Source organism: Zootoca vivipara, chromosome 7 (genome assembly GCF_963506605.1).
Source record: "Zootoca vivipara chromosome 7, rZooViv1.1, whole genome shotgun sequence".
Taxonomy (NCBI): Eukaryota; Metazoa; Chordata; class Lepidosauria; order Squamata; family Lacertidae; genus Zootoca; species Zootoca vivipara.
In genome coordinates this window covers 318976-447086 of record NC_083282.1, presented here as the reverse complement: position 1 = coordinate 447086, position 128111 = coordinate 318976, and the positions used below count along the sequence as shown (strand labels likewise).

Below are 128111 nucleotides of genomic sequence, written 5' to 3'. Positions count from 1 at the left end.
CAGCCCAGGTTTGGAACAGGAGTTCCTTCTTCTGAGATTCCGGCAGTGCGAAGCTTTTGGGTACGGGTAGGCGCATCTGCCAAAAGATGCTTTGTGTATTTTCTCGGTTTCTTCATGTTAAAAGTCACTTGTTTGGTTCTAGAAGGGCCAAGCCCTGTAGAGCTGTTCTCTCTTGTACAAACCACTTTCTGCTTTGCTAAATGTATATTTTTTCATAAGTATGTCCCCCTGAATTGAGAAGAAATTTCTTATTGAGAAATGAACTTAAAGTTGCAGCCTTGAAATCTGAGATCTTCAGAATTGACTAATGTTCCCCTTTCTTTCCTGCTTAGCTGTTTTCTCTCTTTCCCACAGGCCTCGCCCCCAGCTTCTTCGTCCCATCAGTCCTTCCACCTTTTAAAAAGAGGAGACTCTCTCTCTCTCTCTGCTGCCCACCCAGAGAGAAACGCCAAGGCACCAGGTAAGCAAGCACAGTGGAATGGCCCTTGGCCATATCCAGTGCACATTTTTATGCACATTTTCATGCACAGGGATTAACTCAGTACAGAGTGGAAATAATGTGTTAGTTTAGCAATGCATAGTTAGTTTTCAGAGACGGGCCTAGAATACACATATATTTTATTTTATTCGCTGCTTTGCTTTCTCTTAAGACAGCCCTGAATGGTTATAAAATAGTTAGGGCGATGGCAAATAATCAGTTGTTGCCATTATCATTTTTCTTGCTCTTCTAAGTTTATTGGTATTTTACTGACACCAATTTTCCATCCATAGGAAATCATGTCACGTAAAAGAAAAGTGGACTCCGAGTGCAGAGTTTTCAACGAACAGTGGACATACGACTACTTTTTCACCCAATACAAAGAAAGAGGCGTTTGTCTTATTTGCCACGACACGGTGTCTGTCTTCAAGCAATTCAATATCCAACGACACTACAATACTCACCACAAGGATAAATATTCTTCTTTGACAGGACAATTAAGAAAAGATGAAATAGCAAGACTGAAAACTGCCTTGACAGCTCAACAAAATGTGTTTGTGAAGCGGAAGCAGGAGAACATTTCGTCTTTGCGAGCAAGTTTTCAGATTTCCAGGCTTATAGCCCGCAATGGAAAACCCTTTGTAGAGGGAGAATTTGTTAAAGAATGTATTCTTACAGCCTCCAAAGAGATGTGTCCGGAGAAGACTGAATTGTTTTCCACATTGAGTCTTTCTGGAAGCACAGTGACTCGTAGGATTGAAGAAATGGGGGGAAATTTGCATGAACTTTTGCAAAATTCCTCAGAAAAGCTTCGTTACTTCTCGCTGGCACTGGACGAAAGCACAGATATCCGTGATTCTGCGCAACTCCTAATTTTCATCCGTGGAACAAATGAAAAGTTTGAATTCACAGAAGAGCTTGCTGCACTGCAAAGCATCAAGGGAACAACGACTGGAGAGGATATCTTTGCAAAAGTTCAGCAAACTATCCATGATTTGAAGTTGGACTGGGCTAAACTTGCCAGTATCACAACAGATGGTGCTCCTAGCATGGTGGGGCGTACAAGAGGAGTGGTTGCACGCATCAACCAAGAGATGGACAGACACAATCAGCCACATCCAATAGCAATACACTGCCTTATCCACCAACAAGTGCTGTGTTGCAAAAGATCGCTGAAGTTGGACGCAGTCATGAAAACTGTGGTGTCCTGTGTGAACTTCATTAGAGCTCATGCACTTAACCACAGGCAGTTTCAAGAATTTCTGTCAGAGTTAAATGTTGAGCATGAAGATCTACCATACCACACAGAGGTCCGTTGGCTGAGTCGAGGAAGAGTTTTAAAACGTTTCTACGAATTACTTCCTCAAGTTTATGATTTTATGCTGATGAAAGACAGAGAAGTGCCAGAGCTCCAAGATGACGAATGGAAATGGCTGCTTGCCTTTCTGACTGACATAACCGAGCTACTGAACAGTTTCAATATTCAATTGCAAGGAAAGGGGAAGCTCATTGGTGAAATGTTTGCACATGTGAAAGCGTTCCAAGGAAAATTAGACTTAATTGTTAGACATGTGAAGGAGAAAAACTTTTTTCATCTCCCCACAACTCAAAACCGGTCATTGGGAAATCCAACAGTTCCATTCCCAAAAGAAGCATGTGTGGATTTACTGGAGAGTCTGCAAAAGGAGTTCCAAACAAGATTTAAGGAGCTTCACATCCATGAAAAGGACATACATCTTTTCCGAAACCCTTTTTGTGTGGACATTGACACTGCAGATCCCATTCACCAAATGGAATTGATTGAACTGCAAACTTGTGATGCTTTGAAAGACGCATTCAAGACAAGCAGCCTTGCAGATTTCTACGCATCTCTCCCCTCAGAGACATATCCAAACATCAGAAACCATGCACTCAGATTTGCAACGGTCTTTGGCAGCACATATGTCTGCGAGCAAACTTTCTCTAGGATGAAACATCTGAAATCTCCCACGAGATCAAGACTGACAGATGAACACTTACATCACTTGCTAAGACTAGCAGTGACCAATATGGAACCAGATATAGACCATCTCATCAGCCAAAAGCAGGCCCATTCTTCCCATTCTTCCCATTCTTCCCATTGAAGTTTTTGTTGATTACAATCATTCTTTAATTTAAATATTGTATGGTGTTGTTTTATTTAAAATATTATTTTGTGTTGATTTAAATCATTATTTTAAATTTAAATATTGTATTGTTTTCCTGTTTTTTGTGCACCAAATGCAATATGTTCAATGTGCATAGGATTTCGGCTCCCCCCCACCCCCAAAAAATATAGTCCGGCCCAGCGAAGGGTCTGAGGGCGGTGGACCGGCCCCCGGCTGAAAAAGTTTGGGGACCCCTGCCCAACATGCTTGTTTTCTAAGGGCAGAAATTGTGCAGCGTATGAACTCCTCATATAGGCCAGAGCTGGACACTCAGTGAGAACTGGGTACCTGACTCATCTTGCTGCATGGTGTGCAGTTAGACTAGCTTTGAGACTAGCTATGGCCTTCAGCCCTCCTCTCCCTCCGGAATTTCCTCCAAGTTTCTCTTTGAGTTGCCTAGATTTTCAGGACTGCTGTGCTGCTGTCCTTTGTCAGTTAACAAAGCAATGGACAGAAACTGTTGTTCTTCGTGGATTTCTTGCTGAGACTGAAGATGAGTGAGAGAGAAGCGAGAGGTGTGGGTGTTCGAGAAACCCCCTTTCTCAGCTGTTACTGCTGCTCCCAAAGAAATGGGGTTTCATGCGCTGGTCAGTTTCATGACAGCATTGAGGTGTTCCAGGGGCAGCACCTCCTTGGAATCAGAATGGGCTGGAGACACGATTATTTCTTCCTTCCCTCCAAGATTAACTTTATTTGCAAAGATATTAACAGAACACCAGTGAAGGCAAACATGAGTTCCTGCAAAATAGTGGATCACATGCTAATCCAAGTCTGCAGGTGAGTTTCCCGTTTTGGGGACCATCCACAGCTGTAACTGAAGCATTTGCCTTATTTTGTAAAATTCCAAATGCTAATTAGAGACTACTTTAAGACAGGACTTGGTAGTGTGTAATTTGCACTATACAGTATGCACTTCCTGAACTGAAATACAGCTACCCTCCAAAATTTCCATTTATCCAACCAAAAATGTGTAGAAAATGCATATATTTTTCCAGGAAAAGTGTGGAAGTCATATGGTATATGTATATACATGCTGTATTGGGTACAAAGTTGTAAGTGGGACAGGGGGGAAGGGGGTTAAATATGCTCTCTGTTCCTGTTTTTGAAAATGCAAATAAAAAATTGAAAGAAAAAAAGAAAGAAAATGCCTATATTATGGGAAAGGGTTGTAAAGTCCACATTAGTGAAAACATACAAAAATGCAATACATTAGGCCAAGTAGCTTGCGAAAATGTGACAACTTTTCATGAGAACTTTGCAGAAACATGGTGTCAGGGTTGAGCCGGATGAGGAGGAATGGTGGCAAGCCCCCCCCCCGGAGGATGCACCCACGGGAGAATCTGGGGAAATGGAGGACTTCATACCTGGAGAAGACTTCCTCAGAAGAGGAAGAATCAGATAGGGAAGACCAGAGCAGGAGGAGGAAGGAGTCAGGGCAGTCTCGAGCAGGTCGGGCACCCTGGCACTGAGGGGCGGAGATCGCTCTGGCGCCCCCGCCCTCGCAGGGCGCAGCATGGTTTCCGCGTGGCTTTGCCGCGCGGTGCCCCGCCTACCGGCCGGGCACCCTGACACACCACACCACCGGGGCTCTACCTAGAGCCGGCCCGGGAAGGAGTTGAGGCAGAATCAGGCCCTTGTGAGGAGAGGAGCTGGTGGGCCCCCTCCCCTCCTCCCTTTTCAGCTATAGAGCATAGAACTGAGAAATGGAGGGAACAATTGGAGGGAACAATTGCAGCTTGTAAAGGCTGGTGATGAGCCAGATACTTAAGGAAGGCCGGCTGCTTCCCTCGCCAGCACCTGCTGTGCTGAAGTGTATGGTTGTCCTTGCTCATCCTGTTCCTGATTCCAGTGTTCCTGACTTCAGCTCCTGACTTTGCCTTCTCCTGACCCCCGGTACTGATACCCGACCTCAGCTGGTTCCTGGCCCGGACTGTTGGACCTCGGCTCCATCTGCATCCGACTGCCGCCTTCAGCACACCAACCTGTTGGCGCCCTAAAACATGGTAAACTGAAGGCTGGGGAAACAAGAAACCTGAGTTGACAGATTCACCCTCTGTTAGGTACCTTTGGTCCATGGGCATATTTGGAATGTGGATGAGAATGCCGTGGGAACCACAACCTTGCCTTGCCCTTGTGCAGCATCCCTCCCCCCTCCCGGGCCACTCTCTCACTTTATAATCCCCAGACCCCACTGTTTCTATAGGTCCCTCGAATATATTTTTTAAAAAATTTATTTTAAGTCTGTTTTCTAAAAATGACACATTTTAGAAATAAATTATTTGCTACCCATAGGTTTCCTGCTGATACCAAAAGATTAGTTGATGCTTTCCTGACCTCCATTTTTTCATTTCATTTGTTTTTAAATAGATGCCCCACTGTGATGACCAAAGCATTTTTGTAGCCTCCTAAATTTGTCTGTTATATCAAAGAAGCTTAATTTGATCTGTGCCTCAAAGGAGGTTGTGGTGAAAGAGCCCATGGAAAATTACATTGGTTCAGGAGGATCCCTTTTACTAAATCTGACACCAACCCTCACGCAAAAGAGGAAGAGGCTGGCTGCTGAACGAGCCTTGAAAAGCACAGAGCACGGAAAGAGGAAGGGGGGAAGAGCATCCTCCTCCATCTCTGCTACTTTTGAAGAGGTGAAAAAGTAATGAACCTTCACACAGGAACCTGCAGAAATATCTAAGGCCACCATTGCACCCATGGGCCCTGGGTTGGTGACAAAAATGGTAGTAAGATCCATTCACAGTAATCAAACAAAACATTCACAACACCTGGAGGCCATCAGTCAGGTTGTGTGTCCACAGCAGTGACCGGAGGGGGAATAACCATTGGAGGAGTGCAGAGAGAAGAAAGGCCCTGGTGCATCTGCAGCAGCACAACCGGACAACTTCCTCTGCCCCAGCTGCAACAAAACATGTCTCTTCCGCTTCGGTCTCTGCAGCCACAGGATGTGTTGCAACACTCCAATGGTTTGACTTCACCCTCAAAGGCACCCTCCTCCACTATCTTCCAAGACAGATGTATACCAACAAAAACTCATTTCTGATTAAATCCAAATTTGTTAACAAATGTGTATACATTGCAGGTGCAGCCTCTTTCCCAAAACACACACACAGAGGCTTTCACATACTTCAAGCAAGGCAAGAATGTTGGCTTTCATTTTTAACATTAACATGTTGCTCCTGCTGGGAGGAGAGGGATTCCTTCTTAGTTCTACTCAGGCCTTCAAGGAACGTGTGAGGGCTCAAACCATGCAGAGGCACAAGAGGGTGTCACCCCAAACACCCCGCATAGGCAAGTTGCACCCTCTCTGCACCCCCTTTTGTGCTTGGAGTACAGTTATTTCCACAAGGGCCAACATTGATGCCAAAATCCAGCATTGCCTGAGCTCTGTGAGTGCGGCTTTCTCCCGATTGAAGTGCAGAGTGTTTGAGGACCGGGACATTCACAGGAAAACCAAAATGCTTGTTTACAAAGCTATTGTACTACCAACCTTACTATATGCTTGTGAAACATGGACCACTTATAAACTCCATCTCCAACTCCTCAAAGGATTCCATCAACGGTGTCTCTGAAAATTTTTACACATCACTTGGTAAGACAGGCGAACTAATATCAGTGTACTGGAAGAAGCAAAGATCACCAGTGTTGAAGCAATGATTCTTCAACATCAACTTCGTTGGACTGGTCATGTTGTGCGGATGCCTGATGATTGTTTTCCAAAGCAACTACTCTATTCCGAACTTAAAAATGGAAAGCGTAATGCTGGTGGTCAACAAAAGAGGTTTAAAGACTGTCTCAAGGCAAATCTTTAAACATGTAGTATAAACACTGACAACTGGGAAACACTGGCCTGCGAGCGCTCCAGTTGGAGAACAGCCTTTACCAAAGGTGTCATGGGCTTTGAAGAAACTCGATCTCAGGACGCAAGGGAGAAATGTGCTAATAGGAAGGCACACTTGGCAAATCCACACCGTGATCAACTCCCACCTGGAAACCAATGTCCCCACTGCGGAAGGATGTGTGGATCCAGAATTGGCCTCCACAGTCACTTACGGACCCATTGTTAAAATCGTGTTTATGGAAGACAATCTTACTCAGCTACGAGTGATAGAAGAAGAAGAAGAAGAAGAAGAAGAAGAAGAAGAAGAAGAAGAAGAAGAAGAAGAAGAAGAAGAAGAAGACAGTTATTGTGCCTCAAAGGCAACCAAGCTAAATTGTGATTCCTGCCTTGCTGGGGGTTGTACTGGATGACCCTTTGGATCCCTTCCAACTCTAGAATTTGGTGAGTCTAGGTTCTGGGCAACCACCCCAGACAAAGGCAAAGGCAAAAACCAGTGTAAAGGCAAACTGAGGTCTGGACTTCCAGGTCTGCTGCGGGAAATGGTGGACGGTGGAGATTGCTTGTGCTGAGTGACCCACTTGCTGTGAGGAGACAGGAAGGCAGAGAGGGCAACACACCTTCTCTAAACAAGACCAAAGGTTTTAGTTTCGGTTCTGGAGGGTCCAGCAGTGTCAGACATTCTCTCGGAATCAAAGGAATAAGGATAGGCAGAGACAATGCAAATTAAAAGCATTTGCAGATGACATGGTGATGTTAACAACATGGTTACAATATCATCATTTGAATGAAATATTGAAAAAGGATATGAAGGGGAGGTTTGGGGAACAACTATCACAATTAGAGACCCGTTAAATTGTAATGTTAAAGCGATGTCTAAAATGTACACGAAGTTATTGGAATGGGAGACAAAGGATGAACAAGTGAACTCTTGAGTGATACCCTGGGCAATAGATGTTGGTCATAACATAATATAGAAATGGAAGCAATTATGGAATATGGATATAAAATTTACAGCATGTTATGGTTTAAGAGAAACTTATATGAAAATGGTAATAGATAGTACCTAACACCAGTAGATTGGCAAAAATGTATAAATAAAAGTCAAATAAGTAATGGAAATGTAAGGAGAAAGAAGGCACCTTTTTCACATGTGGTGATCTTGTAGTAAGGTTAAAGCTTACTGGGAAACGATATATAATGCATATGTTTAAGATAACTCTTTTGGGAATTATAGGATTGGAACTACCCAAACAGTATAGAAATTTATGTATGTATGTATGTATGTATGTAACTACAGCTGCAAGAATGTCATTTGCCCCAAAGTGGAAGGATGAAGCGGTCCCGACGAAAGAAGATTGGATACAGAAACTAATGGAGTATGCAGAAATGGTGAAACTTACCAGAAGAATAAGAAATCAAGATAACTTTTTAGAAAGGAATGGAAATGGTTTCTTGAGTATTTACAAATAAACTGTAAACAGATCAAGACATTGGCAGGATTATTGTAGAAACCTGCAGGTTTTTTTAAAAAAAGATACAGTATATATCTGAGAATCAATGAATAAAAGAATAAGATAAGATAATTTGGCGTATGCAGGAAAGGACAAAAATAAATGTAAGGAACCGCAGAAAGAGGGGGAAGTGAGTCAAAATTGAAAATGTTAAAGCTTGGCAAAATAATTGTTGTAATGTATATAAAGGAAAATAATGAAATTATATATATATATATATATATATATATATATATATATATATATATATAATATAATATAATATAATATAATATAATATAATATAATATAATATAATATAGGCAAACAGAGGTGTGGGCAAATAGATAGCAAAACCAGAGCCCAAGGGTTATTTGCAAGTGGACCTGTCAGAGGAAGGACAACCTCTCAGCTTGGATATTTGATGCTTTTAAGCAGGAGCTGTCAGATTCCCCACACAGGGCTCAGCCATAGCTCCCAGGACGCTTCTGGAAGAAGGCAAAATGTACACAAGTTCCTAAAACAGTTCTTGGAGGTTGGAGGCACCATTTAGGAGATGCTTATGAAATTTGTGCCATTTATGTTCTGCAGAACATTTGTAACTTGGATAGAACTGTTTCCCCAGGAGTTTGATGTCTCTGTCTGAATGCAGTTGGCAGCAGGGCAGGCAGGCAGGCAGGCAGGCAGAGAAGGGGGAATAGCATGCCAGCTGTGACCAGCAGGGCAGCAAGCAGCCTCAGAACTGCCTGCAAAGGCCACTGGAGACTGTTTCTGGTTGCTGAGGAGAGTAATCCTCAGAGAAGCTCTGTGCCCCCCCCCCATACTAGATCTGGCAGCAGAGCAGGTGCCCGTGCCCATGCCCATGCCAAGAGGACGGGGCTCTATCCTTGACCAAGAACAACCCCACCTGGAAGCCTTCTCCCTCTGAGTCGGATCCAGAAGCAGAGCAGCTGATCCCACCCAGGCCCTGAGGTCAAGGCTGCTTCTGCCATGCCAGTCTTCCCTCAGACTGCTGGCCTCATGTTTGTTTTGAGGCTGTACACCTGCTGTTGCCCTGCCTTTGGCACACCTTCAAGGTTAAGGCTTGCAGAAGGTGGTAAGCTATGCAAAACTTAAGAAGCCCCACAGCATTACCAGAGAAGAAGGAAAAGGGTACATTGATTATCCATACAGAAAGGAAACTGAAACAAAGCACTCTGGCCTGACTCTGCACCTGTGCACAAGGGACCACATGAAGCAATAGAAGTGCTGTGGCTCTTAGTATAGAGCTCGGCATAGTGCAACCCACTGGTGTTTCAATGATTTGTCACACCAAATACCAGTTTCCACAAGAAAGAGGAACCAAGCTGTTCTTCCTTCTAGTCACTTAGGGTGGAAAAAGGAAGCCACCCCCATATTTCAGATGAAATTTGATTTTCTTCATGTGCATCTGCAGCTTAGGTTATTATGAAGTGTAGCCAATACAAATAACAAGTGCCAGGGACATCTCTCAGGTTGAAAGCAGCAATATCCTGCTTTCAAAATAAAAGAACAGCTTGAGAAGTCCATAAATGTGCATGCAAGTAAATTTACATATTGGATATGGGGCAATAAATCAATCAATGAGAAGCTCACTCATGAAGCTGTTTTGCTTTGATAAGCAGTCAGTGACTTTTCCTCACCAAACAGCATGCTGTCATTTAAGTGCAGTAAAGCAGGGATTAGATGTCGTATAAACAAGACATTCAAATATAGGTGCCTGTTTTTAGCACGGCAGCATATACTCTATTGACTATTCCGAACTTAAAAATGGAAAGTGTAATGCTGGTGGTCAACAAAAGAGGTTTAAAGACTCTCCCAAGGCAAATCTTTAAAAATTAGCGTAAACACTGCCAACTGGGAAACACTGGCCTACGAACACTCCGGTTGGAGAACAACCTTTACCAAAGTTGTCATGGACACTTGAACTCAGGACGAAAGGGGGAAATGTGCTAATAGGAAGGCACACTTGGCAAATCCTCACCTTGATCAACTCCCACTAGGAAACCTATGTCCCCACTGTGGAAGGATGTGTGGATCCAGAATTGGCCTGCATAGCCTCTTACGAACTCACCCTTAAGATCGTGTTCATGGAAGGCAATCTTACTCTTACTCTGATCGCCAAAGAAAGAAGAAGATATTTCATATGCACATTAGCAAGGCATACCCAAAACTTCTGCCATATGGAGAACTGTTTCAGGGTGCTGCACCCAAACATCAATGACAGTTCCTAGGAAAACAGAGTATCATGTCCTGTCCATTAAAGGAGGTTGTTGTTTAGTTGTCTAGTCATGTCCGACTCTTCGTGACCCCCATGGACCAGAGCACACCAGGCACTCCTGTCTTCCACTGCCTCCCGCAGTTTGGTCAAACTCATGTTTGTAGCTTCGAGAACACTGTTCAACCATCTCGTCCTCTGTCGTCCCCTTCTCCTTCTGCCCTCCATCTTTCCCAACATCAGAGTCTTCTCCAGGGAGTCTTCTCTTCTCATGAGGTGGCCAAAGTATTGGAGCCTCAGCTTCAGGATCTGTCCTTCCAGGGAGCACTCGGGACTGATTTCCTTCAGAATGGATAGGTTTGATCTTCTTGCAGTCCATGGGACTCTCAAGAGTTTCCTCCAGCACCATAATTCAAAAACATCCATTCTTCGGCGATCAGCCTTCTTTATGGTCCAGCTCTCACTTCCATACATCACTACTGGGAAAACCATAGCTTTAACTATACGGACCTTTGTAGGCAAGGTGATGTCTCTGCTTTTTAAGATGCTGTCTAGGTTTGTCATTGCTTTTCTCCCAAGAAGCAGGCGTCTTTTAATTTCGTGACTGCTGTCACCATCTGCAGTGATCAAGGAGCCCAAGAAAGTAAAATCTCTCACTGCCTCCATTTCCCCACTTACAAGGGTTATGTTCAGATGCAGTGCTGAGGTGCAGTTGCTAATGTTGTTTTGTTCATTCCTAGGTCCACCTACCCTGCACGTCTGGATAGTCAGGCACAGCATTGTCCACTAGGCCAGTAGGAGGGCGGTGGAGACTGGATTCAGACGTAGGTTTGGGCTCCCCGACCACGTGAGCGTCTCCTGGGTGTCCAGACGTGGAATGTGCTGGGAGGAGCTTCTCCCAATGACACGGGCGAAGGTGTCTGCAGAAGGCACCCCTGCGGCGATGGTGGTGCAGCTGGGTGAGAATGATTTGCTGGAAGCTCCCAGCTTGAGCTTGTGGACCCGCATGCCAGAGGACTTGGAAAAGTTAAAGGCAGCTCTTCCTGGACTCAAAATTTTCTGCTCGCAGCTGTTGCAGCGACGTGGGTGGCGAGGAAGCCGATGCCCAGCTGCCACTGAGAGGGCCAGGAGGTGCGTCCAGAGCGCGGTGGCCAAGAAGGTTCTGATCTGTCACCCAGGCATTACCTTAAATGATGCGTCCCTTTATAGGCTTGATGGGGTTCATCTGTCTGTGGCTGGGAATGATTTATGGCTGACCTCCGTGTCAGCGGGGTTAAGGGATTGGTTGCATGTGTAAGTGGTTGGCGGCAAGCGTGGGTGCTTGTGTGGCAGATAGGCACTGGTTCAGGTGATAGGGATGGGAGAACACTCTCACCATCCCTATGTGAAGGGTATTCCGTTAAAGGAATCCAGGGACTCAAATGGTTTGGTCAACCCCTGTGAGGGGGTTTTGCCCGTGCCTGAGTCCAGGGGGACATCTGGGTGGTGGACATAGTCTGTTCCCAGCTTTCCGCCTATCCAGGTGTTCACCCTTGGCTGACCTATGCTGGTGTCCTGGGTCAGCATTACCTGCAAGGGTGTAGGGAGCTAGTCGAACCAGAGCCCATGCAACCACTCACTTTCTGTAATCAATAAAGTTGTAGCCTAAATTCTGCCAAAAACCAAACCAAAATTTGAGTCATGTGTGAATTTATTTAGGGGGGAGGTTTCTGGGTCTGAACACGCAACTATGTTGTGTTTTTATATTGTAAACCACCACTGCAATGATTATTCTGGTTTCTTAGAATTCCTGAGCAATGCTGGGTATGAGACTGTGAGTACACCATACAGCTGAAACAACAGAATCTAAAGCAACACAGCAGTCCACACAGATTAAACTCTCAGAATATCTTCTCCTGGCACTGTAATTGCACCCAAGAAGACACAAGTGAGGACCTCAGCTAATTCTGTAGGCTCATATGGAAACATGCAATCCATCAGGCAACCCAGTCCTAAATTGTGAAGGTCTTTAAAGGTAAGCACCAGAACTTTCAATGTGAAACTTTCTCCTCTGGAACCTCAACCCCATTTCTTTCTCCATCTCAAGGGGATGATAGTATGTTCCCAGTACAGAATTCACCTTTAGCCCTGATATTCTCACCCACAGTGATTCTGTGAAAGGAGTTCTGTCCCTCTTGGATCTTCTAGCTTCACGCTGAGGTCTACCCTGCACTTTCTAGAGTGGCATCTTTTTAGGCATCAAGCACCCAGCCTTCCCCTTGAACATGGTTGCACTTTAAAATAGGAAAATAATATACAGTATTTGAGCAGTTAGTCACCATTCTGACATCTGGAAATCCAAATGGGACCCTCTCACACAGAAAAATAACACATTGGTGCCTAATATCACTCAAATCTGCTGCCTCTTGCTATTGCATGTGGGCTGGAACAAGCAGCAACTTCACACACTCGCCTGCCGGGAAACCAAGAAACAACTCCTGTGCAGGATGAGCTACCAGACCTCAGCAGACGGGTTGGGGAAACAGAAAGCTGGGTGGATTAAGCCCTTTTTCCAACACCACTGCTACTCTGACCAAATTCAGAGTTTCCTGAGTCTCGATGTTTGTTTTTGCATTTAACAGGGGATGAAAATCTGCTCGTAGACCTGAATAACGTGTGCTCTGGCTTGCAATGACTTCATTTAATTAAGTATTCTTCCAAATGGCAGCTCCTAATGCCATCCATTAATTGCTCTCCTGCCACAAACTACATGCAGAATAATTTCAATGGGCTTTTCTGCTTTATTAACTACCAGGGGTGTTACATGCACTTTGTTGGGGTGGGGAGAGAAACCCTTCCCCTCCCATTCAGTCTTTTCTTTTAAAAATCCACTCAAAGCATCAAGGGAAATGTCAAAACCACACCTCTTCGAATAGCACACACTTTTGGAAGTTTCCTGCTCTTCTGTGCTTCTTTTGTCCTTAAGTCAGATTTTATGAGGTCTAAAAAGACCCAGAAACAACATACAGAAAACATAGCCAGTCAGTGATTTGATTAGCACTGCACAGTTGACCCATAAAAAGAGAGTAAAACAGAGAGTGGCGATTCCACAGCAAACCCCTCAGGTGCTCTCTGGAAAGGGTTTAATATTGCAAACAGATTGTTCAAATATTGCAACTGGTCTACTGGCATTTTTTAAATTTTTCCCTAGAATGAATAAATATAGATTAGATTTTTGAAAAGGCTAGCATTTTGATGCGAACAATGTTGTGTGGACCTTGCAAACAAACCCACACGGATTTGGAGCACAGATTCCACCACAAAGCCCAATAGCTGACAGTGCAATCCTATGCCACCCCTTTCCGTTGGGCCAGCAGCTGGAAAGGCGGCACATCTAAGCTGTGCCACTGAGCCTGGGCTACAGAGGGTGGGCGAAGAACCCATGGCAACTTCTGCTTTCATGTTACTTCTGTTTTTGCCCTCAGTTCAAGAAACTGTAGGTGGAAAACAAGGCTTGAGAAAAAGGGAAGAGAAGACAGGGAACTAAGGCAATGAAAGGCTGAGCAGAGATGGTGGCTCTGAAGAAACCTTTCAGTGTGTAAGATATGGGGGGCTGTATGCTGTGGGGCAGGTGGCGGGGGGGCGTGAGGGAGACAGGTCCACATACCGAGTGATTAGAGGAGGACATGGAGCAGCCACGTGTGTTATTGACCTTATGTCTCTTAAACTTTAGATAAAAAATAAATTGCAGTACATTGTGTTTCATTATGCAGTGCCCTTTTACAACGCTTCATAGACATAAGCTAAGGTTACCAGACACCCCCATTTCCTGGGGACAGTCCCTGGATTTACAAATCAGTCCCGTGACAAAATCCATTGAAGTTGAAAAGTGTCCCCGGATTCATTCATCTGGTAACCTTAAGATAAGCAGCTGGTGTGACTGTCTTCCTCAGCAGCCCTCTCCTGTCCTCGGAGCAGTTTCATTTCACAGCCTTTGTTGGGCTATGAGCCAGAGGAGAGTTCCTCCTCCTACGTCAGTTTCCCTCACTGTGTCTCCTCTTCTACAGCCCAGACTGTGATGAAATACAAACTCCACCCCTTGTTAAAGAAGGTAACCTCCAAGCATATAAATATCTTTCCCATGGCTCAGGGCTACTAACTTCTGGAGATGTTTTGAATGAGTTTCCAATAAACACAGGCCTGGTTGGAGCTCCTGCCATGGAGGCGCTGGCTTTCACAGAGGGGCCCAACCCTCACAATGACCCCCAAACAGCAAGAAACTATAGGATTACCCTGTGTCTTGCAGCATGTATGGTCATCTTGATGCTGGTTTTACTTCCATTTTTTATAGCCTGCATGCTTCTCCATCACAAACAGGTAAGCAGACAGAAAACCTGTAGAGAGAGATTTATTTAAAACATTTCCCTCCCACTGCTCAGCTGAGAAAGCTCCCAGAGTGAGATCATTAACAAGTAAGCCAGTCACTGCCCTCAGGTTTGCAACCACAAGACAGCACAAAAGGCGAGGGGGGAAGGGAGCAAGCAAATGGAGGCACCAGTTCTTGAGAGTTACAAAGTTCTTGCGAGGATCTCCTTGAGGGAGAAGCGGCCCAGAGGGGTGAGTGCCAGGGGGGTGCCGCCCGCTTTTCATCTTTGATGCTGCTGCTGCTGCAGCCCAATAGAACAATTGATGTTATTAAATTGATTATTTGTATTAATTACTAGTTGTAACAATTTTATGTCTCTGGTAACTTTATGGGAAATACAACACTAGAACCTTGCAGCATTGGTCTAGTGGAATTTTAAGGAAGAGCCCGTGCAAAATAGTTATTAGACTGCTGTGACTCAGGAGACCCAGGTCAAGTCCTCATTCAGCCATAAAGTCACATTGTATAATTCTAGGTCTGGAAGTGCAAAGCCGCCTCTCTCTTTTTTATCTATTAGTAATTGGTGTTTAATTCTTGGTTTATTGCCATTCCAAACAAAACTTCCTATTTCCTTTTTCCATTTTTGGAAACATTTCATTCTTCCCAGGATTGGTATTGTTTGGAACAAGAAAACTATTCTGGGAAGAATATTCATTTTCACTACCGAGATTCTTCCCCAAAGGGAGAGGTGAAGCTTGGTCCAGATTTCCATATTTTTAAAAATATATTTCCAGGATTTAATGTACAGTGGATGCTCGGGTTGCGAACATGATCTGTGCGGGAGGCACATTCGCAACCCACAGCATTCGCAACCCGCAGTGTCGTGTCTGCGCATGCGTGGGTCACGATTTGGCGCTTCTGCGCATGCGCAAAGCATGATTTAGTGGTTCTGCGCATGCGCGAGCACTGAAGCCCAAAGGTAATCCGTTCTGGTACTTCCGGGTTCGGCGCGGTGTGCAACCTGAAGCGTCTGTAACCCGAGGTATGACTGTAGTTGTCTTCATACAGGTTTATAACTTTTGGTTGATATCCAGATCCCCGGATATTTAACCTTATTTTTAATTTCCAGGCCTGTTCTTTCTTGTAATTCTCTTTTCTCTTCCTGTGTTAAATTTTTGGTCAATAATTTGGTTTTTTGATAGTTTATTTTCAGCCCCATTATTCTTCCATATTTTCTAATTAGGTCTATAGCTGCTGGTGTGCTTTGTTTCGGATCTTGTGTTGTTACAATTCGATCATCGGCAAATGCTCTAACTTTATAAGACTTTCCCCCATTACTATTCCTTTTATATTTTCATGATATTTTGTAAAAGTGGTTCTAGGGCTAATATAAATAACAAGGACGACACAGGGCGTCCCTGTCTTGTCCCTTTTGCAATGGGGATATTATCTGTAAGGTTGCCATTTATTAGAAGCCTAGCTCTTTGTTGGTGATATATTGCCTCAATTCCATTTCTAAATTTTGTTCCTAGTCCCATTATTTCATAGTTTTTTCATAAAATGCCAGGAGACGTTGTCGAATGCCTTTTCCGCATTGAGTAATAACAAGGCTACATTTTTATCACTTTTAGCTTCTAAATATTCCAAAATATTGACAATATTTCTGGTATTTCCTGAAATTTGCCTTCCTGGGAGAAACCCCGCCTGGTTTGGGTGAATGATTCCTCCGATAGCTTCTTTAAGCCTGCTTGCCAATATATTGGCAAAGAGTTTATAATCACAGTTTAATAGTGATATTGGCCTGTGATTGGATATTAACTCTGGGTCACCTCCCTGTTTAGGTATTAGTGTTACATAGGCTTCTTTCCATGAGTCGGGGATTTTCCCTTGATTAAGAGTGTTATTCATTATTTCGGTTAGTGGTATTAAAATCTCTTCCATTTTTATATAATTCTGCTGGGAGACCGTCTGGGCCAGGTTTTTCCCCTGTTTTAGCCTTCTTGATTGCATTCCTGATTTCTAATTTTGATATCGGAGCATTCAACATTTGGACTTTCTGTTGGCTTAAATAATCTTCTACTTCTTCCCCTATGTCTACATTTTTAAAAATACAAATCTTCATAATATTTAAGAAACTTTTGTAATATTAGTTTGGGATCATCTTTACATTTTTCTCCTATTTTTATTCTGTTGATTTGTTTTTCCTTTTTCCTTTTTTTGAGTTGCCATGCCAGGTACTTACCTGGTTTATTTGCAAACTCAAAATTGTTCTGTTTAAACATTTTCAGATTCCATTCAATTTCTTGTTCTATTTTCGACTTGTATTCTGCCTGTAATAATCATTATTTTAGGTATGAAAGGTTTGCTTTTTTGGAAAAAAAATTATGCCAGATCCCTCACTGATAGGCATGGAACGTTGTGACCAAATTTGTTACATTACAGTTCAGCGGTTACGGAGAAAGGCTGTTACATCTGCGTGCGCAATGCCTACATTTATATATATATAGATCCTCTGATAACTGCCTTGCCAGAGTCCCATATTGTTTTAACATCGCTCATTTGTTTATTATTTAATTTGAAAAATTCCTTCAATGTATTTTTAGCACCCTCTACTATATCTCCTTGGGACCCAGGTGGCGCTGTGGTTAAACCACTGAGCCTAGGACTTGCTGATCAGAAGGTCGGCGGTTCGAATCCCTGTGACGGGGTGAGCTCCCGTTGCTTGGTCCCAGCTCCTGCCAACCTAGCAGTTCGAAAGCACGTCAAAATGCAAGTAGATAAATAGGAACCGCTACAGCAGGAAGGTAAACAGCGTTTCCGTGCGCTGCTCTGGTTCGCCAGAAGCGGTTTTGTCATGCTGGCCACATGACCTGGAAGCTATACGCCGGCTCCCTCGGCCAATAATGCGAGATGAGCGCGCAACCCCAGAGTCGGTCACGACTGGACCTAATGGTCAGGGGTCCCTTTACCTTTACCTTACTATATCTCCTTATTCCTTTAATATATATATATATATATATATATATATATATATATATATATTATAAAACTGAAAAACACATAAAACACAAAAATACAAAAAATCACATAAAACACAAAAATTGAAATTCCACATAAAATACAAAAAGAAAAACAACAACCATATTTTTCACTCATATGTCCTGACATTGTTGACTTCCTCATATCCAGGCATCCCCAAACTGCGGCCCTTAATCAATAATTGATTAATTATTGGTGAATAGATTTTTTTAGAATAGGATATTTTAGTGTTAATGATAAAATGTGTTAGATTAATTTAAGAGATAATATGAAAACTGCTTAATTGGATTATATAATGGACCCAGTGAGGGGGAATCAAGGAAGTCAACAATGTTAAGTAAACAATGTAAGATTTGAGAAGTTTTTCTTTTTTATGTTGTCTTTTTTATTTTTTGCTTTCTTTTTCTTTGTTTTATATTTTGTTCTGAGTTTTTGTTTGGTTTTTTGTGATTCTGTATTTGAAAAATGAATAAAAATTATTTTGGGGGGAAAAACTCTACAAAACCACCTCTACAACCTCCATGTACTTCCAAATCTTGTATCAAACTTTCACAATGTTGCAATTATTTCTTATATACACTTTAAATTTCTTCCACCGACTCTTCCCTCTGGTCACGTAATCTCCCGGTCAATTCAGCCAGTTCCATGAATTCAATCATCTTCATCTGCCAATCATCCACTGTTGGTATATCTTCACTTTTCCAATTCTTCACTAATAAAATTCTTGCTGCTGTTGTGGCATACAGAAAAAACATAATATCTTTTTTAGGTAATTCCTCTCTGACTATCCCTAGTAAAAAAGCTTCTGGTTTCTTAACAAAAGTATTTTTCATCACTTTTTTCATTTCATTATAAATCTTTTCCCAGAAGTTCTTTCCCAGAAGTCCACCACATGTGGTAAAAGGTTCCTTCTACATTCTTACATTTCCAACATTTATTATCTTACTTATGATAAATCTTAGCTAGTTTTACCGGTGTAAGATACCATCTACACATCATTTTCATCATGTTTTCTCTTAAAGCATTACACGCGGTAAACTTCATGTTCTTCTTCCATGACCTTTCCCAATCCTCCATCATAATATTATATCTCCTTATTCCTGTTCTCCGATTTGATTTTAATCTTAATATTACCGGGTTATGGTCCCAGATTGTTTTGGTAGAATCTGTGATTCCTCAATCCTTCTAAGCATATCTATGGAAACCCATATGGCATCTATCCTGCTAGCTGATTTATTTGGTTCGTAAAAATACGTATATTCTCTCTCTAGCCCATGCTTATATCTCCAAGAGTCTTTTAAGTCAAAGCTTTCAGTCATATTCACAAAGCTAGACGATAATTTTCCCTGTCCTTTATTCCTTCCAGATCTGTCTAGTTGTGGGTTTATTAGCCCATTAAAGTCTCCAAATAGTATTATTTTATCTTCCAGGTAATCCAACAGCTTCATTTATAAGTTCTTGGAAAAAACCTGCTTTTTCACGTTGGGAGTATACACCCCTACAATAATAATAATAATAATAATAATAATAATAATAATAATAATAATAATAATAATAGTTGTTGTTGTTGTTGTTGTTGTTATCATCATCATCATCATCATATTTGAATTTATACCCCACCTTTTTCCCTGACAGGGACTCAAGGCAGCTTATGGACAAGCTAGCTCATCCTTCCTTCCCTCTGTGGCTGGGTACCCCCATCCCAAAGGGGACACAATTCAGCTTGGTGGCCAAGGGAGCGGGGAGGATAGCAGGTGGCAGCAGCTCTTTTGGGGAGCGGGAGGCGTGCTGGGGCTTCCCCTGATTACAATGAAATGCTGCTCCCGAGATGGAACATGATTGCGCTGTTACAACTCATGAGTGCTGGCTCTCAGTGCCATTCATGCTGGCAGCATCTTCACAATCATCTGGGGAGGAGAGGCCTGCTGGGCTTCTCCCACCATCAGATGAGTTTCTGCTTGCCCCCGATACTCTGCCCTGGAACCCAAGATGAGTTTCCCATCTTGGAGACGGGATAATGGGCAGCAGATAGAATTTTCAATCATTATCTCAGATATGTAAAACCTGCAAGGGTTTGGGGGCATTGGAACAAGCCTGATTCCTCTTCAGGTGAGCAAAAGCCTGTTTGCCCATCTCCATTTGCTCCTAATACCAAGTACTGTTTACAAAAGATGAATTACACTTTCGTTAGCTAAGAGCTGCTTTTAGCTGAGAGTGAGAAACAGTTCGAATGCCGTGTTTGCAGATTCTATTATTTTCTTGTATTCCCCAAGGAAGTCAAGTAGCATTTTAGCCCCACAGCAACCTGTGAGGTAGGTTAGGCTGAGAGACTGTGACTTCATGGCCAAATAGAGATTGGACCTGGGTGCCCCCATTCGAAAGGAATACTTGAGTGAAATTCCCAACTTTTATTTTCTCCACAGTCACCCAAGACTTGCTGCTTTCATGGATCCTGTAAGTACTCAGATCTGCTTGATTATTATTATTTAATTACCATCTTTTATTTATTTAAGACACTTCTATACTTCTTTTCATCAAATATGTCTCAGGGTAGTTAAAGTAAAGGTAAAGGGACCCCTGACCATTAGGCCCAGTCACGGACAACTCTGGGGTTGAGGCGCTCATCTTGCTTTATTGGCCGAGGGAGCCGACGTACAGCTTCCAGGTCATGTGGCCAGCATGACAAAGCCACTTCTGGCGAACCAGAGCAGCACACGGAAACACCGTTTACCTTCCCTTCCCGTTTACCTTACCTATTTATCTACTTGCACTTCGATGTGCTTTTGAACTGCTAGGTTGGCAGGAGCAGAGACCAAGCAACGGGAGCTCACCCCGTTGTGGGGATTTGATCCGCCAACCTTCTGATCGGCAAGCCCTAGGCTCTGTGGTTTAACCCACAGCGCCACCCGCGTTAAAGCGATGAAGGACAATTCTTCTATTGTGATTTCTATTCATTCATTCATCCATCCATTGTTTCATAATGGGATTGAGGAATTATTTCTTGAAGTTTCCTCTGCCCCCTTCTCTGGTGCTGCCTATGCAAAAGCAAGGCATAAGGACTAATTCTGCACGCACACAGGATCTGAGTGTGAGGTTGACTCAAAGTCTCTCTCACATTTTAGGGACATAAGGGAGTTGCAGAGCTGTTGTTTGTTGTTGCACTGTCCTCAGCCCCCCCCCAACTGTGCATGTTAGCCAGGCACCTGCTCTCTTGTGTGATGGGGCTCTACATGCATACAGAGGTATTGGTACTGAACTTCTCCACATGAAGGAAAAATCTTTTGCCCAGGATCCCTCCCCTCATGTGCAGGAACTCTTTACACATACATCAGTGTGTTGGGCAATCATCACATGGTTTGCAGAAGTTAAAAGAACCTAAAATAACTGGGGGGGGGCTGACACTCCCACCCTCCCCAAAAAACTAGCTCAGTGAAGGCTGAGCTTCCTCAGTAGCCACAGAATGCAGAGAGCTAGTTAGAAATGAAACATGGAAGTATCTAGGAGACAGAAATGACTGCTTAGAACGCTGGAAAGGAGGCCTAGAAAGTGAGGCTGTTGGATACCATTTTGCTGCACTTAATAGTACATCAACAATAACCTTTTTTGTACGTTCTTCTCCCCTGGTTTATGCCTGCAAGCTCCAGTCCCTTCCGATGAGACCATCCAATGGGAATGGGAACCCAGTTGCCCTGGCTCTGCACTGACTGCAAGTGGCTCCTCCCTGGAAGTCTTGGAAAGTGGGATGTATTTTGTCTATGCTTATGTGGCCCTTAAGGAGGAGGCCTCGACTGATCATCACTTTACTGTTCACCTGATCGCCGACTCTCAAGTTCTCAGTGTTTTCCAAGGGTCCAATGTGATGCGTGCATTTATAAACATGGGAAGGCCGTATTTCCTGGAAAATGGAAAAAAGTTGCACTTGGAGATTAATGAAGGACTCACACATATTGACAGCAATAGAACTTACTGGGGGATTTTAAAAATTTAACAAAGGCTTTTACTAAGTTGAAAGCACTTGCAGAATAAATTCCTGAGGGGGATTCTGGATTTCTCAGCACTACACCAAGGTGTTTGCCCATGTTCCTGCAGGTCGGCTGGTTGCCCAGTCTTTGCCTTACATTTTCCAAGACCATATGCTTTGGCTTTGCTTCACTCCAGCCAACTGGCAGACTGAATCTTCTTGCACAAAGGAAGCAGAAACTGCAACACCTTGACTCACCCAAGACACATTTGCACCATTAAAATATCCCGCCTAGGTCCCCTAAACCAAAGATGGACGGAAGGTGAACCTAGATGTACTGGTAGATTTCTGGGTAATGTGCAGTAAATTTGCAAGGATTTCTGACTCCCAATTGTCTTGTAATATTATTTTGCCATTCCTTGAACCATGTACTAAAATGCTCTGTGTCTGAGCATTCCCACCCCCCACAAACTCCCCCCATGAAAACCTGCTCTTTAAAGCTGAATCAGAGCAAATGTCAGTTCAGTTTTCTGCACATTGACATTTGCTCCGATTGAGCTTTAAAGAGCAGGAGGGGATTGAGCTTTAAAGAGCTGGGGGGCTTTAAATTGCAGACCATGTCTGTAAAGATAAGTGTGGATAAGCACATGGTTAAGATATACTAAAAATCTGCCTCTAAATCAATGTGAAATGATCTCCTAGACATGATCATTGTTATGAGTTTATATTCCACATCCAATGCCTTCCACCCATCAGCTGAATAACTACTTGTGCAACAGGACTTCATCCCCTCTCCTCCCCCATGTGCCTTACCCCCACCCCAAATCTTCTCTGGAAGATTAGCCGCCCCCCCAAGGAGGCATCCCTTGTGCAAACAGAAATCCTTGTGCTGATGAGATGCTTAGCACTACACTGAACACAAGCCCTGATCAGAACCCTCTTTCACTGAGTGACAAGATAAACCCTCTGTCTGTCTGTCTGTCTGGATCTGAAGACATTGGATACCGTGAGTAAAGAAAAAGGACTTAAAAAAAAATTTTTTGGAAAGAATTGACCACAGGAGGAGATTTAAAAACAGAAGTTGATCTCCCCCATTGAGTGAACTGAGATGCAGTTAATTTGCCCGAAGCTGGAAAGATTGGCAGGAAGCTTTCAATTTCCAAAGATTGGACTTAAATCCTTCCCTCCTGAGGCAGGGTAAAGGGAAGTAGGGTTGAACTCAGTAAAATCCCTGTAAAAGTTTTTATTTTGGACTGGGGAAAGTCCCCCTGGAAGCTGGAGTCGGGTACCTGGAGGGATCAGCGAGCCACCATTATGACATCACATTAGGAAGGAATTTGTTTACCTCTTTGAGGTCGGGAACTGTCAGCATTGAAGAGAGCACAAAGTATATGAATAAGTATGTGAATAAGAAGTTTGATAAATGCTCTTTTTGTAAATGGACATAAGAGTTTTAAGGTATGAAGAAGAACTGAAAATGCTAGTTTGCAACCAGTTCGGATACAATCTCTGTCTTTGAAGTTTGGAAATGCGAACTGCGCCATTTCCTGCTTTGTAATCTGTGCTGTTCCCATGAAATTTCAGTCTAAGAAGTGAAGTACATCAGAATACAATACAGATTGGAAAAATAAATCAGAAGTTTGTGGAAATTGAAAAAGGACTAATTTTATCAGAGAGTGTAGAAAAGAAAGATGAACATTCATCAGCCCTGAACAATGCAATTGAACCTAAAGAAGAAGAGGAAGGGGCATGGAACATTGTGCCCCCAGTGAGAGAGGGAGAGCAGGATCCATACTGGGGTCAGAATCTAAGGGGATTAAAAATTGTGAAAGGATTAAAAAGTGGAAATATAGATGGATGGTACTGTGTAGCAGTTAGAGAACTGGGGAGACAGCAGAGGACGAAGAAGGAAGTGTGGTGGATAGGCAGTGACAGAGTGGGAGTGGGGTGCAGAGTAATAATGGATGTTATTTTCTGACTGATTAAGATGGTCCGAAACTGGAGTGACCTATGGTAGACCTCGTCTGGGAGACCTCGAATCCGGGGGGGGGGGGTTAATTAGATTTAAGTGTGTAAATGTTATTAGGATAAAAGAAATAATATTTGAATGTATGGAAAAATTTTGGGTATAAATTTGAGGCTAAGGGGAGAAATAGAGGATAGATGGATGGGGAAATAAATTTAGATTTGGACTAAGATGAATTATGGGTGGAAGATAGTCGATGCTTTTAAGAATAGAAATAGTTGTGAGATAATGAAAAAAATGTGTTAGAATGATTTAAGATATAACATGAAAATTGCTTTAGTTGGATTTAAATATGGACCCAATGAGGGGGGAATTGTGGAAGTCTACAATGTCAAGTAAAAATGAAAAATGCTGATGAAATTTTGGGGGGTGGGGAACAAAGTCATGTAGTGGTCATCCACATTGATTTAAAATGGCACTTGGCATCCAAACATCAACCAAAACTGCAGGGCCCCCTCCCCCAGGGACCCTCATGCTGAGTTTGGCCAGAATACTTCAAGAGGCAACAACCCATGCCAAAAATGGGCAAAATTATGCCAAAGTCATGTTTTGGTCCACCATCTTGAATCAAAATGGTGTTCAGCAACCAAACATCGACCCCCACCTCAGGAACCCTTGTGCCAGGTTTGCAATGATATCTCAAGAGGCGCCAAACCTATGCCAAATAATTGGTAAAGTCACGCCAAAGTGACATTTTGGTCTGCCATCTTGATTCAAAATGGGAGTGACATCCAAACATCAACAGAAATCGCCACCCCCACCTTTGTGCTGAGTTTGGTGGCAATATTTTGAAAGCCATCTGAAAGCATAGAAAGGAAATAAAAGGGGAAACCATTTTACAAAATATGTAGTAGACATTTACTGTTCTTTGCATTAGTAAGATGAAGACTCAGTGACTAAGAGGTTCACACCAAAGACTAGCTGCAATTTTCACTAGAAGATTTCCAACCAAGGTGAGCTTAGATGCAACTCAGCATCACTTATTTCCCTCCAATATTAAAGCAAGAGAAGAGCAAAAACCACATTGACAGGAGTTTCAATCTGACTCAGGTGACCCTCTTTCTGAGGCTAAAAGCTTTCTGTTCTCTCTACTGCCTCCCACCCCAATCAAGGTAAATCTTTGGGTTTTTTTCCCTTCCTTCCTTCCTTCCTTCCTTCCTTCCTACCTTCCTACCTTCCTACCTTCCTTTGTTTCTCTCCCCCTTTCACTACCTTTTATTCTTTCCAAACATTGTGTGCCCATGTGGCCCCATCTACACCTGGAATGCTGCCTTTAGAAGTTTTCCACGCAAGTCATCTGGTCTTCAGACCGAAAAATACCCATTTTAGGAGAAACAATTACCATCTCTGGTGGCATTTATTATCTCATTGCAGATGCAGCAAATAATCTTCACTATAATCTAGAAAGGAGAAAGTATGGATTTTCAGAATGATTGAAGCTCCTTGGTATTTTGAGGCTGAGCCGTATTAGTCAGGGGGGTGACCACAGCACTGAAACTGGAAGAAATGATTTCTGAGCCAAACAAATGAAATAGAGCCCAAAATCTTTGGACTTCCCACCTCCCCCCTCCATAGCTTCTGTTGTTAAACCTTTTCTACTGCATCTATATTGGATCCCTTCCAGTCGGGATTCAGGCCTCATCATGGGACTGAAACTGCCTTGGTTGCACTAGTTGATGATCTTCGGTGGGCTAGGGACAAAGGTGAGAGTTGTTTCCTAGTTCTGCTGGATCTCTTAGCGGCTTTTGACACCATCGACCATAACATCCTTCTGGAGCGTCTAGAGGGGTTGAGAGCTGGGGGCACTGTCATACAGTGGTTCCGCTCCTTCCTCCTGAGCCGTGGTCAGACCCCTGGGCTCTCACTTGTGGGGTGCCTCAGGGTTCTGTCCTCTCCCCCATGCTTTTTAACATCTACATGCAGCCGCTGGTAGAGATCATCAGGGGGTTTGGGCTGGGTGTTCACCAGTATGCGGATGATACCCAGCTCTACCTCTCTTTCAAATCAGAACCAGTAAAGGTGGTGAAGGTCCTGTGTGAGTGCCTGGAGGCGGTTGGAGGATGGCGAAAAGGGATTGCAAAGAGCTCCAAAAGACCTCTCCAAACTTACTGAATGGGAAGTTAAATTGCAAATGCAGTTTAATGTAAAATGTGCAAAGTGATGCACAATGGGGCAAAAAAAAAATTGTCAGGAGTATGGGCAGGAGTCAGGCTCTGGGGCCTGTAGTGCTTTGCAGGACTGGGGCTTGCCTCAGCTTGTGCTGGAGAAGCAAGGCGTGGCCACACAGGTGAAGACCTCAGCTTGTGCTGGAGAGGCAGGGAGTGGTCACTCAGGTGAGGCCACTTGATGCCTCACTGCACCTGGTGGCAGGAGCTGGGAGGGATAAAAGCCCAGCATTTCCCTCCAGCTCTTGGCCTCTTGCTCCTTGGACCCTTGCCTTGCCGACGCCTTGCTCCTTGCTCCTTGGACTCTTGCCTTGCCGACTCCTTGATTCTTGCTCCGTGGATCCTTGCCTTGCCGACGCCTTGATTCTTGCTCCGTGGACCCTTGCCTTGCCGACGCCTTGATTCTTGCTCCGTGGACCCTTGCCTTGCCGACGCCTTGATTCTTGCGCCGTGGACCCTTGCCTTGCCGACGTGTTGATCCTTGCTCCGTGGACCCTTGCCTTGCCGACGTCTTGATCCTCGACCCTTGGACCTTCGCCGTGCTTCTTGTTCCTTGAGCCTTCGCCTTGCTCCTTGGACCCTTGCCTCTACCTTGCTCCTTGACTCCCAGACCTTCACCTCTGCCTTGCTCCTTGACCCTGTGACTGCCTGCTGCTGGACCCTCAGCCCTGCACCTGTTCCTGCTTCTACACCACCATCTTGCCTCTGGTCCTGACGCCCGCCGACCGGACTGTGACAAAAATCTCAATTTCATATATTCAGGATATGAAGTGGCAATGACTGACCAGGAATGAGACCTTCAGTTCCTAGTTGATAGCTTGAAGAAGAAGTCAACCCAGTGAGTGGCAGCTGTTAAAAGGGCAAATTCTATGCTAGGGATCTTTAGGAAAGGAATTGAAAATAAAACTGCCCATCTCATAATGCCATTATACAAATCTATGATGTGGGCACACTGGGGAAACTCTGGTGGCCCAACCTCAGAAAGGAGAGAGCACAGCTGGAAGAGTTTCAGAAAAGGGCAACCCAAGTGGCCAGAGAGTGGAGCAATTTCCCCAAGAGGAAAGCTTACAGCATTTGAGGAGCTTTTGTTTAGAGAAAAGGCAAATAAGAGGCAACATGATCGAAGTTTGTGGAAAAATTATGCCTGGTGCAGAGAAAGTGGATGGAGAAATGTTTTTCTTATTGCAGTAGAACATCCTGGGCATCCAGGAAAGCTGAATGTTGGAAGACACAGGGCAGAAAAAGCCATTCCCTCTTTGCACAGTGTAGGGTTCTACTATGAGTTGTGCTCCCATGTGATGAATGGCTTCAAAGGATGGCTGTCAACATCTGCTAACCCTGATGGTTCTGCTCTTAGCTCCACTGTTGGAGGCAGGAAGCTTCCAAATACCCTCTTGGGGAAGAGGGCTCTTGCGCTCTGGTCCTGCTTGCAGGCTTCTCAGGCCTCTGGTTGGCCACTGCGAGTACACGATGCTGGACTAGAGGGGCTGCTCATCTCATCCACAGGCTCATCTCGTGCTCTTATGCTTTGGGAAGTTCTATCAGTTTAAAAATCTAAAGCCATTTGCCATGGGGAGGGCTCCTGGGCGCAGCCAGGATTTAGGGTGGGGGCGGGGCAGAACCCAGCTATCTGTGACGCATTTGATCATTTATTTATTTACTTGATGGGGGGCAGCCCCTGCCACCCCTGCTGCGCCCATGGGAGGATGGATGTTCAAGAGGCACAGGCGTCTTTGGGAACATGGGAACACAAATAATGCGGCCCTTTAGCTTCCCCCTTGTACTTCTACTGTAATTATGACCTATAATGACTTTGATCACAATGGTGATGGTAATCTCGACTTCTCCCCCACTTATTTTCATTTGTGAAATTTTTGTATGTTCAGGCTGCAAGAGAAGGGGGAATTCCATTCTCCTAATGCCTGTGATATCAGATCAAGGTCTGCCGTGTGGTTTCTGTAAGGGCCCTCACTGGTTATTTTAGAAACTCATCATTGTTCTAGTTATTACTCACTTAAATTCTAAACATGGGCATTCAGCTTAGGGGGGGTCCAGTGTGTCCTATCGCAATTTGTATTTCTTTGGTAGTGTTCTGTGAAGGCGGTTCGGAAAACATCCCATTGTCTTCATCATCTCACACTTTGACACAAAAAAATCATTTCTGTAATGGCACCAGTGGCATATGAATTCCACACCGATGGAAAAACTTGGCTCTCAGAGTGCTATTGGTTGTGATTCCTTTTAAACTAAGCAAAGATGTATGCAGTTCACTGAAGGACCATGAGAAAGATGGAGCTTCTGTTGAAAACTAAAAAGAAGGGGCTATATGGAGCCTGATAATAAGCCTGAAGATCAGAGATGATCCATATACTAAGAGGGAAGAGCCCCCCTTTCCTGCTGCTATTCTAGGGTTGCCATACGTCTGGAATTTCCTGGACATGGCTGGCAATTGGCCATCAGAACTGTGTCCAGACGGAATTCGATTAAACATCCGGGAAAATCCGGTCCTATGGCAACCCGTGTTAGCAGTGTCGTTTTTGGTGATTTACCTCAAAATTAGTTCATAATTATATCCAGGGCTTTTTTGCAGCTGGAACTCAATTTCAGCCCCTCTCAGGTGGGCACCATTGCCATTCTAAGAGAACAAGGGAGGCGTTCATGGTGAGTTCCAGTACCTCTTTTTCTGGAAAAAAATACCACCAATTATATTGTATAATCTCATGTAACAATGTCACTATATAGTTGTCATTACATCAGAGTAATTCCTGTTTGAGAAAGACAATAATGTTCGCATTTTCATGGGGACCTACTTAATCAACAGTTACGCCAACAGCTATCTGTCAAAATGTATGTTTCTCTGAATTTTGTGATGTACTCTTTTGACCAAATAAGATGTATATTTCAGAAAATGTGTGTATATATTTGGTAAAATAACATAAAATCTCTTGAAAGAAATGTGCCTATTGGGAAAGTCGCACTAAGATGCTGATGAACTTTCATGAGGACTTTAAAAATAACAGTCAAACAGATGTGGAAATGTGAAGGATCAAATTTGAGCTTAGAAAACCAAGAAACACCACAGTGGGTGGATTCATCCATCCCTAGGAGGAGAGAAGAGATGTATCAGGCGGGGTAGGTGTTCAGGGGCAATACTTTCAGATGGAAAGAGTTTGGCTCCCGTGCATAACAGCCACCCAGCACCCTTGCTCAGGGACAGTGTCCTGCCGTGGCATTGCATGCTGGTGGATTTTGTGGCACGGGCAGCCAATGTGCCTGGAGTATGGGAGCCGAGTTCCTTTTATTCACAGCCCCACCAAAATACCTGCCAGCTGCCGGACTGAGCGCTGAGCAAGCGCTCAAGGCCCACAAGCCAGGGCAAAGGGATTCAAGCAGCAGCAGCAGAGACAACAGAGACAGGTCTACAGAACAGATCAATTCAGTTCCGATAATAGTTAGATTTTAATTATTGTTTTTTTAAATTAAAAAGTTTGCATCATTTGAACTTCAGCCTTTGCTTTAGGGGGTATGTGTTGTTCTTTGTGCTTTTGAATGGGGTAAGTAAACAGCCTTAGAAATGGTTGCAAAAAGGAAGTGATCTTTTGTGTAAAAAAAATAACAACCCTACAAGCTCTGTTCATCCTTGCTCCTCCTGGGTTTAGCATTCCTTAATTCTAAGTAAAAACAGCAAAGAGTCAGTCATGTGGCACTTTAAAAACTAAGCAATTTATTACTGCATAAATTTGCATAGACTCGAGCTCATTTTGTTAGATACATGAAGAAGTAGTGGGTTGGTGGTAGTTATAAGTGTGTGTCATTTTGCTTTGGTTGGTGGATTTTGGGGTTCTAGCTGGTTGGTGAGTTCTAGTGAAAAACAGGAAATTCTTCAGACCTGCAGCCTGTCCCCTCCTGCTGCATCAAGTGGTGGCAGTTCAGATCCAATTGTTCCATGTTGGGAAGAAGTTTAATGGAGCAGGACGGATTGTTAGGCCTGATGAAGAACTTTGCAGGTAGCCAGCATGGCAAATGCAGGCAACTTGGGTAGAATGTCCAGTAGTCTAACTGGCATATATCAATAAACACGGCCTTGTGAGGCAGAAGGATAGCAGAGAGATCGATCTGCCTACGACAACTTTGGCTGTGTTGCAGTACTCGCCCAGTACGTTTCCTCACAAATATCAAGCCTCGTTTCTAAACCGTCCAGGAATTTTCCTTCCAAGTTCAGATAACAGTCCAGTAGCAGTGGAAACTTTATCTAGCTTTCCGTGCCTGTGAAAATAACTCACGTTCACTCCCTTGTTCGTTTAAACAGAGATTTATTGTTAGGGCAACTTCAGCCTGGAGTGTTCATCTCCATGATGCTGCAGCTGCTACGAACAGCAGAACAACAGAACAGAATGCAAACAGACAATGTCATATATTACAAAACACAACAGCAACAGGTACTACTTCCTGTTTCCTGTTTCCATGACACGTCACAGGGCCCCTCGTGATACAGGACGACTGCTGAGCTATTAACCCTCTCAGCTCACATGGACTTGCTTTGTTGTGACTGAGACTGTGGCACGAGACTAAGTTGCACTGCTCAGTTTTGTACTGTTCACAAATCTCTTTTAAAAGTAAAATAAAAAAATTCCTTCAGTAGCACCTTAAAGACTGTATCTGAAGAAGTGTGCATGCACACGAAAGCTCATACCAAAATAAAAACTTAGTTGGTCTTTAAGGTGCTACTGAAGGAATTTTTTTATTTTACTTCGATCCAGACCAACACGGCTACCTACCTGTAACCAACTCTTTTAAAAGGTAATTAGTGAAATTCAAATGTTTATCTCTTTCTTTGCTAGTGGTGGGGCTGCTATGTCAGTCAACATTTGTTTCAGTTTGAAGGAATGGGCCAAGAGGGAGGAGGGGGCCACCAAAACCTGGCGCTGGCCCTGGCAGCAATCATGTTGAAAAGGGCCAGCTCATCCATCTTGTATCTGAAAAGCTGCCCCAGCCCAGCACACAATGTGAAAACGTTCGCAATATCAGAGCAGTTTGTTAAGCTACGGGAGTACATTGCAAGTAGTCCTCAAAAACAGAGTTTTGCTCTCAGTTGTCATGCCAAGGTGGTGCAAGAAGTGATCTCACAATAGGCTCCATATTTTGGAAAAACATTGGCTCTTCCTGGGGAAAAAATAATTGTGGGTCAACTGTTAATTTCAATAGTTCCATAGCAAATGTCACCGGAATTTCAGCAGTTTTACCCAGAGTTCCATTGCTGCCCTCCAGTCTTTCTAAGTTAGAAACCAGAGTGTCTGGAAGCCCTGTGTACATTGTTTTGAATACCTGATACCACCACACAAAATCCCACACTCCCACATCCTCCAGGTTCATTGAAATTGAAACTCCAGAATATCTCAAAGGACCTCTGCATGGTGTCTGGGTGCTCAACTGTCTGCAAATCAGCATCTCACCACAATAAAAGCAGAGTTTCGAATCTCAAGGAGAGAGTTGTACATGTTTGGACATGCAGACACCCAACTGAACACTGTAGTCAGAGCCAAGACCATAAGAATGTAAGAAATGCCCCCTGGAACAAACCAAAGCTCCATGCAGTCCAGCTTCCGACTTCTCCCAGTGGGCAGCCCAACAAGCAGCATATGAGGCAACCGTTCTCTTTTGTCTGTCTCCAGAAATGGTAGTTCAGAGAATCAGAGTTATTCTGTGCCTGAGTTGGCATTTCCATTAGCTGTTATGGCTAAGAGCACCCTTGACAGTCCTCTGCACCATGAGCATGGCTAATCCCCTCTCTAAGGCAGTGAGCACCACATCTATAGAAGTTCTGAGCAGAAGACAACAATAAGCATTGGTGATTGATGTGAAGAACTTTGGATATTTGAAGCTGTCTTCTATGGACCCAGAATTTCTCATGATCTGGTTACATCATAAATAATGACATTATCCTACACAACAATACACTTTAAGCAGATTGTAGAACATATTCCTTTTTTTAGCGAAAAGCAGCAGTACCCCTGGGCTTTCTGGCTTTTGTCATAAACAGACTTAACATTTGAAAATGTCCCATGGCACCATATATATTTGTAGGCATTGCGCGCGGGGAGGTCACAGCCTTTCTCCATAACTGTTGAACCGTAATGTAACAAATTTGGCCACAACGTTCCATGCCCATCAGGGAGGGATCTGACATTAAAAAAATTCCAGAAAACCACACCTTTCACACCTAAAATAATGATTAAACACAAAAAAGTGGCACCCAAATTAGACGTCACCACCAGAAGCTCTGAAAACTCCAGCAGCATCCAATAGACAGGCAGATCACACACTGCCGCCTCCAAAGCTGCGCTGCCAGATGACATCACAACATTCCACAGCAACCAACTGAAAGCAGGCCTTTTGCAGCAACAAGGCCCAGCTTTTTCAATAGGCCGCAGCATTGCCAAGCAGGGAGAAACAAACAGAACAAGGCCTTTCACAGGGTGGGGGAATCACAGGGATGAGGCACAACAAAGGGAGGGGGGAAACACATAGCCATGGGGGGGGGAGGTAGGACCCTGAGTCAGCCAAAGCAGTGGGGGGGGTGGGGACATTTTCAGGAACACGCGTGGGTGGGGGAGTATTATTTTTGAAACTTACAGTAGGGGAGTCAGGGTTGGGAGAGGGCAGGTGAGGGGACTCTGAAGGGAGACTCTGAAGGTCAATTTAACAGGAAATGGTCAATTTAACACAAAAACCCACAGCAATGTGTGGCCCAGCCAGCTAGTACAACTATAGTTGGGGAAAATATCAGATAAGACCTCTCTGATGCAAAGGCTCTGATGCAAACACTGCCTTGTCCGTTGAGACACCTTTGAAGTATCTCAGGGCTCTGTGTTTCTAAGCTTATATACTTTCACACGGAGTCTAATTCTCCTTCCACCCCAAAGGACTTTGGAGTGCTGATCCCCCACTGCCTGGTTGGCCTCCCATCTCATGCCAGCTGTGCCACATCTGTACACCCTTACTGTCATCAACTGGCTTCTTGGTGAAAATGAAAATAAATAAATCCTTAATCTGAAAAATGAAAATATGGGATTCAGCAAATTCCTAAACAAGGGTGTTTATAATAAAACTTTCAGAGAAGCTGGGAAGCTGCAGCTGTAAACTCATTTACTAAGTGCAAACAACATTGAACACAATGGGATTTACTTCTGAATAAGTGCCATATTGACCTGAATACAGACAGCCCCCAAATACAGGCCACTCTGCTAAAACAAGATTTCTTTGAAAGGAAAAAAATATAGGAATATACTGAAAAGGTATTACAGGAACAACAAAACACACAAACACACTTGTGAGAGTTTTTCAATTCCCAACGAGATGTTTTATTCATTTTCATTATCACTGCTCCCCCTCCATTTCTTTCAGTTCAAAGAAAGATGCTTTAGCCAGTTTAGTCATCATGGCTTTCTTCATCTTTGTCACTTTCATTGTTGTTCTCTTCTTCCTGATCTTATCACAATGCGTCATCTTCATTACCACCCATTGCATTGGGAAGGCAGCATTTTCAGAAGTCACTGGAACAGATCCAGACGATATTCTTTCTCTTTCCATTGAAAACAACTTACACAGCAGGTCCAGTAGCTTCTTAATTTTTTGACTTGGTGAGAGAATATATTTTCTGAGCAGAAGTCCATCAGAGGTTGTCCTTGAAGGGCTTATTATTCACAACTCCCTTGAGGACTTGTAGCTGTAATGTCATTCCACCAGTGACAAAGCTGGATCTGGAAGGCCCCCCCCCCCCAATGCAAACCTGCTCCTATGGGGATGGGCAGTTGACCAGACTCTTGGATGTGGGAAGCATCTACCCAACATGCCTCCATCTGGCTCGGATTCAAGTTCCTCATCCACCACATCCAAGCATCATCACAGGAACGTAGAACATAATATGCATGTTGGTATGCTGGGGCTCTTGGGGGGTGGCTCTTGTCTAGGTCTAGGAAGCATCACTTCAACTGAGATGGGGGGGTTGCTGCATCTTCAGCACTGACATCAGGATGCACATCTGGATGCATCATCGGGGGGGGGGATGGGGCAAGATTCCTTGGAGGCTCTGCAACATGTATAAGGTCCTACTGGCTCACATTCACAAAGATGCTTTGTCAGCAACGAAGCCCCTCTATGCAAAAGGTGCCTATCAGGAAACATTAAAATGAAAACAGCATTCCTCTCTCCATTCTGCCACTCACAGGCACTCTCCTGATATTTCCAAGAGATTTCTGAATTACTGAAAGTCACAACACAAGGGACACAATCTTTTTGTTTTTTGCAGAAATGTACGCAACATGACACCATGACAACACCTGCCTGTTTCCAAATGACCCGCAGCCTTACTGCCTGGCCTTCTCAGGAGCTTCCCCAAGCTGCTTCATTGTATATAGTGGGGTACCTGCATCCCTAGCAGGCAGCACTCCAAATAACATTTATTTATTAAATGTGTCTATCTCAGGGTGGTCCGCAGCATAAAAATACAGTGGTACCTCGGTTTATGAACACAATTGGTTCCGGAAGTCTGTTCATAAACTGAAGCGTTCATAAACTGAAGCGAACTTTTCCATTGAAAGTAATGGAAAGTGGATTAATCCGTTCCAGACGGTCCGCAGAGTACTTAAACTGAAGCGTTCATAAACTGAAGCAAACTTTCCCATTGAAAGTAATGGAAAGTGGATTAATCCGTTCCAGACAGGTCCGCAGAGTACTTAAACTGAAGCGTTCATAAACTGAAGCATGGGTGTAATTGGTTCCGGAAGTCTGTTCATAAACTGAAGCGTTCATAAACTGAAGCGAACTTTCCCATTGAAAGTAATGGAAAATGAATTAATCCGTTCCAGATGGGTCCACGGTGTTCATAAACCGAAAATTCATAAACCGAGGTGTTCATAAACCGAGGTTCCACTGTACAAGAAAAAACACCAAAAGACATTTTAAAAAACCTGAGAACAACAAAACAAATCAATAACCCTACACACACACCCCAATTTTAAAAGCAGAATAGTAAGTTTCATCTGCTCAGAAAAGCTAACCTGGTTCATTTGGGCAGCATTTTCCCTGCTGTGCTTCATTGCAAGCAACACTGGATTACTTATAGATGCAAAGAAAATGGCTGGCTCATGCAGATGCAGAGATATCTTTGAGCCACCTCAGTACAGTGCCACCTCAGGTTACAGACACTTCAGGTTACAGACTCCACTAACCCAGAAATAGTACCTCAGGTTAAGAACTTTGCCCCAGGATGAGAACAGAAATTGTGTGGCGGCAGTACAGCGGCAGCTGGAGGCCCCATTAGCTAAAGTGGTACCTCAGGTTAAGAACAGTTTCAGGTTAAGAACGGACCTCCAGAACAAATTAAGTTCTTAACCAGAGGTACCACTGTGTTCTGCCAAATGCAGGGCTTCTTTTCAAGGATATCAGGACAAATGAACCAAACAGGTAGGAGGTGAACCAAAGCACCTTTATTGAAGACAGAAAAACATACATACCCAAACCAACATGTCCCCAATCTGCTCCAGGAGCCCCTCAAATAGGTAGGACAGACCAACTCACAACACCCTAGCCCTGGTTCTGAGACGAGGCTCTCTCTCCCATCCCAAATGCCTGCCTTTTATAGGGAACTTGATCTTAACTAGCAACACCTGTCGCCAAATATCCAGGCTTTCCTTCCTTAAAGTGACACACATCAATAAGGTAAGTTTGGGGTGGAGCTAGGACATGTGGAGAACTCCAAGCCATGCCACTATCTCCTCGTGACAATATCTTCTGGGTTGTTTCCCATACACACTGTACCTTCTTTTGTGGCACTCTTACTATGATAAATCGCTAATTATCTTTATGCTTGTGGAGAAAGGCACATTAGGTGGCTGGAGACATTATTTCTCACAGAGAGCAAGAGGCAGAGAGAAAGGAAACTCTCTAGGACAGGTGGGGATCCCATGGACTTCCAGGTGCTGTTGGACTCTATCAGCCTCAGAAAGCCTAGTCAATGGTGAGGGATGAGAAGACTTGAGAGCCACAGGTCCCCCATTCCTGCTCTAAGAAAAGGCCAGGTCTTGTTTTGCATCCCCTACCTAGAAATGCACAAACAGGGTTGGAAGGAGGGAGGATCTGAAAAATCAAAACACAAAAGCCACTCTCACATGCATTTGTGGCCTTTGCACATTGCTGACTACACAAAAACAAACTGTGGGTCCTTTTCTTTGAAAAACTAGTTAACAGTCCCTTTCCTCAATGGTTCAATTTAAAAAAATTGTGTGCAATTTTCCCAGGGTGGAAAAAATGCGCCAAATTTGTTGTTGTTGTTTAGTCATTTAGTCGTGTCTGACTCTTCTTGACCCCATGGACCATAGCACGCCAGGCACTCCTGTCTTTCACTGCCTCCCGCAGTTTGGTCAGACTCATGTTGGTGGCTTCGAGAACACTGTCCAACCATCTCGTCCTCTGTCGTCCCCTTCTCCTTGTGCCCTCAATCTTTCCCAACATCAGGGTCTTTTCCAGGGAGTCTTCTCTTCTCATGAGGTGGCCAAAGTATTGGAGCCTCAGCTTCACGATCTGTCCTTCCAGTGAGCACTCAGGGCTGATTTCCTTCAGAATGGATAGGTTTGATCTTCTTGCAGTCCATGGGACTCTCAAGAGTCTCCTCCAGCACCATAATTCAAAAGCATCAATTCTTCGGCGATCAGCCTTCTTTATGGTCCAGCTCTCACTTCCATACATCACTACTGGGAAAACCACAGCTTTAACTATACGGACCTTTGTAGGCAAGGTGATGTCTCTGCTTTTTAAGATGCTGTCTAGGTTTGTCATTGCTTTTCTCCCAAGAAGCAGGCGTCTTTTAATTTCATGACTGCTGTCACCATCTGCAGTGATCAAGGAGCCCAAGAAAGTAAAATCTCTCACTGCCTCCATTTCCCCCCTACTATTTGCCAGGAGGTGTTGGGACCAGTGGCCATGATTTTAGTTTTTTTGATGTTGAGCTTTAGACCATATTTTGCGCTCTCCTCTTTCACCCTCATTAAAAGGTTCTTTAATTCCTCCTCACTTTCTGCCATCAAAGTTGTGTCATCTGCATATCTGAGGTTGTTGATATTTCTTCCGGCAATCTTAATTCCGGTTTGGGATTCATCTAGTCCAGCCTTTCGCATGATGAATTCTGCATATAAGTTAAATAAGCAGGGAGATAATATACAGCCTTGTCGTACTCCTTTCCCAATTTTGAACCAATCAGTTATTCCATGTCCAGTTCTAACTGTAGCTTCTTGTCCCACATAGAGATTTCTCAGGAGACAGATGAGGTGATCAGGCACTCCCATTTCTTTAAGAACTTGCCATAGTTTGCTGTGGTCGACACAGTCAAGTGCTTTTGCCTAGTCCAGGCATGTCCAACAGGTAGATCTACTGGACGTCTACAGTAGATCTCTGGTAGATCATTGGCTCCCCCCATAGAAGCTGAACAACGGTGGCTCCCCTAAAAAAAGCTCAACATTTTACCTCCTCCATAAAAAAACTCAACAACTTTGACCTGAACCCCCAAAAAGGGGGTAGATCACTGCCAGTTTTTAACTCTGTGAGTAGATCTCAGTCTCTTGGGAGTTGGCCACCCCTGGCGTAGTCAATGAAGCAGAAGTAGATGTTTTTCTGGAACTCTCTCACTTTCTCCATAATCCAGCACATGTTTGCAACTTGGTCTCTGGTTCCTCTGCCCCTTCGAAATGCAGCTTGCACTTCTGGGAGTTCTCGGTCCACATACTGCTTAAGCCTGCCTTGTAGAATTTTAAGCATAACCTTGCTAGCGTGTGAAATGAGCGCAATTGTGAAATGAGCACAAGTGCCAAGTTTGCCCAGTGTCAAAAATGTGTCACTGCTGCCATCCAGTGGCTGCACACTGGAACTCCAGGGACTATTTCCTGGCAGTAGGCTGTGAGGTTTCTAGGGCACAGAGCAGAATTTCAAGTTAGCCTGGAGTCAGGTCTGTTTACTAGCTAGTAACGTCATCAGTATTGGGTGGTGGGAAGACTCATTCAAACTCTGTCGTACAACCCTTTTGCCAAGGAAGGAACTAGAAAAAGCAAGAGAGAAGGTAGTTGCAAGGGTGCTCTTGCTGCGAGCTCCCTGCAAAGAGCACCAGGATGGCAAGTCAGTCTAGCAGGATGGAGCCTCACCAAGGAATGACAGAATGGAGGCCTCCCTCTTCGGGGGGGGGGAGAGGTGTAGCTGCAGGAAGAAGCTCCCAGGTACAATCCTTGACATCTCCAACTAGGCTTGGGGGAAAGTCCTTTATGAAACCCCAGAGGGACTCAGGGAAGGCAGTACTGAGCCAGAGGGAGCAATGGTTGGACACCGTATTAGGCAGACAAACAGAGCCTCTCTCTCTCTCTCTCTCTCTCTCTCTCTCTCTCTCTCTCTCTCTCTCTCTCTGAAGTAAGAAAAGGACCAAGTCACAGGAGCCACAAGAGAGAGAGTGATTCTACCAAGCACATGCATAAACAAGAACCTACCGGTACATTCTGATCAACATAATGGCCGCTAATGCCACCATCTTCATAACAGGTTGTCTCTCTCTTGTAAAACCTCTTGCCATAGAATCCTAGAATCGTAGAGTTGGAAGGGACCCCCAAGGGTCATTCTGCAATGCAGGAATCTCAGCTAAAGCAAGCATCCCTGACAGAGGGAAACCGTTCCACTGCTGAACAGCTCTTACTGCTGTCAGTAAGTGTTTCCAAATGTTTAGTTGGAATCTCCTTTCTTGTACTTTGAAGCCATTGCCTCCAGTCCTACCCTCTGGAGCAGGAGAAAACAAGCTTGCTCCATCTCCCAAGCCTTTTAGAAACCTATTTGTCTGGGTTCCTGTGACTTTTCTCAGCTAAATGTAAGGCACCTTTTTAGATGCCCATGAAAGACCAAATGGGGGCGGTGGCATTGTGCCCTGCCAGGGCACAGGCCGGTTGTGTTGCTGCCACCCCTCATGCATTTCTCAAGTAGGAAAGCGGGGGTGGGGAAGGTAAATTCACCCCCCCCATTATCAAGAGGTCAGGAGAGGCATTCTCTTCACTCCCTCTATCCCTCTTCTCCAGCTCAGGGATGGGGAACTTGGGGCTCTTCAGAGTTGACAGATTTTCCATCACTCACTGCTGACTGTTGGCCCCATTTGCTGTGGCTGAGGAGAGTCTAGAAACCTCTGGAGAACCACAGCTGCCCCTTCTTGCGTCAGCGAGGGTTTACTTCCAATAAGAAAAAGATGGAGCTTGAAAGAAAGGAAAGGAAGGAAATTGCAGGGGCTGTCTGTTTCTTTGACTGTAGCATGGCTTAACTTGTAAAAACAAGGATCAGGTTTTTACTTTTTGCATGGTCCAGGTGACTTCTTGGCACATGCGCCAGGTTCCGCCGTTGCAGCTCTGGAATATTGAGGAGGCCTGGACCCTTATTGTAAATTTTTGGGGGGCTCAGCCCCCTGGCCCCCCTAGATGGCGCCTCTGCCTCTTGGAATCAAAATGGTAGGCTTTATCCCTTATCTCCATGTAATCCAGATTTTCCCTTTCTGGGGGAAACCCAATAAGTAAGTATGCAAAGCTGTTTCCAATGTGGCTTTCAATATCCTAGTGACCCGTTTGCCGTATTCAGTCCCTATCTAGAAGCCCAGAGCAAACCGACCAGCCTATGGCAGCCCACTTCCCGGCTTCCTTCCTGACTTTTCATTTTATGCTTTGCAGCGGCTAAGGCACAACTCGCTTCCGGCGTCCCAGGGAGAGCCAACTGGACCTGGGAGCAGCAGGGCCTGGGACAACTTAGGAAGAGCGATGTCTGCTGAAACCTGGGAATTCGGGTTGGGTTTGTTGTTGATGTAAATCTGAAGCAGATGCTGGCAGACAATGAGCAGGAGGGTGTTGCAGACAAAGTGGGGAGGGGTCACCCATTCAAATCACAGGAGTCTGAAGCGAGTAGTGCTGAAGTGAAAAGGCAAACAAGAACGGCATCAACTACTGACACCAATATCCCCAAACACCTGCCAAAATACGGCAGGAAACCTCCACTGTCCTTTGTCTGGAGGAACTATCCTGATTAACAGCAAGCCTGTTAAACTTTAAATCCCGCTTACAGTAGGGATTTAAATCCTGTGTGAGTGCCTGTGTCACGGTCTGGTCGGCGGGCGTCAGGACCAGAGGCAAGATGGTGATAAAGAAGCAGGAACAGGTGCAGGGCTGAGGGTCCAGCAGCAGGCAGTTGCAGGGTCAAGGAGCAAGGCAGAGGCGAAGGTCCACGGGGCAAGAAGCAAGGCGAAGGCTCAAGGAACAAGAAGCAAGGCGAAGGCTCACTGAACAAGAAGCAAGGCGAAGGCTCACTGAACAAGAAGCAAGGCGAAGGTCCAAGGGTCGAGGAGCAAGGCGTCGACAAGGCAAGGGTCCAAGGAGCAAGAATCAAGGTGTCGGCAAGGCAAGGGTCCACGGAGCAAGGATCAAGACGTCGGCAAAGCAAGGGTCCACGGAGCAAGGATCAAGATGTCGGCAAGGCAAGGGTCCAAGGAGCAAGGATCAAGAGGCCAGATGCAACCAGGCAAGGATAGCGTTGCTGTGGCAAAAAGCTGAAGGGAAATGCTGGGCTTTTATCCCTCCCAGCTCCTGTCACCAGGTGCAGTGAGATATCAAGTGTCCCCACCTGGGTGACTACTCCTTGCCTCTCCAGCACAAGCTGAGGCAGGCCCCAGAGCCTGACTCTTGCCCATACTCCTGACAGTACTCCCCCCCATAGGGAAACGGGGTTCCACCCCCGGTCATGGCCCAGGCTTATCTGGAAACTTCCGATGGAAGGCCCGAACCTTGGCGGGAGTGTGCACGAAGTCAGCTGGTTCCCAAGATCGTTCCAGGGACAACTGAACCTTATCCCCAACCTGGAACGCAGGCCCTTGCCACCGCCGTCGATCCGCTTGCGCCTTATAGTCCGCTTTGGCCCTCTCTAGGTGCTGTGCCAGGTCGGCTTGTGTCTCCTGGATGTGGGAGACCCGATCATTGGCGGAAGGCATGAGAGAAGCCACGGGGGTGCAGGGATGATTGTGTGGGTGGTACCCTCGGAGGGCCCCAAGTTCAGGGGCCGACAAGGCATAAATGCGGCCAAAGGGTATCTCTGCTCCCGGCTGCAGATCAATGGGGCAATCATAAGTCCGATGGGGGGGGGCAAAGTCTCGGCCCCTTCCTTCTCAAACACGTCCACCAAGTCCCGGTAGGGCTCCGGGATTAACCGGACATCCAGAGATGCTATTCCGTCAGGGGCAGTCCCCTGTAAGGTGGAAGAAGTAAGAGTCGGCTGGTGAGACGCCCCCGGCGCTGGTGGCAATGGAGGTAACACTGGGGGTTGAGCGCAGACATCCTGGCAGAAGGATGATGAAAAAGACAGTGTCCGCTGCGCCCATGAAATGGCGAGGTCATGCCGGATCAACCAGGGACTACCCAGGACCACAGCCTGTGGGGGGGGGGTAGTGGCTGGAGGAGCCCCATGCCTCCCCCTGAATTTATGTGGCACTGGAATGGGGAGAGTCCGTTGGGCTGGGGCCGCAGCAGGGATTGCTCGAAGAGCTCACACCTCCCCCTGGAGCGTAGCTACCTGCATGTGGAGGTGCTTCAGCACAGTGGCGAGGTCCATAGGCTGGGCTCTGTCCATCTCGCACCCTGGCCGGGACGTGGGTGGGCCACAGCAAACTGTCACGGTCCGGTCGGCGGGCGTCAGGACCAGAGGCAAGATGGTGATAAAGAAGCAGGAACAGGTGCAAGGCTGAGGGTCCAGCAGCAGGCAGTTGCAGGGTCAAGGAGCAAGGCAGAGGCGAAGGTCCACGGGGCAAGAAGCAAGGCGAAGGCTCAAGGAACAAGAAGCAAGGCGAAGGTCCAAGGAACAAGAAGCAAGGCGAAGGTCCAAGGAACAAGAAGCAAGGCGAAGGTCCAAGGAACAAGAAGCAAGGCAAAGGTCCAAGGGGCGAGGAGCAAGGCGTCGACAAGGCAAGAGTCGACGGAGCAAGGATCAAGAGGCCAGATGCAACCAGGCAAGGATAGCGTTGCTGTGGCAAAAAGCTGAAGGGAAATGCTGGGCTTTTATCCCTCCCAGCTCCTGTCACCAGGTGCAGTGAGATATCAAGTGGCCCCACCTGGGTGACTACTCCTTGCCTCTCCAGCACAAGCTGAGGTCTTCACCTGTGTGGCCACGCCTTGCTGCTCCAGCACAAGCTGAGGCAGGCCCCAGTCCTGCAAAGCACTACAGGCCCCAGAGCCTGACTCTTGCCCATACTCCTGACAGCCTGGAGGCAGTTGGAGGATGGATGGCGGCTAACAGATTGAGGTTGAATCCTGACAAGACAGAAGTACTGTTTGTGGGGGACAGAAGGCAGGCAGGTGCTGACCGAGATTCTCTAGCGCTGTGAGGGAGGGGGGTGCAGGTGTGGGGAACTCCCTGGTCCTGAATGGGGTAACTGCCCCTGAAGGACCGGGTGCGCAGCCTGGGAGTCATTTTGGACTCACAGCTGTCCATTGAGGCATAGGTCAATTCTGTGTCCAGGGCAGCTGTCTATCAGCTCCATCTGGTATGCAGGCTGAGACCCTACCTGCCTGCAGACTGTCTCGCCAGAGTGGTGCATGCTCTAGTTATCTCCCGCTTGGACTACTGCAATGTGCTCTATGTGGGGCTACCTTTGAAGGTGACTCGGAAACTACAACTAATCCAGAATGTGGCAGCTAGGCTGGTAACTGGGAGCACCCACCGAAACCACATAACAAGATCTACATTGGCTCCCAGTACGTTTCCGAGCACAATTCAAAGTGTTGGTGCTGACCTTTAGTATACCTGAAGGAGCGTCTCCACTCCCATCGTTCTGCCCGGACACTGAGGTCCAGGGCCGAGGGCCTTCTGGTGGTTCCCTTGTTGTGAAGAGCCAAGTTGCAGGGAACCAGGCAGAGGGCCTTCTTGGTGGGCGCCTGTGGAACGCCCTCCCATCAGATGTCAAAGAGAAAAACAGCTACCAGATTTTTAGAAGACATCTGAAGGCAGCCCTGTTTAGGGAGGCTTTTAATGTTTAATCAATTATTTTATTTCATTTTTCTGTTGGAAGCTGCCCAGAGTGGCTGGGGAAACCCAGCCAGATGGGCAGAGTATTATTATTATTATTATTATTATTATTATTATTATTATTAGGAAAGAGCAGCCCCTCCAGGGGACACAGAGGAGGAGCAGGCAGGATGCTCAACACCGAGGCAGAGCTTGCTGCAAGGAGCTCAATATCACCTCTCTCTAAGGCACACCCGCCCCAAGGGAAGCCTCCAATTCAGCGTGCTCTGAATGGGGATGGGAATGGGAATCCGCTTTTTAAAAAAAGACAATTGCTTTTACTGGGCTCCAACGAAATAAAGTTATTATACAGTGAGTTAGGGGAGGGGACCTGAGTCGTGACATGGCAGAACAAAGCAGACATAATCCCTGGACTGTAGCCCCCTACGCAGAGCCACCGTCCTGGCAGCCACCGTGAACAAGAGTGCACATCTTATGAAACCCCTTGACATTTCCTTTCATTACCTGACCTTCTTGTATTGTAGTGATCAGGGCTCTGTTGCGGCATGGATATCAATAATCTGTTGGGTTACTTTACAGATATCCTGCTATAAGAGCCAGAGCAGTAACCTCTCGTTTTTAACTGATGTATAGGATAGTATCACAAATGCCACTTCCTGGGCAGCTGGTGAGATGAGCGCAGGGTATGGCCCTCCAGCTCAAGAGAGGCGCTGCCCTTTGAGGCTCCTCCGTGGGGTGAGCCACAGTCTCCCCACTCAGCCCGCTTTGGGGATAAATTTGCAGAATCTTCCAGCAACTGGCAAAGTCCTTCTCTGGTGCCAAAAGAGAGGTGCAAGGGGCTTGATAAATACCACATGAAGGATGTAATTCTGTTCCTGACTTCTTTTGCCCGCAAGTATGAAAGCAGGGGCTCTTTCCACCACAGAGGAGCATAACAGGATCTATTTGATGTGGCAGAGTTTCCTATCGAGAGGTGTGAAGTGTGTCATGAACACCACAAAGCTCCCTCTGGCTTAGACTTGCCTACTTAGGGTGTGAGGCAGTTTCCGGAAGTGCAAACTGCAGCAGGGGGCGGGGGGGGGGGGAGAGGAGGGTGTTTAACCTTTTCTTCTCTGGGGCAAAGAGTTCCTGTACAAAACAAGGGGCAGATTGCTTCCCTCCTGCTTGCATCATTAGGGTGGGACTTGGGGATGAGGGTGGAAATCCTTGCTTTGGTTGCATCTCATCTCATCTCTTCCTCCTTGCCTTGTCAGTCTAGAGCTGTAGAGTCAGTCACAAGGTGGCTCCTTGTCTTGTCGGCTGCCTACTGTTTGTATAAGAGACCAGTGCGCTAGCTAACTGGGATCCAACCATCATCTAATAAAGGGTTCCAGACCCAACTCTCTGAAATGATAGGCAAGGGATGCCTTGTTTTCTTTTGGGGGAGGCAGATGTGCTTGGTGGACCCCAACTGCTTCCTGGAGAAGCATCCCATACACTATAAAGATATTGTTGTGAGTTTGGGTCAAAGGCCTGAAAATGATGCCTTATGAGGAACGGCTTAGGGAGCTGGGTATGTTTAGCCTGGAGAAGAGAAGGTTAAGGGGTGATATGATAGCCATGTTCAATTATATAAAAGGATCTCATATAGAGGAGGGAGAAAGGTTGTTTCCTGCTGCTCCAGAGAAGCGGACACGGAGCAATGGATTCAAACTACAGTGGTACCTCTACTTACGAATAACTCTACTTACGAATGTTTCTACTTACGAATGGAGCTCCGTCCGCCATCTTGGATGCGGTTTAGATAGGATTTTTTCTACTTACGAATTTTTAGATAGGGTTGCTTCGACTTTAGATAGGGTTGCTTCGACTTCGAATTTTTTCTCCCAATGCATTCCTATGGGATTCGACTTACAATTTTTTTCTACTTACAAATGTGCATTCGGAACGCATTAAATTCGTAAGTAGAGGTACCACTGTACAAGAAAGAAGATTCCACCTAAACATTAGGAAGAACATCCTGACAGTAAGAGCTGTTCAACAGTGGAATTTGCTGCCAAGGACCTCCTTCTTTGGAGGTCTTTAAGCGGAGGCTTGACAGCCATCTGTCAGGAATGCTTTGATTGTGTTTCCTGCTTGGCAGGGGGTTGGACTGGATGGCCCTTGTGGTCTCTTCCAACTCTATGATTCTATGGGGTATGCCTGAGTCCCTTCTAATCCCTGGATCCAGCAAGGATTCAATTGCTGGAATAGCCAGGACAGCTTCTTGGTAATGACCCTCTAAGTATATGTCATTAAGCTAACAAAGGAAGTGGCTCTGTGCCCCCCAACTAGCTTTTACAGTAGTGCCTCGCTAGACGAATTTAATTCGTTCCACGGGTCTTTTCTTATAACGAAAAATTCGTCTGGCGAATCCCATAGGAATGCATTGAAATTTTTTTGAATTTTTTTTTGACCATAGGAACGCATTAATTGAATTTCAATGCATTCCTATGGGAAACCGCGATTCGCTAGACGAATTTTTCATAAAGCAAATTCGTCTAGCGAGGCAACCTCCACTCGAAAAATCCTTTTGTTAAGCGGAAATTTCGTTAAGCAGGGCATTCGTTAAGCGAGGCACCACTGTAGTTAGAAGGACAAAATGCCAGAGTTGTGTGAGAGAGCGAGAAGCAGGCTGCAGACTGAAGCCTAAGAGGGAGAGACATGCTTGATTTCTGCTTGAATCCAAGGCTGTGGCTATGGGGAAAGCACAACCTTCTGGGGTGTTAATGCTGTGAGGCCCTTCATCATAGGCCCAGCTTGTAGATATGTGTAAATAAATCATATATCCTAAAGACTCTCTGCTGTCCCTTATTCCAGGGAAACCAAACTTTGGGAAAGCTCCTGCAATCCCTGGCATCTTGCACCGCTCAGATATTCTTCTTTTTGTGTGTGGGCAAAAATATATTCACCCCAGGCTGCATACTTTGAATGCTTTTTGGCCTAGATCCCTTTTCCCACCACAGGTGAAATGTTCAAGGGCTAGTTGACATGCCTAGCAGAATGAGGGGATATGATGCCGCTTCAGGCGACAGGGAGAAGTTGCAGGCTCCACCCCCCCCCCCCCCACAGCAACTCTCCTAGTGCAAGTCAAAGCAGAAGAAAAGTTTAGCACATCAGGCACAGAGGTCAGCCTTTTCCTTGCTGGGTTCATCCTTTACTTGGAGGGAGGGAGTCATTTGTAGACAACGTGTGTTAAAAATGTGAAGCCCACACGGCAGACTGAAATGGTGCAGCTCTGGAGCTCCTCCCAGATGCATGAAGGGGCTGCAAATTGGTGGTGGTCTCTCTCTCTCTCTCTCTCTCTCTGCATTCAGAACTACTCTTTTCACTAAAATTAGCCCTTTCAAGTCAGATTCTCATTGAGACTAAGGTTACATCATGTCTTTTGCCACATCAAAAGATACTACTTGTAATGGTTTGTATAATGAATTTGGGCTTAGGTGTTTGAAACAGCAGAGTTAGCATCAGAAAGTGAGCCAGCCGTGCTGTCGGAAAGGTAATTTCTCTTTCAATAATTTCACAGCCTGTATAGGGTTGTCCTGTTGTGACTGGTTCATAATTAAAGTTTACCTCACACAGCACCAAAGTCTACAAGGGAGATCTGGCTAAAATGCTTACATATTCCAAGAAGAGCTGCTTTTAATAAATGGGCAAGAAAGCCAAATTTAGAAGAGAAACGTTTAGTCTCCAGGTCCAAGGCCCTTGAAACCAGCTCTAGAATAAGTGTCCCATCCAGGGCTTTCAAGTGGGAATTTCTTTCTTATTAAAGCTTCCAATCCACCTCGACCAGACGATGAGATGCAAATCAGTACAGCGTTGTGGTGCACTTTTCAGCAGATGGAAAGTTCTGCAACAGAAGGAAAGGTCTCCTGACCAAGGGCCCCATTTCCTGAGAAACCAAGCTTGCTGAGAAACTAAACCAGAGTGAGCCAATTCTTGCAGACTGAGGTCAGAAACTGGCATCTCTCTGCTGTCGTTCAAAGAAATGCAATTCCCAGAAGCAAGCAAAAGGCTAGTGGGTGTCCACAGTTTTCCCTTCATGAGCCAGGCCTTGCAGAAGCACAGCCCTCCCCTCCCTTTCCCAGCTCAGAATAGACACAGTTGGCTATTAAATGAGCATTCAGTCCAATTTGTTTGAGGGGAGGCTGGATGACATTGCATCAAAACAATTGTTATTCCACACATTCCACTACATTTGCTTGTCATTCTGTTTAATGTGCTCCATAATTTAAAATATTTTGAGGAAGCAAGGTTGTTGTGCAACAGCTCCTAATCAACTATAGCTGTGCAACCTGAATTTGCCAGTATGTGACTGAATCCCAGCCAAAAACTGTGATAGTCTCAAACTATCCCAAATTCCCCACATCTCCATGTTACTTTCTGGGTTGTGAATAATGTCCAGCCCCCCTCCAGACTGAAGAGACCCCAAAACATTGAGAGTATTCACCTGACAGAATATTTTAGCCTCTTTAATTTCTCAGCAATCTCTCCAAACAAAAATCATTCTAATTTTTTTCACAGAGTTGAGGAAACCCAAAATGCATAGGAACTAATCCCATTTAAAGTTTCATGACCATGTTCATCTTAAAGTGCTTTGTCTTACATCACATTCACAACACTGTCGGAACTGCTCAGGCGCTGCTGGGAATCAGGGATGCTGAGGGTGGTGCCAGAGTTTCACCGTACTTTGTGGGGCTTTGCCTGCCTCTGAGCACAGAGAGAAGTGTCTTTTGGTTGAGAGTTGGCTAACTCTAGAGCCAAAGAGGTAGGCTGGAAAAGGGTGGCTTCAATTTCTGGCACTGGGGAAGTTTTAAAAGTGTGTCCAATGAATGACAGCAACCCAATGGGCCTTCACTTGATGGGAACGCCTGGGAAGCTGCAGCACAGGCCAGCCCTCAGACATAAACGTTGGATGGAACTAGACTAGCAGCTAGGTGGGCACATGCTAGGAACTAACCGAAAACATTTCTGTTCATGGGCGTACCCAGGATCAAAACTAGGGGGGGCAAGGGGAGGGGCCAAGGCACGGAAGGGGAGGGGCCACAAAGTGGGCGGGAACGGCGAACTCGCGCTCCGCCGGGCTGTGCCCCTCCCTAGAAGCAGGGCTGGTGGGCGGAGGCGGAGCCCAGCCCAGCGGAGCGTGAGTTCGGCGTTCCCGCCCACCGAGCCGCGCTCCCTGGTCCCCCGCCGCGCTTGGCCTTGCCTGAGGGCGCGCCGGGGAGCTGGAGGGTGCGGCGCGGCGCGGCGGGAATGGCGAACTCGCGCTCCGCCGGGCTGTGCTCCGGCTCTGCCCACCAGCCCTGCTTCTAGAGTAGGGCAGCTGCCCTAACTTGCCCCGTGGTGGGTACGCCCTTGTTTCTGTTCCCTTCACACCTCAGCTGCCACACAATCAAAGAACATCTCTTCAAATATGGATCCAAATTTGACTGCTACATTTGGTCAATAGGGACAGGTTTTTATGCCACAAAATCCCTGCTTTGCCCAAATGGAGGACTTCCTGGCACCCTTTGGCAAAGCAAGTCATGTGTGGTTCGTGGCTGTTTTGTCTCTGAAGGAATCCAGGAGGAAAAGTCGACCTCAGTTTGAATCTGTGGAGATCCACTTCAGGTCTTCTTTGAACATCTCAGCGTAAAAAGTGAAGTCATGGAGTCCGATGGGCTTCCTAGAGAAGCAACGTTTGTAGTCCATAAGCTGTTCCAGATAATTTTCATGTTGCTCATAATTTTCACATAGCATATTCGATGAATGCTAGTCTTCCACCCACCCCTAAAGCATATATAAGCCAAAGAAGGTTTTTGACTCCTCAGGATTCACCAGTGTGACTTCTGAGACACTCACATACAGGCTGTCCTGCCTGGAAAGGTTGAACAAAGCACCCAAATAGCTGCTCCTGCCCCACATGTGCCTGGCCACACAGTAGCTCATCTTTCGGTCCTCCATCAGCACCTGGATATCGGGATAAGATGGGTTTCTTTTGAAAACCACATGGTCAAGAGGCTGGGGGGTGCAGGCCCCACCTCGGAAGAACACTTTGGAGTACACGAAGTAGAGGCCAGCTTCATCGATCACCAAACCCCTGTTTTCATACTGAACACCAGAAGTGAAGGCATGCCCATAGGTGCTCTCCCATTCCAGTGGGAGCGATCGCTGGTTTGCTTTGCCTAGAAACATGGAATGTCATGGTGAAAAGAAGAAGACAACAAGCAGTTTTCTCAGACCCCACTATAGTGCAAAGTTTCCTAATATCTTTGAACTTAGCAAAATGACCTTTATGTCTAATCTGAAGAGCACTGAAGAATGTGGACTCCAATGCCATTTGCTGGTTTGCTCTTTGCAGTGTGGATGTCAGTTGTTCTCACCGCTGACTGAGAACCTTGAACCTGTCAGCTTGCTACTCTCGCAAGACAAAATGCAAAAAAGGTGGGGCTCCCTTCAAGTCTCCATTTCTCTACCTGCCAATATGCCAGAGCTTCAGCATGCCTTCTCTGCCCCCCAGAGAAGTGCTCTCATCTGCGTGGATATTTTGGAGATGCTGGAGCAGAAAATAAATAAGAAAGCCATTTTGATGTTTATAGATGCAGAGAAGGCTTTTGACAATATTTCTTGGCTGTTTCTAAAAAGAAATTTAGAAAAAATGGGGATGGGCCAGAGTTTCCTGAATGGAGTAAATGCGATCTATTCCGAGCAAAAAGCTAAAATAATTGTAAACAATATGGTTTCAGAAGAAATTAGAATTGAGAAAGGTACAAGACAAGGGTGTCCCCTCTCCTCCTTACTTTTTATATCGGTCCTGGAAGTCTTGCTCGATAGGATTAGGAAGGATCAGGAAATAAAAAGAGTGACTGTAGGGAACAAACAATATAAACTTAAAGCCTTTGCGGATGATCTTGTTTTGACTTTGCAAGATCCAGAGTCCAGTATTCAAAGGGCTCTGGAAGTAATTCAAGAGTTCGGAAGGGTAGCAGGTTTTAAATTGAATAAATCAAAAACCAAAGTATTAGATAAAAACTTGAATATTGAAGAAAGAGAGAAACTACAAGAAGCAACTGGTTTATCTTTTGTTAAGAAAGTGAAGTACCTTGGTGTTAATATGACTTCTAAGAACTTGAACCTTTTCAAAGATAATTATGTTAAATTATGGAATGAAGTTAAAAATGATTTAGAAAGCTGAACCAAACTGAAATTGTCTCTGTTGGGCCGTATAGCTACTGTTAAGATGAATGTTTTGCCAAAGATGTTGTATCTGTTTCAATCATTGCCAATAATTGAAAAGTTGGATTGTTTTAAAGAATGGCAAAAGGTGCTCTCAAAATTTATATGGCAAGGGAAGAAACCTAGAATTAAACATAAGATATTAACAGATGATAAACAAAGAGGAGGCTTTTCCCTGCCTGATCTGAAAATTTATTATGAAGCAGCTGCCTTTTGCTGGTTGAAAGATTGGTTTTTGTTGGAAAATACAGATATCTTAGATTTAGAAGGTTATGACAATGTTTATGGTTGGCATGCATATATCTGGTACGATAAAGTTAAGGCCCACAGAGGCTTTAAAAGTCATATAATCAGAAAATCATTGTATAAAGTTTGGGCCAGATATAAAGATTTGTTAGAAAGGAAAACACCTAATTGGATTTCACCTTTAGAGGCCAAGGCTCGCAAAAGGATCAATATGGAGACCAGTTGGTTGAAATATAGAGATTTGTTGATTGAAGAAGGAGACCAATTTAAGTTAAAAACTTATGAGGAGTTGAAAAGTAAATTAGATGATTGGCTCCAATACCACCAGATAAATGAAGTATTCAAATTGGATAGACTAGTTGGTTTTCAAACAGAAAAGTCAAAGGTGGAAACAGAATTGTTAGAACCAAAGACGAAAATACTTTCCAGAATGTATAAACTGTTGCTTGAGTGGCATACGAAAGATGAACAAACAAAAAATGTTATGATTTTGTGGGCAAAAGATGTTGGACATAATATTATGATTGAAGAATGGGAAAAACTGTAGAAAGAGAACATTAAATTTACTGCGTGTAGCTTATTAAGAGAAAATGCAATGAAAATGATGTATAGATGGTATCTTACACCAGTAAAATTAGCAAAGATATATCATAACAATGACAATAAATGTTGGAGATGTAAAAAAGAAGAAGGTTCTTTCTACCATATGTGGTGGACATGTCCAATAGTAAGTGACTTCTGGAATAAGATTTATAATGAACTCAAGAAAGTGTTGAAAAACACATTTGTTAAGAAACCAGAAGCATTTCTATTGGGCATTGTTGGGAATGAGATCCCAAAGAAAAAGGTATTTTTCTTTCTGTATGCTACAACAGCTGCTAGATTATTGATTGCTAAGAACTGGAAACTACAAACACTACCAACAATTGATGATTGGCATATGAAGATGATCAAATTTATGGAGCTGGCGGAGATGACCGGAAGAATCCACAACCAGGGAGAGGAAGCGATGGAGGAAGACTGGAAAGATTTTAAACTGTATTTAAAAAAATATGCTAAAGTAACTTTTTAGATTAGAAATTAAGTTGTAAACAAACTGTGGAATATGTGAACATGATATTTTAAAGGGAAAAGAAGAAATTTTTATAAGGTGAATAATTTCTGAAATAGAATTTGCTAATTATAAATGTACTTAAGAACCACAGGGAGGGGAACCCGAGGAGGTCCCAATATACAATGTGAGGGGAGATAAGATTTCATGTTTTATATGTATTTGTTTTTGTATTGTTTTTTCTTTTTTCTATTTTTTGTCTTTAGTTTTTTGTATACCTTTTTTGGAAAAATTAATAAAATATTATTATATAAAAAAAAAGAAGTGCTCTCATCTGGATGAGGACATCAGCCCAGAGCCAGAGAATCTTATCTCTTCCAAACATCTCAAAAGCAGTGGGAGGGAAATGTGTGATTTGGTGCAAAGAGGAATGCTTAAGCACCTCCCACTTCTCCCTCTGTAGTCCTTTTTCCAGACATTTTGCCCAGCCCAAGATGGGGGGAAATTCAAGGGGAGAAGTGGCAAAAAGGGTTAAGTCAGGCACTTTCCCTGACCTGTTCCACAGCACATCCTTTCCCATTAGTTTTGAGAGACTGCAAAGTATCTGATTTGGTTATGAAAATCAGTTTTCCAAGTACAATTCAGCCAGTTCTTTGGTTTCCTCAGCTACAGCTTTTTTTGCCCTCACTGTTTGCAGGATTATTTGCTGCCCACCTGTCAAGTGTGCTCTCCTCTTGACTTTCTTTTCCGCTGTTCCATTCAGAAATCCTACATTGCAATAGAGAAGAGGGCAAGGAACACATTATACCTTTCCAACAGAGAGAAGAAATGGAAAGGGGAAGCATTGAGGTCAGCTCTAAAGAAATTGAGAGGCCAAAGTTAAGCACATTTTGGTCACATCCATTTCAACGAGAATTATGCCACTGAGTGCCATAGGCTTTACCCCCCAGGCCTTTGGCACTGAAATCAATGGGATCTACAAGTGCTAAACTAAAGCAGGATCTGTGGCCCTGTGCTTATCTTTCAGAGGCAGTTGTGCCCTTGAGGTGCAGGATGAGTGCTTAACATTTCATTTCCCTCAGCAGCCCAGTTTATGGACTGGGTGCTGTTTCCCACACAGCCAGCTAGGACTGTACTAGAACTTAGAGTTTTGGAACTTGTCTTCTAAGCTTATTGATATTATTCCTGAGTCTCCTCCCACGAGGCATCCCAAACTGATTTTCAAATACTGTATCTTATTCTAGTCTTGGCTGCTCCCCCAACCCAGGACTAATCTGTTTCCCAGCAAACACCCGGAGATCCTTACAGGCAGAATCAGCACAGAAGCAACAGGTTACATTGGTCATGCCCAATGTTTTCCTCAAACTTCTCAGCTCTGTTTTCAAATTGGTTTGGGACAAGGGCACATCTCCAAATCCATTGTGGATCCCCGAGGGCTTTCTCGCAGTGCCTTTAAATGCAGCCACCTGCAGGTCTTAGCTGCTTGAAAGAAGTCCCCATCTCCCTAGAGCTGAATGCTCTCCACCTCCCATAACACAAGAGCTGGACTTCCAATTCAGGCTGATGGCACCCAGCACCACTAGCAGACCACAGATTTTTCTGATGAAACCATTTTGAAAACAATACATTTCTGTTTAAAAGCGTGTGAACAGCAACAAACAGTTCTGTATCAAAATATTATATGCCAGACAGTAAGAGAAATGACTCTCAAGTGTGCTATAATCACTCTCTTTATCATCGGCCCGATGCAGCCCTATCCAGAAATCCCCAAAGCAGCAAAAGCTCTGGGGATCCAGAAATAACAGACAGAGAAAAGTCCCCCTGCACCTAGCATGGACTGGTACTTCAAGGCAGCCATTTCATTCAACATGTCACTGTTCAGGTAATGAGCCGAGATATCCAAAGTGGCCCAAGTTTCTTTAAGTCAGTGGCAAGAACAGCAAGCTCTAGAAATAGGCAGTTGTGATTACAGATGAAAAAAACTTTAGAAGAACTGCAAATGCAGGCAGAGCAGCCCAGGCACCACCACCCGTTTGGCTCTCCTCTCCCCCCCTCTCTCTCCCCCACCATCCCTGGACAAGGACTTCTCACCTTTGAGCATCTCAGGAGATTGAGGCACCTGCCCGGAGCAGGAAAGCTGTGGATGTAAAAGGCAGACGTTCACACTTGGGAATAAAAAAAACCCTGTGTCCCTTTTCACTTGAGGGCCCCACCTTCAGGAGCTGCCAATCCAGGGTCCCTGGGTGCCCTTCCCCCAAGTGCCATTTCTGTGCCTCCATTTACCTCTCTCAGAGCATCTAGTTCCTGCTGCAGATGGAAGATCTGAAACATTGCAAGCCCAACCCCAGTGAGGGCCAGAAGGGTCAGCAGAGAAACCACCAGGAAACAGAGGCATATGCCATCTTTTCTGTTCTGCTTCTTCCTTTGGGTCTCTGGCACAGGCAGAGCAGGGTGAATGTCCTGATGGGGCCCAAACCTGATGGGACAAAGTCCTGAAGGGGCACACTCAGAGCTAGAAACTCCGCTGCTGCTTGTCCAGAAGACCTGGGGATAAATGCAGTGCTGGTTCTGCTGCATGGCAGGCAGAGCCATGTGTCTGGATTCCTCACTTGCTCCCGCCAGCCAAGCTCAGATGCTGCGTCAGAGAAGGGTTCTCTTCCTGTGCTGGGTCCCCAGACGTCACCTGCACCCACCACTGAGAAGCCTCTTGGGCTGACACCAGAAAACCTCAGAGAGCAGAGCTTCCACCCACTGCTTAGATGCAAGATACCTGAGGTCTGCCTGCGCAGAGCAGAGCGGAGCAGAGCGGAGCAGGGAGCAGGAACGGTCCTCGTGCAAAGTGTACCCAAACATGAGATGCATTCAGAGACAAACACTGTAAACATGGACCTTTTGAGCAAAAAGCAAAATACAGTTTTGCTTCCTATTCATTTTTTGTTCAAATTTTGTCTCTTACTTGGTAGTTTTTGGTTTCCCACTTTAAAACTTGAATGTTTCTTCAGACTTCTGCTGCCTGCATTTTCCTCTTTGATCTGGCTGCTTTCCTGGCAGCCTGATTTATTTATTTTGGAAGCCAAGACTGCAATCCTTCCCATCCTCTTTGCTCCTTCTGGGTTCTCCTCCTCTTTGAGAAGCCTCTTTATTTACTTCTGACCTCCAAAGTGCAAATATGAAATGAGCTTCCTCTTGCCATTTGTTTGCTTCTACTTACTTATTAAAAACCAAACCACATCTAGGCCTTTCTCGTCTCTTTGATGTCTCCTAGAAGTTGATAAGGGAACACCCCCTGACTTTTGCATTACATGATGATTCATGGGAGAGGCAACAACTTTCGTCATATCCAGCTGTTTTCTTAGTTGCTCTAGTGAGAGCCTGAATGCTTTTGATTTTTTTGCTGAAGTGCCTAATACATTGGCGGCTGCTTATCTTAGTGTAACGCCACCACACTCTTGTTGGGATCATCTACGCTCTTAGCAGCAAAGATGTCAGAAAAACAACACCACTGTAATGTGGAAATAACACAGGAAACGATCAAGTGGACCCCCAGCACGGATGGCAACACTGGTGGCCACTCCAACAATGACCATCCACTTCCATGACACAAAACACCACCATATACAGAAAACACTTCCTCTTAGACACAAGCACCATGGACTCCCATCTGGTGCAGCCTACAGACACACAGCCAGCACAAGTTCCAGGAATCCACGTCTCCATCGACCCCCAGCTATGCCCCCCCCCACCGCCACCCTCTTGACAGGCAACCTCAGCAATGCACCTCTGCCAGCCATAACTCCCTTGAAGCAGGGAACATGCATGAAGAGGCTGTGGCCTCCCTGGAAAAGGGTTCAAGCTCTCCTGGGAGAACACATTTCACAATGGGGAGAGTTAGCACAAACCAGGCTGTGAGGCTCCCAATAGGTCAGCATGCTGAGATAGCAAACTGGAGAGAAGTGCTTGTGTGAGCAAAGGCTGGCCAGTGACCATCACATCGGAGGCACAGAAGGGAGCAGGTAGGACCAGGCCACATTCCATTAAGAGAATGCTGTGGATGTAGCCTATCTTGATTTCAGCAAGGCCTTTGACAAGGTGCCCCATGATACTCTTGTAAAGAAGCTGGTAAAATGCGGGCTAGACAATGCTACCATTCAGTGGATTTGTAACTGGCTGACTGACCGAACCCAAAGGGTGCTCATCAATGGCTCCTCTTCATCCTGGAGAGTAGTGACTAGTGGGGTGCCACAGGGTTCTGTCTTGGGCCCAGTCTTATTCAACATCTTTATCAATGACTTGGATGATGGGCTTGAGGGCATCCTGAGCAAGTTTGCAGATGACACCAAATTGGGAGGGGTGGCTAATACCCCAGAGGACAGGATCACACTTCAAAATGACCTTAACAGATTAGGCAACTGGGCCAAGGCAAACAAGATGAATTTTAACAAGGAGAAATGTAAAGTACTACACTTGGACAAAAAAACCCGAAAGGCACAAATACAGGATGGGTGACACCTGGCTTGAGAGCAGTACATGTGAAAAGGATCTAGGAGTCTTGGTAGACCACAAACTTGACATGAGTCAACAGTGTGATGCAGCAGCTAAAAAAGCCAATGCAATTCTGGGCTGCATCAATAGGAATATAGCATCTAGATCAAGGGAAGTAATAGTACCACTGTATTCCGCTCTGGTCAGACCTCACCTGGAGTACTGTGTCCAGTTCTGGGCACCACAGTTCAAGAAGGATACTGACAAGCTGGAACGTGTCCAGAAGAGGGCAACCAAAATGGTCAAAGGCCTGGAAACGATGCCTTATGAGGAACAGCTTAGGGAGCTGGGTATGTTTAGCCTGGAGAAGAGAAGGTTAAGGGGTGATATGATAGCCATGTTCAAATATATCAAAGGATGTCATATAGAGGAGGGAGAAAGGTTGTTTTCTGCTGCTCCAGAGAAGCGGACACGGAGGAATGGATCCAAACTACAAGAAAGAAGATTCCACCTAAACATTAGGAAGAACTTCCTGACAGTAAGAGCTGTTCGGCAGTGGAATTTGCTGCCAAGGAGTGTGGTGGAGTCTCCTTCTTTGGAGGTCTTTAAGCAGAGGCTTGACAGGCATATGTCAAGAATGCTTTGGTGGTGTTTCCTGCTCGGCAAGATGAGCACCAAGGAGGATGGCGGGTGCTGCTAGAACAGCCCAAACTTTTATTGAACAGCATCAGCAAAGGGGCAAGTTCTTAAAACAGGAGCTGGTAGGATGGCAGGATAGGCATTCAGAGTTCTGAGAAGATGCTGGCTATCTTGACTTTGTTTCCCACCACCAAGTCCCTCCCCCACTTGCAGGCTCGACCTTCTCTACAGAGGAGACTCATGTCTCATGTCACCACATGCTGCAAAGCCTGAGATGCATGTTTCCTGCCTGTGGTTAACATGTTGCTGGAGATCCTCTCATGCTATAGGTTTCCTGCCAGAGCTCTGTGAATAGCAGGAACCCATGGGCTGCTTTGAGGCTGGGCTGGGCCAGGCCTTGGACTGAATGATGTGTTTCCATAAGGCGGTAATGAAGTGGACCTTTGTAAACCACCCTGAGACCTGCAGGCATAGGGTAGCATACAAATGTAATAAATGAATGAATGAATAAGAACAAGAAGAGGGGACGCGGGTGGCGCTGTGGGTTAAACCACAGAGCCTAGGGCTTGCCAATCAGAAGGTCAGCGGTTCCGTTGCTCAGTCCCAGCTCCTGCCAACCTAGCAGTTTGAAAGCACGTCAAAGTGCAAGTAGATAAATAGGTAAACGGAAAGGTAAATGGCGTTTCCATGCGCTGCTCTGGTTCGCCAGATTTTGGCCACGTGACTCGGAAGCTGTACACCGGCTCCCTCGGCCAGTAAAGCAAGATGAGCACCGCAACCCCAGAGTCATCCGCGACTGGACTTCAGTCAGGGGTCCCTTTACCTTTACCTAGAAGAAGAACTGAAAGGAGCTGTTGGCCCCAACCACCGCTGATATGTGGTCTTGGAAGGTTGCTCAGGAAGGAATGCTGAATGAAGTTCCCCACTTCTGCATTAGCAGAACATCCGAGTGCAGCTCTGGGTGCTCCACGCCAGCTGAAAGCCTGAGGGTGTGAAGCTGTGTGTCTGCAGACGCCTCTTTGCAGGCTCAGAGATCAGGGATGGGGCAAGGTGGCCTGGGTCTGTTCCCTGCTCTAACAGTGGCTTATGCCAGACTCTACCCTCCCTTGTGGCTGTGCAGGAAAAGCAGAAATAGATGGGAGGTCGTGTTGCTTTGGCTCTCCATGGGCTTCTTTTAAAAATATCATAAAACAACATTACACCATTGCTGGAGTGAGCTCCGAGGGAATGTATAGTGGCTCAACAATGCCCTGCTGATGCCCAACACTCTGCCAGCGCGGTTTGCTGTTTTTGGTCCTTGGGTTAGAGAAGATGCCCCAATGCTGGGTTTATAACAGCATAATCATGGTGCTATACAAGCACAGATCCCCATCAAAATCTGGTGCATGGATTACTATCCTTTATCCCTCCAGCCAGAATGGTGCAGCGAAAGCAGGATTATTACAAGGTTTGTAGGGTATATAAGAATAATTCCCCCCCCCCTTCTCACTCTACATATTGACTAGGACCAGAGTCAGGTATGCAATTGTCGCTGAAAGTGGACAGAGAAATGCAACCACAATTATCTGTCATCTCTGATCAAGGAGGATGCTAGCAGAGCATGCAAATGTAATTTTTGCAGAGGCAACTGTGGGATGAGTGGCAATCCCTTTCAAACCACCTCTCTCAAAAACATGGTCCGTCTCAAACCCAGTGAGTGAGGCATATGCCTTCCACAAAGGCAAGTTACGCCCACCAGTGACATGCCAAACACACCAAGCTGAGCAAGGCTGGTTGCCCTCTGGAAAGACTGAGTTTCTTCTGCCTACAGCACTTTGTGGTTGGGTCTGTGTGCTTCAGGAGTTCCATGAGAAGTGGAACAATTTGACCATTCATCTAAAGTTATTCCATACCATTCTGTCTTCAAGTACCTTCTGTTTACTACTAGAATTTTTGTATAGAACTAGGATGTTCTCTCCCATCATATTTACTGTGTCTTTAAAGTCACAGTTTTAATGAAAACAAGCTAGTAGAAGCCTTCTGCCAACATTTGGGTTGGCACATATTCTAGTCTCTCCTTTTCCTCCCCTGCAAGCTGACTGTTCCTCGCCCCTTCCTGTCCCTTGCTTGCATCCTGTCTTCCTTGTTTAGCAGTGTCTCCCCTCTCCCTGCAGGTGGAGGGGCATGGAGCCCAGTTCACAGGGCTAGTCACCCTCTGGGTGCCATGGCTGCTTTTCGCCCTTGGGGTGCAGGCTTTGGGCTGTCAGTCAAGCCCAGAAGATGCTCCTGTGTCTGCTGCCTCCCAACCCGTCCAGCCACCCAGGCTAGTTGGACACTCAGACACTGTTTTGGCCGCTTCACCCAACAGCAGGCCAAGCAGTGATAAATAATAATAATAATAAATGTTTATTTATACCCTGCCCTCCCCAGCCAAGACCAGGCTCAGGGAAGCTAACACTGAATATAAATACAGTAAAAACATTTAAAAAAACAAACAAACAGTTGATTAAAATGTAAGTTAGAATACAGTTTAAAATGCAGCTTAAAATGCAGCCTCATTTTAGTGGTAGCCTATAGATCAAACCCAAAAGGGGAGAAAATGTCAAATATTCACCAGGGCTGGATGGTGCCCATTGCCACGGCAAGCAAAAGCGGAAGCACAAGTTCGTGAGAGATCTTAGTCAGACTATATCGAAGGCTGCACCCCAATGCCCAAGACCAGGGGTCAGCTAACTTTTTCAGCAGGGGGCCGGTCCACTATCCCTCAGACCTTGTGGGGGGCCGGACTATATTTTTTTGGGGGGGGGAATGAATGAATTCCTATGCCCCACAAATAACCCAGAGATGCATTTTAAATAAAAGGAACCATTCTACTCATGTAAAAACATGCTGATTCCCGGACCATCCGCGGGCCGGATTTAGAAGGCGATTGGGCCGCATCTGGCCCCCGGGCCTTAGAATCATAGAATCATAGAGTTGGAAGAGACCACAAGGGCCATCCAGTCCAACCCCCTGCCAAGCAGGAAACACCATCAAAGCATTCTTGACATATGGCTGTCAAGCCTCTGCTTAAAGACCTCCAAAGAAGGAGACTCCACCACACTGCTTGGTAGCAAATTCCACTGCCGAACAGCTCTTACTGTCAGGAAGTTCTTCCTAATGTTTAGGTGGAATCTTCTTTCTTGAAGTTTGAATCCATTGCTCCGTGTCCGCTTCTCTGGAGCAGCAGAAAACAATCTTTCTCCTTCTTCCATATGACATCCTTTCATATATTTGAACATGGCTATCATATCACCCCTTAACCTTCTCTTCTCCAGGCTAAACATACCCAGCTCCCTAAGCCGTTCCTCATAAGGCATCGTTTCCAGGCCTTAGTTTGGGGACCCCTGCCCAAGACCATCCCAAAGTGGGGATCAGGTCTTCTGTGTGATCAAGCTGTTAATTTGACCCTGCTAACAGCCTCTATCAAGAAGAAAGAATATGATGTGGAATCAAATGTGGAACTTTTTTTTGAATCTAGATACAAGGGATGAGCAATAGCAGCCTTAAACAAAATAATATATCCCCCCCCACCGGCCGCTTATGGAAGTATATTCAATGTTGCCTCTACATCCAGACAAGCCTTCTCCACAGACCTCGGATTAGTTAGTCTAGATATGGCAGAGATTTGCTCTCTGCGTTGGGCTATTACAATCACACACTTTGGTGATTATCTGAGAAAAGGTTAAGAGCCCAGCACACAAGGTACTTAAAAGAGCTCAAATTTGTTTAGAATTCTTTAGGTGCCAGAGATTTAAACGAGTTTTGCACCTTTATCTTTCTTGGGAACAAGGAAAACCATGGATCAGAGACCTTCATCAACTGGGTCTCCATTGAATACCTTAGGGTAAGAGAGGCTATGAATTAACCCTTGGTTTGCCCTTTTTGGGATACAGCTAGAACTTGGCAGCCTATGAAAACAATTATCCCCGTGTGACTGAAGCTTGTGAGCCTTACCCTGTGGGAGGGACATGAGTCATCCCCACTTTCTATATGCAGGTGGCACATAGAACTGCTGATGGAGTGCTTTGGGTTCTAATCCCCTTACGTTGGCGCTTAAGCATCGGACTATCACACTGAGCAGTGGAGCAGCACCCAGTCATTTGGAGCAGCTTGGCAGAGAAACCTCCTGCAGTCGGAGTCTCTTAACAGCAACTGCCCTAGATTGCTAGGCCTCAGGTAGAGAGTCTACCTCGACAGGCAGGGTCTCTCCCCTAGATAAGACACAGACAACCTTCCAGTCCTGCTATCTGAAATTCTTTAACTGGAGATACTGGGGGTTGACTGTACCACTAAGGTATTTTTCACAAATGTCCAGTGTTAGAATTGGGAGCTAGGGAAAGAGGGTAACATCAGCAGCATCTGATTCCACCTGGACAAAGTTAAAAACTGGTTCACCCCTGTCCTTGGTGATCATAAATTAGGGCTTCAAAGGGTTCATATATTGGAACCGTCACAAAATATCCAGTAGATGTGAAGATAAAACTTGCTGATACTCGAGGAGTATCATTGCATTGCATTGCATTCCTTGAAGAAACGAGGTAGATGCAGGTCAGCATGAATGTGCCTCCAAGGGAAAGGACTCAGATTTGGGAGTCAGAAGTACAGGTTAAAAAAGGAACCTAGGATCTGAAGCTTCACCATCTCACCAACTGTTGAAGCTTATGTTCCTACATGTTGCTAACTAAAAAAATAATGCAAGGCTTAAATTTTAATCTTAAAATTTCTGCCAGCTCGTAGTGTCTGTGATTCTAAGCCGAGCATTTTCACTATTTCCAGGTTTAGTGGTTTGCATAATTAAATATGACCACCACCTGCCTTTCACGGGACTTGTCCAAAGTCCTGTGGACCTGATCTTGCCCTACCAATTGACCTGCACTGCCTTATTGCAAGACAAGTCTCACTTCAAGTCAGTTACATCTAAGGCTTCCTTAGTGGGCTGTTTCTTCAGGCCAAAATGGACGCAATGACCATGCCCAGAATTTAATCCTAGTTTGATGTAATGGTTTGGAATTCCAATATCAAAGCCAGAATTTCCTGGTTTGGACATAGTAGCAAACTTTGATTTAAAGCAACTACAGTGGTACCTTGGATTACAGATGCTTCAGATTACAGACTCCACTAAACCAGAAATAGTACCTCAGGTTACGGGTTAAGAACTTTGCTTCAGGATGAGAACAGAAATTGTGTGGCAGCAGCAGGAGGCCCCATTAGCTAAAGTGGTACCCCAGGTTAAGAACAGTTTCAGGTTAAGAACAGACCTCTGGAACGAATTAAATTCTTAACCCGAGGTACCACTTTATGATATGAGGAGAGCTGGTGCAAATGGTGAGCCCAGACAAGTGTGAGCCCCTGGTGCTTGTTCCTGACTTAGTAAGCCATGTGTGAGGGACAAGGGATACAGGGAAGTCCCTCCCATCTTAAGTTCCAGCCCATCCCCAAGCGCTGGAGAGAGCAAGGAGAGCTCTGCCTCCAGCGGAGAGTCAGGAAGTGGTGTCCGAGGCTCAGGCAAGGTTGTGGAGCCCATGCCTCAGGTGGGACAGGAAGTTGGGCGCACGGGGGGAAGGCCAATCCCCCCAACTCCCGAATTGCGACGCAAACGTAGGGGGAAGAGGTTGGGTCTCCCAAAGCTTTTGTGCTGGAAGAAAACGCGCCAATCGCCATTCGGAGGTTCTGACACCTCACCTTAAGCATGTATATAGATCGTTCTGACCACTGTAAATAATCAGCACTTAATAAAAGCCTAAAAAGACTATGCTGGAGTCGTTACTCTAGAGTAGCCACATCAGGCCCTCTGACACCATGGTTCTGCAAGGATTGCCTATTCTTTCCAAGCCCTCTGAGATCCTGTAACCCTTGGGCCCTGTCTATCTCCCTCATTTGCCATTCCTTTCTTTTGTGTTTTTAAATTGTTCCATCAGTCTAAAAAATGTATGTTTATGTTTTCCTATCTATCTATCTTTCTATCTTGTGATGCCAAAAGGTTTGACACACAAACAAACCCAGCCTGTAATTCATCCTTTAGAAAAATAAAACTGACCACAAGCAAGTTTCCTTCCCCCACAGCCAAGTTGCCGTTGTGTGCTGTGGAGGACTGAACAGGGTCCATGTAGCCCTTGGCCCCAAAAGGTTAGTCACCCTGATCAGAGCACTCCCCACCCCAAAGCTCTTACAATGCTGCTTGGTGATCGCTGGGTGTGGAGATAGGACATCACAAGGTCTCATCCACAGAATGGTTGAAACTGCTGGCTGAAACAAAGATTACCCAGTGAAGAAGCTCAACTCCAGAATAATTTGTGAAAAGAAAAATACATAATGTAGTTTAAAGACAAGTGTTCAGATTTATTTGGAAATTCACAGTTTCTACTGGCACTACAAATCCGTAGTTATTTATTACAAGTTCTAGTGCCTCAATTTTGTATGCTTCACGCAAACAGTATCACCGTTATGATTGCCATTCTGGTTTGGACCCACTTCTTAATCCATGTTATTAAAAAAACAAACACACAAACAAACAAAACCAAAACCAGATCCACTTCTTTGACTGGCTAGCTGTGCATACTTAAGTTCATCACTGTAAAAAAGTACTCAAACATGGAATTTGCAAAACAGGCTTTAAATAAGTCACATTAAGAATGATATTTGGAAAAAGACATTAGCTCTTTCAAGAAAAGAAAACGAAGGAGGTTCTACTAAAAGTGCTTAATAAGTTAACTTATACAACAACCTCTAAACTCTCGAAATGGACCTTTCATCACATTCACTCTCATGTACTCACATTCCAGATATGCATTTTTTTTTAAAAAAACAACAACCTCACAAGAGAAAGTACAAACGCATACTGACACACACACAAAGAACATAAGGTCATTCAATACAAAAAGCAAACTTTATGAACATACTTTTTGAAACAGAAAATAGAACGTGAAGCTTGACAAACTCACTGGTGCATTTCTACTGATAGCCAATTTTATCCAAAACTGGCATAAATGGTTCTTTCCTCCCAATTTATTACACAGGAAGCCAACTAAAGGTCATAATGTTAATTATCTCTGTTAATCAAGTCAATTGGGCTACAAAACATGTTTTAGTAATACATCTAAGCAGGGATACTGTACCATCAAAGATGTATCAGCCACAAGTGAGTTTGCAAAGCGGATCTCAAAGAGAAAGTCTCCCCGGCGGCATTTCCACAGTATCCTAGTCACATTACTTCATCTCACAGGAAGCCAGCATCTTCTTCCCCAGCACTGTAGTGTTGTATTTCCAGAAGATTTAAAGATACAAATAAAATAGTTCTCCCTTCCAGTGGTATTATAAATAGACAAAAAGGCACATAAATATGGGAAGGTGCTAGAAACAGGGGAACAGCAATATGGGAAACATTTATGCTTTAACTCTGCTCCACCCAAAATGAGTTTCAAGACCTCACCATCAGCAACTGTGAAAAACACTGTATAAAATGAATCCCCACCCTGCCATCTCCACACATCCCAAAGTTATCCACATAGAAAATCAGACTTGAAAAAGTTGAGGCTTATTAACTAAGGGTGGTTGCTGCCACGGTCCTATCTATTTGCAAAAGAACCAATGTACCTTCGAAATGTCTTCCAATTAGCCAACCACTCCTTACCTGTCAACCCAAATACTACAAGATTTGTCGTACAAAAAGCTCCCATTATGAAGAGTTCAATTAGTTTTAAAGGTGCCCAGAAACAGCTGTGACACCGAGTGTTCCCACAGTTAAATCCTTGTTTCCTTTGATGATATCGTGCAGACTTGGCAAGGATCCTGTCTTAGTCTGTATTAAAGTTTTTAGGAGCTTCTCCTGCTCTGGGGCTTTAGACCGCCTTCGTTTGAGAGCCCTCTTCTCAGTTTTTGTCTTTTGGATTTGTCCGTTACACAAACCTGCACACGCCGAAATGCCACAGAAGTAGGACTCCTCAGACTGTGACGAGGTTTCTGAGCTCCCTTCCGACGGGGGACCTTTGTATGAAGAGTGATACACATCGCCAATATTAGAGAAGTCTCTCTGGTTGGTAAAGGGCTTCTTGCTTTTTATTTCGCCATTAGCTACCTGCTGCACTGGTTCTGCTACTGGCCTGACAGTTTCGATTTTTTCACTTTTATATTTACAACGTTTCTTCTAAAAAAAAAGAAAAACAGAATTGGTAAGTAAAGGCCCTCAGTTCAGAGGCAGGATTTTCCACGTCCACTTTCAATACTTTCTGCAAATTCTTTTATGTGCAATGTAGCAGCAGCAGCAGCACACTCTAGCCATTTCTTTAAAAAGCATGATTCACTTTAAATGCACACATGCACGCACACAGAGAGTTTAGAACAAATGCCTTTCTACAAAGTACCTTTTTTTCTGGGGAAAACTTCAGTGGTTCTACAATGTACAAGTCCTCTGCATCCACTAAAAGGTAAGGGACAAAAATCAGACTATGCAAACACACCACCACACAGAACTGTTGATCTCCCTTTATTACTACAAGGTTGAATAGAGCCAAAGTATTTTTGAAGGTCAAGCAAAGGGCTCTGAGAGGAATTGAACAGACCAAGAAAAGAAATTCCTCCTATTCCAGATACAGAAGTCAAAATCTGCCTTCCCAGCCCTGGCAGGGGGGTCTTCCTCCATCTCAGAGGGAAAACTCCTGCTACCTGCTTTTTCCTGGGCAATCTGAATTTAAGTTACAGGTAGGTAGCTGTGTTGGTCTGACGTAGTCAAAACAAAACAAAACAAACAAATAAATAAATAAATTGCTACTGGGTTAATTAATTAATTTCTACTGGAAGGAATTTTTTTATTTTGTTTCGAATCTGAATTTAAATCAGCTTTGGTGGATGAGAACTCATTGGCATTAGAGAGAACTCATTGGCATGAGGTTGTGCAATTTAGAATTGCAAAAGCGGTGGGGGGAGGATCCATGCGCCAATAGACTGGGTAGTGCTGCCCTCCCAGTGGAACACCCCCCCCCTTCAGATGTCAAGGAGATAAAGAACTTTACAACTTTGAGAAGACATCTGAAGGCAGCCCATATCAGAAGGTTTTTAATGTTTGATATTTTACTATGCTTTTATATGTGTTGGAAACTGCCCAGAGTGCCCGGGGTATAAATAATGAAATCTAGTGGAGGGAGGGCTTTAACTGCACATACTTTTACCAAGTTGCTTCTTAATTAAACCAATGCGAGATCTTTCGCCATTACAAAATGGATATTGTTCTGTATTTGATACTGTACAGATTTTACAATACACACAGAGACAAATAGTTGAACCTGTGCCATTCCTACCTTCCTTACTATTCAGCTGAAAAGACTGAGACCTGGTGAGTGGAAAGGAAGTTCTTCGTTTCAAACTCATATCATCATAGGAAGAAACACATCTGTGGATGAAAATACATAGGAACTTCAGATCCAGATGGGAAATAATTATTTCATTTCTTTCAGCCATTCCTTAGGAGTTCCTTGTCCTAAACCCAACTTCAAGGCTTCCAACCTGGAGAATTACCAGAACTCTGTCCTTTCAACTCTTTAAGCTACCAAGAGCACAGGTTCCATGCAGCAGCTCCAGTGCTGGGGAAAACCTTACAAATTCTCTAGGAGACATTACGGCACACAACTCTAGATGACCTGGGGAAAACTGATGTGGATTAAATAGTCATCGGCATATTTGTAGCTTTATGGTAAGCTAGCCATTAAATTGGAGATATCTATCAAGCATGCCTTTCCAAATAATCATTGCTGGACATAATATGCAATTGGGAGGAGCCACCCCAGACTAAGGACAGCCCTCCAGGAACCTCTGGGTAATAAAAACATTCTTTTTAAAGGTGCAACTGGTGTCAAACATGAAGAAAACCTTCCATGCCTTCCTGCTCACAGTGCTTTTCCTGGGCCCACCTAAAAAGCACCTGGATGGGCCCAGCAGAATCAAGGCACTCAGACCCTTTGCTCCATCCATCTGCAGTGTCTGCAGAAGATAAAACATCAATGTTGTCGTATTTTGCAAAGTATGCTGGGAGGCCCAAGTAGCCACATTGCAAATTTCCTCCAAGGAAGTATCGTCCTGAAAGGCTGCCGTGGTGGCTGCCCCTTGCAGAGAGAATGTACAATCATCCCTGCAGGAGATGATCTTCCAGGAAGAAAGAATTAGGCACCCTCTCCACCACTCTCTTTACAAGGTCACCCTTAAGCAGAGTGCACACAGAAGTCCTAGAGCCCAAGTCTCCCATCTATATATATAAAAATGTTAAAAGGGCATGTGGGTGGGTGTCCACTTTTCACCGAAACCGCTTGACTGATTGCGCTCAAATTTTGACACAACATCACATGTGAATGTCTGAAGGACCTTAGAAAGTTACCTAAGACAGATGTCACACCTGTGCCATGTAAAACCCCCAAAACAATGTCTTCCAGAACTCACAAATCACCCGCAAGTGCATGCTGGGAGCACAGGAGAGGTTACAACACAGCGCCCTCTAGTGACGGCTACACTGGTACTGCACCTAGGAAACCTACCCTCTCCACAGGCTTGGCTTTCCAGACTAGGCCGAGTGGAGGTAGGGCCTTTCGGGAGGGGGGAGAGAAGGGGGGCAGAATAGGGGGCAGGGATAGGTAATGGGTTGGAACAGGGTGGGGGGAGACACAGGGATGAAACCTGCCCTCTCCACACTATCTCGGCTCAGCTTTTCAGACTAGGCCGAGTGGAGGTAGGGGCCTGCCTGGGTGGGGGATGGGGGGCCCCTACCTTACAGCTAAGAAAAAGGGCAGCTAAAAATATAGGGACAAAAACTCTGCACTTACACTAAGTGAAAGAATGAAAGGTCATTGCCCCTTCTTTCTCCTCAACCTCACAGTGTCTATGAAAACAGGGTCTCACACCAAATGTAAGTGACTCATAGAAAGGATTTTGGGCATTGAAAACAGACATTGTGTGTACCCTTGTGGTCTATGAAAACCAAAAGAAAATGGAGAGGTTTGGGGGGACGACATTAAAAACAATCAAACTTTGATAGAATTAAAGCTATATAAACAAAGAGCGACACAAAATCTATTAAAACCATAAAAATAATTACAATAAAAACAGCATGGCAGCAGCCCTTTTCTGAAAAGCAGCCAGTTCCCAGCAGCCAGTTCCCCTGCTGATGGAAGGACCACAAGGAGGGAGCCAGTCTGGCTTCCCTAGGGAGGAAGTTTCCAAAGCTGTCTGGCGGCAGAACCTCCAAGAAGATTGACAGCATCAAATACAGAAAGACTCTTATAGGCATGTTCTTTCTTACAATTAAAAAATCAAAAGTAAAGTGGAAACACGTTACCTTTTTGGACTAGGATAGTGATTACTTTTGGGAACTTTTGAGAAGTAATCATAATTTAAATCTGATTTATTTTTGCAACGCTGCAGAAAGAGCATCAAACCCAGGATGGCACAGAGTATCAAGGAAATCACAAGATAGCTTTGGCGATCAGAAACCTAAACAAGGACAGATTTCAAAGGGTTAAATGTGAAATACATACATGTAGCTGAGCGGCTGAAACATGGCATGATGTGCTGGCCTGGATGAAGTGCTACCACATTTCTATCAACAAAAGTATGAGATCCATAGAGCAATTGCTGAGAAAGGCCTACCACCCCCACAATTTTATCATTATCTGGAAATATACTCAATATTCTAAGGCCTTTGGGCATTACTTTATTTTTACAACAGTCTCCAAGAGGTCCAGTCTTGTGGTCTTAGTGCTCAAGGCAACCAACCTTCCCCAAACTCTTAGATCTGAACCCCTGAGTGACCATCCCAGGGCTTCTGGAACCAGCACAGCACCTCCAGGAGCCTGGAATGCTCTCACAGCATCTTCTCATGAGGCCACCTGAGTCCCTGTGAGCATCCCGGTACCCAGGGAGGGGAGAGCTTACAAACTCTTTTTGCACTGGGTAAGTTACTTCACATTTATCTGTAGGCAATCTGTTTTACTCAAATACAGAATTATTTACACGACAATCTACAGCTGGAGTTCTAGGTTTAGCATTCCATTGGCAAAACATTGTTCCATATTCAGATACTTACCTCTCTTTTTAGCTCAGTCACAGTTAGCGACAGATTGGAGACTAGCTGTGTCATGTTGGTCAGCTGAGCCTGTAGCAGCTGGATGGCCTCTGTCTGCTTCAAATCCTAGGCAAAGAAGAGAAGAGAAGTGAAGTGAAGGCATGCCCTTGTTTTAAATACTAATGAGGACACAAATCCAAGGCTTAAAGAACAAGATGAGGGAATAAGAAATACCTAGAACATGTGAACAAAATAAACTAGGGGTTCCTTCTTGGCAGCCTTTAGATTACCCTTAATTTTTTGCTTAACAGACCAAATGTCTGGTGCATAGGAAAATTCTGCACTGAGAACAATGCTCAAGATCTCAGCTCTATTCCCCACCTTTGTGGGGGGTTTGAAAGCTTCTCTGTTGTTATGGCACTCAGGTCACTCCAGTTCACAAGATGCTGCTACAGGCTGCAGAAAGAAAATGTAGTTTGACCCAAAGTGTCTCTTTGGCTTCACGAGCTAAGCAGCAGTCCTGCATATTCTGCTTCAGAAGAAGTCCACTAAGCAGAAGGGGAAAGCATCAACTACAGGAGATACAGAATAAATGGCCTAAGCTACAAACTAAAACCAAATAAAGCTGTTTTACTCTGTAGCCATCATTTAAAATTACAGAAGGGTACTAACGGGAATCCATCTAGAAAAAACATGAACTGTTGACTTTTTAAAACTTGCGTATACACACAGGTCCGACTTTCTGAAGGCTCGCTATGTGAAAATTCACTTATCTGAAAGTAAAGACTTAGTACTACGGTATGCACACTGCAGAGTCAAAACAAGAGAACATTTTTTTCACTTCCTTGTTTGCCTTTTGCAGTTTGGTTGAGAAGCTGTAGTGATCTGTATTTTAGTAAAGCCCCAGAGGGTTGTCCTTGGCTTTTTCATCATTTTGGAGTCAAACTTCTGTGGTTTAGAAAATTTCCCATAGGAATCAATGGAAATCGTCAATTCACTATGCAAACATTCAACTAATGGACTATTTCCAGGAAAAATGAGACCTGCGAGTACTTAAGAGACAAATAAAGTGAAACCTGGGTCTGCTCTGCACAATTTAATAATAATAAATATTATTTTATTTCGCTTTTATTTCATGGTTAGGCCCTTTTTTGCGCTATTACAAGAGAAACAAGGCTGCACACAGTAAACATACCTGCTGTTCGGCTATGTGTGAAGTATTCTGAAGTTTTATTATAGTTTTATTAAAAGCCTTCTGCATTTCTTCCATTTGTTTGCGATATCTACAAAGTGAGTTAAACAGAATCTTAAGACAGCACCCACAAGTAAACCTTTTGAATTAGTACTTTTCCATGTATAAGACTAGGTTTCCCCCCTTAAAATTCATGCTAAAAAGAGGGGGTCGTCTTATTGCTGGGTAGTGCATAGGGTGGACATTTGATTGGCTGCTGCCGCGGCTGTCAACAGCTATTGTGCGTGTTATTGGTTGCTGTGTCAATGGGTGGTGGTGATTGGCCAACGCTGTGGCAACTGGGCAGGCGATTGGCAGCTTCAGCCGGCAAGGGGACAGGTGGGAGACGGATTTTGCGATGTGTGCAGGTGAGTGATTTTTGGCATCCCCCCCAAAAGAAGCTCAACAACCCTCGGAAATCCTCCCCAAAAGAAGTTCTACAACTTTTTGCCATCTCCCCCCATTTTCTGAAATTTCAGTCCACCAAAATAGACGGAGAAGTATGGTAGTTGCTTATGCTACTGCTGCACCCTGAAACTTACACTGATATATCCAGCTTTCTCAATACAACTTGAAAAGGCTACTTTCGCAAGCAAGTATCTAGCTTAAATCATTTTTCTAAATGTGCACAAGGACCCTTTGCACCTTGAAGCAAAATTTGAAGTTTGGGACACGCAGAAGAAATCTTGCCCAGTGCAGTAAGGCTGCGCTTCCTGGCCTTCATGTTCTCCTAAGCACACTTGATGTGTATCACTCTTAAACCACTGAACATACTTTAGCTAACAGAAAGTTCCTCAACTGGCTTAGTAAGGAAACAGCACCCCTAAAAAGAAGCTTAGAGAACCACCTCCCTAGGAATGTGAGTGATCCAGTATCTCCTTTAAGAGCTTTTGGAGCTGCTTAGCTCATACTCAGGGTGCAAGTAGTTTAGTTTAGTCCCACCAATTTTCTTCATCAACTTTTAAAACATCTCAGAAGTGAAAATACAAGGCTATGGAAAGCTAGACCTACCTTTGACTCAGTTCTTCCAAGTAGCGGCTGCTGAGAGACATATTCACTTCCAGGGCTTTAATGCGGTTATTGAGCCTCATAAACACAGACTCTTTTTGATTTGATCCGTGAACAAGATTCCCATTTCCATAACCCAAGTCTGTGGAATTCTGCAATTCGGCATAAAAATCTGTAGCCGTCCGTGGTAATCCAGAAACAGGAATAGCAAGAAATGCTTCCTCAGCTGTCTGCTCATCGTCCTTAATTTCTAAAGATGATGTTTCCACAAGAGACACCACTTGCTTTTCCGCGTCTGAAGAACTAATTTTTGCTTCGCCCTCATAGCTTTCTGTGGCTACTGTACATTCAGACTGTGGAATAGTCTCTGTCGGTTTTGAAATAATTTCAGTTGAGGTTTTTTCATCTGTGTTCATGTCACTGAATTCAATTCCAATGCTGGTTGCAGATGGATTCTCTGCAGCAGACCCAACAAGTCCATCTTCTGAAGAAGGACTTTCCTCTTGTGAAGGGGCCTCTGGGGTTTCAGATACGGCTTCAAGTTTTGGAGGTTCCGAGGATGCCTCAACTGTAGACAGGGACTCAGCACCTGTTGTAGCATCCAAGAGAACGGACTGAGACACAGTTTGTGGGTGACTGGGCTCCAGTTCAAAAGTGCCTTCTGTCTGATTGATCACAGCCCCATTCAAGATGCTACTTAAGACCCCGACAACCATTTCAGATGGCTCTGCAATTAAGGTGTCCAATTTCTCTGAAGGATGTTCATGCACCAAAACTGGCAACGATTTGGTTGGAACCAGCTGGGCCTGCCAAGCAGCAGCCGAGTAGTATTTCCCCCAACTGGTGTCACTTTTGCTACAGTAACGGTGAAGTGTCTCCACCACTGAACACCACTTGTACAGATACTCTGAGAAACTGGAAATGCAACAGACTGTCAATAGTTCATAGCAATAGATTTGTGTTTCAGACTCAAACCATGGTATGTCTTCTTCTTGCTCATCACTGGGCAGTAAGGTCACTGTGGACTGAATTGCTTCCTCTTCATATTCATGGACTAACTGAACAATTGGGCTCTCTCTTGTTGCATCTAAGACTAACAGCTCTTTATCCAATTGTAGGATCTCTGAAGTAACAAGCCTATAAACAAAAGTTTAGAAGTACACATCAAGATGCAGTTTAGCAGATCCCTAAAACCTCTGCCAACTCGAAAGTTACTGCCATTCTCCTAACAGAGTCTGGCTTCAGAGATCTGCCCTGCCATATGCAATTCCACATATGGCCAGAGTTTCATATCAAGGTCTTGTATACTACAGGATCACTGAGGGTCAGGAAGTTATTTTTGGACCAAATATATTTTAAATTTGATTGCAACTGTTCTGGGAAATGGGTCGAGAGTGAGAGAGAATGGACATCCCCCTCCATACAAGGCACTAGATGAAGATATAAACTATTCCAAGGTAGAGCTGGATTGCAGGGGCCCAGGAAAGGCTGACTAAGGGCTGACGTCATGTTTGGAATACAACCCAGGGAAGGATGGTCAAGCCAAGAGTCATGGATGTGGGTGAGGACAGACATGGGAAAGCATGGGGGCTCTAATCTTAATGGTACTTTTGATTGTATTTATATTATTTGCAATCTGCTAAAAAAGACTCTGGGTAGCTTACAAGTCCCACACACAAACAAATCACTTACTCTAAGGAGGGAATGGTAGTGGGCTCCGGCAGTTTAGGTTCTGGCCAGGAACTGGCAGTTGTATTTTCAGAGACACTTTTGTTTCCTATCAAAGAGACATGCAGATTTATAAGATATCACATTCCAGATAAGACTGTTAAACACAGAGAATAAAAACAAAAACAAATAGCCTTTTTTTAAAAAAATCCTCTTCTGTAACCAGGCAGGGCTGTTGGTTGAAAGTTAAATGCAAAGGGACAGCCATCCTCCTCTACCTCCCAAAGCCAAGCCCAGAATCTGGAAAGGAAATGCCTCACTCCTAACTATAATAAGAACCATAGAAGAAGAACAATGACAGGGAAGGAGGGCCTTGAAATACACTTCCTAAGCAGTGTGTTTACAGTATACTGTTCCAGTCCTGAAGTCTAGTCTCTACTGCCCCATAGGTTGTCGCTGGCTGCTAGGTCAAACACTCCCTTGTGAGCAAGGTCATAGTGCAGAGGTGCAGCGCATGCTTTTATCATCTAATGGTCAGGGGCTCAATCCCAACATCTTCAGGCAGGTCTGGGATTGAAAGAAGAAGAGGAGTTTGGATTTGATATCCCGCTTTATCACTACCCGAAGGAGTCTCAAAGCGGCTAACAATCTCCTTTCCCCTCCTCCCCCACAACAAACACTCTGTGAGGTGAGTGAGGCTAAGAGACTTCAGAGAAGTGTGACTAGCCCAAGGTCACCCAGCAGCTGCATGTGGAGGAGCGGAGACACGAACCCGGTTCCCCAGATTACAAGTCTACCGCTCTTAACCACTGCACCACACTGGCTCTCTTCCCTGCAAACTCAGACAGCCACTGTTGGTTTGACCAGGCAATACTGAACTAGACAGCTAGCCCGGGAACAAATGGCCCCAGCCTAAAGATGACCTTAAACCTATGGAACCTATGGACCTTAAACCTATGTGTCACAGTGGCCGGAGTGGACTACTTCAGAGTAACGACGCTACGCAGCTCTGCATTTTATTCTTTTATTGGTGCTGCGTATTTACAGTGCTAAAGTCATTGCTATTTACACGGAGTGATGTGATCAGTCGGTTTCAGAACCTCCTAATGGCTTTTGGCGCGTCTTTCTCCAACACAAAAGCTTTGGCAGACCCATCCTCTTTCCCCTCCTCTTTCTGCGTAGTTCTGGCGTTGGGGGGATGGGTCTCCCTCCCTTATTCGCCCCTTCCTGTCCCGCCTGGGACCCTGGCTCCTCTACCTTGCCTGAGCCTCGGACCCGACTTCCTGCTTCCCTACTGGAATCGGAACTCTCTCTGCTTCCCCCTGTGCTCGGTGATTGGCTTGAACTCAGGAGGGGAGGGACTTCGCGATATCCCCTGTCCCTCACATCCACCCCCCTCCCAAGCTCTCCTTCACCCCTCCCCAGGTCCCCCCCAGGTGTCGGTGACGACTGGAAGCCTAAGAACTCAGTGCTTTCCGAGCCCGTTGGTGTGAACACCTCCCCCCAGTCCTGCACGCCCCCCCCTTCCGCCTGGGAGGATTGGAATCCCAAAAAGTCCGTGGCGTCAGAGCTGGTGGGGGTAAAAATGTTCTGCCAATCTGCTCCTTCCTCTGACTGGGTGGATCTCGGTGACACCCATACCTCATCCTCTGGTTCCTCAAACTCCGCTTCCCAGCGCCATGGTGAACTGCTCTCCCGTGCTTCCTCCCCCTCCCCCTCCCTTTCCATGTGCCAGGGCTTGGGTCTATGGGGAAAGAGGGCGTGAAATTCTTCTACCAGGAATTCCTCCTGTATCTGAGTGGCTGGGACCCATTCATTCTGGGACGGTGGAGCATCCTCCCATGCCATGAGGTACTCCAGTCCCCCCACCCCCCACCTTGAATCCAGGATGGCCGTGGCCTCATTGAGTTGCTCCCTGCCTTCCCTCTCCCCCCCTCCCTCAGGGGTTTGTTCGCTGTCTCGGAGCCTGCTGCTTTCCCTGTACGGCGACAGCAGCGATCTATGAAACACAGGGTGCACCCTCATGTCCTCTGGCAGTGCCAGCCTGTATGCCACCGGGTTGACCTGTTGCGTGACCGTGAAGGGGCCCAACCTTCTGGGCGCCAGCTTTTTGCATCGCCCTCTGATGGGAAGGCCCTCCGAGGACAACCACACTTTGTCCCCCACCCTAATGACCTCCCCCGGTCTCCTGTGGCGATCTGCCCCCTTCTTGTACGCTTCCTTGGCTCTCTCCAAGTGTTCTCTGAGCTGCTGGTGCACCGTCTCCAGTTCCTCTGCCCAATCCTCAGCCTGTGGGCCCTCCTCCTCCTCCTCCCCCTCCCTCTCTGGGAAAGATCTGAGGTCACGCCCGTAATTGGCCTTAAAGGGCGACACCCCTGTGGAGACGTGCACCGCATTGTTGTAGGCAAATTCTGCCAGTGGCAGGCGATCCACCCAGTCCGTTTGCCGCTGGCTGACGTAGCATCTGCAATGCGCTCTACGTGGGGCTACCTTTGAAGGTGACCCGGAAACTACAACTAATCCAGAATGCGGCAGCTAGACTGGTGACTGGGAGCGGCCGCCGAGACCACATAACACCGGTCCTGAAAGACCTACATTGGCTCCCAGTACGTTTCCGAGCACAATTCAAAGTGTTGGTGTTGACCTTTAAAGCCCTAAACGGCCTCGGTCCGGTATACCTGAAGGAGCGTCTCCACCCCCATCGTTCTGCCCGGACACTGAGGTCCAGCTCCGAGGGCCTTCTGGCGGTTCCCTCACTACGAGAAGCCAAGTTACAGGGAACCAGGCAGAGGGCCTTCTCGGTAGTGGCACCCACCCTGTGGAATGCCCTCCCACTAGAGGTCAAAGAGAACAACAATTACCAGACCTTTAGAAGGCATCTCAAGGCAGCCCTGTTTAGGGAAGCTTTTAATGTTTGATGGATTTCTGTATTTTAATGTTTGATGGATCTCTGTATTTTAGAATTTCTGTTTTGTTGGAAGCCGCCCAGAGTGGCTGGGGGAACCCGGCCAGATGGGCGGGGTATAAATAATAAATTTAAAAAAAAAAAAAAACTCAGGTACTGCTGCAGAATGGCGTTGACCCTCTCCGCCTGTCCATTGGTCTGCGGGTGTCTAGCCGTCGACAAGCTGACCTCCACCTGCAGGAGGTTCATGAGCCGCCGCCAGAACCTGGAAACAAATTGGCGGCCACGATCCGAAATAACCCTTAAAGGTAATCCATGCAGTCTGAATACGTGATCCACAAACAGTTTGGCTGTCTCTTCTGCAGAGACCGCCCTGGCACACGGTATAAAGTGGCACATTTTGGACATGAGGTCCACCACCACCAACACTGCGGTCTTGCCCCTGGACGACGGCAGGTCTGTGATGAAGTCCATGGACACTACTTCCCACGGCCTGTGCGGTGTGGCTAAGGGCTCCAGCAAACCTGCTGGTGGCGCTCTGACCACCTTTGCCCGCTGGCAGGTGTCACAGCCCCTTACATAATCCCTCACATCCTCCCGCACCCCTGGCCACCAGAAGTGTCTCATGACTAGGTGAGTGGTTTTATCCCTCCCAAAATGACCCGCCGTTGGGTTGTCGTGCATCTGCTTGAGGACCGTACGTCTGAGCTGGGTGGTGGGCAGGTACAGTGCACCCTTGTAGAAAAGCAGTCCCCTGCGTTCTGCAAAGTCGTTTGCCTGCTCCCCCCCCCCTCTCAGTTCTCTGAAGATGCGGTTGGCAAATTCATCCGCTGCCGTCAGTGCTGTGAGTTCTGCCTCGCTTACCACTGCTGCTCCGCAGGACCAAGCTGACGGGGGGAAGATGTGCCTGGGTGCGGGTGGCGCCTCCTCCTCCATGTACTCTGGCTTGCGGGAGAGGGCATCCGCCCTGACATTCTGCTCTCCCGGGATGTAGTGTATGGAGAAGTTGAAGTTCGAGAAGAACTCTGCCCACCGTATCTGCCGCTGGTTGAGCACCCTGGCAGTTCTCCAGAACTCCAGGTTCTTGTGGTCTGTGCACACCTGGATGGGGTGCTTGGCGCCCACCAGGAAGTGTCTCCAGTGCTGGAACGCAGCGTGGATCGCAAGAAGTTCCCGATCAAACACCGTGTAGTTTCGCTCTGGCTGGGTCAACTTACTGGAGAAGAAGGCACAGGGTCTCCACTCTCTGTTGGCGTCCAGTTGCAACAAAATGGCGCCCACAGCTTTATCAGAAGCATCTGTCTCCACGCGTAGGGGCGCGTCCTGAACCACGTGGAACAGGTTCTGGTCTGAGGCGAACACCCTCTTGAGGCTTTCAAACGCTGCTTGCGCCTCTGGTGTCCACCTGAACTTCTGCTTGCCTCTCAGGCAGTCAGTGATGGGAGCCGTAACGCGAGAGAAGTTCTTGATGAACTTCCTGTAGAAGTTGGCGAAGCCTAGTAGGCGTTGGGCATCTTTGCGCGTCCTGGGGCTGTGCCAGTCCAGGATGGCCTGCACCTTGTCCTTGTCCATCGCCAGCCCCTTGTCTGACAGCTTGTAGCCTAGGAAGTCCACCTCCTTGGTGTGAAACTTGCACTTCTCCAGCTTCACATACAGGTGGTTCTCCTTCAGTCGCTGCAACACCTCCCTGACATCCTTCACATGCTGCACTGGGTCATCGGAGTAGATAAGGATGTCATCCAGAAAGACCAAGCATTTCCTGAAAAGGAGGGACCCCAGGACGTGGTGCATGAAGGCCTGGAAGCATGCTGAGCCCCCTTGCAACCCGAAGGGCATCACCAGATATTCAAAAGAGCCCAGAGGCGTGAACATCGTGGTTTTCCATTCATCGCCCTCCCGGATCCTGATCAAGTTGTACGCCCCTCTTAGGTCTAGCTTGGTGAAAATCTTGCCCCTGCGTGCCGCTGTCAGGAGATCATCCACTCTGGGCATGGGGAAAGCCACTGGCTCTGTCACTGAATTCAGTCGTCTAAAATCCACCACAAGACGGCGTCTTTCTTGTCCACCCAGAAGACCGGGCTGCCCCCTGCTGCCTTGCTTTCTCTGATGAACCCCCGCTTGAGGTTCTTGTCGATGAAAGCGCGCAGATCCTCCAGTTCCTGGTCTGACATGGCGTACAGCTTGGCTGGGGGTATAGTTGCCCCTGGCACCAGGTTGATCTGGCAGTCAAAAGGCCTGTGTGGGGGTAGGTGGTCGGACTCCGCTTCGCTGAAGACCTCCTGCAGGTCCCAGTACGGCTTGGGTATCGCCTCACCCCCTTTGATGTGCATGGTGGCCACCGTGGCTATCGGAGGCCCCTCCCCTGGTTGGTGCTGCATGCAATGTTCCAGGCAAAAGTCCGATCCAAAAGTGATGCATCTCTGGTGCCAGCTGATGGAGGGGTCGTGGCGCGCCAGCCAGCTCATGCCCAAGACGATGGGGGGGTCTGAGATGGTTGTGACGTTGAATGCCAGAGTCTCTGAGTGCCTTCCCACCGTCATTCTCATGGGGGGGGGTTGATGAGTGATGGCCCCTCCCAGCAGCTCTCTGCCGTCAATGGTTGCCACGTGCAGAGGAAAATCCAGCTGCAGAAGCTGGATCTGGTGCTCTTCTGCAAAGTTTCTCGAGAAGAAGTTCGCTGACGCCCCACTGTCAATTAGGGCGAGGACCGTCAGGGGATAGCCATTTGGGAGCGTGAGCGTCACTTCTAGAACCACTCCTGCTCTGGGAGGGGTGGGCTGGCTCTGCTCCTCTCTGTGCGGGTGGGTGGGCTGGGGCTGTTGTCTGCTGACTGTGCCTGGCTGCTGCCCCTTGTCTCCTGCAGCCAGGCTTTCCCGTTTCCCTGCTGTGGTGCTGCGTCAGTGGGGGAGGGCACAACCGTTCCCGCCTTTCCTTGCCACTCCCTGCGATGTGGGCAGTCTCTGACGAGATGCTGGGGGGAGTTGCAGAGAAAGCAATTCCCACCCCTTCCCTCCTTGCGTCTTGGCGCCGCTGGGGTTTGAAAAGCCCGCGCGCGCGCGCTATCAATCTGCATGGGTTCCTGGTCCTGACTGGCCCCAGGCGTGGCTTGAAAGGGTTGTTGGGGGAGTGGCTTCTCCTGCGACCGTGGGAACCAAGCCCGCTTTGTGCGCGTTGCTTGCTTGTCGCTCCACCGGGATTCCTGTCTCACCCCCACCGCCAGAGCCGCTTTGCTCAGCTGATCCATATTACTGGGCTTTGGACCTCTCGAGAGCTCATCCTTCACCTCCTCATGCAACCCCAAGTAGAACGCCGCTTGCATTGGGGGTGACTCGAGTTCCCACCCCAATCTGTGCACCAGCATGGTGAATTTCGCCCAATACGCGCGAACTGTCATATTTCCTTGGCGTAAATTATGAAGTTCCTCCTTAGTCTGGTCCATATGACTATCGGACGAATACATCGTTTTCAAACCTTCTAGAAATAGTTTGACATTCTTCATGCAAGGATTCTTTGTTGCGATTAACGGTCTTAGCCACTCCCTGGCTGCCCCGGTAAGGTGCTCCACAATAAACGCTACCCTGTGCTCATCATCAGGGAACTCAGCGTGGTGCAGCTCAAGAGCATACACAATCTCAGTCTCAAAGCCCTGATATTCCCTCGGGTCTCCATTGAACTTGCTTACTAGCGTCCCGGCTCTCCTTCCTGGCAGCACTTGGACTTGGGGTGCCCCTCCCGCCTTGTTTTTCTCTGCATCCAGCTTGTTTTGGAGGTCTACCGCCACCGCCCTTAATTCCTGCTCTCTTTCCTGTAGCGCTCTCACCTGTTCCGCAAGTTGTAGCCGGTCGTCCTGGACCTTCCTAGTCTCTTCTTTAGCTGCCTTCAATTCCCCCTGCGCCTGCAGCGACAGCTGCTGCAGTTCTTGCTGGGCTTGCTCCGCGATCTGCCGCCATTTCTCCGCCTCTGACACGCTCATCCCGGCAACTCCAAAGTAGCCCAAAAAGGATTAGGAGGTTGCTGTCACAGTGGCCGGAGTGGACTACTTCAGAGTAACGACGCTACGCAGCTCTGCATTTTATTCTTTTATTGGTGCTGCGTATTTACAGTGCTAAAGTCATTGCTATTTACACGGAGTGATGTGATCAGTCGGTTTCAGAACCTCCTAATGGCTTTTGGTGCGTCTTTCTCCAACACAAAAGCTTTGGCAGACCCATCCTCTTTCCCCTCCTCTTTCTGCGTAGTTCTGGCGTTGGGGGGATGGGTCTCCCTCCCTTATTCGCCCCTTCCTGTCCCGCCTGGGACCCTGGCTCCTCTACCTTGCCTGAGCCTCGGACCCGACTTCCTGCTTCCCTACTGGAATCGGAACTCTCTCTGCTTCCCCCTGTGCTCGGTGATTGGCTTGAACTCAGGAGGGGAGGGACTTCGCGATATCCCCTGTCCCTCACACTATGGAAAGAGCACATTTCTCAAGCTCTGAGAAAACTGCATTTCCATGTAGAAGGGTGTTTTTAGCAGGTAACTCTTAAGAGTATACAGAGCCATGGCTGAGAAATGGCGTTTTGAGAGAGCATTCAGAGGAGTGTTCAGATCCCATGTAGAGACTGAAGAACAATGGGGAGGATTGGGGAAAGCGGCTTGCCTTAGACGTCTCCATCCATACAGATGTAGTTAGGCATTTCTCTAGTATCAGCCCGGACAGTGAGGTCCAGCTCTGAGGGTCTTCTGGCGGTTCCTTCACTGCAAGAAGTGAGGTTTTAGGGAACCAGGCAGAGGTTTTAGAAGACATCTGAAGGCAGCCCTGTATCAGGAAGTTTTTAATGTTTGACATCTTATTATGTTTTTATATGTGTTGGAAGCCACCCAGAGGGGCTGAGGCAAACCACTCAAGATGGGCAGCATATAAATATTAAATTGTTGTTGTTGCTGCTGCTATTATTATGTCATCCAGGTTAGGGTACTCCGGCCCCCATGGAGACACAGGTGCGCTACAACAAACCATGAAAATTACAAACAAAATGGGAACATGTAGTCCTGAAAGGGGCTACCTGTGAAACTGAAGCATAAGAAGCTCCTCTGCATCTGCAACTGGCAAATGGGTCGCCCACTAATGGCAGAAGTTCTCATCAGCAGCACACTAACATGGGTCAGAGAAGCCATCCAAGAGTGACATCTCATCTGATGAGGTGACGTAGGATTGCTCACACATTTCAGGGGTTTTTTTGGGGGGGGGGCGTTTCTGGGATCAGGCTCGATTGCCACTGGCTCAGGCAGTGGCTATTTCAATTAGCAGCTCATGTCTGGGTGAAATGCTTGTAGCTGGACTTAGACATCCCTCTCTTCTTTTTTGTCTTAGGTTTCCATTAAAATGGCATCCAGAGATTCTGTGAAGAACTCAGATCCTGTAAATGAGATGTTGGTACGATGGGACTATAAGCCTATGTCCACTCCCCAGGATCACGTCCAGACATGTTAGAGGCCCTGGCTGCAACAGAAAGCCAGGCAGCACCTAGGAAAGAGTCCGTTTAAGCAGCCACAGACCAGGCTCCCTGAGGCTGCGGGGAAGTAGATCAACCAATAAAATGCTGAATTTGCCACAGGAGGACACAGTGCAGAAGAAGAAGAAGAATCGCAACCCTTTCCCCAAGGATAATATCTTTGTTGCATGGATCTCTGGGAAGGCTACTGCAATCGAGAGCTAGAACGGCTTAGCACAGCTACTGGTTCATCTACCTGTGGGTTAGAGCAGTGGTCATCAACCCCCGGGCCATGGACCGGTACCGGTCCGTGGATCAATTGGTACCGGGCCGCCCAAGGAACATTAAATATAATTAAATTAAAATTATTAAATCAAAACAATCTGAATAAAATATAAACAATCAACGTTCCCCCCCCCCTCAACGGGCCGCAGTAAAATTACCAAACGTTGACTGGTCCACGGCGATAAAAAGGTTGGGGAGCACTGGGTTAGAGAACTGGGGAGAAGTCTTCATTATGGAGAGGTGGAAACAAAACCCAACTTGAGCCAAAAACAACCACCCCACATCTATTTAAAAAGGTTACTTCACTTCAACAAGTTGCGATAATATACCTTGGTCAGTTGAGTCTTCTTCAGTTTTTGCTCCAAGCATATTAGCAGCAATGTTCACCATATTCAAAATGGCATCTAAAAAATTAAAAGGATCGAATAGACAAATTTTAAAAATCTGAAGAAGTGTGCATGCACACGAAAGCTCATACCAAAATAAAAACTTAGTTGGTCTTTAAGGTGCTACTGAAGGAATTTTTTTAAAAATCACAAGAAAGCCTGCAGAAAACCAGTCTTTTCGAAGCTGCTCCTTCCCACATGCTGGTGCAGTTTCTGGGCAGCAGATTATGCACACATAGCAAAACTGCACACCCCTAACGTAGTGCTGAGTCCCAAGTGTGGCCAAGGCTCAGTTCACCCAAGCACACACACACACACCCCGAGATGGCTGAGCAGCATTCCCACCTGCAGAGAAAAGTGCTAGGGGGAGTCCATGTATTGGCATTTAGCAGCCCATGTCAAGCAAGGTCACTCTTCAAACAAACCATTTGCCTGTGTTTCTCAGAACTGAGAAAGTAGTTATCTTCGGACTCAGCTATACAGTGGTACCTCTGGTTAAGAACTTAATTCGTTCCGGAGGTCCGTTCTTAACCTGAAACTGTTCTTAACTTGAAGCACCACTTTAGCTAATGGGGCCTCCCGCTGCCGCCGCGCCGCCAGAGCACGATTTCTGTTCTCATCCTGAAGCAAAGTTCTTAACCTGACTCTTTCCTACATGGATTCTAAGAATGTGTAGAGGATCTTAGCTCCCCCTCAAAAACACATCCCTGTAATTACTTACTTGTGGCAGAGCCAAGAAGATTTTTTGAAGATTTCTCTTCTCCTGCATTGTAGTCCAAAGGATAATCTGCTTACAAGAGAAGAAAACACTTATATGCAAATCACACACCTTTTTATCTCTAGAGCACTTCATAAAGTGACTAGAATAGGTGGTGCTAAAATTTCTGTATGTCATCTGTCACAGTGGCCGGAGTGGACTACTTCAGAGTAACGACGCTACGCAGCTCTGCATTTTATTCTTTTATTGGTGCTGCGTATTTACAGTGCTCAAGTCATTGCTATTTACACGGAGCGATGTTGTCAGTCGGTTTCAGAACCTCCTAATGGCTTTTGGCGCGTCTTTCTCCAACACAAAAGCTTTGGCAGACCCATCCTCTTGCCCCTCCTCTTCCTGCGTAATTCTGGAGTTGGAGGGATGGGTCTTCCCCCCTTGCTTGCCCCTTCCTGTCCCACCTGGGACCCTGGTTCCTCTACCTTGCCTGAGCCTCGGACACGACTTCCTGCTTCCCCACTGGAATCGGAACTCTCCCTGCTTTCCCCTTTGCTCGGGGACGGGCTTGAACTCAGGAGGGGAGGGACTTCGCGATATCCCCTGTCCCTCACATCATCTTTTTATTAAAATACTCCCAGGACAAAATATTAACCTCTTCATGTCAAATCCAGGTCGAAAGCTGCAAAATTGTCCCTAGGTATGGCTTTTGCCATTATAGTTGTGGTGATGAAACTTATGGAGACAAGGTTATAGACACAAGGAGGCATAGTTCTGTCAAAATAGATTCCAGCCTCCTAGCCAAATTTTCAAGTCTCCAGTCATCTTACTTGTGAGGGCAGAAGGAAAAACATGCAAGCAGTATTCTGCCCAGTTGACTGTGAAAATAAATCTCTTGCCTTACAATGCTATGAACAATGAATGCAAACATGAGGCTACCAGTAACTTGCAAGGCGTAAGAGCCTTCTTTTTAATTTTGATACAGTTTTATTAATATTCAGTAAAACTGAAGCACTTTAACAAATCTAGCAACGGTATTTACAATCTTGCTGCTCTGCCACTGTTTGGGTCCCTTTGACTTTGGGCCCCTTTGAAAAATGTTCCTGGATATAGACCTTTGAAGGGAAAGCCCATGGCTCATGGAAGGATACTAAAAATATATATCAGGAATTGTGAGCCTAGGGAAGGTGAATCTGACAGAATCTGTGCAATTTGCACCATTTATTCTGCATAATTAATTCCATTTCTGCTGATCTTGCAAGAAATTAAAGGTTTTTGTAAGGCACTAAATCCCGTTCTCTGACTGCAGTCTTATTCAACCACTTCTCTTACTGAAATTTCACCAGGTTTAGGAAATGCACTTTCGAGCCCTTATACAGGTGAAACTCGGAAAATTAGAATATCGTCGAAAAGTGCATTTATTTCAGTAATGCAACTTAAAAGGCGAAACCCAATATATGAGATAGATGCATGGCATGCAAAGCAAGATATGTCAAGCCTTTATTTGTTGTAATTGTAATTATTTGTCATTAGGCAGGTCAATTATAAATGGCATGTATTTAATGAAAAGTAAAAGCGATGGGTTTTTTTGTTTATTTTTGTATTATTGTAACTATTTGTTTTATTACTGTGGAATTTCCAAAAGAAAGCATTTGTAAAAATTAAAAGAAAAAATAATAAGTTGCATTACTGAAATAAATGCACTTTCCGATTATATTCTAATTTTCAGAGTTTTACCTGCAGTTTGCAAAGGTATGCTTGAAATTTGCTTCAATTAACCCCCCACCTCGAGTTTTCACAGCTAGAGTTTTAGACCAATATCACAATGATCTCATGGGTAATTGCAATATACAAAAAGCTCACCTCACCATTTCTAACCCTTCACCATGGTTGGTCTTTGTCAGGCTTCCTCCCCTGCCCAGCTTAGTGGCCTCAGGACTTCTTTTAGCCACCTTGCCTGCCCAGCATTCTGGGTTCGCTTATTATTTAGAAATGATTAGCAAAAAAAAATCAATCTAATCTTAAATTGTGACCAGGCTACTTCCTTACCATAGTCTTCATCAAAAAGCTCTTGTCTTTCAGACTGGTACTGTGAATCAGCTATTTCTTCATATTCTTCTACCATGCTAGTTCCAAACACCCTGTAAAAAAAAAGTATTTTATTAAAATAGAAGCAAGAGGCAGTTTTCATCTCCTCAGAGGGAGTTTTTCTACGTGGCATCCTGTGTAAAACTGAGGTGCATAGCAGATGAAAGCTCTCACTGTTTCAAGACTTCACACATTTCCTCTTTGTACACAACAACTTTATAGATAAAGCCACTAAGTTCTCAAGATATCTGTTACAGTGAGTGTTATCAAGTCTTTCTATATAAATGGCTTTTGCAAACGTTTTTGAAACTGAGTGGCTGGGGTTGTTAGTTATTTGGGGAGTGGGGTGGGGGGTAGCGCCAGAAAAATATGTTTCACGGTGACAGGAGACTAGAAGCATCTGCTCAATTTCATCAACTATTACCTTATAAGGCTTAAAGGACAAAAGTGTTCTGATCCAAAATGTGATACCAACTCCACCTAAAGAATTAAAAAAAAGCATTTAATAATGAATGGCCTGCAGATGGACCAAGTAACAGTTTTCATAACAAAACAGAAAAAGAATGTTTATATTAGCCATGCGGTAGCAGAAAAGATCTTGCCCGACTCTAATTCTTGCCATGCATTAGTGTGCTGAGCCACAGAATACACCCATGTTCTAGGCACCCAACGTTACGAAGATGTTGCTAACCTTTAAGTACTTGATGAACATCTGAAGCAAGAGAAAAGGGGGGAAAGAAGTGTCAATAGACAGTATGCAGGCCACAGGCAACAATATTAGCGACTTAAAGAATTATGGAACATGACCACTGTCTGTTACCCTTCCTTCCCTCTTTGCCTCCCCCCCAAATAATAGCTACAAAGGATGCATTTGCAAGGGAAGGGAAGATGCACATTAATGTCTACAATAACATGCAGAGTAAAATTGCAGCTCCTTGTTATATGATCAAAACCTTGACATGCATAAAAATTACAGTACCGACTGTATACCAAGGAAAAAAACACTGCTATTAGATGTTTTCATTTGTTAACTGTATAATATAAAATTAGTTTCTACTTCCTAAATCTGTTTCTTTTGGATTTCATCTAACTGCACTACAGCAGAAGAATTAAACCTACAGGTAGTTTTTGGAAGACAGCTTAAAAAAAAACTAACTAAGGTTGCCTCTTGCAAATATCAGTTACTGATCTGCCAAAATATAATGGCTTCCCTATTTTAAGATAATAGGTTAGAACAGAGCTTTCCAAACTTGCCATGCATTATTTCGTGACACATTAATTCAGTTTTACTAGCAAACCGGAAGTTAAACTAACCCCTTTCCAGCCCCAGGAGGAGCACAGGGAGCATTCGCACACTGCAGCCGACACACTAATGTGTTGTGACACAGTTTGCATAGCTCTGGCTTAGAAAATCAAACATAAATCACATTATGTACAATACATAATTAAGAGTCAGCCTCATTAAGGTAGAAATTATGAATATGAACGAAGAAGCTTTGCAGTTTTATGTATCATTCCTTTGTGTATATTTTTACTAAGGGTATTATATTTACTTTCTAAAAGGCTGGCTGTTCATGTTCAGGAATTGTTAAACTCCTGTTTGCATGCAAATCCAAAGATTTTGTTTATGTTCCTATAATCTGTATTTTAATTCTCCTTATCTGATGTTTTGATGACTGAGAGTGGCTGCCAAGATCACATAGCACTGGTCCTGAAGGATCTTCATTGGAAACATTGGTATGTTTCCGAGCACAATTCAAAGTGTTGGGGCTGACCTATAAAGCCCTCAACGGCCTCAGCCCAGTAGACCTGAAGGAGCGTCTCCACCCCCATCGTTCTGCCCGGACACTGAGGTCCAGCACCGAGGGCCTTCTGGCGGTTCCCTCACTGTGAGAAGCAAAGCTACATGGAACCAGGCAGAGGGCCTTTTCGGTAGTGGCACCTGCCCTGTGGAACGCCCTCCCATCAGATGTCAAGGAGATGAAGAATTACACAACTTTTAGAAGACATCTGAAGGCAGCCCTGTATAGGGAAGCTTTTTAAGGTTTGATGTTTTACTGTGTTTTTATATATGCTGGAAACCGCCCAAAGTGGCTGGGGCAACCCAGTCAGATGGGCGAGGTACAAATAATGAATCATTATTCTTATTAATAATAAATTTGGTCTCCATTCCATCTTCTCACGTACAAAATCTCTGGTTGCGAATGGCTAACAATATTCCCTGCAGGAGTATGTACCTGGAAAACCAGCAGCCACTTTCGCAATATTTTATTTTTCACCTGATTTTTAAAGCCATGTTTTTCCCCCTTCCACATGTTTCCATTCACCTTTGGTAACCCTCTTCATTTTCTCTTAGTAAAAAAAGGAAGTTGAAGATTTTGAAAGGAGAGTGGCATGAGCTGGGGTTCCACCCGGTGCCATGAGAAGCAGACTGCTCACATTCTTCCCACGAACCCCAACAGGTACTGAAGCTGCATCCAAGCTCAACTCTTCTTCTTCTTCATGGATGGAACCTCCCCTCTCCCCCATTTAGTGTCTTTATTTAACACACACAACACTTTCCCCCTTCACAACTATTTGCCCTACAACTCTCTGGGTTCCACATCACATGCCCCTTTTTGGCATACAGTGGTTCCACACAAATGACCCCCACTTCACAGATGGGGGGCAGCAGGAGCTGAATACTGATGACTAGGGAGAACTAGGACTGTCAGCCGAGGTTCTACAGAGGATGCTGCAAAACATCCCCTGTGATGAGGGAAACTCCTCAGGCCAGTGTCTCAAACTGCATTGGAGCAGCTGGCCCTGGCCTAGAGGAGGCAGCCCATTGCAAGGAAGCGTCCTGCAAACAACAATTTGCCCTAAATGTATAAATGGTCAGATAACCTGATGGCCTACAGCAGACACGTCCAACCTGTCAATCGCTATAAACCAGTCGATCACAGGATGGATTTGGGTCGATTGCCTTGTCGCCTCCGTCCTCTCCCATGGCCCCCGGGGGCTCTAAGCACGCGCTTGGCCATGGCCGGAGCGACTCCACAGATCAAGGCTCCGCTTAACCAGGCTTGCTCGCCGCCACAGCAAGTACTCTGGCTGGTTCTGGCGCCACCTCAAGCACGCCACTCCGACCGCTGACTTTACCCAACGCCCAACCAGCTGGCCAGCCCCGGAAAGGCGCGAGGCGTCCAGCTCCGCCCCCTGCAAGCCGCAAGCAGGGAGGCGGGGGCAGTGTGGCACATGGGTGGCAGCACTGTGGAGGGAGCCGCAGGAAGGGCAGCGCATGGAGAGAGAGAGACAATGGTGCCCCTCCCCCGCCCCTCCCTCCTAGTTCTGTGTGGACGCTGAACTTTCCCCACTATTCCAGCTCCAGCGTAGCAGCGTTTACTCAAAAGTAAGCCTCCCGCCCCACAGAGCTTGTTGTCCGGTAAAGGAGGAATTGGACATTTTGGGGTGTGTAGGCTTCCCACGTGCGCCAAGGACCCTGGGAGGAGGCGGGGGAGGGGGAATAATATGTTATTTTTAGCATCATAATAGTAATTTATTATTTATAGCCCACGCATCTGGCTGGGTTTCCGCAGCCAAATATAATACAGGGTGAGTCCTTTAAAAGAGGCCCCGTGGATACAGAGGACACAAGACTCACCTTGTATGTTTAAGTTGAAGAATGACAATGGAAGAGTGTGTAGATCACTGCCAGTTTTTGATACTGGATCACAGCCTCCTTGAAGCTGGACATGCCTGACCTAAAGCATCCAGGAGATAATCTCTAGGGCTGTTTTTTTCCTGGCTTAGTTAAACTCTTGTACTTGAAACAAGCAAAGGTGTTTGTCAGTTCAGTTGTAGTCAGGGCCACAAGCTTGAATCAAATATTGGGGGGCCCAGGTAAGTCCCGCCCTGCATACTTGAGCACATCACGCAGCCATGTACCCCATTTGAATGGCAATGCCAATCTACTTTGGAGACCCAGCCCCGTTAAATATTTTATGGGGGGGGGCAAAGCTCCTGGGGTTGTAGTCACTTTTAAAAGGACAAGCACCCAGCATTTAAGTTGCCCAGCAGTTCTATTTCATTCTCTATTTATTTCTACTTTTTAAAAATGGATTTGGACTGAACACAATAATGAGAGTTAGTGAAGAGCATATTCTATCTTGAAACAGGGGTGGCTAACTTGTAGGCAAACATCTTTGGGGATGGGGCACAACATGCTGTCTGGGGCTGATGCCCTAGCAGTATTCCTTGCCTGTTTTCACCTGCAGTTGGAAGACAAAAAGGGGGGGGGAAGCTGCAAATGTGAAAGTGTAGAGAAACAGGCAGCAGCCGGGAGCGTTCTCTCTTTGCCAACAGCCCAGGCCAAGGGAGGACTGGAAGGAGGTCCTCCAGCTTTAGGTACCTGTCATGACTGTCCCAACTTGCAGTTGTCTAAGATTAGGTCCTGATAAGTATTCACATACACTTGTGACTCATACAGACTTGGTTGGATCCTCCTATGGCACTGCAGGCATGGAATCACAGAACTGTAGGGCTGGAAGGGACAACAAAGGCCACTGCAGTGCAGGAATGCACAGGCACTTTGAGGGTTTCTTGCAATCGAGCGCTGTATACATCGCCATACACTTTGGTAGGTATGTGAAGTGGCAAGTGAGTAACGTCAAAAACTTACCTTGACATATTTGGCATACATCTGTTCATCCAAAGGGAAGCTCTGGACATTTCTCTCATCTCTGGCATGGAAAGTGCCTAGCTTGACCCACTTATTTGTTGGATACCTAGAACACAACACACACCAGAATGAACACACAGTAACCTCTCAGAAACCAACGAATTCAGAACCTCCCTTATAATACACAAAAATCGCTGTTATTGCAATGGCATCACAAACACTCTATTGCAGGTACAAGGTTACGATGGACAGAATAAAAGATTTCAGTGGTAACCTCAGTAATTTTGGCTTTAAAAGCTGGCAATTGTAAAGCTGTGGTCTACCAAGACCTTATTCTGTTCATCAATTTGCCCACCCCCCGGCTGGCATGACAGACTGACAAATCAAATAGGTGTCCCAACGACTGGTAATGATGTGCCCATCCCAGATAATAAAAATTAAGCAGCCATTGCGGTGAAAGAAAGAAACCTTACATTCACATATCCTGAGACATACCTGTCGCTGATAGACACCAGAAAATCCTTGGGAGTAGATGAGAATAACTCATGGTTGGCAATGTCCAGCTGCTTCACTTGAATTGGTTCACACAGTTCAACGACAAACCTGGCAGGTGGGGAGAAAGTCCAGCTGAATTGACTAGGTATGGATGGAAACATGCTTCAAAATGCCCTTCCTGTGCATTTTCACATACAGATAGCACCAGCAATCCGTAAAAGTCCCTTCCTGCTCAGGCAAGTGCTGAGTGAGGCACAGACAGGGGGCTTAGGTAGACTTTATGCAGGGCAGAGCTGCAGATTTCCTTCCATTTCTTTGATGAATTCCTAGCACAGTTAATTTGAAGACCAAGTTGTGAAATGGTTAATAATTCTGTGTAAGAATTTAGTTGATCTTTAGAAAACCAAAGGTGCATTACAGCGGGCAGACAAGCCTTCCGTAAGCCAATGTTCAATGTGCTTTACAGCCCACGCCTCTGCATGCTTACTCAGGTGCCACATGGAATTCAGTGGTACTTAGCATTGCTAGGATTTTAGTCATAAAAGAATGGAGCGAGGGCTCAATTTCCAGTCAGAAGCAGCTGGAAGTTAGTCAAATTATAAGTTTTTGAACCATTCTGAAGATAGGATTTTACATGCAGACGGTCAGGTTTTATTATGAATCCTGAATAAAAAACAAAGTATTAAAGACTAAACCTTTTTGGGCAGGGGGTATAAGTTTTCAAGATGCTACAAGACTGCGTCTTAAAAGTTCTTGAAAAACTTTTATAAGAAACATTCTTAGGAATTAAAATAGGTGCTACACTGGCCAAACTCCATGTTTTCCCTACATTTTGGATTTTGTAATGAAAACGTGATTGCTGTGTAATATTTGGACCTTAACAAAATCATTTACTTGCATATGGGGGAAAAACTAGAAAGAAAAATCACGAAGCTGTGCAATTAATATATTTAAAAGTCAAAGCCATTTTATATATTTAATAATTATTTCTTATGTATAACGCCATTCCCTCTGATGAAACCAGTATCTTCTTTGAAAATGCTTTATAAATTGCTGCAATATCATGGTGCAATCACATTTCACACGAGGCTAGTAGCATACAATGCTTGCCTACCAAGGCCTGCCAAAAACTGTAGACAATTCAGTGGCATAACAGATATTTATTTCACTTACGTATCTATACTTCACTTACCAGATTTTAGTACTGCATGGATTCAGCATGTAGAGATCCATATTCTCCATTAGTATTGCTGATGTACTCTATAAAGAAGGAAAATAACACTTCATTAAGTGTTAATAACACTTAAAATAATCCTGCCCCTTTTTTTACTGCTAGTACTTTTAGAAATCTCAACATGTCTTTGGTTTAATTTACAGTATTATTTGTGTGTCCCTTATCAGTTAAAACACTGACAACAACCCGGAAGACAGGTCACGTTGTTTGAAAGTATTTAACTGCAACACAGCAATTTGGAGGGGACACAGCTCAATGGCAGGAGACCACCTTTCGTGTGCAGAAGGTCCCAGATTTGAAATACAGTATCTCCAGGTAAGGCCTGGAAAGACTTGTCTGAAACCTTAGAGAGCCACAGCCAGCAAGACAGATGGGACCAAGGCCTGATTCAACAGAGAAGGCATCTTCTTATGTTCGTAATACTGTGTTACTCTGCTAATCCTGGAGAAACATGTGTTGGCTTTCTAAAGAAGTGTTAACAGAAATACTCAGGCACATTTTGAACAAGACAAAGCAGTAATAAATTTATGCTCCAATATGAAGACCAAGATGATCAATAAACAGTGGAGGCATTAATTTGTGGAGAGCTAAGTTTAAGAAACATCTCATCCACTGACTCACAGCCAGATCTCTAAGGCTGGGTTAACTGACATCCCATGCCCTTTTAAAATGTATTGGGGGGGGGGGTACTAGGTTGTTTTTGGTTTTGTATTGAATATGTATTTTGTGGTTTTATATTGTGATTTTGTCTTGTGAACCGCCCTGAGACCTGCGGGTATAGGGTGGTATGCAAATTATTATTATTATTATTATTATTATTATTATTATTATTATTATTCATTACCCAGCCTGACAAGATTCTAGAGCACTTAATGAGTGCTGCTTAAGTTATGTAAAAATTAGGGCTAAAACTTCAGTTCATCAATACTATCATAATAACCTTAGTCTCCCTACTGAACTTTACTTCCCCAGTACCAATTCATTGGTGGGGCCATTTGGGGTGGGACTTTTGAAGAGCCCCATGCCATCTAGGCTGCCATAAAATGCTGGCATCTTTCTTTCTTTCTTGAGATGAAGTGCTATGGTACCTTAAAGATAAATGAGTTTATTCTAGCATATATTTATGGAATAGAGTTGTTCTAGCTCATCCTTCTCCAACCTGTAGCCCTCCAGATGTTCTGGACTACAACTCCCAGCGTCCCTAAACCTTGGCCATAGTGCCTGCAGCTGGCGGGAATTGTAGTCCAAAGCATCTGGAACATCGCCTTCATGGGCTGGCATGGCCACTTCTCGTTGGTGCCAACACTGCCAGTTGTCTCTTCAGCTCTTTCCCTCTCCAGGGGCAGCTGACTGGCAGAAAGTTTTCCATCCCAGCCAGCAGCAGTGGGAATCCTCTCAGTGTATTCTCTGGGGAGAAGGGAGCCAAGAAGGCTCCAGCTTTGAAACAGTGTCACAAGAAACCAATGAATCTGTTATATTTAACTGACAGAATCTTCAATAGTATTGCCATGTCCACCAACATGCCCTTTGAGGTGGTATACTTACCTTTGCTTCTGGGTTAGCTGCCAGTATTTTGGCACCACACTCTACTGAAGCATAATTATTCCTATTTTTCTGGACCTTTTTTGAGAGATGCTGACCTCCATTGGAGGATGGGTGCATTGACTGACCTGCGTACGAAAGGAAGCATACCACCGAATAAGTAAGATCACTATGCCATTACTTCCAAGCTTCTAAGCTAAAGCAATTTATATACAAGGCAGCAGTATTCAATACTTACATTAAGTTAACAGTAGTATTTGTAATTGCTCAGATTTAGAATACAGTGGTGCCTCGCTTAACAAATGCCCTGCTTAACTAAATTTCCGCTTAACGAAAGGTTTTTTTCTAGTGGAGGTTGCCTCGCTAGACGAATTCGTTTTATGAAAAATTTGTCTAGCGAATCACGGTTTCCCATAGGAATGCATTGAAATTCAATTAATGCGTTCCTATGGGCAAAAAAAAAATCAAAAAAATTTCAATGCATTCCTATGGGATTCGCTAGACGAATTTTTCGTTATAAGAAAAGACCCATGGAACGAATTAAATTAGTCTAGCGAGGCACCATTGTACTTGCATTTCACAAATAATCTCTTTAGCCAAATAATGCTCTTTAGCCAAAAAAAACCTGCTCCTAGAGCAATTATATTCCATTGTAAACAACACAGTGCCCTACCCTCAGGCTTACAATTTAGAAAATATACATCACAATGGGGAAATGGATTGGGAGGAGTAAGCTACAGATTAATTTAAGAACCTACTGTGCTAGAAAGATTTAAGGATGAGGAGCCCAAAGCTACTGGTCTCTTGGCTGATAAGCGCAGCCGTGCATCCCTTCTCTCCCCAAATGTAAAAGTAATCTTTTCTTACACAAGTGGAGGTACAGAAAAAAAATTCATTAAGATGTGGCTGGACTTTCTTCTTCTCCTTCCCCTGGCATCCCAAAGGTCATAAATCTGGGATAAGACCAAACTCTGATAAGGCCACTTTTATCTCTGGAGCTAAATCTGTCTAAGTATTAGGAATCTCTTGGAATGCAAAAAATATTTTAATCACTCAAAATGTGTAGTATGAAGACAATCCACAGCAAGAAATAAAAGTAATTCCTGTCTATTCCATAGATTTTAATCCTATGCACAGTTGCCAGGAAGCAAGCTCTCATTACACACAATGGTTCTTACTTCTAACTAAACAAAAGAGTACTCTGTAAATTTCATAAATATGGCAAATTGTATGCCTTATGTTGTTAAAGCAGTATATAAGTTTAGGTTTCATGTGTACTCCATATATTCTCTGTTATACTTTCTCTTATAAATTTGACTAAAAAAACCAAATGCATTAACACAGGATCATCAAAGCCTGGCAGAATCCCTCTAGATCACGACAGATGGGCTCACACAAAGAATAAACCTACTGCCTTAGTTAAAGAACATAAAGTCGTGGTCTATACAGTGGTACCTCGGGTTAAGAACTTTGCTTCAGGATGAGAACAGAAATTGCGCAGTGGCGGCTGCGGGAGGCCTCATTAGCTAAAGTGGGACCTCAGGTTAAGAACAGTTTCAGGTTAAGAACGGACCTCCAGAACGAATTAAGTTCTTAACCTGAGGTACCACTGTATATGAATCAAGAAAAAAAAAGGGTCAGTGCTAAATACTTGATTTTTAAGGGAGAATTCTGTTCAAAGTTTTCAAGAACAACCCAACAACCCCCCCCCAAAAAAAACACACTGAACTCACTCTTTTCTTTTTCCACTTCCATAACCTGCTTTTTCCATTCGTCAAAAGTGGGAATATCTCCTGGATCCTTTGGGCTTATTACAGAAGTTGGGTCAATTTCTCCTACTTTTCTCTGCAAGGTTTTCAGATATTAACGAAAAACAAGAAGAAGACAGGCAATAAGGCGAGCAATCAAAACAGTGTAAGGCTTCAAGAACCAAACATTAAAGGGCAAGCTATGACCAGCAGGCTCAATGGTAAGCTGACCATTCTATTGCTTTTACAATTTTTCTTATTATTATTTTGCAAAACATAGCCTGTGTTTGAGGGGAATGTGATGTGGAAAATGTGCTGGTTAGAGAAAGGAATGAAATGTGTGTCCTACTATACTTGTGAGACTCAGCAGTACTCAGACTATCATGAAGGGAATAACCCAATCACTTACAAGGTTGTAGATACCAAAACAGAGAATCTAGTATCGCCTTCCCCAGTCTGTTGCCTTCTAGATGTTCTGGATTGCAAATCCCATCAGACCCGGCTGAGAAGGTCAGAGTTTATGGGAGCTGTAATCTAAAACATTTGGAAAGCACCACTTTGGTGAAAGCTACTACATATTTACAGTAAGAAAGGAGTGGAGTTTTGCCATTGACTTATCTGTTTTTTCTGTTTTTCCTTTAAAATCATAAAAAGGATAAGCCATGAACTCTCAATGTTTCAGAGTGAATTTCTGTAAGGCCAGCATTGTTCATCTTCAACTGAGAAGAAATATGTTGATTTAACAATGGTTTTCTATGTTCACTCAAGTTCCAAAATGCTGGGAAACTACAGTTGTTAAGGACCAACCCTTTACAAATGTTTCATTTAGGTCATTTTTTAAAAATGGTATGCTATCCTATCTTGTGGTTAGTTTCAGTTTTGCCACCACTTTGCAGCTCAATGACTGTCCGAGGTAGAGCAGTGAAGCCAAGTTCCAGACGTGTCTGTTGACCGAAACAGTCACACAAGAATCTGTCCATGCAACTGTAGCTCTTCCTGGAAACAGTCTGCCCTCCAGTTCCAAGCTAGGGGTGAAGATGGAACGAACCAGCTGATTCCAACAAGCACTTCAAGTTTAGTGCCTTTTGAATGTTCTGGAAGTTTTAACATTACTATTCATCTTTATATTTGAATGCGCTTTCACAGGAAAGCAGGAGAGTAATGTTGAAATAAAACCAATAGTAAAGGTAAAGGGGCCCCTGACCATCAGGTCCAGTCGTGACCGACTCTGGGGTTGCGGCGCTCATCTCGCTCTATAGGCCGAGGGAGCCAGCGTTTGTCCGTAGACAGCTTCCGGGTCATGTGGCCAGCATGACAAAGCTGCTTCTGGCGAACCAGATCAGCGCATGGAAACGCTGTTTACCTTCCCGCTGGAGCGGTCCCTATTTATCTACTTGCACTTTGATGTGCTTTCGAACTGCTAGGTGGGCAGGAGCTGGGACTGAGCAACAGGAGCTCACCCCGTTGCAGGGATTCGAACCACCGACCTTCTGATCAGCAAGCCCTAGACTCTGTGGTTTAACCCACAGCGCCACCTGGGTCCCTTAAAATAGTAGTGCTTGGCATTTTCCACATTTGAAATATGAGCATCATCTGCTAGTAGTTGAAAGGAACCTATAACAGAAGCAGCACATTAAGTACCTGTCCATTTAAAGTACAGTAAGCACCGAGAACCAATACTGCAGAAAGGATAAAGCTGAGAAATGTCATACCACAAAGGGAGCGAAATGTTCTTTGACATTTACTGTGAGAGATACACATTTACTTGAACCATTCGTATCCCTACAGGGTGTTTGGGGTTATTATCACCTACCTCCCCTCTTATGTTACCCGAAGCATTCAGCGCAGATTTTGGAGTGGTCTTTTGCTCCGCTGCAGGAACTTTGGGTTCGAATTCTGATTTAGTTATCTTTCCCTTTCCATGTGAAGATATATTTTCTATATGTTGACCTACAAGGCTGAAAATACAGCAACATCAGAAACACCTAACTTGAAATATTTTTACATATCAATTCCATAGAATATAGACAGCACAGAATTCTCATAGAGTACTAGTCCGTTGCTATTGAACTTGATAAAATTAGTGTTTTAGTGAAGAGCAGCAATATTCAACATATGGTCTCAACTGTGAAAAAAGTCTGTCCTCCAACACAGACAGGCAAAGCAAGCCAGAGGAAACCTGCTTAGCCAAGGATGTTGGTAAAAACAGCATAACTGAGGCACTGGAAAATACTTTTGCTTCTTTTTCAGCTTCTTCTGTAAAGTGACATGTGGTCAAAAGTATTTCAAGTACAGTAAGACTGCCCCTCATTAACCTTATTGAAGGAGCAGAAAAAGAAAATCAAACCTGCAAGGTCAGGCAATAAAAAGCTGTTCTGAGTTACTAACTTTCATAGAATCATACATAGAGTTGGAAGAGACCACAAGGGCCATCCAGTCCAACCCCCTGCCATCAAAGGAAACACCACCAAAGCATTCCTGACAGATGGCTGGCAAGCCTCTGCTTAAAGACCTCCAAAGAAGGAGACTCCACCACACTCCTTGGTAGCAAATTCCACTGTCGAACAGCTCTTACTGTCAGGAAGTTCTTCCTAATGTTTAGGTGGAATCTTCTTTCTTGTAGTTTGAATCCATTGCTCCGTGTCCGCTTCTCTGGAGCAGCAGAAAACAACCTTTCTCCCTCCTCTATATGACATCCTTTTATATATTTGAACATGGCTATCATATCACCCCTTAACCTTCTCTTCTCCAGGCTAAACATACCCAGCTCCTTAAGCCGTTCCTCATAAGGCATCGTTTCCAGGCCTTTGACCATTTTGGTTGCCCTCCTCTGGACATGTTCCAGCTTGTCAGTATCCTTCTTGAACTGTGGTGCCCAGAATTGGACACAGTACTCCAGGTGAGGTCTCACCAGAGCGGAATACAGTGGTACTATTACTTCCCTTGATCTAGATGCTATACGCCTATTGATGCAGCCCAGTATATTAATAGTATATTAATAGTGAAATACAATTAAGAATTATGTTAATAGTGAAATAATTACTATTACATCCAGGGGTTTTTTCCTTTACATTTTTCTGGGGGCCCCAAGAGAGTGGGGCCCTAAGCTTTAGCTTGCTTAGCTTATACGTAAATCCGGCACTGGTTAGCCACCTTGCATCTCTTTGAAGAATAGACATGATAATTAAAAATAAATAAATAAGAATGAAAATCAATGGAGCAGCCTATCGCAGCAGTTATTTTGCTACTCACCCCTCTGGTGAAGTATCAAGAGATGCAGAGTCACTCTCAGGCTCCCCCTCCAGTGCCCCACCCAGGTCACAGTCCGGCTCTGACTGCTCGGCTTCAGCTACAGGGATATCAGCACTGGAGTTTTCTATTGCACTGAAGGAAAAGAAAACAAACATGCTTTTTACTTCTCTGAAAGAACTAATGCTTTTGCTGGAATTTCTAATACTTTCACACATCAAAGCACCCTTGTATTAAAGCAGTTGCCTGGTAACCACAGAAGACAAAGAACTGCATACAGCCCAATGCAGTGGTGCCTCGACTTACGAATTTAATCCGTTTCGAAGGCACCTTCATAGGTCGAAAAATTCGTAAGTCGAAAAGCGCCATTGGAAACGCGATTTCCCATAGGAATGCATTGGAAACGGAAAAAATTTGTAAGTCGAAGCAACCCCATCTAAAATTTCGTAAGTCGATAAAACCCTATCTAAAACCGCCGCTGTTTCCGTTTGGATGTCAAGAAATTCGTAAGCGTGCGGCCATTTGCCCCACTCGTAAGTCGAAAAATTCGGTTGTCAAGTCGTTCGTAAGTCGAGGTACCACTGTATATGAAACAGTATATGTAAGGGAACATCTTTTATACGTTTTTACATTTTTGCATATATTTGTATACACTGCTTGAGTCCCAGTCTGGAAAAAATGAGGGATAATAATATTAATAAATAATAACTTATTATATTATTTCTTGCAGAAAGTGTGCAACTTTACTGGCATTATTTGTGTTGATATTTGTGTACAGGCATGGTCCTCACAATAAACGGTTTTGTTGTTGTACTGGCATTATTAGAAATGCCAATAGTGAATCTTTCGCTATGGAGCAATACTACCCTTGTCAATATAATTCAACTTAAAACAAATGCAGTTTCCTAACTTTAATGTGGTATCAGTTGCTGCCATGAATGAATCGAGTCAGAGAAGAGCTGATAATCTAGCATAGTTTTCTTAAAGTGAATACAGTATATATAATACATAATGCAGTGTGTTGGCTACATATCTGTCAGGCTTCGGGGAATCAGATCCCTCCCCTGGTGGCAGCAAATAAGCAGATCAAAAGAAAGGAGCATTACCTTTTTTTTTTAATAATCACAGCGAGAGACAAAGGAATGCATATCTCTCTAGGAATGGTGTTGCTCCCAGTAAAGGTTCACCCCCTCTGTCCCCATTAATCTACATCACTCCTATGTCGGGTAATCTGAGCTTGTTGCTGCTGTGCTTTCTGTTCTATCACTCTCAAAGCCCGTCTAGTCTTAGGCAAAGGGGGGTCAGGAATGCTTTCTAAAGACAGTGAATCTGCCAGCTGTCTGTCTCTCTCCTGGTGTTTCCTCTTCTAGATGTTCCTCACCCAGTATTTCCCAGCTTTTCCCCTCAGGACTATGCCCCTCTGCAAACCACTGTTCTAAATCAATGGAAATGTTCAGCAGAGGGGGGGGGGGTCTCCCATCATTTCTCAGTCCAGTCCCTGACAATATCTTACAGGTTCACACTTCTTTCAGTTTCTGTTTAGAACAGATGAAAGGTTATTTTTAATAGAAAAATTATAAACTGCTTGATCAGAAAGTATCTCCAGCAGGTGAAATGCCTCTTGATGTAATATGATGCGGAAATGAACAAAAAAATGAATAGCTTACCTGGGCTGAGAGACTGGTGAGATCTCCGAGGTAGATATGCTGAAAGTACTATCAGGGATATCAGCTACACTAAAAGAACCGTCACTGGAATCCACTGAAGGCTGTGCCTCAATTTCAGGTGTCCTCAATTCCCCCATCTCCACGTTCTGTTCAAAAATGTCAATATACACTTTAGAATCAGTTCCAGCATCTGCCCAATTTGCAGAATTCCAAAAAAGAATAGTGACGCCTACAAGGCTATTTCACAGGGTAAGCCAACCACAAGCAAGTTGGGACAAGTAAAAACTAACCTACATATATGAAATGCTGCTATCAGGATCTATTTGTTGGGACGGGGGCAGCACTCAACTGAATTAGCCTAGCAAATACTTAAGGTTCCTTGTGGAAAATTCAAGCGCTTCTTATTCTCATAGTGCCAGTAGACTTGAGCTCAGGCAATCCAAAGGAGGCATCTGTTCACACCCAAACACCAAATGCAGCCCTGCAGCTCAGCAACTGTACTGCACTTAGTACCCTCAACAAGAATAAGAATCATGTTATAATTTATACCCCAGCCACTCCTTGAGAAAAGCCTCTATACAACGACTGCCATAAATAGGATTAGCAGCCAAACCAGCTCCACCTAGTTCAATGGTGGAAAAGATCCATTGCACAAATGTTGCTGGTGCTGACTTTCCCCTGAGGGCTGTCACAGCAGAGAGATGCCAGGGTTGGAGCTGACCAGCCAGAGACCACAATGGCCAGTTGGTCAAAGGGCTTTGCCGGTATTTTATTGTTTCATTCCTTTTTAAACCTGTGTGAGGGCTGTTGGGTTTTTTTACACTCATGTGATATATCCATTTTATGAAGTAAATAACTGGGTGAAAACAGTATAGCTTCCACAGAGGTGGTGCCCGAAAGGAAGATAAAAGGCTAAATAAATCCTTCAAACCCTTCAACCAATAGGTGCAAAACAACACAACCTTTAAACTGTATAATGATATCAGCCTCCTTCCCTCCTCCCACAGTGGCAGCTCCTTCACACCCGGCACTCAGACAGGCTCTCTGAGGTGTGTAGATTTACTCCAGAATAAAAACCTTCCACACCCACCCCATGGCTCCCCTCCTCCTGCCTTTGCTCTTTCTCAGCCTCCTCCCTCTTATAGAGAAGCACAAACACAGCTGAGCCACAGAGACACACCCACCCCTGTCTCTTCAGCACCCCAACCCCACAAGATTCCCCCCACCCTGGTGGTGGAAAGGGCCCTCTGTGTTGATCTTCCTCCCCCCCCTTGCAATGGGGGGAGGGAAGGGGAGAGGGGGAGAGAGAGGGGGAGGGAGAGAGAAGGCAAAAAATGTAAAGGACCCCTGGATGGTTAAGTCCAGTCAAAGGTGACTATGGGGTTGCGGTGCTCATCTCACTTTTAAGGCCAAAGGAGTCAGCGTTTGTCCACAGACAGCTTTTCCAGGTCATGTGGCCAGCATTACTAAACCGCTTCTGGCGCAATGAAACACTGGGACAAGTGCCAGAGTGCACGGAAACGCCATTTACCTTCCTGCCACAGCGGCACTTATTTATCTACTTGCACTGGTATACTTTCAAATTGCTAGGTTGGGAGGAGCTGGGACAGAGCAACAGGAGCTCACCCCATCATGCGGATTCAAACCGCCAACCTTCCAATCAGCAAGCCCAAGGGGCTCAGTGGTTTAGACCAGTGGTCCTCAACCTTGGGCCTCCAGATGTTTTGAGACTACAATTCCCATCATCCCTGACCACTGGTCCTGCTAGCTAGGGATCATGGGAGTTGTAGGCCAAAAACATCTGGAGGCCCAAGGTTGAGGACCACTGGTTTAGACCACACGTGAGGCACTTTTCCAATAGCTACAAATTTGCCTGTTTGCCCTCTGACGAAGAAATGACCGGTCCATAATTTTAATGCCAGGTGTATTGTAGCTGTGAGAGACAGAATAACAACAGGAAAAACCCCAGAAGCCCAGAAGCCAGAGATGGATGTGCATTATAATGAGTGAAATAAATATTTGATCCCCTATCAACCAGCCAGATGTCAAGCTACCTGGTACCTTCACTGTATGTAATGAGCTGAGATTAGAAGCACCTGCTGTAAGGGAGAGGTCTTACCTGTAATCCCAGCTCGTTACAGTACCTGTACAAAAGACACCTGTCGAGAGAAGCCATCAATCCAGCAGATTCCAAAGTAGCCACCCTGACCAAGACCAAAGAGCTGTCCAAGGATGTCAGGGACCAGATTCTAGACCTGCGCAAGGCTGGGCTACAAGACTATTGCCAAGCAGCTTGGTGAGAAGGTGACAACAGTTGGTGCAATAATTGGCAAATGGGAGAAACACAAAATAACTGTCGGCCTCCCTCGGTCTGGGGCTCCATGCAAGATCTCATCTCGTGGAGTTGCAATGATGAGGAGAACGGTGATGAAGCAGCCCAGAACTACACGGGGGGGAACTTGTCAATGATCTCAGGGCAGCTGGGACCAATGTCACCATGAAAACAGCTGGTAACACACTACGCCGTGAGGGACTGAGATCTTGCAGAGCCCGCAAGGTCCCTTTGCTCAAGACAGGACATGTAAAGGCCCGTCTGCAGTTTGCCAATGCACATCTGAATGACCCAGAGGAGAAGTGGGTGAAAGTGTTGTGGTCAGATGAGACCAAAATCGAGCTCTTTGGCATCAACTCAACTTGCCGTGTTTGGAGGAGGAGGAGGAGGAATGTTGCCTATGACCCAAGAACACCATCCCAACTGTCAAACATGGAGGGGGACATATTATGCTTTGGGGGTGTTTTTCTGCTAAGGGGACAGGACACCTTCACCGCATGGGGCCATGTATCGTCAAATCTTGGGTGAGCACCTCCTTCCCTCAGCCAGGGCATTGAAAATGGGTCAAGGATGGGTATTCCAACATGACAATGACTCAAAACACACGGCCAAGGCAACAAAGGAGTGGCTCAAGAAGCAGCACATTAAGGTCCTGGAGTGTCCTAGCCAGTCTCCAGACCTTAATCCCATTGAAAATCTGTGGAGGGAGCTGAAGGTTCAAGTAGCTACACATCAGCCTCAAAATCTTACTGAATTGGAGAGAATCTACAAAGAGGAGTGGGACAAAATACGTCCCGAGATGTGTGCAAACCTGGTGGCCACCTTCAAGAAACGTCTGTAATTGCCAACAAGGGTTTAGCCACCAAATACTAAGTCATCTTTTGCAAAGGGATCAAATACTTATTTCACTCATTATAATGTACATCCATCTCTAACTTTTGTCTTCTGGGTTTCTGGGGTTTTTCCTGTTGTTATTCTGTCTCTCACGGCTACAATAAACCTACCATTAAAATTATGGACTGGTCATTTCTTTGTCAGGGGGCAAACGGGCAAATTTAGCAGGGGATCAAATACTTTCCCCCCCTCACTGTACCTCGGGGAAAGTTCCCCCAAGGTCCTGTCCTCTACTTCTCCCTCCCTCCCTCGCTCGCTCTTTCTCACAGCAGCAGATGGAGGAGAGAAGGAAGCCCAGCCAGAGCAAGCCAGGTAGTGCAGGCGCAGCCACATGGAGCAGGGGAAGCCTTTCAGCTCCTGTGACTGCAGCACCTACCAGCTGACCAGCAGAGCAGAGCAAGCGGTGGCAGATCACTCAGGCAGCAGGAGGAAAGTTTTATCTCAAGTCTCAGACACAATACAGCGCAACAAGACTTCTGAAACTGCTTGCCAACAGACCATTCCCTACTGTTGGAACTCCGCCAGGGGAGTTTCAAGCGCTGCCATGACCACTCCAAAGCTCAGAGCCATGGATCATGGCTAAAAGAATAGACATATCCCCAAAGACTTGCCTCTTTCTGCTTTGTGCAGTCAACTAAACATTCTTCAGGATGGCTGTTTATACTGGATTCAATGTGCTCTAAAGAATCCATTCCAATGGATCCATGGGTCTCCTCCTAGTGGAAAGATACAGAAATGTATTTAGATAGATAGATGCAGCTGACAAGCTTTGCGGGGAAACTTCAGCTCCGAGGAGGTACTTTTAATCCTAAAAGACATTTTTTAGTCTAATCTTTTACCATTTTGCATGCACCAAAACATGATCTAGAGAGTGTCTTCAATTGTTTAACTTTAAGACCTTACAATGACTGACATTTAGCAAACACAAAGAGACCTCTGGCATCTTAAAAAAACAAAAACATTATGGCCGAAGTTGATGCAGACTGATGCCATAGGCCAGGGGTCAGCAAACCTGTCCACTGTCCCTCAGACCTGGGAGGGGGACGACTATATTTTGGAAAAAAATATGAACGAGTTCCTATGCCCCACAAATAGCCCAGAGATGCATTTTAAGTAAAAACACATATTCTACTCATGTAAAAACACCAGGCAGTCCCCACATATAACCCAGAAATGCATTTTAAATAAAAGGCACATTCTACTCATGCTGATTCCCGGACCATCCGCGGGCCAGATTTAGAAGGCGATTGGGCCGGATCCAGCCCCTGGGCCTTAGTCTGCCTACCTATGCCATAGGCAGTGTTTCTCAAACTTGGGTCCCCAGCGGTTGTTGGGAGTACAACTCCCATCAGGGAAATGTAGTCCAGCAACAGCTGGAGACCCAAATTTGAGAAACCCTGTCATAGGGTGACATCTAATGGAGTTAGCTGGCCTACAGGATTATCCCTGCTGCATGAGGAGGACTTCTCTTCCTCTCCTACCCCATTCAGTTCCTACCAAATTCACTCTGGAGAGTCCAATCGCATGACATTGGACAGCACGCATGATAATATATGTAATTAAAATAGCTATTCTTCAAGGGGCCACAAGGTCTGTTGCAACAAAAACAATCAAGGCCACCCTTGTGTAAATCTTTAACAATGGTTGCACTGTTTACAACAGACTGCATCCAAAGCAGCACCTGTAGAAGAATACCGTATTTTCCGGCGGATAAGACGACTTTTTAACCCAGGAAAATCTTTTCAAAAGTTGGGGGTTGTCTTATAGGGCGGGTGCTGAAACATCCGAGCCAGAATGGAGAATCTGTGGTCGCTGCATACGGTGGGGGGAGCTCAAAAATGGCCGTGGCCGCATCCCCGCCACACGCGGCGACCGTATGAAAGCAGCAAGGGCGGCGCTATACAAGTACAGTAGAAGAGAATCCACTCACCAGGATTCCTGGAAAGAAGTGACTTAAGGCGGTCCCGCTGACGAGGTGAGGGGGCGCCTCACCGGGAAGGTGTAAGTGAAGGGTGGAGCAAGCTGCAGGCGTCCGGGACTCTCAGGGTATGGAAAAAAGAGATAGAGCAGCACTGTGCACAGAAAAACACGCCTCTTTCACCCGTCTGGCCCACCCTTGTATCCTATTACCGTACCTCCTTCTCTGCCTTCCATACCCCGAGAGTCCCGGACACCTGCAGCTTGCTCCGCCCTTCACTTACACCTTCCCGGTGAGGCACCCCCTCACTTTGTCATCGGAAACTGTCACACCAGCAAAACCTGTAAAAATACTATAGCTTGCGGTTATGAGGGGCGTTGCTAACTCGCCAGGGACTTGCCCGGCACTTGCTCTCTCTCTCTATTGTTTGTTATCTTCCTCCTATCATCACCAGTTCCAGTTTGGTTGACAGCTTAGAAAACAATCAGCATGGCAGCTCCCATGGGTTTATTGTCTTATCCTTCCTTTCAGCTTTAGAGTGAATTAGGAAACGTTTGGTCCACTTGCACTGTTTTATGTTTACATGTTTGATGACAAACAGCCTTATGTATATAAGTGACAGTTTTCCTGTTAAGTACCTGCATGTCATAAGCAATTGAATTAAAATTACCATATTGAAATCAAATCTGATTTTTAAAAATTGTTATTTGGTGTGCGTTGGAAGAGGGGTAGTCTTACATGGCAAGTATATCCCAAACTCTGTATTTTAACTGGAAAAGTTGGGGTCGTCTTATATGCCCAGTCGTCTTATGCGCCGGAACATACGGCAATTCCCAACTACCCACTGTGGTGACATGAAATCCATTCTGGGAGATGCTCCAAAGGCCTAGGCTGGGGGATTGCCTGATTTTATCTTCTCAGATACATGTAGCAAATATCCTGCTGTCACCACCTTTTGGGAGGGCCATTTCACAGAGGCTGTTTTGGGTGTAACTCAAGAGAGATGGCCAAGGAATCTTAAGACACAGATAAGCTTGTTTTAGAAAATCATTAGGTTTCAATAATTTAGGTTCCATAATGTATAGAAAAAGAAAGCCATTCTGAGTTGTTGTTTCAATTTAAACATTTCCTCTTAATTTAAAGCAGCCTTTAAAGAATCCTGCAAGTAAGACATTTATTCATGGCATGGCATGCAATTCCCCAATAAAGCTGTTCAGTTTGTTCTAGGCCGTTACCTTTTCCTGGATATTCTCGTCCATGTTTGCCAAGGGACAGTTCTCATTTGGTAAATGCAAAGAGCCAGAGGAAGGACTCTCTTTACAAAAGACATGCCAGCTGGGTAATCTGTTAAGAGAACAAAACCACACTCATACAGACAGATAGTTATGTCATGGCTGATGCCATGAGAGGGCGAGGCAAGGATGATCAAATATGCCCTGACCCGCAAAAACAAAAACAAAAACCAAGTTACCTACTCAACTCCTGTTTTGCCCAAAAAGGGAATTGGATGCACCCTCACAAATACAACCTGAAAAGTGAGGGTTCAAAGTATGAGCAAACCTGGAGAATGGCCTGCATGCAAGGATGAGACAGGCAAATATTGTACTGGGAGCCAGTGTGGTGTAGCGGTTAAGAGCGGTAGACTCGTAATCTGGGGAACTGGGTTTGTGTCTCTGCTCCTCCACATGCAGCTGTTGGGTGACCTTGGCCTACTCACACTTCTCTGAAGTCTCTTAGCCCCACTCACCTCACAGGGTGTCTGTTGTGGGGGAGGAAGGGAAAGGAGAATGTTAGCCACTTTGAGACTCCTTAGGGTAGTGATAAAGCAGGATATCAAATCCAAACTCTTCTACTAATCTTCAAAATAGTGAAAGAGGAAGACCCAAAAAACCTAAATACTGGATAGTCTGGGACCCGGGTGGTGCTGTGGGTTAAACCACAGAGCCTAGGGCTTGCCAATCAGAAGGTCGGTAGTTCAAATCCCCGCAACGGGGTGAGCTCCCGTTGCTTGGTCCCTGCTCCTGCCAACCTAGCAGTTTGAAAGCACGTCAAAGTGCAAGTAGATAAATAGGTACCACTCTGGCAGAAAGGTAAACGGTGTTTCCGTGCACTGCTCTGGTTCGCCAGAAGTGGCTTAATCATGCTGGCCACATGACCTGGAAGCTGTACGCCGGTTCCCTCGGCCAGTAATGCGAGATGAGTGCCGCAACCCCAGAGTCCTCCATGACTGGACCTAATGGTCAGGGGTCCCTTTACCTTTTACTGGATAGTCTAACTCTAACACAAGGTAATGTACTAGAACATATTATAAACAGGTCAATCTGCAAATATCTTGATAATATAGTGATTTGTAGGAGTTAGCATGGATTTGTGAAGAATAAATCCTGCCAGACTCCAAGCTTAAATAATTGCTGTCAGAATACAAGCTTAAATCAAGTTGGAAGGGATCCTGAGGGTCATCTAGTCCAGCCCCCTGCAATGCAGAAATATCAACTAAAGCATCCATGACAGATGGCTACCCAAGCTCTGCTTTAAAACCTCCAATGAAGGTTTTCACTTCCCGAGGGAGACTGTTCCACTGTCAAAGAAGCTCTTACTGTCAGAAAGTTATTCCTAATATTTAGACGCAAGCTCCTTTACTGTAACTTGAATCCATTGGTCTTGCCCTCCAGGCGAAAATGTTCCTCTTCAACCAGGCCCTTTTAAATGTTTGTGGGGGGAGGTTTATTGGTTTATGGGCTTTTTGTTGTTCTTTTTATTATGTATTTTGTGTTTCTATCTTGTATTTTTATGTTGTGAACTGCCCTGAGATCCATGGATGAAGGGTGGTATACAAATGAAATTAATCAGTTATTAATAAACAATGAAAGGATGAAGCCCCCAAATATCTGCTGAATAAGCTGCTTATGTGAGCAAATTATCTGGAAGCAAAGGGGGATTCAGATTGGCGAAAGTCACAAAGCATCGTAAGAATACATACTTGTATCCAGCCCTGCCAATAATATAAATATACACCAGCCTGCAAACATACTGTTAGTGCCTATGGTTGTATGTCACAGAACAGCTTTTGCAGCATATGTGGCTTGCTACTCTCCTCCTGAAGTTTGAGATCTGTGGCTTCCTGTTAAAGCTCCACTTATTTCCATCAGAAATTGCCAGTGTTGGCTTTAGCTACAGCTTTGCTCTGCTTTCAAAGCACTCTTACATACCCGTGGGAGAAAACACATTGATAACAAAGAATAGCATGTTATTTTTCAACTGGTTTTGTAAATTCATCAAACACAAGGCCCATTTCCTCCTTTGACTTTTCTTTTTTAGAATGGTAGTTTAAGTAGTTAAGATCTACCGTATTACAGGAATGTAGCCCCTCGACAGAAAGCATAATCCTACATGCTAGTTGTTCACTACATTTACAGTGTCATTATGCCAAACACAGCCAAAAAGGGGGGGGAAGCCCCCAATATGTACAGGCTTAAGTACTGGGGAGCAGAAGCGACACAACATCACTGCTATGGTGCACCAAGAATCCTAGTCTGTCCTTGCAAATAACTGTCTGCCTGACCCAAATAACTGTCTGCCGGCCCTTAGCCTCCTGCTCTCCCAGGGGCTAGCTAGCCACATGCCAACGGGAAGTCCACGAGCAGAATCGGAGCAGGATGATCCCCCCCCTTTTCGCTTTTCACCGCACGTTCAAGCTTGCATTACTGACTGGTCCAGACTTTTCTAGCGATTTATCTCAACTCACAGCCAGCAAAGGCGAAAGAGCCAAATCATGCACGGGAAGCGAGGGAGCGAAGGAGCTGCCTAGAAGCAGCACTCTCGACCTGAAACACCTGAAAGTACGGGAGGGGGGGGGTCCCGCTAAGACGCCCCGAGGTCCCCCTGGCCAGAAGGGGGCGGGGTTCCTGCCTCGGGGCACCTTCGGAATCGGAACTCCCCTTTGGTCGCGACCGCGGGGCTCTTTGTGACCCTGCCTCCTTGTGCTCTGGCTCGTGATCCCGGGCTGGCGGGCTGGCGCCCCGGTGAGACTCCGGGCTCGGTGTGCGCGGGCGGGCGCCGAGGAGACTCACCCGGCCAGGCAGCCCAGGAGGAAGCAGGAGGAAGCCAGAAGCAGCAGCCGGCGGGGAGGCTCCTTCATCGTCTCCGCCGTCTGCCTCCTCGGGCCCGCGGGCGGCGGCGCATCCTCCCGAGGGCGAGGGGCGGAGAAGAGCCGCGGGGAGCGGGGCGAGGGGTCCGGCAGCCGCGTCCGCTGCCCTCGCTGGATCCGCGACGCGCTGAGCTGGAATGTGACGCGTCACCGCCGAGAGGAGCGGAGGGAGAAAGAGCCGCGCCTGCGCACCAGGCCGCTTCCCCTCTGTTTCGAAAGAAAACGGCCCCGAGAGGCCGTCAGCCAGCCAATCGACAGCCCGTTTTCTCCAAGGCGGTCGCTGATTGGGCAGTTTTCCCTTTCACCTCTGCCCCTCTCCGCCCGCGGACAGGCCGCGCGCTCCCCCGCCCTAAAGCTATGGCGGGGAGTGAGAGGTGTCCGTCAGGAACGCCGGAGCGTTAGCGGTTCGCTCCTAAACTGCCTCGGTTGTTGCAGGGGGGGGGTATACTGTAATAGCGAAGGCTTTGGTTTTTTTAATGGAACGTACGCGCCATGAGCACGAACCGACAAGAGCCTTAAATCGCTTTCGTAGATCAGGCATTATCTTCGTCAGCTTGCCGCAAACGCCGCGCGGGTTCGGGGGCTTTTTATAGTCTTCGAGGCCCCCGGCGGCGATGTGACAGAGAGCCTGAAGATCATGTTATAGACGCGCACCGAGCGCCTAATTTGCGGGTTCCTCTTGCACGATGCTTTACCTGCGGTTGTGACATTGCAAGGGCTGCTCTAGGCTGGTCCTCAGCCGGCACACCTGAGCTCATCGCATCGGGATGATGGACAGCACTGTTCTATCCTTTTCACAGAAATGCACGCAAAGGCTGGGGTTCATATTCATTCATTCATATTTCATAAAATCTATACACCGTTTGATTGCAAAAAAAACCCACAACCCAACTACATGTAACAACCACATAGTCATGAAGGAGAAACTCCATCTTTTAATCATTTTTAAAATCAATTGTAACTTGAACTAAAGCACTTTTTTAAAAAATGCTTCCAGTAGCACCTTAGAGACCAACTAAGTTTGTTATTGATATGAGCTTTCATGCTACCAATAACAAATTTAGTTGGTCTGTAAGGTGCTACTGGAAGGATTTTTTAAATTTTGTTTCAACTACGACAGACCAACACGGCTACCTACCTATAACTAAGGCATTTTTAGTTGCATAATCATTTTACCATTTTTTAAAAGGTAGCCTAAAAAGATCAACCAATATTAAGGTGCCAAATGGAAAGGCGGTCCTTTTTTTAAAAAAAAAAAATGTTAACATTTTTATTTTTATTTTTTTTAAAAAAATCATTTAGACACACTATAAGATTTCTAGATCCTTCCTCATGGGTCCCAAAGTGCCCTCAAAACCCCAGCATGTTTTTCATGTTCAGAGTCACATATCTTTTTAAAAAACAAAATAAAAGAGTTCCTTCTAAGTAGATTTCACTAATGTTTCATTCTTTCTCTAAAAAGGGGGTTGCATTATGAAAAAAAGATTTAAGAACTGTAGATGGGGGAAACAGGAGAACAAATGTTACATAAGTGAACAAAATGCAGTTATTGCATAAACACTTAGAACATAAACACCCTCCTGTTTTGATGTTTTTGTTATTTGTACTTTCAAAACCTGATCCCATGGTTCTATGAAAATTAACCAAAAATGGCCTCTAGAATAAATAAATTTTGAAACTGAAAGCTTTAATTTTGAAATTTTGCATTTCAAATTGTGTTAATTCATTACCAATTCCCTTCTATTGTCTTCTGTTGACTTGTCCCTGTTTTCTTTTGTTTTCCACAAGCTAGCTCTGTGCATGAAGAAATTCACTTCATCTCCTATCACAAATTCTCACAATGGAAATTTGCCAGTTGGCCGACATTGGGAATTAAGCTGCATGGATCTTGTGTGTGTATATATATGTCTTCTCACTCAGGAAGAGAGCATTCAGTGCCACTAACACAGTGACTGACTTCACCCATAGAGGTGCACTCCAGTGTCTCTCGAGACAGATGGTTGCCAACCAACCAGCTGAAGGGTCTCTCTCCACTTCCCTCACTTAGGCCACTGCATGGCAAGACTTTGGAGCCTGCACATGTGCTTTCTTTGCTTTGGGGCAAGGGAGCTTGTTAGGTTGCCTAGAAGTCAGCCTGTTTTGATTCCGATTTCCTATATGAAACATTTTATGGCCCTGGGAGAGAAATCTGGAAAGGCATAAGAAGCCATTGCAAGATGGGAGCCGGAGCAGCCTCAAATCCCAAATGTCCCGTTTCTCCAGACAAGTTATGTGTGCCTGCCCAAACAGGGCCTCCAGCTAGGAATTATTATTATTATTATTATTATTATTATTATTATTATTATTATTATTATTATTTATACCCCACCCATCTGGCTGGGTTTCCCCCACCACTCTGGGCGGCTTCCAGCAAATACCAAAATACATTAAAATATCACAGATTAAAAACTTCCCTAAACAGGGCTGCCTTTAGGTATTTTCTAAATGTCAGGTAGTTGTTTATCTCCTTGACCTCCAATGGGAGGGCGTTCCACAGGGCGGGCGCCACTACCGAAAAGGCCTGGTTCCCTGTAGCTTTGCTTCTCGCAGTGAGGGAACCGCCAGAAGACCCTCGGCGCTGGACCTCAGTGTCCGGGCTGAACGATGGGGGTGGAGACGCTCCTTCAGGTATACTGGACCGAGGCCATTTAGGGCTTTAAAGGTCAGCACCAACACTTTGAACTGTGCTCGGAAACGTACTGGAGCCAATGTAGGTCTCTTAGGACCGGTGTTATGTGGTTCCGGAGGCCACTCCCAGTCACCAGTCTAGCTGCCGCATTCTGGATTTGTTGTAGTTTCCGGGTCACCTTCAAAGGTAGCCCCACGTAGAGCGCATTGCAGTAGTCCAAGTGGGAGATAAGTAGAGCATGCACCACTCTGGAGAGACAGTCTGCGGGCTGGTAGAGTCTCAGCCTGCGTACCAGATGGAGCTGATAGACAGCCGCCCTGGACACAGAATTAACCTGTGCCTCCATGGACAGCTGTGAGTCCAAAATGACTCCCAGGCTGCGCACCTGGTCCTTCAGGGGCACAGTGACCCCATTCAGGACCAGAGAGTCCCCCACACCCGCCCACCCCCTGTCCCCCCAAAATAGTACTTCTGTATTGTCAGGATTCAACCTCAATCTGTTAGCCACCATCCATCCTCCAACCGCCTCCAGGCACTCACACAGGACCTTCACCGCCTTCACTGGTTCTGATTTGAAAGAGAGGTAGAGCTGGGTGTCATCCGCATACTGATGAACACCCAGCCCAAACCCCTGATGATCTCTCCCAGTGGCCGCATGTAGATGTTAAAAAGCATGGGGGAGAGGACAGAACCCTGAGGCACCCCACAAGTGAGAGCCCAGGGGTCTGAACACTCATCCCCCCACTTTCTGAACATGGCCCAGGAGGAAGGAGCGGAACCACTTTATGACAGTGCCCCCAGCTCCCAAGCCCTCTAGACGGTCCAGAAGGATGTTATGGTCACTTGTATCAAAGGCCGCTGAGAGAATCTCAAGTTTTGAAATCAGAGACCAGTATTGCCACGCTGTCCCCAGCTACACCTGCAAAATGAAACAAACATCATGTGAGGTGCAGATAGTGGACCTTCTCCAGCAAGAACAGGAGTTGCCTAAGCATCATTCAAGACCAGTTTGCTGAGTGGGCTCCTTCACTATCACCAGAATGACCTTTGCACATATATTTGTGCTGTTGACGCTGTAATCTTACATATGCTTACTACATAGAACGTGAACCACACTGAACTTTGGGGGAGCTTAATTATGAGTAAAAATATTTAGTACAAGCCTGATTATATCTGGTGCTTCTGTCTGTTGAGAAAATCGGGTTCAGTGACATCATATGGAATCTTTTTCATCAATTTGTTGATGTGTTCTGGGAGCCCTATTCCTCCCACAATTGTTTTTTGGAGGACAGCTCATCACCTTCACAAAATACTTGGAAGGAAATGCTGACACTTCTTAGCACTTTCCTGGACAGATATGGACACCAAGACCGCTCTGTGTTCCCCTGCTCTTCTCAGTGGATCTGATTGCATCGACCAGAACCATTTCTTCTACAGGATTTCCTGTAATCTGAGGTTACGGAGAATAAGGGCTGCTTTGAATTTGATTTAACTTCCACTTGCACTGAAAACATCAGCACTGACAAAAAAAATATTTATTGCCAAAAGGTGCCCTGTTGGAGGGTGACAGTTTACAGGCACACAGGCCACCTGATGACAACTATGCCAAAGTCCATTTGCTCTAGCCAGCAGGTAAAGCTACTGAATCAGATGATGGCAGCATATTTGACCCATGACATCATCATGATACAACTGGTAACTAATAGAGGCGTATTTCATAGGACAGAATCCTGCCCTATGTCCAGTGGTCATGCTTGACCCAGAAACCTACACACAGGCAAAAGGGCTTTTTCTCTCTGAGCATGCAATCATGCAAATGTGTCAAATTGAGTCAAAATCTCCATTTAGTACATGCACAAGGCTTAACCCCCAAATATTTTACCCCAAAATGCCAACCACTTGAAACTTGAGTTTGCAGGTGTCTGAATTTATGGCAGGAATTCCTCCTAGGGTTAGGCAGGTACTATCTGTCTTTACACCTGAGCCAAGTGGGATGAATGGGCACTATCCCAGGGTCAATACCCCTACAGTATTTACAACCAATATAAACCCGTGACACCTGGTCTGATCCTATATTTACTTCTATCACTGCATTCCAGGGGGCTCACTCCCTAGTGTGTGTTCAATGAGTTTCCTTATGTCCCTCAAAATCTTTTTTTTGGGGGGAGGGCAATTTTTATTTTAAAGTTCCACAATATTTTAGGCACTCTTAGTTAAGAAACGGGTTTCCTGGCTGTGAACCTAAACCAGCCAGTAAAGGTATCAACTTCTCCCGGGGGCGGCGCCGACCAGATGCGTCCCCCTTCCTTTGAGCACAGCCAAGGCGGCCACGAGCCCTCGAGCGTCCTCTCCTCTCCTCTCGGGGGAAGCCTCGCCTGGTGTCCTGTGGGAGGGAGTTCCACAGTTCCCCTCGCCTTGCCGTCGAGCCCCTTCCAGGTGAGCATTCCCGGGAGAAGCCTCGCCTCGCCTCTTCTTCCCGGGGGTCGCGCGCGGGGGGCAACCTTCGCGTCACCGCCCGCGGGGTGGCGCAGGGCAGCGGGATCGCGCACGTCCGGAGGTGCTGCTTGGCGCACGGCGAAGGGAGGGAGGGAGGGAGCCGCGACTGCCCTCTTTCTCGGCCTCCCCCGCCCCGTGCGCGCGCCTGCCAGACGCTGCTGCCGGGAGCGCGCCGCCGTCGCCTGGCTTGGCTTGTCTGGGGCCCTGAGAGGTCGCAGGAGGAGCGCTCGGGAGCGGGGGGGGGGGGATCTGAGCGGGTCGCAAGCCAGTGGGAATCCCGGGGATCCTTCGCTTGGGAAACGGAGGGATCTCCAGCCCAAGCAGCTGGCGGGTGGACGTTGGCGCTGTAGGAAGAGGCGGAAGTGAGTGACCTGAAATGGCACCATTAAGGTACAGTCCCTCCTCCCACTTTCCGTCTCCCCTGGACAACTTTCACGTGTGTGGACAGCTTGCACAAGAGGAGGCCAAAGAAAAAACACATGGAGCCTCAATTCCAAATCCTTAGCGTGTTTGCTTACAAGTAAAGCCAATAGATTTTGTTGACTTCTGGTTACTGGCGATCATGAAGGGCAGGAGGAGGGAAAAGCCAAGCAATGTGACCACCTAGGAGGGGCAGAGACAGTGGGCTCCCCAGGTGTTGTAGCGCAGCTTCTCTTGGTGGTTTCTCTCTCTGACCAGGGGAACTGACTGCTGTGCTTTTGACCTGCAGATCTGGGCTTGACGGACTTGTTTTCTTTCTAGGTGCGAGCTGTGACCTTGAAAACCAGGGACAAGTCTGGGCATGACTTTCATCATCCATTGATGTTGTAAGGAACTCCGCTGCAAAGAGAGCCGTGAGACAAGGGCTTGGCCAGAATCATGCTGCCTGCTCAGCTGGGACCAAACACAAGGCAGCGCTGGCAGAAAGTGTTGTATAAAAGGCAGCCCTTTCCTGATAACTATGTGGACCAGAGTTTCCTAGCACAGCTATGCAAGAACATTCATGCCCGCAAGTACCAGTACTGGGCAGTGGTGTTTGAGTCCGGAGTGGTCATACAGCAGCTGTGCAGTGTCTGCGTCTTTGTCGTCATCTGGCGGTACATGGATGTGGGGCTGCTGGCTCCCCAGTGGTTATTTGGCGCTGGCCTGGTGTTTTCCTTGATTGGTTACGTCCTTTTTGACGCACTGGACTCAGGAATGGGGAGAAACCAGAGTGGCCAGACGCGTTGGGCAGATCTGAAAAACACGGTGGTGTTTGTGGCCTTCACCTACGGCTTCTCCCCCGTGTTGAAAACACTGACCGAGACCATCAGCACAGACACGATTTACGCCATGTCTTTTCTCATGCTCCTGGGACACCTGATCTTCTATGACTATGGCGCCAATGCTGCCATTGTTTCCAGCACTCTGTCCCTTAACATGGCCATCTTTGCCTCGGTCTGCTTGGCCTCGCGGCTGCCTCGCTCCTTGCACGCCTTCGTCATGGTGACATTCGCTATCCAGATCTTTGCCCTGTGGCCCATGCTGCAAAAGAAGCTCAAAGCCCAGACTCCCCGCTGCTATGTTGTCGCCACTTTGCTCTTTGCTCTGTCTGCCTTGGTGGGCCTGCTGACCATATCCAGCGTTGGCATGGTTCTCTTTGCCCTTCTTCTCGTCTCCATCTCATGCTTGTGTCCTTACTGCCTCATCAAGCTGCAGCTCTTCAAAGACAACATCCACGGGCCTTGGGATGAAGCTGAAATCAAGGAAGACCTCTCCAAGTTCCTCATGTAAAGCAGGCCAGGCCCTAAGAAAGGCAGCTGCTGATGCCAAAATAAAAGCATCTCCTCTGAGATACTGGGGCCTTGTGAATAGGTGTGGGCAGGGCCGGCTCTAGGCCCGGGCTGGGTGGCGCAATGCGCCAGGGCGCCTGGCCACCAGAGGCACCAAAGGGGCGCCGAACGGCTGGTGTCCGGCTGAGCGCGGCAGCCAGGAGCTCCATGCCAGGCGGCAAAAGCTTTCTCTCCTCTTCTTGCAGAACCAGCGAGACTACTGCCTAGAGTGGCAGCAGGCGCGTGGTGCTGGATGTGCTTAAGACGGCAGTGGGTCAGTTAATTCTACCGTTTATTACTGCAGATCATGGCAGAACTATAAAAGGTTGAAATAGCCTAAAAGGACAAGAGTGACCCTGCTACCAGCCTTGTCTCCTGAAAGGCATTCAGGCCTCTTCTGAGTTCCTCACACCCTGCCTAAAGGTCAGCACATGCTGATTTCATTACCAGGCACATTCTGTTCATCCCCTGCATGAAGACCATCAAAATAATGTCAGGGTAATTTGAAGGCAGAGAGCAGACAAAAGGGAACCCGCTCAGTCACAGCCTGCTAGAAGGAGAGTCTTCCAAGCTCTTAATTTGCAAGATGGTGATGTGATAAATGGGCATGAACTCTGGGAGTTGCTCACCTCAAAGCCTCCTCCCTTCTCCATGAAGGAAAAGGGTAGCCAGTGGCTCTCCTAGCTCCCACAAGGACCTTCATTCAGCACTTCCAAGGACCCAACACACAGGTGCTTATGGACAGATATACTCTTCCTCCCCAACTCTCCATTTCATCTCTCTGTATTGCAGGATTTGCTGCCTGCTTACGTTGCAATTTTGCTGTCTGAAGCAGCATTTGTAGATTATGCATGTCTCTTCCATGTCATATAATAAACCAACTTTCTCTATCTATTCCTTTGGTGTGAAAATTTAACATTCCAAGAGAGCAAAGAAGTTTTATCTCCTCCTATCAAGCATAATTTTTTTGCCCAGATGTGGGAGGAAAATACCCAAAGTACCCACTTCCTTTTGAAAAGAGATGTCTTCCTACTGAGTTTGTTTACCTGTGAGTAAATAAAATAGCAAGAAGTGTGCATGCATGCAATGAGACCCATGTGATGTAGCCGCAAGCCCTTTCTTCTGAGTTGTGGTCTCCCTGCTCAGAGCTTAGACATAGCAGCACAAGACCTACAGGAACTGCAAAGGCCTTCTGCACTGTTGAGCTCCCAGCCAATCTGAACCATCCAAGGTACACCTGATTTGATCTAGAGGCCCTGATGGAAGAAGCTCAGCGCCTGAGGTCTGCCACCACAGGAGTCCCTTTAGTGCTTAGCTGCATCCCTCAAGGATTAGAACCCCCCCCCCAATCCTGTGCACAGAACCCACTCCCCTTTTTTCACTCATCTCATATTAAGTGAAACATAATCACCTAGAGTGGGAAACTTAGATCCCATGGTATGCACTTTTAGATTCCTATGTAAACCCCTCCTCAAGGTGTCCAGACTGAGGGATATGAATATATTTGGGTTCAAATTCTGTGGGGCGGGCAGGGAAGAACATAAGTGCCAGAGAACAGCATGTGGCTGTTTCTCCTTCCACCCAGGGTTCTATTTTAGATAATGTTATTTCAAAAAGAAAGAAAGAAACATAACCACAATTGGAGGCAAAGGCACATTTGAATGTTATTTCTTGATTTAAATTCTCTTTCAAAAATGCATATTATGCCCATAGGGATCTGATAGTTTATCCATGGTTTTCACAGGAGTTTCATGTCTAACCTTACATGATAGGCTTGGGGACAGCTATGGTCTGCTAGGCTTGTCTATTCAAAAAAGAATTTATAAAAGAATATTCCTATTTCCTTAGCTCTGTTTCTTGTATAATTTCATTACTGGGTATGTTGCGCTAAGTGGAAGAATTTAGTATAAATCTTGGGCAACATTACCAGTTTCTGAATGGGTGAGCTGAAGGGTTTTTATCACTTCTTAATTGCTTTTTTCCTTAAAAAGCGCTTAAGGCAGACTGCAAAGATGATGTGTTTTTAAAAAAGCCCAATACTGTTCCTGCAGAACAATTCACAGTGGGGCTGCCCTGCAATCCACCATCCAAGAATTCAGAAGGCCCATGAACTAGGTAAGGTTATTTTAAGGATTACTGTTAAGAACAGGTAGCTGTACAGTGGATATATGAGCAGCTCTGGAGGGTGGAAATATATTGTGGGTGGGAAAGAAAGAGAGAGAGAGAGAAGGTCCCACTTTTGGGTAACTGTTCCTTCAACGTCCAATGCACTGAAGTAACAGCAGCAGGGGGAGCTCCAATATCCTTCAAAGCGACTGGATGAATGAAATGGAAATAAAGCTGGAGTGGAATGTGCCTGTTTTGGCAAGGCAGCCCCCTCCCCAATTCAGGAGCCTCAGGCCCTTTGTCAGGGAGAGGAGAGAGCAGCACTCTGCACAGGACGTCGCCTCACTTGAGACCTAGAAACCTTCTGAAAAATTACGTAGAGGGCACGGAAAACTTCCAGGCACATCTAGCAACCAGAAGGAGACTCAGAAGTTTTCCTGAGACTAGTTTTCTGATGGGTTTACTGGACTTTTACTTCAAAAGCAAAGACCAGACCAGAACATTTGTAACATTGAAGTTGTTTCCACACGAGTTGGCTGTTTGTGTGAAACTGCCAGCTTTGTTAATAATAATAATAATAATTTATTATTTATACTGCGCCCATCTGGCTGGGTTTCCCCAGCCACTCTGGGCGGTTTCCAACAGAGATATTAGAATACACAAATTTCTTAAAGATTAAAAGCTTCCCTAAACAGGGCCGCCTTCAGATGTCCTCTAAAAGTCTGGTTCATTCATTAACAGCAGGGAATCCGAGTGACTTTGCTGCCACCCCTCTGCATTTCAGAGTTTAAAGTGTTGTCTTCTTTACACATGGCATAGTGTATTTAAAATAGGGAAATTCAATTGTATGCCAGCATATCCAGTGTGAACGGGCAAAGGGCTTTTGAGGCTGAGGGAACCGGACACCATGTCTTTTAATTGGCAGCTTTCTCCCTGAAGCTGTCACCTTGCTGCACAGCTTCGGTAGTTTATTTGCTCGTTGTTATTTCTCATTTATATTTATTCATTTAAAATAATGTCACATTTTCTTTCCATTTCCCCCCAAAACTAGACCCGTAGTGGTCTACATAAAATGTATTAAACAGCCATAAAATTTGTAATAATTTGTGCAATTTGTAATCACCTCGCTTAAAAATTTTTTGTGGTAGTATGAGGGATGAAGACAACTGTTTTGGGGTTGGCTTTCTTGTAACATAGCTTTGTCAGAACTTTAGCAAGACAAAACTCCTTCAAGGTAATTGTGGGTCTGGGGACAGACTTCCTCCAAAATTTCATTCCACATCAGCAGGGTAATTCCTCCCAACTAAGGCATGGACATGAATAGCTGCAGACACAGCAGCTGCAGAGAGCAGCACATAAACACAGGTTCTGGTCCACGAGCGGCTGTCCTTCTTGGCAGGTGGCAAGAGGAGGCGCTCCCCAGGTGAGTGGCGCCCCCTGTGGGCAGAAGCAGGGCAACTTGGGAGCCGGGCTGCTGCCTGCCCATATTTTGTGGCTATGCTCTCACTCCCTGGGCCGCAAGGGCAGCGTCACAGGACTCCCAAACAGGTTTCGCAAACGTGGCAATGTGGAGAACTGAAGATAAGGCAGGGACCCTGTGGCGCAATGGGTCAGTGCACCCTGCTGTGGACCAGAATGTTGGTTTGAGTCCACTGAGGGGTGGCTTTGGGCAGGATTCCTTCACTGCAGCAGGTTGGACTAGATGACCACCATGGTCCCTTCCAGCTCTATGAAAGGGAGAAATGGAAATGGACAGATTTGCCCATCCCTATCTCCAAGCAGGGCTATTACGAAAAGAACCGATGGGTTTAGAGGCTCGCCTTTTTTGGCCCGAGGGGAACGCACATGCTTCACTCATGCTCTGGGGTCACAAGCAGCACCTGTACCCCCAGGAGGGGCTGCAGCCTATGGAAGAGCCCAGGTACCTCAGAAGCTGAACCCAGAGCAGGGCTTTTTGTGTGGCTGCCCCTGTTCTGTCGAGATATGGCCAGTGACCCGTCTGCGCTTTCTGGAAACAGCTGAATAAGCTTATGTTCTGACAGGGTTCCCCAGCTGGAGAAACGGGTCTTTAGTAGGATCCTATGCAATCAGACTTTTCTCATTCAAGCGATGAGAAATTATGTTCTCCCTGTGTGGCTGCTGAAAGTATGTGGAAAAGTAGGTGTCAGAAGGAAAACACGCCACCAAACCCAAGCAGAGCACTGCAGAAACGTTTAAAAAACGAAGGGAAAAGCAGTTTCAGAAAGAGTGGGAGATAAGATGGTCCAGTTCCAATTCTAACTGACTAAAGGAAAGTTTATATAAAAACAACCACTTGGTTAGTGACTCATGAGGAAAGAATCTATCCTTTTTCTTAAGGGAAGCCCTTGGAAATAACATGACTAATAAGAGGACTGATCTTGTCTAACTGGCCACAAGTTAAATTTGACAGCAATTTCATCTTAAAATATATACATAATATGCCTGATAAAAGCTAGCTGTAGCCTAAAATAAAAAAATTCCTTCAGTAGCACCTTAAAGACCAACTAAGTTTTTATTTTGGTATGAGCTTTCGTGTGCATGCACACTTCTTCAGATCACACGAAAGCATGCACACGAAAGCTCATACCAAAATAAAAACTTAGTTGGTCTTTAAGGTGCTACTGAAGGAATTTTTTTATTTTACTGCGATCCAGACCAACACGGCTACCTACCTGTAACCTGTAGCCTAAAAGTTCAGGTCAATAAATAAGCCAGGAACCAACTGCTTGTTACATGCAAATATGTGTAACAGAGCCCCAGGGCCTTGGGGGAAAAATAGCTAGGGGAAGAAGACATTAACTCTCTCCCTGCTGTTTCTCTGCTCAAATCACACCCCAAGTCTCAACAGAGAAAAATGGGAAGGCAAAATGCTATACATATGCTTCTATGATCTACATTATGTTCTTTCAAACCTTTTTTTTAAAAAAAAACACCCTTGCATTTAATATGTAGTTAAGCAGTTCATGGAATTACAGAATTGTTGAGTTGGAAGGGACCTGAGGGTCATCTAGTCCAACCCCCTGCAATGCAGGGATCACAGCAATACTATCCATGATGGAGGGCCATCCAACCTTATCTTAAAAACCTCCAAGGAAGGAGAGTCCGCAACCTCCCCAGGGAAACCATTCCACTGCTGAACAGCCCTTACTGTCATAAAGTTATTCCTGATTTTTAGTTGGAATCTCCTTTCTTGTAACTCGAAGCCATAGAATCATAGAGTTGGAAGAGACCACAAGGGCCATCCAGTCCAACCCCCTGCCAAGCAGGAAACACCATCAAAGCATTCCTGATAGATGGCTGTCAAGCCTCTGCTTAAAGACCTCCAAAGAAGGAGACTCCACCACACTCCTTGGCAGCAAATTCCACTGTTGAACAGCTCTTACTGTCAGGAAGTTCTTCCTAATGTTTAGGTGGAATATTCTTTCTTGTAGCTTGGATCCATTGCTCCGTGTCTGCTTCTCTGGAGTAGCAGAAAACAACATTTCTCCCTCCTCTATATGACATCCTTTTATATATTTGAACACGGCTATCATATCACCCCTTAACCTTCTCTTCTCCAGGCTAAACATGGCCAGCTCCCTAAGCCGTTCCTCATAAGGCATCGTTTCCAGGCCTTTGACCATTTTGGTTGCCCTCCTCTGGACATGTTCCAGCTTGTCAGTATCCTTCTTGAACTGTGGTGCCCAGAACTGGACACAGTATTCCAGGTGAGGTCTGACCAGAGCAGAAGACAGTGGTACTATTACTTCCCTTGATCTAGATGCTATACTCCTATTGATGCAGCCCAGAATTGCATTGGCTTTTTTAGCTGCTGCATCACACTGTTGACTCATGTCAAGTTTGTGGTCTACCAAGACTCCTAGATCCCTTTTACATGTACTGCTCTCAAGCCACCGGTTCAAGTCCTACTCTATGGAGCAGAAAACAAGCCTTGCTCCACCTTCCAAAGTTCAAAATCTAAATACAATATTGCAATAAAGAATACATATAATATCACTGCAACACAAGGCTAAACAATTAATGATCAACAATTAACAGTTTGTGTAACATACATCAACATTTACCAAATAAGCCCAAATAAGAATGTCCTGGGAGACTGAAGTGTTCTCCTACTGGTTTCTCTGTCTTGTGGTTCCTGATGTCAAATTTGTGTCCATTTATCCTTTGGCGTAGGGTTCGGCCTGTTTGTCCAATATAGAGAGCTGAAGGACACTGTTGGCATTTGATGGCATACACAATGTTAGAAGATGAGCAATTAAATAGTCCTGAGATGGTATCTCCCAGGACATTCTATACAAGATCTCAAAGTAGCTGTCTTATTACAGAAAAATTTCAGAAACAGACTGGAAAGAGAAGTTGCTGAATTGCAACTCATTACCAAGCTTAAAACCATGGAGAGACCTGGTCTGAATAAACACATCGGATTCTTATCTCATTATACATGATAAAGCTTTCTTTAGCCATCTCACCCCTTGCTTTTTCCTGCAAGACCAATTGCAGTGGTTAACAGTCGTTAACAGTCGTCAACAGGTTTACCACTCCTATCAGCCCCCTACCATTCCCACCCCCCCTATATATAAGGGTCTGGTGACTTCTGTTTCATTGTATCTGAAGAAGTGTGCATGCACACGAAAGCTTATACCCAGAACAAACTTAGTTGGTCTCTAAGGTGCTACTGGAAGGAATTTTTTTATTTTTTGTTTCGACTACAGAAAACAGATTATCCAAACAGATCATCCTTTAACACATCAGCTTTTTTATAATTGAAATCATTACAGAGCATTTGCTCATATTTCGTCTGAGTGATATTAGAAATAAATACAATGTTTAGGGATTGGATATTATAATGGTCTAAAAGTAAGGATACTTCACAGAAAACTTTAACTACAATGCAATGAAACTTACTATGGTAGGGTTTTGGTTTTTTACTGTACATCAAAGCTAATATAAATGGAGAGTTATGTTGTTGTTTAGTCATTTAGTCGTGTCCGACTCTTCGTGACCCCATGGACCATAGCACGCCAGGCACTCCTGTCTTGCACTGCCTCCCGTAGTTTGGTCAAACTCATGTTCGTAGCTTCGAGAACACTGTCCAACCATCTTGTCCTCTGTCGTCCCCTTCTCCTAGTGCCCTCCATCTTTCCCAACATCAGGGTCTTTTCCAAGGATTCTTCTCTTCTCATGAGGTGGCCAAAGTATTGGAGCCTCAGCTTCACGATCTGTCCTTCCAGGGAGCACTCAGGGCTGATTTCCTTAAGAATGGATAGGTTTGATCTTCTAGCAGTCCATGGGACTCTCAAGAGTCTCCTCCAGCACCATAATTCAAAAGCATCAATTCTTTGGCGATCAGCCTTCTTTATGGTCCAGCTCTCACTTCCATACATCACTACTGGGAAAACCATAGCTTTAACTATACGGACCTTTGTCGGCAAGGTGATGTCTCTGCTTTTTAAGATGCTGTCTAGGTTTGTCATTGCTTTTCTCCCAAGAAGCAGGCGTCTTTTAATTTCGTGACTGCTGTCACCATCTGCAGTGATCAAGGAGCCCAAGAAAGTAAAATCTCTCACTGCCTCCATTTCTTCCCCTTCTATTTGCCAGGAGGTGATGGGACCAGTGGCCATGATCTTGGTTTTTTTGATGTTGAGCTTCAGACCATATTTTGCGCTCTCCTCTTTCACCCTCATTAAAAGGTTCTTTAATTCCTCCTCACTTTCTGCCATCAAGGTTGTGTCATCTGCATATCTGAGGTTGTTGATATTTCTTCCGGCAATCTTAATTCCTGCTTGGGATTCATCTAGTCCAGCCTTTCGCATGATGAATTCTGCATATAAGTTAAATAAGCAGGGAGACAATATACAACCTTGTCGTACTCCTTTCCCAATTTTGAACCAATCAGTTGTTCCATATCCAGTTCTAACTGTAGCTTCTTGTCCCACATAGAGATTTCTCAGGAGACAGATGAGGTGATCAGGCACTCCCATTTCTTTAAAAACTTGCCATAGTTTGCTGTGGTCGACACAGTCAAAGGCTTTTGCATAGTCAATGAAGCAGAAGTAGACGTTTTTCTGGAACTCTCTAGCTTTCTCCATAATCCAGCGCATGTTTGCTATTTGGTCTCTGGTTCCTCTGCCCTTTCGAAATCCAGCTTGCACTTCTGGGAGTTCTCGGTCCACATACTGCCTAAGCCTGCCTTGTAGAATTTTAAGCATAACCTTGCTAGCGTGTGAAATGAGCGCAATTGTGCGGTAGTTGGAGCATTCTTTGGCACTGCCCTTCTTTGGAATTGGGATGTAGACTGATCTTCTCCAATCCTCTGGCCATTGCTGAGTTTTCCAAACTTGCTGGCATATTGGGTGTAGCACCTTAACAGCATCATCTTTTAAAATTTTAAATAGTTCAGCTGGAATATCATCACTTCCACTGGCTTTGTTATTAGCAGTGCTTTCTAAGGCCCATTTGACTTCACTCTCCAAGATGTCTGGCTCAAGGTCAGCAACCACACTACCTGGGGTGTATGAGACCTCCATATCTTTCTGGTATAATTCCTCTGTGTATTCTTGCCACCTCTTCTTGATGTCTTCTGCTTCTGTTAGGTCCTTACCACTTTTGTCCTTGATTATGGTAATCTTTGTACGAAATGTTCCTTTCATATCTCCATATCTCTTATGGAGAGTTATAAAAACCCACTATTGAAGTTTTAAATAAGAATTGCCAACCTTGCAGGCACTAAGTTGAATTAGATCAGCCTGCTGGCTTTGAAGGTGCATTAAATTAGATGGTGGAGGGTGGGACCAACATTTGCCTTGGCTTCTGCATCCGTTCTGCGTTCCAGCTGGACTGCAGACGAAGGGTGTGGGCTGAAGAGGGGGGGGGCTGAAACACGCATTGGAAGTGGGGTGAACTCATGAGCAATCTCCAAAAGAGGACTCTTACAAGTGTGGAGCTTGATAAAGGGGAAGTTGGTGAACTATTCTGTGCATGAGTTCTAGGAGTCAGGCTGCAAACGCTTCCTCGGGTACCCCAACAGAAGAACCTTTCCTCTGGGCTTTTTTCAACCTAGTCCCTAAACACTGCCATCTGCATTTGATGTTTCTTCCACTTTTTGCGCGCAGCTTTAATTCTGCTGCCGACACCATATTTTCTCAAAATGCAGAGGACCCCTTAGACACAGCAGAAGGAGATGGATGGGAGAGCTCTCTGGCAGGACTTGGCTTCTCAAGCACCTCCTTTGGGAGCAGAATAGGGTAATATACTGTATGTACAGTATTTGTATCATCCCACTTTTTACAAACACAATAAATCAAAGACCCGCATGAAGTACACCCAAGGATGGCTCTCCACAGCTCCTCCTCCACCCTCATCCCAGCTCTTTCAACTGCTCTGCACAGTGCTTGCTTTCCAGACCCCACAACATCCTGGGGGTTGGTGGGGTGAGGCAGAATGGATAGAGGGGGTGGGGGGTGAGGGCTCTTCCCTGCTGGCCAGGATGAATCCCTGACACCAGATCATCTCAGTCCCCCTCTCCAATAATAATAATAATAATAATTTATTCTTTATACCCCGCCCATCTGGCTGGGTTTCCCCAGCCACTCTGGGCGGCTTCCAACAGAAAAATAAAATAAAATAATCGATTAAATATTAAAAGCATCCCTAATAGGGCTGCCTTCGGATGTCTTCTAAAAATCTGGTAGCTGTTTTTCTCTTTGACATCTGATGAGAGGGCATTCCACAGGGCGGTCAGCTTCAGAATCTTAGCTGCCAAGTATCCCGTTTTTCGCGGGAAATCCCCAGATTGTAATCCGTATCCCGCTGTTCTCCTGAATGGAGAAAAATCCTGGAAATCCCCTGGATTTCCTACCTCCCAGGGAGCCTCCATTTTGGGTGCTGCTCTGCCCTTGTGTGGGCACCAGAAATCGGGCAGAGCGGCACCAGAAGTCGCTTCTATGCATGCCCGACGCCATCTTGGTGGTGGCTGCATGGCGGTGGCCATCTTGGTGGAGGCCGCAGGGCTTGCCGATTGGAAGGTCGGCGGTGAGCTCCTGTTGCTCGGTCCCAGCTCCTGCCAACCTAGCAGTTCGAAAGTACATCAAAGTGCAAGTAGATAAATAGGTACAGCTCTGGCAGGAAGGTAAATGGCGTTTCTGTGTGCTGCTCTGGTTCGCCAGAAGTGGCTTAGTCATGACCTGGAAGCTGTACGCCGGCTCCCTTGTCTAGTAAAGTTAGATGAGCGCCGCAACCCCAGAGTCGTCCACGACTCGACCTGACGGTCAAGGGGTCCCTTTACCTTACTTGCAAACTAAAATCCTTCGCATGGCTTTTGGCATCTTATTCAATCCTTGAAGCTCCGCTTCCTATGTCCTTACCGTTTTCATAGCTATTTCTATTAAACCAACATTCTCAAATTGTGTTATTCAGAAACACACAAAAATACATTGCGAAGTCCCATTATTCCATAGTACTACCATGTTTGATTCCCTATCCAAGACACACACACACACACACACACACACACACACACACACACACACACACAGCGGTGTCCATCCCAATAGTCAGTCCGCTTTGTGTGCCATGCCAAGCACTTTTGCCACATATACACTAAGCACATGGACTAGATTTGGCCGCAAAATCCATTGCTTTGTTACTGAAGGAGCTGAACCAGAAACTCCCTCCGAATTTCTCTGGCAGTGAGCTGTGAGCCTGTCTTGGTCCTGTGTTACTCCAGGGTGCCCTGACCTTGTCGGAAGACATGGGGGCCAGGGCTAGGAAGAGTCCTGCCACTTCACCTTGTCACCTTCTATGCTTAATCTGCTGGAGTTAGTGTGTTTCATGAGGGCTGTCTAGTAGTAGTAAGAAAGGTACCATTTAAAAAATGAAATGTTCTGAAAACGAAAGGAATGGCACTGCTTGTCATCAGTGATGTCAGAAGCACTATCTAGAAAGTACTTGAGGCACTTCTCCTAATGGACAAATATTGCAGTTGGACTGCTAGGGGCGAGCAGTTTGTATGCAACGTTTTACCTCAAAGACAATTACCAGGATCCCACAGCATAACAATGTAACACACTAGCTCACAGCAACAGCTTGAAGCAAGGAATCCAAATTGTTTTACCCATGGTGTTAAACATGCAATAGTAATTTCAATAACTGACCATTCAATGAGGCGGGTCACCTTAGGCTGCTTCATGGACAGGCTCAGTGATTGGGCAAAGCATCCAAATCCAGCCCCAGACTTTTGCTCTCAGAATACACTGTCCCAGACTAGGCTCATGAGGAACAACACAGACAACAAGCAAGGGCTCATGGAAAACAAACAGGTCATGTGACAGGTAGTCTATTCCAGCAGTTCCCAAACTGAGAACCAAGGAAAAGGAAAAGGAAATTCCTGCCTATTCTCTGCCAGTTCAGCCTAGTTTATTTTTTGCACAGAATTCCTTTCTTTAAAAAATGATACAGAGGAGGAGCCTTGGGGTGATGTTTTACACATGCATATTTGGATCTGGTCCCATTTTTCCCTTTACATATTCCTCTAGTTTTTTTTTCATTTGTTCCACATGTTTATATGTTTGTGAAATTAATTGTGTGCATTTGCAGCCCTGGAACAAATCTCTGCCTCAGAGCAGCACCAAAAGGACATTGTAGAAGTTATCAGATAGTTTGCAAAGATGCTTCTCTTTTGACATTATAAAGGATAAGCACAGCTATGGTCACAGAGTAATGCAATCTAAAATAAACAGAGCAAGAGTGCTCACAGGAAAATTGTACAAAGCATGTAAGATGCTAAATCTTGTTCAGCTGAAAAAAAGAAGCAGCAAAGGATAGTGCAAGCAAGTACAGACAGGCCCACATTCTTTGGCACTTTAGAAATAATTTCTAACACCGTAGCAGTAGAATACAGTACAGACATAAATTATCCACTCACTTGTGATTATCTATGACAGCCATTCTTAAGCCATTTATAGGACAATTTGGAAAGAGTATTGCTGAAGAAAACAACATGTCTTAGGAAAACAGGTAAACAGAGGCCACTTCCACAGAAGGCAGACCTTCCCCCATTCAACAATCCAAGGTTGCGTCCTTGCTTGCTTCACACTTGGAGCAAGAAATAAAAATGATCCACATGAAAGGAAGTCTGAAAACTAAGCATAACTATGGAACAGGAGAAATGTCACAGTGGAAACTCCTTGGATTCTCAGAGACTTAGGCTGCAATTGTAATCACACTTACCTGGGAGTAAGCTCTACTGAATTCAATAGATGTCTGTGTCTGAGCAGACATGATTAGGCTTGCACTGCAAACTGCTGTGCGAATTGTATTTTTAAAGTATGGTTTTTGGAATCAGGGCTTTTATTTAAAAGGAAAATTAAAGGTAATTCAACTACCTACCTGTATGTAACAATAATTTACGTGCAAAGCACACACTTCTCTAACACACCTCTGCATTGTTCTTGTACATGCATCCATGCTATCTTGCTTAAAACCACGTCATGACATTTAGAATCCTAGGCAGAGTGAGATACAATCCTTAGGACCAGGACTTTTAACAGAGCTAATGCACAGCACAAGCTTCACGTAAGAGTCATCTCCTGAAATAGGCTAACTATGGGCGGCTTCCATCAGAACACCAAAATACAATAATCCATTAGACATTAAAAGCTTCCCTAAACAGGGCTGCCTTCAGATGTCTTCTAAAAGTCTGGTAGTTGTTTTTCTCTTTGACATCTGGTGGGAGGGTGTTCCACAGGGGGGGGGGGTCCCACTACCGAGAAGGCCCTCTGCCTGGTTCCCTGTAACTTGGCTTCTCACAGTGAGGGAGCTGCCAGAAGGCC

At 45.5% G+C, this 128111-nt stretch overlaps 5 protein-coding genes across 9 annotated transcripts in view; 3 read left to right on the top strand and 2 right to left on the bottom strand.

The window, feature by feature from the left end:
- Positions 1-2601, top strand: part of LOC132592511 (general transcription factor II-I repeat domain-containing protein 2-like) — a 2616-nt gene extending 15 nt beyond the window's left edge. The window contains exons 1-3 of the mRNA XM_060277526.1: positions 1-60; positions 355-460; positions 772-2601. The exon at positions 1-60 is cut by the window's left edge and continues 15 nt beyond it. Coding sequence (XP_060133509.1) covers positions 778-2601 — 1824 coding nt within the window. The 5' untranslated portion in view covers positions 1-60; positions 355-460; positions 772-777. The remainder of the gene's footprint in view (positions 61-354; positions 461-771) is intronic.
- Positions 2602-14419: 11818 nt separating this feature from the next.
- LOC118078290 (tumor necrosis factor ligand superfamily member 18-like) lies at positions 14420-22031 on the top strand. Its single transcript, XM_035102088.2, has 3 exons — positions 14420-14596; positions 20048-20078; positions 21263-22031. The coding sequence occupies exons 1-3, from the start codon at positions 14438-14440 to the stop codon at positions 21610-21612; spliced, it is 540 nt and encodes a 179-aa protein (XP_034957979.1). The 5' UTR covers positions 14420-14437; the 3' UTR covers positions 21613-22031.
- Positions 22032-48210: 26179 nt separating this feature from the next.
- Positions 48211-54205, bottom strand: FASLG (Fas ligand). The gene is made up of 4 exons (XM_035102107.2): positions 53663-54205; positions 53471-53516; positions 52094-52147; positions 48211-49031 (listed from the first exon to the last, which is right to left on the bottom strand). The coding sequence occupies exons 1-4, from the start codon at positions 53969-53971 to the stop codon at positions 48637-48639; spliced, it is 804 nt and encodes a 267-aa protein (XP_034957998.1). The 5' UTR covers positions 53972-54205; the 3' UTR covers positions 48211-48636.
- Positions 54206-62836: 8631 nt separating this feature from the next.
- SUCO (SUN domain containing ossification factor) lies at positions 62837-108375 on the bottom strand. 5 transcript variants are annotated; one of them, XM_060276536.1, is made up of 24 exons: positions 108125-108375; positions 105290-105398; positions 102748-102852; positions 98911-99056; positions 97247-97378; positions 95808-95952; positions 93980-94091; positions 92250-92374; positions 90663-90730; positions 89471-89578; positions 88976-89081; positions 85007-85027; positions 84740-84795; positions 84277-84368; positions 82240-82308; positions 81462-81536; positions 72496-72580; positions 70807-71940; positions 69760-69847; positions 68586-68690; positions 67839-67993; positions 65815-65906; positions 64882-64937; positions 62837-64664 (listed from the first exon to the last, which is right to left on the bottom strand). In XM_060276536.1, the coding sequence occupies exons 1-24, from the start codon at positions 108190-108192 to the stop codon at positions 64218-64220; spliced, it is 3699 nt and encodes a 1232-aa protein (XP_060132519.1). In that variant the 5' UTR covers positions 108193-108375; the 3' UTR covers positions 62837-64217. The 5 variants fall into 5 exon arrangements, with proteins under 5 accessions (XP_060132519.1, XP_060132520.1, XP_060132521.1 ...); XM_060276537.1 differs by having other exon boundaries at positions 82240-82305; XM_060276538.1 differs by lacking the exon at positions 85007-85027.
- A 5143-nt stretch (positions 108376-113518) lies between these two features.
- Positions 113519-119726, top strand: PIGC (phosphatidylinositol glycan anchor biosynthesis class C). Its single transcript, XM_035102114.2, has 2 exons — positions 113519-113755; positions 114107-119726. Exon 2 carries the CDS (start codon positions 114224-114226, stop codon positions 115115-115117), a length of 894 nt encoding a protein of 297 aa, XP_034958005.1. The 5' UTR covers positions 113519-113755; positions 114107-114223; the 3' UTR covers positions 115118-119726.
- Positions 119727-128111: the final 8385 nt, after the last annotated feature.

What these genes read in the sequence shown, in the direction of transcription:
- LOC118078290 (XM_035102088.2), top strand. Translation starts at nt 14,438, where the DNA reads ATGGAGGCGCTGGCTTTCACAGAGGGGCCCAACCCTCACAATGACCCC. An exon ending in TGCTTCTCCATCACAAACAG is followed by an intron (nt 14,597 to 20,047) that starts GTAAGCAGACAG and finishes TTTTCTCCACAG; the next exon opens with TCACCCAAGACTTGCTGCTT. An exon ending in TTGCTGCTTTCATGGATCCT is followed by an intron (nt 20,079 to 21,262) that starts GTAAGTACTCAG and finishes TATGCCTGCAAG; the next exon opens with CTCCAGTCCCTTCCGATGAG.
- FASLG (XM_035102107.2), bottom strand. Translation starts at nt 53,971, where the DNA reads ATGGCTCTGCCTGCCATGCAGCAGAACCAGCACTGCATTTATCCCCAG. An exon ending in AACTAGATGCTCTGAGAGAG is followed by an intron (nt 53,517 to 53,662) that starts GTAAATGGAGGC and finishes TTACATCCACAG; the next exon opens with CTTTCCTGCTCCGGGCAGGT. An exon ending in ATCTCCTGAGATGCTCAAAG is followed by an intron (nt 52,148 to 53,470) that starts GTGAGAAGTCCT and finishes ATTGCAATGTAG; the next exon opens with GATTTCTGAATGGAACAGCG.
- SUCO (XM_060276536.1), bottom strand. Translation starts at nt 108,192, where the DNA reads ATGAAGGAGCCTCCCCGCCGGCTGCTGCTTCTGGCTTCCTCCTGCTTC. An exon ending in CTTGATACTTCACCAGAGGG is followed by an intron (nt 95,953 to 97,246) that starts GTGAGTAGCAAA and finishes CTGTATTTTCAG; the next exon opens with CCTTGTAGGTCAACATATAG. An exon ending in TGTCCTTTAAGCCTTATAAG is followed by an intron (nt 84,369 to 84,739) that starts GTAATAGTTGAT and finishes TTTTTTTTACAG; the next exon opens with GGTGTTTGGAACTAGCATGG.
- PIGC (XM_035102114.2), top strand. Translation starts at nt 114,224, where the DNA reads ATGCTGCCTGCTCAGCTGGGACCAAACACAAGGCAGCGCTGGCAGAAA.